Source organism: Aulonocara stuartgranti, assembly GCF_965226115.1.
Source record: "Aulonocara stuartgranti genome assembly, chromosome: 18".
Classification (NCBI taxonomy): Eukaryota; Metazoa; Chordata; class Actinopteri; order Cichliformes; family Cichlidae; genus Aulonocara; species Aulonocara stuartgranti.
The window spans coordinates 31,402,411-31,537,687 of NC_138954.1; the positions used below are offsets into that span (position 1 = coordinate 31,402,411).

At 39.6% G+C, this 135,277-nt stretch overlaps 6 protein-coding genes across 14 annotated transcripts; 4 read left to right on the forward strand and 2 right to left on the reverse strand.

The window, feature by feature from the left end:
* Nucleotides 1-5,757: 5,757 nt before the first annotated feature.
* dusp12 (dual specificity phosphatase 12) lies at nucleotides 5,758-10,706 on the reverse strand. 2 transcript variants are annotated; one of them, XM_082513387.1, is made up of 8 exons: nucleotides 10,468-10,706; nucleotides 9,455-9,719; nucleotides 9,197-9,310; nucleotides 8,930-9,048; nucleotides 8,718-8,805; nucleotides 7,115-7,206; nucleotides 6,313-6,392; nucleotides 5,758-6,159 (listed from the first exon to the last, which is right to left on the reverse strand). In XM_082513387.1, exons 2-8 carry the CDS (start codon nucleotides 9,715-9,717, stop codon nucleotides 6,016-6,018), a joined length of 900 nt encoding a protein of 299 aa, XP_082369513.1. In that variant the 5' UTR covers nucleotides 9,718-9,719; nucleotides 10,468-10,706; the 3' UTR covers nucleotides 5,758-6,015. The 2 variants fall into 2 exon arrangements, with proteins under 2 accessions (XP_082369513.1, XP_082369512.1); XM_082513386.1 differs by having other exon boundaries at nucleotides 9,455-9,749; nucleotides 10,468-10,703.
* Nucleotides 10,707-16,095: 5,389 nt separating this feature from the next.
* Nucleotides 16,096-38,344, forward strand: prg4a (proteoglycan 4a). Of its 5 annotated transcripts, none has more exons than XM_082512204.1 (17): nucleotides 16,096-16,180; nucleotides 16,388-16,475; nucleotides 21,668-21,739; nucleotides 26,838-27,030; nucleotides 27,453-27,569; nucleotides 29,090-29,203; nucleotides 29,717-29,785; nucleotides 29,898-29,960; nucleotides 31,533-31,658; nucleotides 31,762-31,986; nucleotides 32,127-32,216; nucleotides 32,301-32,387; nucleotides 35,011-35,150; nucleotides 35,746-35,905; nucleotides 36,237-36,317; nucleotides 36,441-36,569; nucleotides 37,257-38,344. In XM_082512204.1, exons 4-17 carry the CDS (start codon nucleotides 26,958-26,960, stop codon nucleotides 37,445-37,447), a joined length of 1,665 nt encoding a protein of 554 aa, XP_082368330.1. In that variant the 5' UTR covers nucleotides 16,096-16,180; nucleotides 16,388-16,475; nucleotides 21,668-21,739; nucleotides 26,838-26,957; the 3' UTR covers nucleotides 37,448-38,344. The 5 variants fall into 5 exon arrangements, with proteins under 5 accessions (XP_082368330.1, XP_082368333.1, XP_082368334.1 ...); XM_082512207.1 differs by having other exon boundaries at nucleotides 32,142-32,216; XM_082512208.1 differs by having other exon boundaries at nucleotides 32,145-32,216.
* LOC309693187 (nucleoprotein TPR-like) lies at nucleotides 37,939-72,067 on the reverse strand. 3 transcript variants are annotated; one of them, XM_082512202.1, is made up of 55 exons: nucleotides 71,784-72,067; nucleotides 71,070-71,174; nucleotides 70,294-70,358; nucleotides 68,819-68,909; nucleotides 68,611-68,714; nucleotides 67,855-68,019; nucleotides 67,594-67,686; nucleotides 66,881-66,961; nucleotides 66,694-66,781; nucleotides 66,340-66,477; nucleotides 66,126-66,220; nucleotides 65,502-65,699; nucleotides 65,304-65,411; nucleotides 64,232-64,455; nucleotides 62,862-63,025; nucleotides 62,636-62,760; nucleotides 62,400-62,548; nucleotides 61,904-62,066; nucleotides 60,821-60,955; nucleotides 57,433-57,573; nucleotides 57,081-57,285; nucleotides 56,802-56,998; nucleotides 56,571-56,711; nucleotides 53,517-53,633; nucleotides 52,635-52,838; nucleotides 52,258-52,445; nucleotides 51,896-52,043; nucleotides 51,058-51,195; nucleotides 50,111-50,242; nucleotides 49,826-49,956; nucleotides 49,395-49,605; nucleotides 49,160-49,309; nucleotides 48,728-48,820; nucleotides 48,471-48,575; nucleotides 48,068-48,280; nucleotides 47,695-47,733; nucleotides 46,765-46,959; nucleotides 46,483-46,594; nucleotides 46,177-46,370; nucleotides 45,428-45,498; nucleotides 45,042-45,241; nucleotides 44,691-44,894; nucleotides 44,435-44,559; nucleotides 44,041-44,112; nucleotides 43,255-43,470; nucleotides 42,981-43,179; nucleotides 41,688-41,884; nucleotides 41,230-41,301; nucleotides 41,055-41,143; nucleotides 39,753-39,865; nucleotides 39,560-39,658; nucleotides 39,316-39,457; nucleotides 39,032-39,129; nucleotides 38,447-38,548; nucleotides 37,939-38,223 (listed from the first exon to the last, which is right to left on the reverse strand). In XM_082512202.1, exons 1-55 carry the CDS (start codon nucleotides 71,932-71,934, stop codon nucleotides 38,168-38,170), a joined length of 7,551 nt encoding a protein of 2,516 aa, XP_082368328.1. In that variant the 5' UTR covers nucleotides 71,935-72,067; the 3' UTR covers nucleotides 37,939-38,167. The 3 variants fall into 3 exon arrangements, with proteins under 3 accessions (XP_082368328.1, XP_082368327.1, XP_082368326.1); XM_082512201.1 differs by having other exon boundaries at nucleotides 41,055-41,146; XM_082512200.1 differs by having other exon boundaries at nucleotides 41,055-41,146; nucleotides 44,691-44,897.
* A 259-nt stretch (nucleotides 72,068-72,326) lies between these two features.
* odr4 (odr-4 GPCR localization factor homolog) lies at nucleotides 72,327-83,443 on the forward strand. Its single transcript, XM_082512210.1, has 14 exons — nucleotides 72,327-72,470; nucleotides 72,753-72,856; nucleotides 74,119-74,235; nucleotides 74,402-74,494; nucleotides 76,136-76,242; nucleotides 76,324-76,360; nucleotides 76,724-76,867; nucleotides 76,943-77,038; nucleotides 77,219-77,266; nucleotides 77,716-77,835; nucleotides 77,965-78,079; nucleotides 81,906-82,109; nucleotides 83,025-83,075; nucleotides 83,338-83,443. Exons 1-14 carry the CDS (start codon nucleotides 72,356-72,358, stop codon nucleotides 83,406-83,408), a joined length of 1,422 nt encoding a protein of 473 aa, XP_082368336.1. The 5' UTR covers nucleotides 72,327-72,355; the 3' UTR covers nucleotides 83,409-83,443.
* Nucleotides 83,444-83,554: 111 nt separating this feature from the next.
* dpydb (dihydropyrimidine dehydrogenase b) lies at nucleotides 83,555-98,281 on the forward strand. Its single transcript, XM_082512203.1, has 25 exons — nucleotides 83,555-85,087; nucleotides 88,477-88,587; nucleotides 88,707-88,789; nucleotides 89,407-89,494; nucleotides 90,151-90,312; nucleotides 90,435-90,631; nucleotides 90,904-90,985; nucleotides 91,103-91,190; nucleotides 91,405-91,512; nucleotides 91,753-91,922; nucleotides 92,015-92,225; nucleotides 92,715-92,899; nucleotides 93,450-93,665; nucleotides 94,076-94,240; nucleotides 94,547-94,615; nucleotides 94,712-94,795; nucleotides 94,909-95,029; nucleotides 95,150-95,269; nucleotides 95,341-95,483; nucleotides 95,583-95,637; nucleotides 95,739-95,860; nucleotides 96,324-96,473; nucleotides 97,180-97,242; nucleotides 97,456-97,533; nucleotides 97,627-98,281. The coding sequence occupies exons 1-25, from the start codon at nucleotides 85,058-85,060 to the stop codon at nucleotides 97,789-97,791; spliced, it is 3,066 nt and encodes a 1,021-aa protein (XP_082368329.1). The 5' UTR covers nucleotides 83,555-85,057; the 3' UTR covers nucleotides 97,792-98,281.
* A 1,547-nt stretch (nucleotides 98,282-99,828) lies between these two features.
* Nucleotides 99,829-121,435, forward strand: LOC309693609 (polypyrimidine tract-binding protein 2-like). 2 transcript variants are annotated; one of them, XM_082512996.1, is made up of 17 exons: nucleotides 99,829-99,940; nucleotides 101,192-101,213; nucleotides 101,377-101,428; nucleotides 101,726-101,889; nucleotides 102,600-102,671; nucleotides 102,763-102,834; nucleotides 102,948-103,106; nucleotides 104,321-104,431; nucleotides 105,122-105,290; nucleotides 107,620-107,697; nucleotides 109,191-109,303; nucleotides 112,074-112,107; nucleotides 114,418-114,510; nucleotides 114,876-114,992; nucleotides 117,240-117,339; nucleotides 118,773-118,850; nucleotides 119,588-121,435. In XM_082512996.1, the coding sequence occupies exons 1-17, from the start codon at nucleotides 99,933-99,935 to the stop codon at nucleotides 119,715-119,717; spliced, it is 1,572 nt and encodes a 523-aa protein (XP_082369122.1). In that variant the 5' UTR covers nucleotides 99,829-99,932; the 3' UTR covers nucleotides 119,718-121,435. The 2 variants fall into 2 exon arrangements, with proteins under 2 accessions (XP_082369122.1, XP_082369123.1); XM_082512997.1 differs by lacking the exon at nucleotides 107,620-107,697.
* The last annotated feature ends 13,842 nt before the right edge of the window (nucleotides 121,436-135,277 follow it).

The following is a 135,277-nucleotide window of genomic DNA, read 5'->3' on the forward strand; positions in this document are numbered from 1 at the left end:
TTTATAGTCAATTGCTTTCAGTATTGCAAGCAGTGTTGAGCAAGATCACACTTTTTTTGGGCTTTTTTTTGTTGTTGTTGTTGTTAATGAGGTGCTTTCCAGCAGAACTTTCTCTCTTCTGAATAATAACCTAAACAGCAGAGACAAACTGAATTCATGGGCTAAAATTATTTGGAAACGTGGGCCATACTGGTTTTTTCATTAGTATGTATGGAGGTAAGGTTGAAATTATCAGAGTAAATGGACAGACTTGTTTAAAAAAAAAAAATAGAATAAGACTTGGTGTTCTCACACAAACAGAAAGGCCTCATATACAATGAGGTTATGTTAGTGATGATTTCTTACTCCAATGAATTTTGCCATTGTCAGAGCAATGTTATTTTCAGTCTAGTAAAGAATCAGTGGAACAGCTGGAAGATGTCACACATTTAGAAAATGTAAATCACACACTACCAGAAGCAGGTGTTAACTGCTCAGCAACCAGCTTGAAATAGCTCAGAGCACTTATTCGAGCAGTTACTTCAAAGCAGTATTTACCTTTTAACCAGCTCAATTCTGAAGTTAAAAAAAAAAATCCTAGGATTTTTTTCAGTTCCATCACCATCTTTCCTGTTGCAGGATTCTCCCATTGAGCTTTGTAATTTCTGTCCTACTACTGCAGGTAAGCATAAAACACAAAGCAGCCAAAAGTTTATATAATCAATTAGCTCCATCTAGTGGACAGATAGAAAAACTTCACAATTTGAGGTTTCAGTGTTGGGGCAGCTGTAGCTCGGGTGCTTGACAAGGTCCTCTACTACACGGAAGGTCAGTGGACTGATCAACTCCATTTGTTGACGTGTCCTTTGAAAAGATACTGGGAATGAGTGGTGTGTGTGTGTGTGTGTGTGTGTGTGTGTGTGTGTGTGTGTGTGTGTGTGTTAGATTAAAGGCATAGATACAAAACACTGTATGAATGTGTGTGTGTAAGTGACTGGGTGAGTGGGATGTAGCAGAAGGTTGCGTGCTCAAATGCACTATATAATTACTAGTGCATTTACTAGTATCTTGTACACTTAGACTCTGAACTGGATGTGATGCCTTCTTACATCAAATGCACACAGACACAATAGGTTTGATGTCTGTGTGACTTCTTCTCTTACAGTGAGAGATTTAAAAGTTTCTACAAGCTGATGTCATCTTAATTTATAACAGGTGTCCTGTCAGATAAAGCTGGCTGATGAACAGGGTCATATTGACTCTCTACTTTTGAGATATTTCTTAAAACTTTGCTTTTTTGATAGGGCCTGCTCATGTGAATCCTCCCTTGGTTATGCTGTGTGAAAGAGGTGGGACCGATAGAGACTGAAGTTCCCCTGGCTGTTTCCTCTTATTCCATCTGAGAGGAGGTAAAACGCTTTTCCCTTATTTGCTAATAGTAAATCATTTTTATTCTTAAAAAATGATTTACTGAAGCCAAAGTAGAAGTCTGATTAGTATGGTATGTTAAATGACAAATGTAGTTTGAGTAGTGGAAATAACTGTTCTAATGTCTGATTTTTGTGAGGACATGATCTGGCTCTGACCTTGGCAGACTAGTGTGTGTCTCACCCATTATGATTTTGAATAAAAGAAAGAAATAAAAGCAAGTAATCCTCTTGATTTGAATTAAAAAGGCATCATTTTAAAACTGAATGTTCATGTGAGAATATGTTGAAGATATCTAACTGAAGTAGAATTACATAAACTGAATGAAACGAAGGAGTGTACCCATATATGACTGAATGTTCAAATATCTATGTTAACAATAACACAGAAAATGTCATGAAGTGATTTTAAAGTTTAAACTTTAGTTCATGCATGTGGGATGACTGAGTCAGAGAGAGGATGATAAGGTGTGTGGATATCAGGTGATTAGATGTTAACTGAGTAATTTGATGCCCCTGTGGTGGGTGAGGCAGGATGTGATCTCAGAAGATTTAGTGTCCAGAAAGAAAAGGGGGAGAAAAGGTGGAAATGTATACAAGTGAGGTGAAGAAGACATACAAGGTTCTTTTTTGTCTTCTGATGATCAGAAGATTGGATCTAAAGAGGTCACAGTTGAAAATTCCAGCAGAGATGCCAGAGGAACCAATCACTGACCAAACCGTACACCTGCAAGTTGGTTTTGTATATTTTGGGGGTTTTCCTCTGCTAAATTTGAAGCCGTGTTAAGATGATTAATTCAGAAGGTCTTTCATTCACAGCATACTTCCACTGAATGCCCGGGGGATCCTGTTTTTCCTTTGATCTGCTTTATCCTGTGGGGGCGATCGTGGCTCAAGAGTTGGGAGTTCGCCTTGTAATCGGAAGGTTGCCGGTTCGAGCCCCGGCTTGGACAGTCTCGGTCGTTGTGTCCTTGGGCAAGACACTTCACCTACCGCCTACTGGTGGTGGTCAGAGGGCCCGGTGGCGCCAGTGTCTGGCAGCCTCGCCTCTGTCAGTGCGCCCCAGGGTGGCTGTGGCTACATTGTAGCTGCCATCACCAGTGTGTGAATGGGTGGATGACAGGTTGTGTAAAGCGCTTTGGGGTCCTTAGGGACTAGAAAAGCGCTATATAAATACAGGCCAATTACCATTTTACCATCCTCTCCAGCCTCTCTCCTCCACAGGATCAGAACAAAATCAGCATTAGCTCAGAGTTGGTAAATTAGAGAAGTGTAATTTAGGTAATGTGATTATTATACTTTGATTTTTATTAATTTTGGATTCTGTAACCTGCAAGTCTAAATTGTGGACATTAAATGTTTAACCTTTTGTGAAATGGTTAAAGGTAAAAATCTGGGTATTAAGTCCCTTGTTTTCCGAGTGTAAAAAGTTCTTACAGGTTACTCCAGCCATTTAAATATAACAGTACCTTGAGGCCTACTGTCATGGTCCCTAAAATTAACGATCTAGGGTCTGTAACAGGTGTGACTGGTAGGATATGAGCTGCAAGTCTAGTCAGGTCCCCCCCCACAACAGTGAAAGGAGGGAAGACACCTGGACTTCGAGGTAGTCAGAGCTGGGCGAGTCCCCTCATCCACTGTTATGGCTGCAGGTACAGCCACACAGTGGTAATAGTGTTACAATAGAGGCTTACATTTACATTTTTCTTTCTTTAAATATAGGATTTAATTTACAGGATAACAAAGAATTGGTTTTGGTTTAGAATTCATTCATTTATACAATCACATAATACACTATTCTAAAATAAGTGCGCAGATTTTAGGTTACACTGTTGTGCATCTATGATTTAATCTTTCTTTGTTTTCTGAGTTACCTCAGTGGCAGCTGCTCCCAGTCCCTTGGTTGATGAGCCAAGAGGTGGAAAAGGGTGAAGCAAGCCTATATGGAGACCTGCAAATTGGGTCATACCACAACTCTGGATCATGGGGGGGGGATTTGTTATGTTAGCTTCAGTTGGGCCCAAGATTTTGATTGTTGTATAATTTAACCAAGTTTGTTTTGGGGTTAAATGAAAAGCCTTTTTTTGGACTTTAACCTGTGGCTGATGCTCCTTCATTGCTTGGTTCATCACATCCACATTGGCTCCATGTGAACTCTGACCCACAGGCTCAGAGGATAAAACTTTTTTAAAAAGAGTGCCGACACAGACTTCCTGTATTGGGGCTCTGGGGCCCGTTCTTCGTACGTCGCTTACTACATCCAAGATCAAATGACACATCCAAGACCAAACCATCGCGCTAACCGTGAGCTCGCTAATCCGGTTCCCCGAACACACCTGCTGTTGACGATCAGTACAGCTGGATGAAGTAATGTGAGATCACTGGGTGTCGTAAAAGGGGCTACGCATCGATAGTAGAAACATTGATCGGCAACCCTCTGATTGGTCGGCGAAAATGTCGAAGGAGAGCGCTCGGTATTTTTCGGCAGCAGAGCAAGAACTCTTGAGTGAGGGATTTCAGGAGTTTCAGAGTTTAATCAGAACGCAAGGGAACACTGCAAAGGCTGCAAAAGCAAGGAGAGAGGGCTGGCAGAAAGTTGCTGACAAATTAAACTCGTAAGTAATTTAATAATAACAATAATAATGGAGTGGATTGATATAGCGCTTTCCAAGGCACCCAAAGCGCTTTACAATGCCACTATTCAGTCACTCTCACATTCACACACTGGTGGAGGCAGCTACAGGTGTAGCCACAGCTGCCCTGGGGCAGACTGACAGAAGCCAGGCTGCCATATCGCGCCATCGGCCCCTCTGGCCAACACCAGTAGGCGGTAGGGTAAATTTATTATATTACACTATATTATCCAATATTATATTACATTATATTATATTATGTTATATTATATCCCCTTACACATTAGAGCCACAACAGGACCCACTAGAACATGGGAACAAGTAAAAGTGAAATATAAGAATATTCTACAGAATGGTAATATTTATCACTTATATTGCTTTTCGTCTCTTGGAAAGAGACCCTGGAATAATCTGTTTGTTTATAACAGCAACCAAGAAAAGGGCAGAGCAAAAAAAAGACAGGTGGTGGTCCTGCACCCCCTCGTCAACAAGTTGGTTAAGTAAATAATACCCTCACGGGAATATCGACATCTCTCAATGAGCACACTGTCGCGCTGAGCTAAAGGATCCTGTCTATCCCGCAATATACGCTGAATTCTGGAAACTCTCCTTATCAATCTTGCACCTTCCGCAATGGGCTGCTCGCGTATACGGACAGGATATGACTGCGACAGACTTCCCAAATCCACCTTCACTTTTATAGCCGTGGTCTCCCATCTTGATTACACGAAGTAATTTCCAATTACTACTCTGAAATATGAATTACATCTGTAATAATCACATACATGTAATAGAATGTTAATAGTACATTTCCCTTTTTTAGGAAATGACCTGTATGTATCTGTGTGAAATCAATAAATGGATCAAGTGCTGCAGGATCAAGTGCTGCATTATCTTTAGTTACATTGATAATATTTATTTATGGTGAAACAGTGGTGGAATATCGCTGTTGCTTTCGTATGAATGACGCGGGCATACCTGCGTGGCCGCGATCTAATCCTGTTTACATAAAGTGAACCTGCTCCCGAGCAGGTTTACGCTTACGGCTCTGTTGCTATGGCAGCAAGTCCCGGATGAGCTTCGGGGAACCGAACGATCCAAGATCACACGAAATCGTCAACAATCAAATCCAGCTAACCTACTTAGCGAGGTACAAAGAACGGGCCCCTGGGCTTTGAAGATCGACAGCTGTAATAGGCCTAGGCTGCTGGGGGCTTCCATGATGTGCTTAGTGTTTCTTCTTCACTCACCTCTTTTAAGTTACTGGGTGTTTTATATGCCATTTTGCATTTAATCATTACTTATGATTAATCTCTCTCTTCCATAGCTTGTCTGTTGCCCTGTCTCCCTCCCCTGACTCTGTCCTGTTTTGTTTTTTTTTACTGTTGGGGTTTTCTCTCAACAATTTTAGGGTCTTTACCTTACAAGATAAACCAATTTGAGTCAATTGTTGTGATTTGGTGCTATATAAAGAAAATGTAAATGTTTTCAATTATCAGTTTTTCTTCAGTGTGGGCTCATTGATTCCATGATAACTCACGCTGCAATTAATCTGTATAAAAAGTTTACTTTAAGACTTTCAACTAGGACAGAATGAGGCAGGTGATTATCAATGTCAGGACACAGCATAACGAATAAGTGCATTTGCTTAAGATACACATTGCGCCTTTCATAGCTTAAACATGAAATATTCAAATTCAAAAACATATGGTCCACTCTTTGTGTGAAAGGCAGACATTTTCTTTTTTATTTGTTAGTTTATGGTGAAAAACCCCAGATACACACACAGTATTGTTGTATACTAATCAGTGAAACATAAAAGTACCTGCAACAATTCTTAGATAAATGATATTTACATTTGTATTTATTTACATTATGTATTTCAGATAATAATTGAATCACTTTTTCATGTTACAAACTGGAGTATGTCTTTATGCATGATGATTATTCCCTGTCTTACAGACTATAAGGAAGTGTTATTTCATTATGTTCAGCTGCCGGATCTCGTCCACTCTGTTGTGGTGCAACTGGAAGGAGGGAGTGACCCAACGGCCACACGAACACTGATCTCCACACCAGCTGAATGAGCCCAGCTTACAGTTACACTTAGGACACAGCAGCTACACACACACAAATATATAAAAGAAAGGAAGAGAGAATGAACAAGAACTGTAAATTAGCAAAAGGTGGTCATATCAAACATTCATATTTGCTCAAAAGTTGTTGGGGGGTAACAAACAATGATGCAAGAGAAAAGATGACAAGTTTTTTACCTGTCCATCCATCACTCCAAGTAAGGCTTGCTCCATCCATTGCACTGGCTCAATAAAGTATGATGTACACTGGACCTCTCCTGAACAACAACACATCGAAAGATTACAAGTTCAGTAAGTGCGATTACTTTGTAGTCTTTTTTATGGATGTATGGATGTACTGTGAAGCCAGTTTGAAACAGTCAAGCTTTCTTCAGTTTAGCCATGTCAACACAATGTAAAATCATATCAGAGATAACAAATCTGTCATAAAACTAAGAAAACAAATATCTTAAAATCTATTTTAGAAATCAATCTGAAACTTGCTTAAAACTAAAAAATATATATATTATTATTTATTAGATGAAAAAAACTGAATTCACATTTTAATGCCAAAATTTGAGCCGTCACACAAGTCATAAATTACATTGCTCAACATTCAACCACTAGAATGTTTTAAGGAATGCAAGTAAATAAATAACTAAAACTAAATCTCTTGGGGAAAAAAAAAGTGCTTTACTATTGTTTTTCAGCTTTATTGCAAAAAAGTTCATTTGAAAATTCCTGGATAACATCAGTAATTATATTTTCTGATTAACTAGCTTGTAAATATAGGTGGGGCATCCGTTAATAGAAATATGAAATATGTTAATATTAATACTGTTAATCTAGGGCAGCTGTATCTCTGCAACATAAAAAAAAGAACATGTGGGTGAAAAAAAGTCAATGAAATTTAAAAAAGAAAAAAAGAATACCCAGATACTAATTAAAAATGACATTGTCAATAATTTATTGAGTGAATGTTCACAGTATGTCTTCTTACCAGTAAGGTTACTGGCCTTTTTGTGACTAAAGGCCGAAGCTCCTTCTCCTACTAAATGACTGAGAATACTGGAGCCACGAAATAGAGTTCGACTGCAAGGAGAAAGTGGAGGTTACTGCCTGCAGAAGCTGTAGCTCAAACTGGCACACACACCAGGCTGAATACCTCCTTTTCTCCATTCAGAAGAAGAGTCACTCAGTTCCTTGGATTCCTTAGATTACATTAGGAAATTACATATCCTATCCAAGATGTACAAACTTCGAGACAAACTTAATACCAATACCAGGATACATTGGTGTGAAAAAGTGATTGCCCCCTAACCATAATAACTGGTTGGGCCACCCTTAGCAACAACAACTGCAATCAAGCGTTTGCGATAACTGGCAATGAGTCTCTTACAGCAACATGGAGGAATTTTGGTCCACTCATCTTTGTAGAATTGTTGCAATTCAGCCACACTGAAGGTATCAGTTTCGTCCGCAAACCTTTTTGATGTGACCCTCTTAGCTCCTCCTGCATCAGGTGAGACAATGATGCAGTTTTTCCACAGCATCTCAATCGGATTCAAGTCAGGACTTTGACTAGGCCACTTCAAAGTCTTCATTTTGTTTTTCTTAAGCCATTCAAAAGTGGACTTGGTGTGTTTTGGATCATTGTACTGCTGCAAAACCCAAGTGCGTTTCAGCTTGAGGTCACGCACAGCTGCCCGGACATTCTCCATCAGGATGTTTTGGTAGACGACAGAATTCATGGTTCCATTTACCACAGGAAGTCTTCCAGGTCCTGCGGCAGCAAAACAGCCCCAGAGCATCGCACTACCACCGCCATTTTTTACTTATTGGTAATGTTGCTCCTTTTCTGAAATGCTGTGTTACTTTTATGCCAAATATAATGGGACACACCTTCCAAAAAGCTCAACTTTTGTCTTGTCAGTCCATAGAGTATTTTCCCAAAAGTATTGGGCATCTTCAAGACGTTTTCTGGCAAAACTGAAATGAGCATTTTTGTTCCTTTTGCTCAGCAGTGGTTTTTGACTCTGCCATGCAGGCCATTTTTGCCCAGTCTCTTACTTATGGTGGAGTCATGAACACTGACCTTAACTGAGGTACATGTGACCTGCAGTTCTTTGAATGTTCCTCTGGGGTCTTTTGTGACCTCTTGAATAGGTCATTGCTGCGCTCTGGTTGTAATTTTGGTCGGCTGGCTACTCCAGGGAAGTTTAACCCCTGTTCCGTGTTTTTGCCTTTTACAGAGTTGTGTAGGAATTTTCCAGACTGACAGTCACACAGGGCCCTGTACGTTTGGATTTGTTTTCCTCTTAAAAATGAACACCTTCATTTAGAAAATGCATTTTGCGCTTACTTTAAACATTTAAGTATGACAAACAAAACCAAAAAAAGGAAATCAGGAAGTTGGCAAACACTTTTTCACAACACTGTAAATAGTTTGCTATGATCGGCTGTGAGTCATAAATTAAACTGTGGACTGTTGAGCTAAGAAGTAAAATCATCAACTTAACAAACTGTTTTGTTTTTGTGTGTGCCATCAGCTTATTCATATTAAAGACACATGTAATTTGAAGCATTCAGCTTCCATTTTTCACCTGCACTTCCTGCATCGATAGGATGCTTCAGAGGAGCTGGAGTGGGCAGGGTCAACAGCAAACACCTCCCTAGGCACCTTCTGTAACTCTGCTCAAACACATGCACACATACAGAAAGAAAACATATAATTTAAGAACAAGAAAGCGCAACAAAAATAATGAGAAGTGCTCAAATGTTTAACTATAATCTCAGAATGTGTGTGTGTGGTTACCAGGGTATTTTTCAGTGATCTTGGTCAGTCTGTATTGTTTGTACAGAGGACTGGAGGTATCCACCTCACACTGCATTGCTTCGTACAGACACAACTGCTCCTCAAAACCACTGTTGACCCTAAAAGACATACATACAAGCAAGTGTGCTTTAGAGAATTTTAAAAAAAAATGTAAATTTTATGTGTGGAGTAAGAAATATAATCTCTGGGGGATTTAATAAACATTAAATACAAATAACAGTACTTTAAAGTGAAACACAAACTTACTGTACATCTGGTTTGAGACTCTTTAGTCTATGATAAGCCTCAGTGAATCCCAGTTTGTATCTCTTCATTAGATAAGCAGTAACAATGGTGGCACTGCGACTCCGACCAGCCTGACTAAAACACACACAAAACCATGTTTGCGGTTTGACACTTAACACGATTGTTTCACATTGCATATTTTCACAAGCTTGAGTAAAATAAAAGGAGCATTTTTTTAAAAATCACAATATTGCGATTTGATATATAAAATTGCCTTACCAGTGAACCAGTGCAGCCCGGCCACCATCTACAGCCTCTTTAATGAACCGGAAACTGGTGTCCATGTAACTGAGGAGGTCTGAAGTCTCTTCATCTAAGACATCAATCCACTTCCTAACAAAGGCTCTATCATCAGGAAACAGTGGGCTGGGGTCTACAGAATCTACAGACAGGATGTGACTGATGTTCGCACCGACCAGTTCCTGGTGGTCGTTGAGGTTAGCTGCAGTGCCGATGTACAGCCCAGGGTCCACCAGAATCATGACTGCAGAGACAAACCCAGTAGCACTAATGTCTGTGCAGAAATATGGCCAGAAAAACATCAAGAAGTCATAAATGAATCTGGACATTCTTCCAGGCACTAACAACACAAAGTAGAATGGAGTAAATGGCTGTGTCTATAACCGTTTTTGTAGACCACCTTTACAGCTTTAAACATTCTGATCACTGCCCAATTTCTCAAATCAAACCTTTATATTTTTCCCCTTTGGATCATCTTGGCATTTCATTTGTTAGATACCAATTTAAAATTAGGAGATTAAAATGTGAACATAAAAACATCAATAAGCATCAAGAACAAAAAATACTTTTTATACATACATACATACATACATACAAGTATAGGAATAGAATACAACTACGTTTTAATCTTAGAAGCAAATTTGGACCGCTGTCTAAATTTTAATTTCAAAGGTCACCTGGATACAAAAAGTATCGAATCATCAAACAGTTTGCTGTCTTTGGCTTAAAATACGTTTTTTATTAAAAGCTTTTCCTCTTGAAAGCCACTTTTGCCACCATCGTTGCTGTTATTCATCAACTGATTACCATTCAGTGCCATGTTTCTCTATATATTGTCTCTGACACAGCAAAGGATTAAAAATAGGAGTTAAAAAAGGATTAAAAGTAGCGATCGTCTTTGGTTCAGTGCCGTTGCCAAAATATAAATCTGAACTTTCACTTTAACATCTACTCATTCTGGCAACCCACACACCCTCACATCGTTCACTCACTCGCGATCTCTCGCAGTCGTTTTCGCCTTTTTGCTGATTCTCACCGGCTTCGCCTTTTAGTGTGTAACACAGCTACTGATTTAAGAGAAAGTGAGTGCAGTGAAATACGTTACAGACTCAAATATAATCCAAAAAGTTAACGTGCTGTAGTCTGCATCAGCATTTGGTTCCTGTTTTAAAATGCTCGGTCGGAAACGTAGACGTACACACAAACACGCGTCGTTAGTTCCGGCCTATTATACTTTCAAAATAATTTCAATAAGTATAATAAGTATGGCAGAAAATTAAATAGTCAAAACGTATTTACATACACGCTCTATGTACAGCCAGTATCTCTGATGTTAAACAAAGCAAGAGGAACACAATGGTGAATACCAAATCTGGGTCATTTTATTGATAAAGGGTTTTTTTTACTTGTTTTTCCTGCCCACCCCTATCGACCATACCCCAGAAAAATATTTTTAATTGAAGATAAACTAGACAACGCTTGGAGAGCAATACAAAAATTCCAATAAATAAATACAAAAATTCCAATAAATAAATAAATAAATAACCTGGAGACCCTCTTGGCTCTTGGTTAGGGGAACATTTTTAATTTCTCTTAGCTATTTGTTGAACATGAACATGAAAAGCGTTTACGTTGCCTGGCAGGGCGAAGGACACTGTCTCAGCTGAACTCTGGACACACACACACACACACACACACACACAGAGACATATATATACACATGCAGATATACACTCATCCCCCCTCCCCCTCCAAACGTCCCCTCCGATGCTAACGGTGGATCAAGGAGACCAGCCTTATGCTGCAGGACCGGATGCACTGTCTACACTGGCTGTCTCTCACCCTTTACCCATCCCTGTTGCTTGCCATGTGTTTCTTTGGTGTATTAAGAGTTTTTTCATGTGCTATGTGCAGAGAGGTGTTTTTTTCTGTTCTCAAACTGATCTCCCTGTTGGAGCTCAGTCTGGGGGGAGTTATTTTTTCTCCTTATCTTTCCTCGTGTTGTGCATTTTCCATGTTATAGTCCTCTGACCTGTCTTCCCCATGTGATGTTTGTGTAATGTATGTACGGTGGCCCCTAGAGACAAAGCATGTATAAACTCCAAAACACTTACAAATTCCAAATAGCACGCACAAACTCCTCAACACATACAAAATCCAAAACACATGCAAACTCCAAAACACATGCAAAATCCAAAACACGTACAAAATCCAAGACACGTACAAGCTCCAAAACACATACAAAATCCAAAACACGTGCAAAATCCAAAACACGTGCAAAATCCAAAACACGTGCAAACTCCAAAACACGTGCAAACTCCAAAACACGTACAAAATTCAAAACACGTACAAAATTCAAAACACGTACAAAATTCAAAACACATGCAAAATCCAAAACACATGCAAAATCCAAAACACGTGCAAAATCCAAAACACGTACAAAATTCAAAACACATGCAAACTCCAAATCACAACGGAAGTGCTCCAGGACGCTAGGGGCAGTGTTGAGCTCGATTTGTAAAATAAACGGCAAGTTTGTTGCAAACACATGGGCTCTAGTCTCCGTTGCGCTTCCCAGGTTGCCTAGCAACTATGATACTAACAGCTGGAAACGTGTCATACAACTTTTTTTGACAGAAATGAAGGAGAACATATTTTTTTTCATTTGTTTGTTTGTTTCTACAAGAGCTTTGTGTGATTTGATAAGTATCTGAGGCTGAGACCACAGGACAGTAAAACATGATTTTTGGGCTTCATTTCTGTACTGAACAGTCATTTAAGATTAGCTAGTAAATAACAATTAGCTAATGTTGTTCATGAGACTAAAGTCATATCACTTTGGTAATGTAAATATAATATGGACAATATTATGGTTATTATATTAGTCATTATTAGGTATTACAGCAGTGAACATGAACTCTTTGTCAAATACTGAGCTTCAGTACAGATTCAAGTTGCAGTTATTTACATGTCTTACCACCTTAAATCTTCACTCAAAGACAAGTATATAGGAATGACTGCCAAATTTATTTGCCACTGAAGCCGAAGGATGGCATCTGAATAAAACCTCTCTTGACATGCCTAGATGACATTAAAGCTTGGTTGGCTCTAAACTTTTTAAATTTGAATGAAAAGAAAACAGATTTGTTGGTGTTTGGACCCAGTGGCCCCTGTGAGTCCTCTTCTTTTCATTTGGAACCCCTGGAGGTTTATTTTAAACCTGTTGTTACTGCCCTTGGTTTTAAGTTGGACCAGTCCATTTTTATCATTTAAGGCGACTGGCAAGAGTGAAATCGTTTCTTTCTAGGCAGCACTTTGAAACCGTGATCCATGCTTTTATTTCTTCCCCTGTGGACTACTGTAACGCACTTTATGTGGGGGTCAGTCAGTTGTTACTCTGACATCTGCAGCTGGTTCAAAATGTATATTGACAGTGCATATATAGGTGTATCATATATAAGAGACAAATGTTGTTCCTTCAGTATGTTGGCATTACTAAATTTGGCTCAAATGCTTACATACATGTGTAAAAAGAAAATGTACAAGCTGTGAGCTGTTTCAAATCAAATCACTTTTATTGTCACATCACATGTGCAGGTACATTGGTACAGCACATGTGAGTGAAATTCTTGTGTGCGAGCTTCACAAGCAACAGAGTTGTGCAAAATACAATAATGTAAACAAGCAAAATACAAGAATGGCTACATCTGAAACTAATAAATATATGTACAATATATAATAGTATATATATGTTTCTGATAAAATGAAGAGTAGACTGATGTATTAAATATTCCTTTATTGGGTGATAAAATCAGACCATGTCATAACTGCTTTAAGTCATACAGAATAGATATCAGAGCTTTAAACAGGCTGACGTCTGCTAAATGGGTCAAACTGGGCAGAAAGTATACAAACACATAACATCCTTATAGAATATGATGTAACACTATAGATCAACTTACCTCAGAATATATAAAGCATATAAACAATTACAGCAATATGATGCAACAAACACAGCAGTGCTACTGATCCAAAATACTCAAAGCTTCATAGAACTGAAACAAACATTTATTTTTAGTTCCATTCTGCTGCTGATACAGACTTTAGGTTTCTGAACATTAAACTTGTTGCTGCCTTTCATAGTGCGTAACTTGAAGGCCCTGAGTACTTTCTCCCACACTGGAAACACTGGAATGATAAAATTATTTGAACATTACCTAATAAGACTGATTCAGGACAGACAATTAGTTATTTTAAACTTTTCTAGCAGTCCTTCACAAACAGGGAACAGTCTGTCTATTCTCTCCATCTGTCAGCTGCTGCTGGCTCTTCCTCCTCCTCTTCCTCACATACTGCTGAGATTGTCCTGGTGGATCATCAGGGGTGCAAAGCCTCACAGATGATGTAATGCAGTGGGTCCCTCAGTCTGTTCTCACTCTGGACACTTGCAGGTGTCACACATAGAAATCAAATGTGTGATAAGCTGCAGGATTCAAACACAAGTGTGACTTATAAATACATGTTCAGACTTTTATTCCACAATCAGAGAGAAAGAAACAGAGAGAGAGTGCAGGACAGACAGACAGGTGACAGTCTCAGGTGTACACACTGCTACAAAACAGCACCAGAGAAGGAGGATTTAGTGTTTGTGTCATTACGAGTGCTAAACAAGAAGAGTTCCCAGATGGTACAGTGGACACATGTGTGACTCCTGTGATTAAAGCATCTTTCTTTCAGCTTAAGGAGTGAACCGTCAGCTGACTGACATGACTGACTTTAATTACGCATAAAATCATCACATTCTCTGTAAGATTAAAGTCAGCTATTGAACGGCGAATATTTTGAAGTGAAGGCTTTAAAACCAAGTTAGTACAAACGTCGCTAATGTCACATAACTTTCCCGACATGTTGCCAACAGTAATGTTTTAATGTTCTTCATTATAAAAACATTTGCGCATAAATAAGTGACATAATATTCAGTACTTACTTCTGGAAGTTTACTCTTCGTCCGCTCCGCTTCCGCCGTTTTTTTTCGGCAAAATTATCCAAACCACCGCCGCGCTATGAAGTCTGGGATATGTTGGGCCATGAAGGCTACACAGACCCATCCTTAAAATTCAGGGAAATTAAGGACGCATTTGAGGGCCGCATTTCGAGCAGCCTTTGAATTGGGACAGTCTTTGTCGTGTCGCTGTGACATAATCGGCCTTAAAATGCGGCCTTTAAGGCTGCAGACCCCAAATCCGGTCATTGGTACTTCCTGGCTTGTGTAGTTACTAGGTAACAAAAGCTCAACACTGCCCCTAGCGTCCTGGAGCACTTCCGTTGTGTTTTGTATTTTGCATGTGTTTTGGAGTTTGCGCGTGTTTTGGGGTTTGCACGTGTTTTGTATTTTGCATGTGTTTTGTATTTTGCACGTGTTTTGTATTTTGCATGTGTTTTGTATTTTGCATGTGTTTTGGGGTTTGCACGTGTTTTGTATTTTGTACGTGTTTTGTATTTTGCACGCGTTTTGTATTTTGTACGTGTTTTGTATTTTGCACGTGTTTTGTATTTTGTACGTGTTTTGTATTTTGCATGTGTTTTGTATTTTGTAAGTGTTTTGGAGTTTGCACGTGTTTTGTATTTTGCACGTGTTTTGTATATTGTACGTGTTTTGTATTTTGTACGTGTTTTGTATTTTGCATGTGTTTTGTATTTTGTACGTGTTTTGGAGTTTGCATGTGTTTTGGATTTTGTACGTGTTTTGGAGTTTGCACGTGTTTTGTATTTTATACGTGTTTTGTCTTTTGCATGTGTTTTTTATTTTGTAAGTGTTTTGGAGTTTGCACGTGTTTTGGATTTTGTAAGTGCTTTGGAGTTTGCACGTGTTTTGTATTTTGTACATGTTTTGGATTTTGCATGTTTTTTGTATTTTGTACGTGTTTTGTCTTTTGCATGTGTTTTTTATTTTGTAAGTGTTTTGGAGCTTGCATGTGTTTTGGATTTTGCACGTGTTTTGGATTTTGTAAGTGTTTTGGAGTTTGTACGTGCTTTGTCTCTAGGGGCCACCGTATAACCCAATTTCTCTTGGGATGAATAAAGTATGATCAATCAATCAATCAATCAAAAGTATGTTAACTACATTTGATTTTGAAAGAGGAAGTCTTACTTTGTTTGATAGTTCTTACATCATTTTAATAACTTTTCAAATGGGAACAATGCATTTAATTTACAACAAAGATAAAGTCAACATCACTTTACAAAGTGATGTAAAACACAGAATGAAGTATAAAGTGCAGAAAACTTCAGCCTGTCAAACATAGCAATGGAGCAATATGTAAAAAAAACAAAACCTAATTAAGCATGCACTCAGTACCCTAAGAATAGTTAAACACAGTGATAGTCACATATCATATCACTTCAAACCAGGGGCGGAGCGTGGGGATGGCTTACTGGGCTTAAGCCCGGGGTCTTTTGGAGTGTAATTTTTTCATAGTTAGATGTCTGGCTGACAACTGTATAAAACAAAAAGTACACACAATATTCGAAGCACATAGTGCACACTGTGGGAATTTACGACTGTGCATGAATCCCCCCTGATATTGGTATGATCCGAGCTCAGTCACTAAGCGACTGAGCGAGAGGGCGGGGCAGCTGCTGCCTGTGAGTGCGCTGTTGTAGAGACGGAGCCAGCCATACTAAGGAGAGCTTAAGTTTGACCAGGTACCAAAGCAAATCATTCATACTGTACAAATAATGTAAATATGATGGTGAATCACGAGAGATTGATATCAAACTGATCACTTGACCAATATTACGTTACCTGCTCTTCAAGTGAATCAACAAATGGCGAAATGAAAAGCCGAACAACAACAATGCTGTTTCTTTAGAGAGTCTTAGCTTACATGTGTGTTTATTTCATATTTTCAGTTCTTACCCTCCCCGACTAAATCGGTTTCAGTTATGTACTGAAATATAAGAATGGACATTAGAGGCTTCTTTCAAAGAAAAAACTCAGGTAAATGTTATTTTATATATTATGCTTTGTATGTTGTTCAGTATATTTCTATGCAAAACAAGAGGGATTTCAGTACACAGCAGGATATTCACATTTGGTTTTTTTTGGTTTTTTCCCGATATTTTTATTAAAGTTTTTGCATCGACTTTTACAAAAGACAAATTGAACAATATGCCGTTTTCTTTTTAAAGAACATAAAGCAATATAAGACATACACTCCCACCTCATAATTATAGCAGTACCAGTGGGTGTACAAACAGAAAAAGGAAAAAATCCAATCTAATAATACTAGTAACAAACCCTAGGGTACAAGACAACAGTTCCTGAGTGTACAAGGGAGATGTGGAGAGTATCCAAAACCCCCACCTCCACACAGACACATAAAAACCAAAACACACAAAAAAAAAAAAAAAACCACACATGATAAATGGTCAGCTTAGTTATAGGGATAAATCAATTCTGTTAGAGAAAAGAAATATGTATAAAGTAGTTAAATAAATACCATCATAGAACGCAGGTACAATAGAATCCATATACTTAAACTTAGGCCTCTTACTTGAACATAAGATAAGAAAAAATAAAATATGATAGAGTCTGAGCTGGCTAATTGGGAGCATTGCGAGACCGCAAAGTCTGAACATGATCAAAAAAGGGTTGCCAGGTCTTAAAAAATTTGGCCGTAGACCCGCGCAGGGTGAATTTAATCTTTTCGAGTTTGCTAAAATGCAGAACGTCTCTGATCCAGATTTCCCAGGATGGGGCAGAAGGGGACTTCCAACATAGCAATATTCTGCGTCTTGCCAATAAGGTGAGAAATGCGACCAGATCCGCTTGAGGCGTCGGCAAGGCAACTGAATCAGGAAGAACCCCAAACAAAGCAGTTAAGGGCACAGGTTGGAGGGTTAGCTGGATGATCTTAGATAAAATCAAGAAAATATTAATCCAGTATTGTTTGAGGGATGAACATGACCAAAACATATGCATTAAAGAGGCAGGTGTTTGATGACAACGGTCGCAGTCAGGGCTAAGATTGGGGTATATTTGAGCTAGTCTGGCCTTAGTCCAATGTACACGGTGCAGAATCTTACATTGAATCAGCCCATGTTTGGCACAGAATGAGGAGCCATGGACCCGGTAAAGAATTTTATCCCAAGAGTCATCCTGAATCACACACCCCAGATCCTGCTCCCATGCCAATTTAATAGCCGAGATTGAAGAGTTGCCAAAGGAACATATTCTCCCATACAAACAGGAGATCAGGCCCTGTAATGAGGGCGGAGGCAATAGAAGGTTATCAAAGTCATGATAAGAAGGTCTAGATGGGAACTGAGAGGATTTCTCCTTAACAAAACTCCGGATTTGTAAATAGCGAAAAAAGTGACTTTTTGGAAGGCCAAATTTCAATGAGAGCTGTTCAAAGGAGGCAAATGTATTCTGAATGTACAGATCAGAAAAAGACCTGATACCCAAAGAGGCCCACAAATAAAAAGCACCATCAGCTAACGAAGGCTGAAAAGAGGGATTTTTCAAGATGGGTGATTGAAGGGGAAAAAAGGTCAACTTAAAATAACGACAAAATTGATACCATATTTTCAAGGTAACTTTGACAATAGAGTTATTATAAGAGCCTGTACTCGAAGGCTGCTTTTGGGCATAAATCAGGGCTGGTAAAGAGGCTGAGACACAGGAAGAAGTCTCCAAACTGAGCCAGGCCGGGGCATTATTCGTGTCTTCCCCCTGTAGCCAATACCTGAGAATACGAATATTACATGCCCAATAATAGAACATAAAGTTTGGTAAAGCCATCCCCCCCATCTTTTTCGGTCTTTGAAGATATGTCTTGCGTATTCTGGGTGTTTTTTTGTTCCAGATAAACCCAGACAGAATCTTGTCTAATTTAACAAAAAAGGAAATTGGAATAAATACAGGGACACACTGAAAAAGAAAAGAAAATCTGGGGAGGATATTCATTTTAATTGTATTTATGCGCCCTGCTACAGACAGATGGAGTAGAGACCATCTGTCCAAATCCTGCCTAACTTTCTCCACAAGTGGGTCGAAATTAAGCTTGAAAAGAGCATGAAAATGACTTGTAATTTTAACCCCTAAATATGTGAAGTTGTCTGATACAACTCGAAAAGGTAGTGCTGTGCACTGATATTTCTGTGCAGCAGCATTCAGGGGAAACAGTTCACTCTTGGCAAGATTCAGTTTATAGCCAGAAATAAGGCTAAACTGTTCAAGTATTGAAAGTACCAAAGGGAATGAGGATGCTGGCTCTGAGATATAAAGAAGCAAGTCATCTGCATATAAGGAGACTCTTTGTTCTATACCATTTCTAGAAACCCCGGTGATACCTGGGTTTGATCTTAGCGATATGGCTAAGGGCTCAATTACAATTGCAAATAGCAACGGCGACATAGGACAGCCCTGCCTGGTCCCCCTAAACAGAGGAAAGAAGTCAGAGCATGTGCCATTTGTTTTGACAGCGGCAAGCGGGGAGGTATAAAGAAGTTTCAACCAGGAGATGAATATTTTACCAAAGCCGAATTTATCTAAGACATAAAAGAGGTATCCCCACTCTACCCTGTCAAAAGCCTTCTCAGCATCTAGACTGATCCCAAACTCCGGGCTGTTGGAGTCTGAGGGATTGTAAAGAACATTAAACAAACGTCTAAGGTTAGAGAAGGCGTATCTCCCTTTAATAAAGCCTGTTTGGTCCGGGTTGATTACAGATGGTAAGACTGCTTCTACACGCATCGCTAGAAGTTTAGCAAGGATTTTATAATCCACATTTAACAAAGAAATGGGACGGTATGAGCCACATTGTAGTGGATCCTTATCCTTTTTTAAGATCAGGGATATAGATGCCTGCAGTAGAGAGGGTGGGAGGGATCCAACTTCCAGTGAGTGCTTATACATATTTATCATGAGCGGAGCCAGTTTAGGCATAAATTTACGATAGAACTCAACCGGAAACCCGTCCTGTCCGGGGCACTTAGAACACTGCAGTTTGCTGATAGCTTGCATGATCTCTTCTACAGTTACTGGTCCCTCCAGCTGGAGGCTGTGTGTCTGATCGATTGATGGGAGCTTAAGATGATTGAAAAATGAGTCCAAAGCCTCCGTACTAAATGCACACTCAGACGCATAGAGAGATGAATAAAAGTCTCGAAATTGGTCATTAATTATTCTAGGATCCGTAGAGACACCACTTAATGTCTGAATCCGAGGAATGGAGTGTGCAGCTGCTGCACTACGGAGCTGATGAGAGAGCAGTTTACTGGCCTTATCCCCATATTCATACTGGGAGTACTGACATTTCAGCAACATCTCTTCAGCCCGAGCAGAGGACAGGTGATCAAACTCAGTCTGCAAAGACAGCCTATCATTATAGACCTCTGGTGCCGGGCAAACAGCATACAACTCGTCTAATTGCGATATGCGTATTATGAGCTCGGACAATTTTGCTTTCCTTTGGTTTGCCTCAAAACCAGCATAAGATATAATATGTCCCCTGATAAAAGCCTTTAACGTTTCCCACAAAATAGAGGGTGATATTCCGGGTGTAATATTTGTCTCTATGAATAAGTCTATCTTGGAATTCAGAAATGTGGTAAACTTATCGTCTGACAGCAAGCGTGTATTCAAACGCCATGGAGCTGGCGGAGAACATTGGCCCACTGCCAAATCTAAAGTCAACGGAGCATGATCTGAAATGACAATAGCACTATGAGAGCAAGAGCGAATCTGTGAAGTAAGTCGACTGTCCAGTAGGAAATAATCAATACGAGTGTATGTATGATGAACAGGGGAGAAAAAGGTGTATTCTCTACGTGTAGGGTTGAGGAAACGCCAGGCATCAATAACAGAGAATTCTTTAAGGAACGTATTAATAATTTTGGAAGAGTTGGATTGCCTACCAGGCTTATTTGAGGATCGATCCAGCGGCCCGAGCCAGCAATTAAAATCGCCACCAAGAACCAAATAGTGGGAAGACAAATCAGAAATTTTAGTGAAAAGAATACTAAAAAAATTTGGATCGTCCCAATTGGGAGCATAAACATTGGCAAAAATGAATTTAGTGTTCCAAATACTACCACTCACAATAATAAATCTACCATTCTGGTCCGCTATAACCTTAGAAGAAACAAATGGCACTGATTTGTGTATTAAAATAGCAACACCACGAACTTTGGAATTAAATGTAGAGTGATAGAGTTGACCCACCCACCCCTTGCGAAGTCTAAAATGATCTGAAATTTTTAGGTGTGTTTCTTGTAAGAACACAACCTGGGCGCCCAAAAATTGCAAATGATGAAGGACCTTGCTCCTTTTAATAGGTTGGTTCAAGCCTTTACAATTCCAGCTACAGAACTTAAATGAGTAACCTGCTTGTTGAGTATTAATATTTAATTGCGATACCATGTTAAAACATAGGTTGAGAAAAGCCAAAGCTGACCAATGAAAAACACGCAAAAAACAAAATCAGTGTACAGAGCAGTACAACATAAAAAACAAAAAACACCCAAACTTCCCCCTAAATGCTGAAGCATCTTCCCTAACGATATTCACATTTGTAACCACATATTTACATACACTTTAGGGAGAAAACATAAAACATTTTTACTGTACAACATCAATTTAGAGTAAACTTTTGTTTTAGATAAATATTGAAATATCTTTTGAATTAGTTAAATGTCAGAATAAAGAGAGACAGAGCTGTCTATTTTTATCACTTTGATCAAATTTAGGAGTACATATACACTAAGTTTGTTAATTAATAAGAAACTCCAGACGATTCCATTCTGAGCTGAAGAAGCTTCTGATTGGTTAGTAGAGTCCATGTGAGTAAATTGGTGGCACAGCTGTGGATGCATATAAGGCAAAACACAGAGCCTGTTTCTTTGACATGGGAAAATCAAGAGATGTCAACCAAAACACCAGGAAAAGAATCGTGGAGCTCCATAAGTGTGGCTCAAGTTTGAATACAATTTGGTGCCATTTGCAATTAAGAAATACAGATAGTTTCTCTCTTTACTCTTAAAGTTAACAAATATGTTTTTTATATTTATCAATCTAAAAAAATAAACATTTAGTCTGATTTGATGTTACAATTAAAAAAGTGTTTGTGTTTTGATCTGAAGAGTTTGTAAATATCTGGTTTCAACTGTATATTTGATGATTGTCAGCACAAAGAGGGAGAGAGAGGAACAGAGAGGGAGATGGAGAATGAGGACACAACAGAGATGGAACAAGAGCAGGTGAGACACATGTTAGTCAAATGGTCGTTTACCAAAAGTATCACCGTATCATAGGTACTCATGTATCTCGTACCTAGTGTTTCTTTTTAGGTTTACTATTTTTCAAATTCTACATTTATTAAGTTATGCAGGCTTGTTTGCACAACAAGGCTAAATAATTATATAAACCTTTCTCAATCTAAATAGTGGACTTTGGTAGACTTAAAAAAATAGTGTAGTGCAGGTCTATGATGATTTTTAGTGCTACTATCATCTAGTTCTGATTCTGGTTCTGTCTTGGTTAAGTCCTCAGTAGTCCTGATTTTGAACCGTTGTAGTCCTGTTTTAATTCCGGATCAGTTCTGGGTCTGGTTGAATTGGGGTTTAGTCCTCGTGTCTTGATACAGGCCCGACTTTGTTCTGCCTCGCTGCTTAATTAAAAAACTAGTTTAAGGTGTCCTGCACATGTGATATATATTTTTCCCTATATGAAGTCATTCTTTTTTGAACAAAACTCAAAACAGAGCCAATTAATCTTTCAGTCCCCCCCCCAAAAAAAATAAAAAATCCCACGTGCATACTACCCTTTAGGGCTAAGCCCTGGGTGTTTCAAATGTCTGGCTCCGCCTCTGCTTCAAACAGAGGTGATCCAGTAATGCTGCACTAATGAATTAGACTAACTATTCACTTTAGCTAAAGTTATTAAGTTAGCTAAAGAGTTGGGATGCTGTGTAAGACATATATAAAGCTAAAATACAAAGGTTTGGACACTGTTTTGCACGTTTCCCTAGTGTAGGGGTCTCTGCAAGCATACAGGGCTCTGACAGGGTACAAGATGACAACTTTGGAATTCTACTAGAAACAGTCGATCATATTTGTCAAAGCTGAATTCAGGGCAAACTACGCTAAATTAACGTTTTTAGCTACAATAAGCATAACAGTTACTGTACGGCTATCATTTGTTAACATGACGCTTGGTCTTATACATGTAATACATTTATTACCAACCTGAGAGTTTATCCGCTGGTCATTCGACATGACGAATGACTTCTGAAGTCTTAAGTCAGCTCAAGATGCTGTAGATTCCCGTCAGTAACACTTTCGGTCTGCTAGTAGAACATAGTTGTATTAATCTGCGGTTGATTACCGGAACCGTATGTAAGTCCCAAAAAACTGAATTTTGGAACTGAAATTGAATGGTGAGAAGGGAATCTGAAATTATTCGAGAGCTAAATTTTTAAAGGATAAAATACGGTTTCAAAGCAAATGAATTCATTTTAAAAATATAAAATTAAATTTCAATTTAGGCTAATTCATATTCAGTTTTTAAAAGCATTTATTCAAGTTACAATTCAGATTCAATCCGAGCAATTCAAATTCAAATTTAACTTATTCAAATTCAGTTTCTGATGGCACAGATTTCTGCCCATAGTTTTACAGCCTTAAAACATCTATAATAATTGTAAAAAAATAAAGTTAGCTACTTCGCGGATTTCACCTATCGCGGGTTATTTTTGGAACGTAACTACTGCGATAAACGAAGGACCACTGTATTGTGTCTTGCTTCTACATTCCTTTTCTCTCCATATCTCTCTTCTCTAATCTCACTATAGATCACAATGTCATCTGCAAACATTGGGGACTACTCCTAGACCTTATCTGTCAATCTCACAGTTGGCAATCAAAAAGGGGCATGCAGGGGCATGCAGCCTCCATCTCCCTCCATCATCACTGTTACAAAAGCTTTTTAGTCTAAAAAGTAAACTTTTTCGCTTAAAATGACAACAGCACACCATTATGAATGATTCTATAGTCCAGTTCTGTCTCAAACATCCTATTCATTATCCTAGTCCACATTTTCGTGATCATATTTTTGGGACTGATTATTACCGAGTTATGACATATCCTAATTTTACGATATTCATAAAAATGATAACTGTCATAAAATTTATAACTTCCTAAGTCATAAATCTTTTGACATGGGGCCATAAATCAGTGGTTTGACAGACAGGGCATATTATCCCTCCGTCATGGAATTAAATAAGCTTGATTTCCCTAAGGGGAATTAATAAGGCATATGACAGCAACTGAGAACAAATCAGACAAGTTTATCAAAAGGAAAACTGGATAACAAAATAAAACAGGAAATGACTAATCAGTAATAAGACAGACAGAGTCACAGAGACTTTAGGAAAGTGCAAAAGCTGAGAAATAAGGAATCACGAAAAATAGAAAAAAATAAATAGAAATTTTATAGACCAAAACACCAACTAAACCTCAAAACCATAACACCCACACCCCTTTGTGACTAGTCATTAAAGGCTCTCCTTTTCCGAGAATGATGTGTTACTGGGAAAAGCATTAAGTATTAAGAAGTCTTTTGATTTAGATAAACCAAAAGTCATTAACTTGTGTTTTTAGAAAGTGCTTAACAGATCAATAACTGTGGAATGTAAAAACTCAAATTTATCTGAAAACATAAGATATTGTCATACAAGCTTTTCACATTATATTCCTAATAAAGCTGAAGTTAAAAGTTGGAATGAGCTAATCAAACTAAGTAAACAAAGGAACACATTCCTTTCCCACTACTAAATAAACTTAAGCATGTAATTGGCTCTCACTATAAAAATGAAATAACGAGTAGGAACAAGTGAAGACAGTGAGAGGATGATACCAGGAGGGTGAGGTAATGTGAGCAGACACTGGTCAGCAGCCCACGGTCCCACCAGAGTCATTACCACTGACAGTAAAACTGAACAAAGTGAATGTGATTGGACAGGCACGATGTTCTGTCCCATGGCAGCTACAGACAGCAACAGACACATTTCTCAAGTGAACTGTCTGACTTGTATATTGTATAAGTGACAATTACATGTGCTGGATGAATGAATCAGTTATTTCTACTGCCAGATGCTCTTTAAATACATGTTTCATGATGTCTGTCTGGACTCTTGTTCCTTTACACCTAACAAGTGTGTGTGTGTTGCTCTGAACTGCCCGCCAACATGCATCCCACAGTCTGTACATGGTCACAATGTGGGGTGCTAATAAAGTTTTACGAGCTGCTTTAATCTGGCCATCTCGCCAATCACAATACCCTGAAGTAACCACATCCATCCTTGAGGGCTTATTAGAGGGCTCCCCATCACACATAATTGACTGTTCAAAATGAACCATATGAAGAAGACAGAACACATACACACATATATTCAGTGCAAAGGCCAGCAGGTGACTGTGAGCAGTGTGGGCGTGTTAATGGTGTGTTTGGTCTGGTGGAGTGACTCATTGACATTGTGTCCAACTCAGTATTGTCAAACAGAGCCTTTCTTCTACTTGAAAATAATCCCATATGTCGTTTGAATAAGCAGCTTCTTATGACCATAACGCTGTACATATAAAGAGATGGCTTCAAAAAAAGAACTGATAACTTACTACATGTAAGGGCTGTGTACAGAACTGACCTTCAATATATAATTGTATTTTATGCCTGATTAGTCCCATCCATAAGCAGGGACTTGGTCCCTGGTTAGACATGTTTTTTGGATAGATATGGGCAAACGAAAACGTCAGTGTGGCTTTTGTTGTGTTGGTTGTTAATTTATTGTCAATATTTTAGAGTAGATGTTTGCTAGTACAACAAGTATAGTTTTTGTCTGTCATAAATTCTGAATTAACTGCTAAGCACTGTGGAAATGACAAAAATCATATAATTATTTATTATAATTATTATTACCACAGTTAATTTTAAATCAAGCAATCAATTTGGAGTTTAACTAAGATATTGTGTTAACCTTTTAGTATTTACAGCCCTTTATACATAGTGCCATATTTTGTGAGGTTCAGAAATAATTGGACAATTGACTGATAAGCAGTTTCATAACCAGGTGAGGCTTGTTTTTCCTTATTACACTAAAGCGATAAGAGGTGTGGAGTTTATTCTAAGTGCTGAAGTTACACTTGGTCTCTGTTCGCTGCAACTCTGAATAAGAAGTTTAGAGAAATATATGTGCAAGTCAAGGAAATTAGAAATAAATCCACAGAAAGATCCAAACAGAAAAACAGTTTGTCACAAAAAAAAATCCTTTAATGGAAAACAACTTCACAAAATTTAACCAAGTCAAGAATACTTTCAAGGAAGGAGGCATATCATTTTCAAAATCTACAATCAAGAGATAAACTGAAATACAGACGGAAACCACTGATTACACAAAGGCCAGATTAGACATTGCCAGAAAATATCTGATTTGCATTTTTTTTTAAAAGAAAAAAAATCTTTTCAGATGAAATAAAGATGAACTTGTACTTGGGAAGAGAAAAGCATGGAGCACATGATCTGAAGCATACCATATAATCTGTCAAAAAATGATATAGCTGCTACCGCTATAAGCAGTGACATAATCAGTTAACACCAGTAGCCTGGTTCCTTTGGCATCCCCATCCCATAATTTTGCCTCCACCTCCACCAAAAAAATCTACTTGACTTTTATCAATTTTGTTTTACTGTAGAGCATAAATAAATAAAACTAATATGATGCAGTGCATATACATCAAACTTTAGTAAATGCCTCACCGGATGGACCCCTCTCAGTCATTTCTTCTTTTTGCCTCTGTTCATCTCCTCGTTAAAGTTACCCATATGTAGACACTTTTTATGACACGTATACCAAGTTGAACTATTTAAAATCCACCATAAAAGATTATAAAGCCACATGACATCAGTTTTGGATCAAGTACCTAAGTTGGTTGTTTGGAAAAATGTGGCCAAAAGGTCAACAGGTAGGAGTGGTATCACACAGAAGCAAATGTCTGTACAAATACTTGTAGTAAACATAGCTTCTGATTTAGTGCTCCTTTTTACTTTCAAAGTGCTTTACGGCACATTTGATCTCAAATACGTAAATATTATTTATGTTACTGGAGTAATTAATCTAATTACTTTTTACTTTAAGTCTTGAAAGACGTCACTCTGTGTAGGAGTTGATTTACTGACAGTGTAGGAAGTTTAAATGCATGTTGGCAGTTTTTAATTAGTCTGTGGGTGTACTGCCAGTGTGTGTTTGTGTGTGCTGCTAATTAAAAGTGTCCTGTTCGTGTGTGCTTTTGTCTCATATATAAGACCAACAGACAGCAGATGACAGACAGAGTAGAAGAGGCGAGGTGACACACTGAGGAGGTAACTAACTACTGATTATCTCACTTAGATCTGATCTGATATTGCTCACGGATAAAGGTGAAGATGGTGATGATGATTATATCACTGGGGCTTCTCTTTGTTGGACTTGGTATGACATCAGCTGCTGCTGGCCCAGGTATACATCAACATTTACATTTAATCTGTTTTTCTACAATATCGTGCTGTGATGTCTAAAAGATGTCTAAAATTTTTATTTATTGTCGGAGAATGCACTTACTAAAACAGTTAACATCCTCAGATCTCTAGTTATGTACCTAGCATGCCATGTTTATCTGTCTACAGTTTTCTAGCTATGTACCTAAAATACCAAATCACTCCACTGGCAATTCCTTGGATGCATCCTTTTTGATCTTCTAATATCCAGTAATGCATTTGTCCTGTTTTGCGCTGTATCATTTTGCATTTTACAAAGAGAAATCTTAAATAATGTCTCTACTATGCATAATATAAAAATGCTAATAAAGAATACTGAACCCAATAACTATAAAATAGATAGAAATTAAATTATGACTCAAGTCACATTTCTTCTGTCTTCAGGCAGCTGTGTGGGTCGATGCGGTGAGGTTTTCAACAGAGGCTGGCAGTGTAAGTGTGACTTCAGCTGCCTGCAACATAATGAGTGCTGCCAGGACTTTGAGGCTACATGCACCATCGGTGAGACAGATACAATAACAGCCTAAAAAAACAAAGCTTAAAAACATACAAGTCTACACATTTTACACCTCTTCTTTTTGTAGACGAGTATTAAGATACAACACAGATGAATAAAAACAGAAAAACTACTCGATGTGGAAGCAGTGAATCTATTATTGCTGTTTTCTCCAAAAGTTGAATCTGGACGTAGTGTTTTGTAGGAGAAACGTTTCGTCACTCATCCAAGTGACTTCTTCAGTCTCAGCTGACTGCAGGTTTCCCCAAATCTTATAAACAGTAAATTTGCATAGTGACTGAAACCAGCCCACTGAAGGAACAATGGACTGGGAGGTCAGTTACTTAATCATAATTGTGCAAATTCTCATGACCACTGACCAAAACCCACTGATCAAAGACCACTGATCAATGGCCATGAGCACCATTCACAGAGAGTTGGGGAATGGCTGCAATCACAGCATTGTAAGATGGCGAAAGATGTACCCTTATTGTTGTTGTGTTAGATTACTTACTTATCTTTAAGTTATCTGTTTCTGTAAGCTGTTTTGATTTTCTTTTTTTTTCTTTTTTTGTGTTTGCTTTTCAGTGTTTAAAAGTTTTTTTCTCCATTTTAAAATATGATCATGTTTCTTCCTGAAGCCCACAAACGCTTCAAGCTTGTTTTGGGCTCTGTGGATCTTTTGTTTTTCCTGTTATGTTTCTTCTGTTTGCTGTATTAATTACTACAGAACACAACTATTTGTTTGGGTTTGTTTTATTTTGCGATATGTCCTCCTCTTTCTGTTTGTTTAGTAGCTATTTTCATGGAAACATAATGTTTCTAATTGTTTTGTTCTAGAGCTTTCTTCTGTTACACTTTACATTTTGGTTTGTTATTTGTGTTAAATTTTATAGCTGTTTAGAGGTTTCTTTCCAAAGAACTGTTCTTTTCACCTAGTTGCTTCAACTTTGATGATTTCTTTTGTCCCTCTATATATACTTATCAATATTTTTAAGCTAATTGTTTCTTTGATATGGTGTTTAGTTGGACAACAAGTCCAACACTGGCACCAGCCAAATACAAAATATAGTTATCTGTTATACTGGCAGTTTATTTATTCATTTTTAAACCAAAAGAATAATATAATGAAAAGCTATGCTGCATTTTGCTGTAACGTAACGGGCACTAAGCATCTGTCCTGCTGCTATGTTTGACCTAAATGCACAAACAGTGATGGATTTTTTGTGTGCAGTGTTCTATTATATATTACTCCCTTATTATCGAAGTGAAACGTTCTTAAAAGAATGAGTGACAGAAAATAGGATATTTTATGTGACTTCAAACGGTTGAAAAGTTTACTGGTTGGAAGACAAGTGCACGATTGTCTGAAAGTAAAACACGAGATGCTAATTTTTCAGTGGTGTGTCTTTTTCTTACCTTATTAAATCCCATGGCAGATAGAATATCACGGCTTTAAATTTCAAGCCAGTCGAAGCAATGTGCTGTCCTGTGATGACATGCTCCTCTCTGTCTGTGTTTTCAGCACAGTCATGTCAGGGTCGCTGTGGTGAGGTCTTCCGACGTGGTAAGCTGTGCGAATGTGATCCACTGTGTGTCCTCCACAACACCTGTTGCCATGACTACAAATTGAACTGCAGTAAGTATCCACAGTCACGGCTGCAACTGCATAGACTGTCCCATTTCCCAACTCATCTGAACTTGTAGGCCTTTAAGGACAAATGTTATTTCACATGCGATTTGAGCAGATGCTGCATCCTAGATGCATGAAAGAGCGTTTCCGCAGGTCCTTCCTCCCTGCAGCTGTCAGACTGCACAATCAAAACCGCTCCCAACAATCATAGATGTTCACATCTGCGCTGTAACTGCAATAATTTAATCAACCGATTCGCACTACAACCTGTGTTTGCCTCTTATCTGTAGTTAATTTTATTTAATTTAATAACGGTACAGTACTCTGTTTATAGTAACCATTGTCCTTAATGTAAATATGTAAGAAAGAAAAATTGTGTATGTTTCTGTTCTGTGTACTGTTTGTTTGTAATGTGTCTTTCTGGCTGCTGTTAAAACCAAATTTCCCCTTGTGGGACAAAGAAAGGATTATTCTATTCTATTCTAATTTCTAGTTTTTCATTTTTCTCTGTGTTGACAGACGCCACAGTGCCACTCTCACCAGAGTCATATCGCGGCAGGTTCCAGTCTCTAAGGGCCACAGCTTCAGGTATGCCTGTAGTCAGTTACTACAGACATCAATACAAGAATGTTCCTAATGCTTTCATTACAGTTCCTGGTATCTTATTTTAAGCCTTTCTGCTCTGTTTTATCAACCTCAGGAAAGCGGAAATCCCAGAGGAACAGGAAATCCTCCAATAGTGAGAGTGAGGAATATTTCACAGGTGAATGCAGTTCAAATTAGAGATGGACCGATCCGATATTACGTATCGGTATCGGTCCGATACTGACCTAAATTACTGGATCGGATATCGGAGAAAAATAAAAAATGTAATCCGATCCATTAAATATCACGAAAGCAGCTCACAAAACTTGCAACACGCCGTAACTCACCTCAGAACATTAGCACGTCGGAGCAGTATGCATCACGTGATAGAGCGGCTGTGGCATGCGGGACCTGTCGGTGGTCTGGATAGCATTTGGAGCTTCACTAGCAACCCGGCATTTCATCTCCGACAAAGTTATCCCGAGAGAAGTAAAGCAAGTGTGTAAGTCCATCTCTGAATGTTTGTAAAGCATTCCTGCGTTAAGCTTAACAAGCGACTGCCTCTCCTGCTGCTACTTCAATCATGAAACTGCTTAACGATCAGCTGATCGGCTTTTCTGTCGCAGTCCGTGTCTCTAGTTTGCTTTTGGCCCACTTTGCACCAGAAAGAGGAAACCAGCGGCTGAACAACAGCAGCACGTTTAAGCTTGATCAGCTGTTGTTAGAATGTATTTAATATTACTTTCTACTCGAGGATCTTTTTCTACGTAGCTGACGGCTGGTAACTGTGCAGGGGCGGATCTAGCAAAGTTTAGCCAGGGGGGCCGATAGGGCATTAACAGGGAAAAGGGGGCACAAAGACATACTTTTCTTTCTTATTCTCATTTAAAATGTCTAGCTTTTAATAAATAATTATCTGACACCCAAAGTTTTAATTTGATGTAAAATGAATAGAAGTCAATTACTGTATATAGTAACTATTAAGTCTAATATATATACCCTAGTAAGCTATAGTACTTTTTCCTTTGGGAAGGTACCATCTGTGCAGTCTGCAATTTTGTTGAAGAAAGATGTTGAATCTATTTAATATTTCTTGAAAAATAATTGATTTCTGTGCATTTTTTTTCACACTGCATCAAATTAAGGTTGATTACGTCGATTAAGCATCATGAGGTGGCGCGTGAGGGGTGGTTCCCTATTTTTTATTTATTTATTTTTGTTGTTGCTGGGAGTTGGAACCCTATTAGTTAGGTTGCTTAATATTTACGCTAAGTACTCTTTAAAATACCAGAATAGGGAGGATGGTGTAGGTTTAAGTTTATTAGATTGATCAGTATTGCTGAACTATGAAATATTTTTTTTTTGCATACAGGTATAACAGAATAGCTTTAGTGTAGTTGTTGTTTTAAACTTGAGTATGAACTTATACAAAATGCAGCAAGATATTTAAAAAACATCAATCAACAAAACTGCAGTTTTGTTGATTAAAAAACACTATATCGGATTCATATCGGTATCGGCAGATATCCAAATTTATGATATCGGTATCGGTATCGGACATAAAAAAGTGGTATCGTGCCATCTCTAGTTCAAATATTACTGAATATTTGCCAGTACTGAATCTGGGAACAGCCCTTACTCTGTCCAAAACTGACAAAGCACAAGCAATGCTAAATCCTTCCATCATTAGCTTCCTTTAAAAGAGTAACAAAAATGAATAATAATGCTGCATTACCGTTGTTGTATGTAGGAAGAGGCCGCTGCCCAGAGCACCTTGGGGCTCAGTGTCAGGGTTCTTCAGGCCTCCTCAACTCACTGACTGTTGGCTTATCTGACTCCACCCCTTCTGCTGTATCAGCCAATCAGCTACAACATGGTTTGGACTACTTTCTTTCTTTCGTAACTTAGTTTTCTTAAATGAGCAAAATGCAGGTTTGATTAATGGTCATTAAAGGTAATGTCTCTCATTCCTCCTGTAGGTGTGAGTAGCATGCCTGTTGGCCTGCTGCCTGTGATAGTCCCTTCCTCTCACAGCAGAGCTCCATACTCACCAGCACCAGGCTCATCTCTGCCTATCAATAATGCTCCGTCTCTGGGCATTGGTGCTCCAGTGAGCCCCCTGGCTCATGGAGCTGTTGGCAGTAAACTGGATGCCCAGCTTGTGTTATCCCCTGGGGGAGCTGCTTCATCTATGCTTAGTCAAGGTTTATTTAACAGAAATTATTTCATAATTGTAGATGAACCAAGATTTTTGCAACTTGTTTTAGGTTCATTAAAACAAGTTGTTCAAAAACAATTCCCAACATACTACAGTACACAGCAATGCCGTTCTTTGTGCTCATAGGCCTTGGTGTTCCAGCAGGTTCCAGACCCAGCACTCTTCAAGATGTATTACAGGGCTTGGGGCATGGAGGATCTGAAGGACCAGGAACAGGTAAGCAGCTGAAGGTGCCCTGTGGTTGTGGGTGTGTTTAATAAGCTTCTTCTAAATTACATAAAAATGTATGTGTGCGTGCAGGGGTCTTTGCTGATGTCGACCTATGCAGCCATTCTCCCATCAATGGACTGACAGCGCTCATTAACGGGACCATTCTGGTATTTAAAGGTGAGTGCTGTGACTGTCAAATTATGGCTAGGCGTGAGGGGGTTAGGGTTAATATGCTCTGTAGCTGTGCTGGGCAAACTATATCCTCTGCCAATATATGCTGTGAAGTTTAGTGACTGCAGGTTGTTGCAAGCATGCAACAGTTTTTTCATTTGGATTAATGTTAGCATATTAGCTATAGACTGTCCATGTATATATCATACATTATGATGTTATCAATTCATTTATAGGTTCTGCATTTTGAAGCATCAACATTAGCATTTTTAGCCATGTTGCTCTTTGGAGCAAGAAATGACCGTTCTTAGAAGAGAAGGCAGAGTGTTTGCAAGTTGGTTAGCAGGCTAAATCAAATAACTGTGTGTGTGTGTGTACAGTTATACATCTGTGTTTGTGTGAGTTAATTAGTGCCAAGTAACAGACTGATAACATATCTATACTATTTTCTGAGAAATTCAATTTAACTTTCTCCAAAAGGCACAAACACAGCAAACAGCAGCCTAGTAGACAGGTAGTGACTACAGCTGACTATGTTGACACAGCTATCAATCAAAGCAGCCACACCTCCAACTTTAACTCTTAGCAAAATCCAGATTCTTAAACAAACAAATAAAAAGATGTACTAGGTTGTACACCTGGGCCCTATTTCAGGAAGCCGGTTTAGTGCAAACTCTGAGTAAGTAAACCCTGAGTTAACGAAAACTCTGGGTTTTCGGTTTCACAAAGCGAGTTTAGATTAATTCTGAGTGAGTTACTATGACGACACACTCCGTGAAGCTAACCTGCCCCCTAGCAGGTTTACTTCAACTAACCCTGACTGTCTCCGCCTCTTTGTCAGAAACCTGAATGTAGGAAGTGTCAGACATGGCGTGCCCCTTCCTTGAAGAGCCAGTAGATGTTGAAGCCCAAATTCTCTCCGCCGGGAGAGAGTGATTAGAGCGCGTTTGGACATTTTATCATTTCCTGATGATTTCCTGTGTGAACGTTACCGTTTTTCAGCACAATCTATAATTTATTTGAATAACATCCTCAGGCCTAATATTGCTCATGTGACACATCGCGGACATTCTCTCAGTTCTGTACATATTATTTGTATTGCACTTCGGTTTTTTTGCAAACGGGAGCTTTCTGTATAATATTGGTGACGCTGAGCACGTTTCCAAGGCTACCGTCTGTCGGGCAGTCAGGAATGTTACAGTTGCACTGAAACGTCTCCTGTACTCGTTTGTGGTGTTCCCCGGTCATAGACCCACAAGATTTATCAAAGAGGGATGCCACAAAATTGCAGGTATCAGGATGAACAAAACTTAATTCATGATGTGGTGATATTTGAACTACTACTTAAATGTTACATTTATTTTCACGGTTCCCAGGCGTGATTGGCTGTACAGATGGCACTCACATTCCAATCATTGCTCCTTCAGTAAATGAAGGAGACTATGTGAACAGGAAGTCTTTCCACAGCATTAATGTACAGGTACATAGTTCCCTGTAGCATTTCAAACTAACAAATTATTTCATTATAGTAATGGATGCTAATTTGTGTTCTCTGCACTGTGAAGATCATATGTGATGCTGCCAACATTATCACAAATGTGGAAGCCAAGTGGCCAGGCTCTGTGAGTGGTGGTGGTGGAGGACCTCCACCTGTTTTTCAGGCCTCCGCTTTTTTTTCTGTTGGCTATAACGGGTCACATTTGAGCATACAGAGTAAGCAAATATGTACTTGTAATGTGCTCAGATAATTTCAATAAGTGCTTACAGAAAGAAAATTAATGTAGCCTCTAACTACAATTGATTGACATCGGACAAACAGACCAAGCACTATGGCTCATAATACAATTACACCTTACCTGTTTAGACTATATTTTTATATTTCATTTTTACTTGCTGCCAGGAACGTTTGGAGCCTGTTGGGTTGCACCTGCGCTCACATCACAAAATAAAATGTATAAAATAAAAAATAAAATAAAATATAATAAAATAACGTGTTAAATGGGTGGAAATCCCTAGATCAACGTTTAAATTAACACTCATGCATTGACTCTGTCGGCTATGTTTTGCCGTGCATGCTCCCTTTCTTTTGCAGCTGAGGCTGTGTTACTTTTTTTCCGCGGAATTTGCATGTTATCGGCATATGCTGCCATCGGAATTTCGGCCTCAAGCGCTGTGAAATACATTGACCGTGCCTTCTTTCCCTCCGTCTCCATGGTGACTCGCTTAATCTGTGCTCCACTAATCAGGGCTTTATGTATCCTCGTGCGCGCGCTTAACTTGGGGTTAAAGCAACTCCGCGTTGACTGAACTAATTGTTATCAGCCTTTCTGAAACCGAATATTCCGAGTTGGACAGTTCGGGGTTACTCAACCCTGAGTATCGTTTTTAACTCTGAGTTTTCTAAACCGGCTTCCTGAAATAGGGCCCTGCTTTGTAATGCTTTAAAGTTTGGTGTTTTAATACAAAGTGATTGAGCAGAGTGATTTACTTTGAGAGTTGGTCTCAAGTGGCCAGAATTTTATTTATTTTGATAATTACAGGTTGGCACTTGGACAGTGATATTATGTAATGTGATTTACAGGTTATGTGATATGCCTGATATGTGTATGTATGTTTGTGTGTGTTGCAGGCGAGTTATTCTGGTCCGTTGATCCCATCAGCCGCTCTGTGGGTCAGCCACAAAGTATCACAGACACTTTGGGCATCTCATCTCCCATCGACACCATCTTCACACGTGCCAACTGCCAAGGAAACACCTACATTATCAAGGTATAGATATCACTAGAATCCGTCACAGTATCACAACTAAAGCTGCCCTTGTATGTCACCTTTTCTTTCTTTTCTTTTTGTGTCTGCTAAATGTCTAAAGTGCGTGTTGTGATACCACAGCGTCAGCAACAGCACTGAGAACACAGCATAGTCATCAAACAACAAAGCATTGATCATTGTGTGCACAACATGAAATGAGGAGGCCGAGTGCAAGTGGGTTGCAAAGCAGCTTGTATAGGCACACTAACTTTGAGCAGACTAAAACTGCTTAATCAAAGCACTCCATACGAGATTAGATGTGTAGAATATCAGCTGAGCCAGACCACCTTTGTGGATAATCTATAAGCATCATCCTGGACGCTTTCATTAAAGTTTTGAGGTTTAAAAGTCAGAATCTGACGTTTTAAACTAAATACAACAGTTGCTTACCACATTGAAAGGGGATATAGTTTTCAGTACTGGATTACTGTACCATGACCTTTTACAGCAACTAGCTATATGAATACAACAAGGGGGAATCATAGTGGAAGAGCAGTCCTAGAAGCACCCTCTGTGCTGATGGATGTTGGATGTATTAATCACTCTTTGTCTCCAGGGGGACCAGTACTGGCGTTTAGATGGGAACATGGTGATGGAGCCAGGTTACCCCAAACCTCTGGTCTCAGAATTCCCTGGTTTGACAGGACACATCAGTGCTGCACTGGCAGTGCCGGCCACCAGGAGCAAACCAGAAACTGTGTACTTCTTTAAGAATGGTGAGGAACAAAGACAGACCCAAAATAACTCCACTGTCATGGTGCCAATGCTAGTGCCCAATTTAACAGTTTTCACACACTATAAGTGCCACCCCCCACATACCACAAAATTGATGGTCCCCAGAGATGAAGCCAGTGACATCATTGGTTATGGCAGGGGCTACAGTAACAGTGTCATTATTTTTATTTTATTTATTTATGGCAGATTCAACCTTGCACTTAGATTAAATATAAACACAATTAAAAAGTATATAAAAGCCTATATAAAACTGAACAAAACATACAGGTAGAATGAATCAATAGTAATGATATCTCTGTATTTGTCCACTAGGAGAAATTTTGCAGAGCTTCACATTCCCACCAGACAGCATTCCTTCCTGCAGCAAGAAACCAAGAAATTCCATGAATACTGGTTTGTAGCTCAACAAATTATTTAAATTCTGTTCCTTTTAGCTTTAAAGAGCTGGTAACCATATTGGACTAAGTGGTCCTGTGCTTTTTAATACCATGCTATTTTTTTATTTCTGACATTCAGGAGTTCTTCTGGGTGGAGAGATCAACATCAAAGTGTCTCTGAAGGGATTTCCCACCCCCATCACCTCGGCTCTGTCCATGACCAGCCCTCAGGGGAGCGGCAGATACCATCACTACGTCTTCTCTGGACGTAAGAACAATCAGAGCATTTTGTTTATACACATTAAGTTTTAATAGCGGTAGAGATTACACATCGTCTCATCTTTGTTGGTTCAGTCCATAGCCTGTATATAAAAGGTGTACCTGGCCACCACGAAATCATCCAGTGAATAAGATGTAGTGCTAACAACATGCCAAAAGTTTGGGGGACCATTATTTCTCCTTGTGTGAATCTTTTCTAAAACACGGTTTGTCCTTCCCCTCCTTAAAAGCAGGACATTACAACTGTGTCCACTGTGAATGACCACTATTGATCAGAGGTGGCCTACTACACCAGCTATCAACTACCTGCAGTCTTAAGATCCCTACCCAGACATTTTAAGCCTTACTTACACTCCACCACATGGAACCTTAATGATGGCAGGATAAGGTCTCAAAAAGAACCTTGGCATCTTAATGGACTTTCAATGAATTCATTTATAGTTTTGTAGCCACAGTTTTATCTTTAGGCAAAAAGACCCGGTCGTTGTTAAAACAAAAATGTAACTAGAGCAACAGCCTTGGAGGAACATCACCATGACACTGTGATAAGCAGTATAAGTTCATATGTTAATTTTGTATTCATTGTCTCCTCTACTGCCCTAATGTAGGCAGATATAGCCATAAATACTGCATCAGCAAAGTAACTAAACTCACACCTGTTCTGTCATCTCTGCAGCTCTCTTCTTCAGCATCCAGATTTCGGGTGACCTGCCAGTGCTGACCAAGCCTGATCCATCTGCATCCTTTGCACCTTTGCCCATCCTCAGCCAAACTACTGTGGCAACCAGTTCTGCAAACATGGCTGGCCAGAACACGGTCCTTCCCCAGCCAGCCAACTCTATCAGAGTTTGGCTGCGCTGTCCTTAGGAAAGTCCTGCAGGAGACCTGTTGTGTTTTCTTTGTTAACGCGCAAAAAAAAGGCTCATAATAAATAAGTCTGCTGCTGATTTTCCTCATACATTAATATGACATTTATAATATCTGGAAGGGTCAAATAAATACCATCACAAAAGTCTACACATGTTAACCATATGAGCACAACACCACATATTCTATGGTGGGTTTAAGTTATTCTACCCATCATGAACTGCAACATAACCTTTAAGGATTATCTAAAGCCAGCCCACAGTTTGAGGAAAAAGAAGTTAATTCACAGCTATTTTCATTAAAAGTGGATTCCAGTGATTGTCGACACTGATACAAAACAAAAGCAAAACACATGGAGCAATTTTATTATTTGATCAATTCAAAAGAAATATTTCTGGCATTGTTTAGATAATTGATCTTCGTGTCCTCCACTACATCCTTCCAAAATATTCTTCATTTTATAAATAAAAAGCATCCCATGACACTGCTGCTCCTCATATTTCCACTTTATTATTAAAACACATGTATAAACAACCAAAGATCAGAGGACAAAAAAAGAAATAAACTAACAAAATAACAGAATCAGAAGTCACACACCTGTCAGATCTCTCCAGTAATAGTCAGATTTTACGTGGACCTAAAATGTATTGACATTAAATTTGTTGCCTTGTTTATGTTTTACTGAATAAGATGATTAAGTCTTCACTGGTGATATCTTCATTAGGAGATTCCTCCTCTTCCCAGAGATCCTCCCCTCCCTTCTCGAGAGAACGTTCCTGAAATATTAGCGAAAGACGACAAAAAAAAAAATGTGTGAGATACCATATTGTCACTCTTCTTGTTCCCTGAGTGTAATGCTGCTTAATGCACTTCAATAAACTGCTTTATCATTTAAAACTACAGGACTTGAGTCAGTTCTGTGAGTGTACACTATATTCTCACAGGCAGAGGTTAACAACCATCCCAGAAGGATAGTCCTTTAAAGCTTTGACACCTTACCTCTGCGGCTGATTAGTCTCACTCCTCGAGGTCCTGTGCTTGACAGGCTGCTCACCAGAGGCTGACTGGCCACTGTGTGACGCTGCGTCATATTGCTTGTGTCTGTAATCAAAGAAGGGAAATAAAAAACATCACACAAGAGTTTGTGCACATATGAAAGCTTTAGCTGACGAGTGCTTTTCAACGTCTTTCATTAGCAAAATAATGGAATTCCCTTTCAGACTAATGAGCTAATATATTAAACATTTAATTAAATTGACAGGAGAAAAAAAAAAGGACTGCTAATAAGTGTTGTTGGGGTTTAAAGGTTCTATAAGTCTGCACCATGGATTATATATGGACTAAGCATGGAAACAGACACAATGCACTGGGCTGAAAAATGAAGGCAGCGCAAACTCAAAAAACTGCAGTTCCTCTGATTCGCTTTCGAAGCTTCAGGCTGGTCCTCATAGATTCCCAATGTTCAAATGTCCAATTTTACAGCATTAAAAGTACATTAATTGAGGACAGTTTTCACCTTTATAACAACTTTGCACAGGATATGGTTGCTTTGACATCTATCGGTCAGTAAACAGAATACATTACCAGGGTCTTGGCTGGTAGATGGCAGTGACGCATCATCGCTTTGCTGTCCTGCTGATTCCATGTCTGTCTGACTCTCCAGGGTAGACTCAATTCCAGGGCTGGAAACACATCCACAATCAGAGAAAACTTCCAGCGGTGTCAGGTTTAAAATAAAAGTCAACATTTCTCTCACAAATCTATTTTAACACCATGTGAGAAGCTTCTTTTTTAGATTTTTATGAGTCCAAAAAAATAATTTGACAGTAAATCCTACATAAATGAAAACTGAAAACTTAAAAGCTCACCCCTCCACTTCCTGCTCCATGAACACCTCATCTCCATCATCTGTAGCAGCAGCCATTCCAGTAGAGGCAGTTACCATGGGAACTGACTGGGACGCCATGTTGTCACTGCTGTCTGAGGGCAGGGATTCAGTGAAGACTGTCACTGATGAAACAGAGACACAGGGAATACTGAGCTTTTGAGCCCAAGAGCTGGACAGCGCCGACTGAGGAAATCTCGTCTTCGGGGTTTGTGCGTTTTTCTCACCTGGTGCAGCCACTTGTAAAGGTGTGGTGGGGACACTCCTTCCTCCTCCATCTTCATCATGAGCAGCCAGAAACAGAGGAGATTCATACATACCGAGACCTACATACAGATTTAGTTTGACACAAAAAAATGAATGTTTTAACTCGAGTATCAGACTGCATGCACAAGTTACAATTAAGCGTTTGTGCAGTACCTCCTTGAGAAGCCAGCTGTCCCAGGTCAGAGTGTGAGGCTGAAGTCTGTGGCAGCAGATCTTCAGGGGGTCCAAACCTGAATCTGGTGGACAGACCTGCTACCTGAGGTGAGCTGGAGATCAAAAACATCTGCTTAAACACGTGTTAAAATGCATCTTTTCAGCAGCCCACATTTGTAGTCTCCTTTGCCTTCTCTGCATGTTTCACTCAAGAACACATGTTTCATCTGCAGCTTCCTTCTAGAATTAGTTGCTGCAATTAGAGAAAGAAAAAAAATCCCCTACAAAAGTGCTAAAATTGGCCACTTGAATGCTTTTCTAAAAGGAAATCACTTCTCTCTGCCATTTTAAACTAGTTTTGTACCAGGTTGCAGTTTTCCCCTCTAAAAGGTTAAATTGCTTTTAACTTATTTACCTGGTTGCTGGAAATACGGACACTGTAACTGACAGGTTTCTCTACACAGGGAGCAGCAGACCACTGTCTGTTCTGTCTCCATGAAAATCTCACCTCAAAAATCCCTGAGTTAATAAATCTATAATGAGTCTGAGATCTTATGATACCACTATGTCTAGAAACAGTCCAGTTAAGACACAAAATAACGGGGTGAAGGAAAGTTAAAGTGAAGCAGTGGAGTAAAGTATGGGAATCTTTAGTGCGTGATGGACTATCACACTGACTCATACCTTAAAAACAGTAGATTGTGTGAAGTTGGTCTTTTGCCCTAAACTAGATTATTCTTTATTTTGCTTTCAGAAAACATAGGGATCCTAATATTGTGTCCATTGAATTAAAATATGAGGCCTAATCAACAGGTTCTGGGAACCAGCCTTGAATCAATTTATATTTGTCCCATCTCCTCTCAAAGATCAACTTATTGACCAAACTCTAGACCACTTCTGACTCTATAAAGTAGTCCCTTTATGACTTGCACTTTGAGCTTCTCTGTCACAGTAGAGTATCATCCAGAGCTCAACTGAAATATTTTGAAATAGTTTCCTTACTTTAACATCTTGAGGCATCGGAGGCCGAACAACCTGAGCTTATTGTGTTCCAGCCCACAGTGCATTGAAAGCAATGAGAGTTTCTTCCATACAAACACAAAAGTCACCTTTCAACCACTATATTCACTAGATTTGCCTCTCTGAAACTTAATCCTCTTTAAAATAAATAAATAAATAAATAAAGTTCCAGGATAATATACAGAATCTTATACAGCGATCTACAAACATCAGCCATGATGGAAGACATTATGAGCCAGGTGTGTGTGTGTGTGTGTGTGTCTGTCTCTCTCTCTCTCTTACTGTATAGCCTCAGCAAAACCATCAGTACGATGTGGAACAACCAGAGTGGGAGTACTGGGAACCATTCTGTCATCATCATCAAAGAAAGGCTGCTGACAACAAACAGGCACATTTAGGCTAGCTGATCCACAGAAACTGAATAATATGGTCAAAGTTCACAACACACATCTCTTACCATACTGCCTATTCCAGGAGTCAGCTGAGGTCCACGTCCTGACGATGGTCTGCGCAGCTGAGAGGCCTGTCTCTGATTCACACACAGACACCATTACTGTCAGAGTGCTGCTTTCTTCTCCTCTTATATTTCCATGTAATGATTTTACCATTCACTATTGATCGGTATTGTTAATCAGTCTTTGCTGATTGGCATTGTGATTTCAGGTGGCTTTATATAACACCAAATAACTGGACAGTATATGTATTAATTTGACTTGCTTAAAACTCCCAGATGAATCTAAACAAAACGCTTTTGGCATCTTTCTACTAAACTCTTAATTAAACTGCATCACTCATTTAGCCGATGTGGATAACAAACCTGCCTCCTGTTCATGATAAGTAAGCTCACTCCAAATCCAAAACATATATTTTGAATGGAACAACAATAAAAAAAAGAAATGTCTGTTAGGTTATCACCTGTGTTTGTGGGGGACCCAGCTCAGGAGCAGGAGGCTGGATGTAGAGGCGAGGTGGGAGTGGGTGTGGGGGCCTTCGTGTGTGTGGCATCCGGGGTGTGAGGGAGGATGAGGAAGGTGAGGGGGCAGAGGTTGGAGGAAGGTGTAAAGGGTCTCTAGGGTGGTCGGACTCTGATGGGGCATCACCGCTGCCTTCACCTGGAAGAGATGAGTGTGTCAGGTTGCGATTTTGAGAGAAGCATGCATGAAATGAGATGTCTGTGAAGGTTCTCAGTCATCCAGGTCATCGTAGTCAAAGGAGCTTGCAAAGAAAAGCGTCTGGACTTCTTTAAGTTGCTTGCACACGTTTCACCTCTCATCCGAGAAGCTTCTTCAGTTCTAAGGTCAAATGGTGGAGAGTCCCAGATATAAACCTAGTGGGAGAAACCCCCCACAGAGGGACAAAAGGACCCCCTGATGATCCTCTAATCGCCTGAGCCAAGGTGTGAAACTGGGTGTGGGTCCCAATCAGCCAGAGTTTCGGGTGTGTTCATTGTGAAACCTGGCCCCACCTTATCATGCGAATTCCTGAGGTCAGATGGCCCAGGATGTGAGTGGGCATTAAGGCGTCTGGGGAGGGAACTCAAAACTGGATTATAGATGGCAGAGAGTTGGTGTCATAAACCCCCGCCTCTGTTCAAAGATGGTCGCTCACAGTGGACATAGATGGCTTCTTTCACTCCTCTTTCAAACCATCTGTCCTCTCTGTCCAAAATGTGAACATTGGCATCCTCGAAAGAGAGTCCTTTATCCTTAAGATGCAGATGGACTGCTGAGTCTTGTCCTGTGGAGGTGGCTCTTCTGTGTTGTGCCATGCGCTTGTGAAGTGGCTGTTTGGTCTCTCCAATGTAGATCTATAATCTATAATCCATCTATAATCCAGTTTTGAGTTCCCTCCCCAGACACCTTAATGCCCACTCACATCCTGGGCCATCTGATCTCAGGAATTCGCATGATAAGGTGGGGCCAGGTTTCACAATGAACTCACCCGAAACTCTGGCTGATTGGGACCCACGCCCAGTTTCACACCTTGGCTCAGGCGATTAGAGGATCATCAGGGGGTCCTTTTGTCCCTCTGTGGGGGGTTACTCCCACTAGGTTTATATCTGGGACTCTCCACCATTTGACCTTAGAACTGAAGAAGCTTCTCGGATGAGAGGTGAAACGTCTTCAAGTAACTTAAAGAAGTCCAGACGCTTTTCTTTGCAAGCTCCTTTGACCATGAAATGAGATGTAAGCTGGCCTTGGTGCTCACCACTGGCTGTTGGCTCACTGGGGTGCTGTGAGCCTGAGGGTGCTCCACACACACTCTCCTCAGTGTTAGTGCCTTCTGTCAGTTCCTCCCGCCTCTGCTCTTCGGCCTCTCCGCTGTCCTCGTTACTTTCCTCTCCCGCTCTCATTCCGCTGTCAGCAGCATCATTGTCATCTTCATCATCATCCTCATCCTCTTTATACTAACAGACAAAGTTAGAAATTAACACCTGCCATTAGATTAAAACTCAAAACATGGTAGTGAAAAGCAGCAGCACCTCATCATCTTCTTCTTCCTCCTCTTCCTCCTCCTCCTTCTCCTCTCCATCTTTACTCTCGCGGCTCTCGCTGTCGGTGTCGATCACAATCACATCTCGGATGATGGCAGAGCCCTGGGAGGACATCAGGTCAGTGGGAACGGACTGGGACACGCCCTCTTCCTCACTTTCCTTGTCGTCCCCCGATAAGACTGGGAAGCTCTGTTCTGGGAGCTCCTACATCCCAAACATAAAAATCATGTCTTATCACACACCTTTGCAGGCCTGTTTGTGTTCATATGCAAACAATCTGACAAGACATTTCAGTTGTGTGAGCCTTTTTATTTTTTAATGTGCGCTTTATATTCCAACATCATAGCATCATGCAAGTGTTTAAGGTAAATATCCTTTGCATACCCGATTTTGAACAAGATGTGCAGAATAGATGTAAATCACACCCACTGCATGTTACAACTTACACAAGACAGCTTTTAGTCACCCATTTCAGAAATACGGTTTATAATTGTGAATTGTTCACCATGCTGTACATCTGAAATCTTAAATGTAACTTGGCAGTGGAAAGATGAACCAAAGGCCTGAATACTGTGTTTCTGAAGAAACTATCCAGAGGCAGCCTTTTCATTGGCTAGAGCTGGAAAATCAGGTAAAGTAGCTGCTTTCAAAAGCATCTCTGCATTTAGAAATCAGCAGAGATAACTAGCTATCAGCTAACGACTAACTTTAAGTTCTATGGTCATATGACAACCAACATTTACTTGAACCAGAAGAGTTGACTTGACAACAGACCTGATTATCATCTGGTGAATCCTGCCGTTCTTCATCTCTGAGCTCTCCTTCCATCTCCTCATCACCTTCCACCTGAAACACACCAAGGGCCATAGTTTGACTTACATTTATTAAACACACACAGACAACAAAACAACTGATAATGTCGTGCCAAGCTTTTGAGGTTTTGACACAACAGATTAAAATGGCTCCTACTGCAGATATCGAATAGGAAGCTCTGGACTTTTCTTCGTGACATCAGTTAAAATTCCCAGACTTTCATCAGTTTGCAAAACTCAAGTGGCCTGGAACAGGTCTGTCTTTAATCAGCATTCACACAACATAAGATACCCTAGAACTAACAGTTTAAGAATGACAGCACTTCTATTTCTAGTTTCTGGGTTTTTGTGTTTACCTGCATTGCTGCTGTTGCTTTGAGGCGTAGCTTTTTGGTGGTTGGAGGTGTGTGTGAGCTCTCGGGTCTGCTTTCTTCTTCCTCATCATCATCATCATCATCATCTCTGCTTCGCTTTGAAGATGCTTTAGTGGCATCACAAAAACACACCAGGACCTCAGTTAAGAATCTGACCATCAACATTTTCAGTACTATATTTAGTTTTTTTTACTGTTGAGGTGTTTTGTGAGTAAAGTTTCAGGCTTCTCTTTCTGACCTGTTACACTCAGAGAGGAGGGGGATGAGGATGTAGATGGCCGCTCTGCCTCCACGCTGGGCCCTGCATCCTGACTGGCTGCCTGCTGCTGAGTGGGCTGAACAAACGCTGTGGCCTGAGTGCTGCTTGGCTGAGATATGGAGGTGGGTGCATTCACCATACTGGAGCTGGTAGAGTGCACAGAGGCTGATGTATTCATCAGCACTGCTAGGAGAAACACATTTCACTTTGACATATACTGACACATACTGCTTCAAAATCTCAAAGCGCATCTCCAACAGAGATCTACTTTTATTTCAGTTGTCTTCTTCTAGAAGAAAATTGTTGAATGGATGGCCTTCTTGTTCTTACCCTCTTGGCTTTCAGTCTGTGTGGTCGGCATTACTGTGGCCATAGGTGTTGGGACAGGGACAGTTGCCAGGGTAACCAAAGGACGGATGCTGGCTCGAGGCGTGGCCTTGCTGCCAGGAGAGGGACTTGGCTTGTTGCTAGGAGATGGAGTACTTGGGGTGGGTCGGATGTTGGCAGTTGGAGGCTCAGACAGAGTGGAACTGATGGAGAAAAGCGATTTGTTGTGTCTGTTCTACATTTAGAAAAGCTCTCTTTCAGGCTTTGAGAGTTCATACTGGCGTCTTTGTAATGTGGTTTTTAAGTTCATCAAACTACAGCCTCATTACGTCCACTGACTTGACATTGTATGAAACGTTTACAATCATTCAGAGCAATTTATAGTTTACCTTCCTCTGTCTTGTGCAGGACTCTTCAACGATATCTGTCTCTGGTCTGCAGACCTCGTCTGATCACCCATCTAAGGACAAACAGGTGTGTTCTTGATCATTACCACAATCACATGATGGAAATAAATTTAGCAAAGCCAAAGCAAACTAATTACAGGAAAAAATGCGTTTTTTTTTTTACTGTTGCAATTTAGACAAAAAATTATTCAATTCCTCGGGGGAAAAAAAAACAAAACACTTTCTCAAAGTTGTAAAATATTGTTTCCAGAGTATTTTTAAAACGATATTTTGAGAAATTTGCAAATACTTAAAGCATACAATTTGTAATTTTAAAAATATAACCATTTGTAAAATATCTGTATTGTTAAAACCTCAATTTTAAGACAAACAAGGTTTCACATTTGAATTTTGGAACATTTTGAAAAATAAAATATTTAAATATTCATAGAAATACGATTGTAATAACACAAAATGATGGGTTATGTTATCCATAATAAAGGCTCTATTTCTGGTGTTGGTCTAGCACAGTCAGTCACACTTTGCTTCTGTAATATTTTCATCTTAGCTTGTAAAGAAGGTTTTCTTATACCACTTTGGCTTTCTTCTTAATTTTGCGACATACAAACATGCATGCACATTAAAATAACAAATCTGAGTTTTAGCATACCTTTAGACAATTATAACAAGAAAAGGGTGAGTTTTTTCAAAACATGCTCTATGTAATGTGTGCCTTCAAGTCCATCCTGTACCTTAGCTCCACTCTGGTCCTGTGTTTCTTCTCTGGTGTCAGAGTGCGTTTGTGTCTCTCTCCGTTCCCTAAGCTCTCTGTCCAGCCGAAGAAGTCGTCCTTCATACTGAGATTTGAGGGCATTCATTCTCACCTCCAGCTCCTCTTTACTCTGCTTCAGTTCTTCTACCTCCTGACTGAGCTGCTCTTTAGCACCTGAAGGTAAAGGAAGCAAGTCACAAATTTTAGTCACGCTAAGCATATTTGCTTGTTTGTTTGGTGATATTTGTCAGCAGATTTTCATATTATAGTGTTTTTCTGAGCTCACTGTTTAGCTGGTTGATTTTGGTCTTGGCTCCCAGGAAGGCCTTCTTAGTTTTTTCCTCTTTGTCGGCCATCTGCTGTTTGAGCTGCTCCTCTCTGATTTTGCTCTCGGATAGCTAGCGAAAACATTCATAAAAAAAAAAAAAACTGCTTTCACAACATCTAATTTTAATTTAGTGCGTAAAATTCAACATAAGAGACTGTGCTTGCATTAAACGATTATGGAGGGAAATCGAACGACAGTTGGACTTGAATGTAGTTTGGAGTATGTAGGATTCTCAGATACCTCCTGTCTGAGTTTTGCAAGCTCCTCTTGTTGTGCCTGGTTTGCCTCAGCAGCTGCGGTAGCATCACTTGAGTGGACAGACTGGGAACTCTGGTTTTGGCTGGCCTGTGCGGTTCGGCTTGCTTCATTAGCTTGTTTGGCTTCAGTTAGCTGCTCCTTCAGATGTTTTATGTCTGCTTCACGCTCAACAACCGTCTGAAGGGGAGGTAAACGTGCCAAAAAGATTAAAATACCATTTTATGCAAGACATTTAAATTGCCTAAATCTTTTTCTCCAAATTTCACTGAGAAAAAAGTATTATGTTAAATAACATTTTAAAGGAAAGAAGAGGACATTAATTAACAACTCATAGTTCCTAATATAGTCTTCTTCCTCAAATTGACTACTTGCTTGGTTAGTGTTTAGACGATTACAGTAAAAAAGCAAAAAACAAACAAACTGTTCGAGTATTCAGTGTCATCACTTTGCCACTTGGGGAAAAAAGACTGCTCATGGCAAAGGTTTCCCTTCAGGTCTGTCTGGTAGAAAGGCCTTTTTAAAATAACATTGTGAAGTCTACTTTAACACAAACTAGAACCTTTTCTCACAAATAACCAAGTATTTGTTGTAACCAAACTCTGACTGACAGTTGTTAAGTGTAAACCAAATAATCCTGTATTTACTATTGGTTTCAACTACAGTCAAAGTCAAAGTCTGGTTTTTATGTTTGTTGCTCTACCCTTTTTGGCCACACCAACACAACCTTCACTCACTACTTTAACAATTTGTCAGATTCAGTCTTCCTGCAACTTGATCTGTTTAGCACAAACGGAAAACCACGTTGTTTTTGATTGAAGACGATCACATAACAGAGGTAAAAATACAAGGGGATATGACTGGCATTACTAATCCACTGAAAATTGATTGAATGATGTTGATCTCTTTCCTAACCTTCTGCAAGCTCTCCAACTGGCCTTGAAGCTCAGTCACCTGTTAGGAGGTAAGCACAGATACAGAAACTACTTGTTAGTTTACTGCAAATATGACAAAAATACTACATACTGTTAAAAGAAGAAGGCTCATCACCAAGCTGTCAGACTGCAGAAGTAAACTGTTGTGATGTAAACTGAGCCTTTTATCATACTAGGACAATATTTACACAAATATTACATGAAGATGTGAAATGTGCAAAGAATTTGTTTTGTCAAAAATAGTTTTGGTGCATATCAGCACCAGAAAAAAAAAAGATAACTCTTTGACATCACAGAGTTGGGGGGTCATCACATCATCACATGACCTGACATTGTTAATAATTGTTGCTCACCTTACTCTCTGCTTGGCTCAGAGCAGTCTTGAGGCTAGAGATTTCCTGGTCGTGGCTCTGTTGGCTGGTTTGGTGGGTCTGCTGAAGCTCTTTCTGACTGGTGAGGTTCTGCTGAAGGGTTTCTTTAGCCTGCTGAAGCTCCCTTTGGAGCTGCTGAATCTGGTTCTGACGGGCTTGAGCTTGAGACTGAGCTGTTTTTAACTGGTTCTGCACCTTTAAGAAAAAATGAAGCAGGTAATGTGGTTACTGTAGGCCTATTCTCAGATACTGACTGGGATTCTTTTAGATCTGGTGATGGAGCTCATGTGCATTAACAGTCTTTAGACCAATAGTCCAAATAAATAAAAGGTCAACCACAAATCTAGCAAATAGGTAAAATCCCTGTTCCTGCAAGAATTCTCACCTGCTGGGTGTGACTCTTAGCTTGTTGAAGCTCTTTCTGATTTTGGGTTAGTTGGTTCTGATTCTGCTGCAGTTGAGTCTGGGTCTGGGACAGCTGGGACTGGAGCTGTAGGATCAAAGACATGACAGAGCCAATGGCATGATGAATCTACACGCTATCTGCTATCTGAGCTAGCAGCTATCTGAATATGGTGTTCATTTTTCCCATCTGTGAATAAAGACTTGCAGGCAGTTTCACCTAACTTTGTCAAACCGTACCTGTGTCAGCTGGTTTTGGACCTCCTGGACCTTTTCCTTGAGCTGCTGGTTTTCCTTCTGGGCTCTTTCCAGCTCCTGCAGGGACTTCTGGGCCTGGTGAAAAACTGACAATTAAACTAAAAGAAACAGAACCACTATTGCATCTCTGTGTATCTCAATACACATAAATATCACACATAATTATGTGTGATAAATAAAACTAGGAGATATTTTTTGCTCTGAATTGACTTCAATCATTAAGTATCAAAGTTATTTGGGTGGACTGCTGATTAACTGGATAGGAATTGATCTAGATGCATAGAGCAGAACTTTTTTGTTCCAAATATCTTAAATCCCTCCATGAGCCTTTTTTTATTTTTTGGTAAATATGATAAAAAATTAAGTTGGGAAAAAAAATAAAGACTTGCGCTGGTCATGTTTAACTTTGCTCACCTCCTCCTGTTTTTTCTGCACTTCTCCTTTCAGGGCACTCAGCTCCTCCTGGGTCTTGCTGAGCTGCTCCTGAGCTTTATTCAACTCCTGCTGTACCTCCTGGTTTGGAGCCACCTCGCTTCCTGCTTTAGTAGCTGTTTCACTGACCAGCTGGAAAAGACAAACATAAATCCCCATTGCAGTTGTTCTCCACGGTCAATGGGTCCAAACCGTTTCCACAAACCTATCGCCGCACCTTGTCATGCTGGGCTTTGAGCTCCTCGTACTGGGTTTTATAGCGTCGTCCAATCTTCTTCACCTGGGTTATGGTCTTGTTCTTCTCCACAATGTCATTGTTTTTTGTTTCCAGGTCTTTCTTCAGAGAGTCTCTTTCGGACGTCAGGCGGGCAACAGACTCTCTGAGGCCATGTAGCTGCGACTGAGCTGAATTTCCACTCGCACTGGATCTGATTCACACATAATCATCTGTGTAAGGTTATTTTTTTGGATGCATTGATCAATTTTCTACTGAGTTGCTGGAAATTAGGTTCCGATCACTTAGGCAGCAAAACTGCAAAAGTCTGGTACAAACCACACAAAAGAAACTAGAGTTGGGAAAGTACCGTTCAGTTCACCTTTGTGGCGTTAGTGTATTTAACAGGTGTAAGCCTGTGTGTGTTGCTCTACCTGGCCAGCTCAGCCTTCAGCTTGGCTGTCTCCTCAGCCAGCTGTGTGATGCGCTTCTGTTGAGCCTCTCTCTCCGTGGTGAGTTTCTGTCTCTCCTCAACATCACCGTCTTTCTGTTGGCTGATCAGTTGCTGTAAAAATCAAAATCACAAATCTTCTAAATCTTTTGCTTGCTGACTGAATGTATAAACTACTACACTATGGAGCCACTATGTTACAGAAATGAGAGAGAGAGAAAAAAAGCATTTACACATGTACTCAACCTCCTCCACAGAGTGGCATTACCTGATTTTTTGCTTTTAATCGTTTAAAGTCTTCCTCCAACAGCCTCTTGTCAGCCTGCAGGGAGCCATTCTTCTCTGACAGCACAGACAGAGAGTGATGCAGAGGGCTGATGTCTGACTGGAGTTTTGTGATCTGGTGAGACACAATGTTGGGCGTTTTAAAGCTTGCTGCATGTTTGACACCAGACTCTCTGTATTTGTATCACTTCAGCTGATGTGCACCTTTTGATTTCTGTAACTTGGCACTTTGCAAAGCTCGGTTGAAGACACAAGTATACGATCGTGTTGGTTTTTTACTGCCATTTTAATGACATTCCAGTACAGAAGCTTAGAGATATATACAATTACAGTGCGATATTGCTACAGTTTGAAAACTTGTAACTTTGTGGGGGGAAAAAAGTCATTTCTTCTGGTTTTGACTTCCTCCCTTCCTATACAAGTGCTTATGTTGTGATATTGCTCGAGCGGTGGCATCTATTGTTTAGGAGAACATAGCAGCGGCTTCTTGCCTCTTATTGACGGATATAAATAGAACTGCCTGATAATATTGCAGCAGCACAAAAAGTAACCAACGTGGTATATACTGTACACAAGAGTAGTTGCAGTAGGCTTCCAGGTATGCTGTAGTGACGATCTGTATTGTAACTGACTCCACAACATTTTGTTATAGAAATTTGCTGCAACTGCTTAAGGTGAAGTATGTCAGGTAAAGGGGGGTACGTTATTTGAACTTGTTTCCAGTAGCAGAGCCATTTCTCTTCAGCTGTTTATTATTGCAGATTGTAACGTTCAATCTTTTTTTTTTTGGAAAATATTATGCATTGAAGATAAGTTATTTTGTCAGTTATAGCTCTTGGAGAGAAAGGTTACAGTTAGAAAAAAAGAAGATGGAACTGGCCAAGACAAACATGAAGACAAATGGTGACATGCAGTGCAGTGCAAACTCACTTTAGCCTGAGCTTGCTGCAGTTCTTGCTCCAGTTTATCTCGGTCCATTTTGAGCATCTTGTTGGTTTCTCGAAGAGCACTGATAGTCTCCATCTTCTTTAGCTGCTCTTCCTGCTGCACTAGAGTTTTTGCTGTAGCCTGACATAGAGGAAGAAACATATACAGAGAAGTAACAAACAGTATTCTCTATTATGTCCTTTGCACATTTAAAAGTCACACTAGCATCCTACTTGCTGCTTATTTTTAAAAACAAAAAAACACTCTTTCTTGCTAAATCCGGTACGGACGCTCTGTACTTACAATACAAGTTTCTGAACTGACTATCAACCTCACAGTGTTCAAGAAGTTGCATAGTAACAAATTTGTGGAAGTAAAGTTTTACAAAGTATAATGAAGCTCTTCATTCTGTAGTAGATTCTCAAATATTAATCAAGGCCTCTTTTTCCTCCAAAAATAACTTGTTGTTTTGTTTTTTGAGCAAACTGATATTATTTACATTTACTCGGCTAAAGTTACAGCATTATGGTGTTTCAAGTGAGGCAAGAGGTGACTCTTATGGCAACAAAAACCAGGACCTCCCACTATATTGGTGTCACAGCTTCACTAATCTAACTAATCTACAGTCACCACACTATATACACCAGCTTTTAATTGACTACGTTATTTGATCCCAAAAGGTTGATTCTGTTCATCTGGACGTAGCGTTTTCAATGGGAGAAACATCTCATCACTCATCCAAGTGACTTCTTGGGATTTACTTACCTGGATGATTGAGCATGGATCAAGATATGTTATTTGATCAAAGGTAAAACAGATCAAACACTTCCCCAACTCATACCTGCATCTTCTCCCTCTCAGCATTTAGGGTTTCTTGTAGTTCCTTTAATTCTCTCTCTTGGTGTTCCACTTGCTGTTTGTAACGAAGAGCCTCTCCGTCAGACGCCTCACATTGCGCTATAGCGATATCCTTTTCCCGCCGCACAAACCTGCACCGCAAACGCACATTTTACACTCAGTTCTACTTTGAACAAGTAAAAGATTTATAATGAAAGAATTATTAGAATTTCATTTCATCATAAGGTGCTTCAGAGGTAACGATGTTTACATACTCTATTATAAAATAAACTGCAGTGTCAGCTATTTCAATACTTTCAATACACAATAACACAAACACTGATCAACCAGCTCGTGTTACAGTACCTGAGTATTTCTAGTATTTGCTCAGTGGTCTTTCCTTCCTCACTGAATGACAAGTCAAGCTGCTGCGGTTGCTGCTGTTGTTGTTGCAGCTGGCGGCTCTTAGCAGCTATTTCATCCATTTGTTCATGCAGGAGGGAATTCTGCTTTCCCAACTCCTCACAGTGACGGCTCTGATTTGACAGATCCTCCTGAATGACAGTCATAGTAAGGACTGTTACGATCATTCACAAACAGTCTTCTAATTACATTTTAATTTTCTTAAACTAAGATTCATAATGTGGTTTGTTCAACTTTATATATCTCAAACAGTTATTCAGACCTGTGTGAAAAGAGGGATGTTAGCTTGCCCGATTAAGATTATTGGGTTGTTGTTCTACCTTCAGCTTTTTCTCTGCTGTACTCCAGGCTGCAGTTTTCTCCTGCAGGAGGGAGGTGGTCTTCTTCAATTCCTCCTCTAACTCCATCTTTTGTGCTGCTCCTTGTTGGAATTTTTTCTTCAGTTCCTGTAGAGCCTCCACATCAGCAGCATGAAGCATTAGCTCCCGCTCATACTTAGCCTGTGCCTCTCCAGCTAGCTTAGTCTGACAGGAGAAGAGAAGGGGAGGGACCTTCAGTTGCATGTCAAGTGTGGTTTTCTTACTGTAGGCAAAAATTAAAAAGAAAATACTGGCAACCACCAGCGTTACCCCTCAGCCTCCTAGTAGACACACTTATACTTATACTCACATATCTATATTATTGCTAATATATATTGTAATATATCTATATCACTAAAGCACTTCTGGATGGATGCAAACTGCATTTCGTTGCCCTGTACCTGTGCATGTGCAATGACAATAAAGTTGAATTCTATTCTATTCTATTCTATTCTATTCTATTCTATTCTATGATATCATTTTCAAAATCCTACATCACCTTGTTGTCAAGTTATAAAGTCCACAAGAGTTTTGGAAAACTTACTCTGTACTTGAATCTCAGTGACCTTGACCTCAAACTCCTTCAAGAATTTCAGTAGATGCACCTATGTTATCAATTTGAAAATCTAGATAACTTCTTTTTTGAGTTATGAAATTCACAAGAATTTTTGAAAATTAGGTCAAGGTCACTGAGATTCAAGCTAATCCAAGATGTACGTTGCCTTGTTTATGAGTTGGTGGTGGGGTGATGACAATACCCCACCACCTTTTTACGGCTGAAGGGTAAAAACTGGTAGGAGTACAGTAGAAACCAAGTATATTAATCAATGCACGTGTGTGTACCTGCAGCAGGCTGTCCTGCACAGCCTTCTGCTCCAGAGTTACAGCAGCAGCTGCCCTCTCCAGAGCCTCCTGTTGCTCTACCCGACTGGCCTTCAGACTGCGTTGCAGCTCACACACCTGTACAAAGAGAGTATAGGAGATTACGGTCATTGCATTATCAAGTTGTCCGTGGATCTATATGTGCCTGAACAATTGAGCTTATTCTATAATTTGCATTTTAAAAACAAATAATTGTTGGTGACTAATTTGTCATATCATTCATAATAATTATGCTCACGTGGGTCATGCAGCACAAAGTTATTAAAGTTGTGATGGTGAAGGCAAACATGGCTGGAAGCGTTACTGCTGGAGATTCAATTCCCAAAAGAGCAGCTACTTTAGTGGTGTGGAATTATTTTAGATACAAACCAGCATATACACAACAGACCAGTGCAAAAAGCCTGTAATGTCGAAGGGGGGAAATATCTCTAACTTATTTCACCTTCTTAAGCATCAGCACCCAAGCCTGTATCAGGAATGTCTGAAAGCCTGGGAGGAAAGCTCTGCAGCTAATGCTACAAACTAAAACAAAGTAAGCTAGTTCAGCATGGCATCACCAAGTCTCTCGCCAGTTGCATGACTTGATGCATTCTCAATGATCCAGGTAAGTAAATCCCAAAAGGTTGATTCTATTCACCTGGACATAGACGATATTACCCAAACTGTCACCATTTGTTTGCCAAAAGATATGATATGATTTCAAGACGGCACTCCCAGACTCATTGTTATCTGTGAATTACTATGTACTAACCACAGATTTATAGTCAAGTAGTATGACAGCCTTACCTCAGTCTGAGGCAAAGAGCAGGGGGAGAAATTAGTTTTATACTTCTTAAAGTTATTGCACTTTTTAAGGTAGTTTTCATAGAATATTTCAAGTCAATGTGTTACGTTTATTTTGTCAAATGAATAACAACCAATTTTTTCTGTATTTTGGAAAATTTATCGCTATCGTGGTAATACTCTGAAATATCGTGTTTGGGCCATATTACCCATTCCTACACCAAGTGGGTCCTCAGTTGGGTACTGATTTGGGATGCAGACGATAAAACACACGGTATAGGGATTAGTAGAAAAACCTGAATTAAGCCATCTTCAGGGCTTACTTTCCTACTGACAATGGCATACACAATTAATCATGTGGCTGCCAGTTAATGATCATTGCCATGAGAGTAGAAATAGCTGATGCTCTGTTAAAGCATTTTTGAAAAGCACCTTATATACAAATGTGCAAATAGTTTGTGACTGCCTGGCTTATTTTTTCACGTTTCTTGTTGCCTTTGTATTGTACGTATGGTAGAATCTTGAAGTCGACATCGAGTCAACATTTACAGCTGTGGTCAGAAGTTGACATCATGGGTGTGAATGTGATGGTAAATTTGGCATACAGCCGTAATGACGTAAAAGAAATCAACACAGGGACAAAAATTATACATACAGGCTCAAATATACAAACACTGACTTAAATGTTTTACAAAGGTTCTACAATGTATTTTAACTTGACATAGTCAAAGCCTATTTACTTCTCATTGGTCATCATGATTGACTCTAACTGCTAGTTTTTCTTTGCCAGCATAAAAATGTATTTGTCTGAAATGAAAATTAGATTGACCAATATACAACAATGGGAAAGTGCCAGAAATTCAGCAAAGATCTAAGAAATTATAGATTTACACAAGTCGGGAAGGTTTAGTGGAGCAATTTCTAAACAAATGTAGATTCCAAATTTTGTTCAAATTCAAGTTATTCAGTGTGTCTTTTTCCAGACCATGGCAAACTAACACAAGAACCTCCAAGGCTCAAGCCCGGAAACTGCTGAAACACCACTGTCACGGTCCACATTGAAGCAAGTTTAATGTAGCCGTGGACTGAGTGGGTGACATCCAAGAAAGAACCCCCTAGTCTAAAATTAACACTTTCAAGCTCAACTTTGCAGCTGCCCACACAGGCACTTGTTTTTAAAGTCATTACAGATGTATGCTGTTCAATTGTTCCACTCTATTCTAAGAGATCAGTAAAAGTCTAAATTACTATAACATTTATCCCTGATAAGTGTATATATGCAAACTTATGACCACAGCACTAAGTAAACGTGTGCTTGTATCAGAACTAGAGATGGCACGATACCACTTTTTTATGTCCGATACCGATATCATAAATTTGGATATCTGCCGATACCGATATGAATCCGATAGTGTTTTTTAATCAACAAAACTGTTTTTTAAATATCTTGCTGCATTTTGTATAAGTTCATACTCAAGTTTAAAACAACAACTACACTAAAGCTATTCTGTTATACCTGTATGCAAAAAAAAAATATTTCATAGTTCAGCAATACTGATCAATCTAATAAACTTAAACCTACACCATCCTCCCTATTCTGGTATTTTAAAGAGTACTTAGCATAAATATTAAGCAACCTAACTAATAGGGTTCCAACTCCCAGCAACAACAAAAATAAATAAATAAAAAATAGGGAACCACCCCTCACGCTCCACCTCATGATGCTTAATCGACGTAATCAACCTTAATTTGATGCAGTGTGAAAAAAAATGCACAGAAATCAATTATTTTTCAAGAAATATTAAATAGATTCAACATCTTTCTTCAACAAAATTGCAGACTGCACAGATGGTACCTTCCCAAAGGAAAATGTACTATAGCTTACTAGGGTATATATATTAGACTTAATAGTTACTATATACAGTAATTGACACACACACACACCGGGTTGCTAGCGAAGCTCCAAATGCTATCCAGACCACCGACAGGTCCCGCATGCCACAGCCGCTCTATCACGTGATGCATACTGCTCCGACTGCTAACGTTCTGAGGTGAGTTACGGCGTGTTGCAAGTTTTGTGAGGTGCTTTCGTGATATTTAATGGATCGGATTACATTTTTTATTTTTCTCCGATATCCGATCCAGTAATTTAGGTCAGTATCGGACCGATACCGATACGTAATATCGGATCGGTCCATCTCTAATCAGAACACATGTTAAATTATAACTCACTTGTTTCTCCACTGCACCCACAGCCTTTCTTCTTTCCTCTTGCTCTTGCTGCTTCATTTTCTCCAACTCTAAAATCTTCTTCTCCAGCTGCTTCTGCACCTCTTCCGACTCTTTCAGACGAACCTCCAGAGGAGAACGTAGCTAAAGCATGAAGAAAGGTCAGTATGAGAGTATGTTAAAAGGTGCACAGAGCAAGGAAGTACAGTATTTAGTAGTATTTAGGAGCGGTACCTCCTTCTCTTTCTCTAGACTGTCTTCCAGAGTCAGCACCACGGATCTATACTGCTCTACAGAGGCATTAGCACTCTTCAGCTGCTCCTCTAATTCACTCTTTTTCTCCTCAACACTGTGCAGGAGACCTTTCACCTCTGAGAGCTCCTGCTCTGATTGGCTGGGTAGCTGGGAGGCTGCTGGGACTGGAGAGCGCACTGTGGGAGACATTACTATTGTTTTACAGCTGACTTTGAGTATACAGGTACATTAACCCTTTGTACGGCCATAATAACTTACCTCTCAACGGTGCTCGGAGGCCTACGGCCCTGGTAACTGGCGTGGTGGTGGTGCTGGAGGTGGTGGTAGCCTCAGAGGAGGTAGCAGAGGCCAGCTGGGCTTTCAGTGCTGCCACCTGCTGTTCAGAGCTACGCAGCAGCTCCCTGGTCTTCTGCTGCAGTGTGTTTTGGGTCTCCAGCTGCTTCTTAGCTTCTAACAACTGAGCCTGTAGAGCAAATGGAGGTTACAAAGGAACAAGGAATGAAACTCTTATAACACACACACACACACAATCAGTCTATCAGTCTACTCGAGCCATGCGCTCTCCAACAACGTTTACAATGAAAGAAATAAACACAAATATTATACATACGTCCATAGTACGCCCAAGGGCATGTCTCTGTGCCACTTCCTGTTCTAGTCTGGTCTTCATCGAAGCCAGTTCTGACTCCAGTTGTTCTATCTTGTTGTTCAGATGCTGGCGTGTCTCTGTTTCTGCACGCTCCATTGTCAACTGGACATGACATCCCAAGAAAGTGAATTTAACACTTTTAAACTTTAGACATGCTTTATACCTATACTGAAGGAGAAAGAGATGACTACCAAAACAGGTGTTCAGAGTAGTCTAAAGCTTTGGTATATTTACATACACCTCATACTACGGCTGGGCCATATTATACTTCACTTTATACTTTATAATGTTAGGCAATGATAAGAAAATGACATAAAATGTGCATGCGCGGTGCCTTTGTTTTCATACGCACATGGCAGAAAAAGCATGGCGGCGACAGAAAACAAGAAGGGCAAAAGTGGATTGTTGAATGAAACAGATGAACAAGAATTGTTTTCAAAACCTGCAACTTCAGTGATGTGAAACTGGTTTGGTTTTTGTCCGTCAGATACCCACCACATTTTTTATAGAACATGCAAGTGGACCGTCGTTATTAACGTATTTTCTGCACTATAATGGGGCGACCGTGGTTCAGGGGGTTGGGAAGCTCATCTTGTAACCAGAAGGTTGCCGGTTTGATCCCCAGCTCTGTTTGTCTTAGTCATTGTGTCCTTGGGCAAGACACTTCACCTACCGCCTACTGGTGATGGCCAGAGGGGCTGATGGCGCGATATGGCAGCCTCGCTTCTGTCAGTCTGCCCCAGGGCAGCTGTGGCTACAACTGTAGCTGCCTTCACCAGTGTGTGAATGTGAGAGTGAATGAATAGTGGAATTGTAAAGCTCTTTGAGGGTCTCAAAAAGCGCTATATAAATGCAATCCATTATTATTATTATTATTATTATTATTATAATAAGGCACTCTTAAAAGCCTTTAATTTTCTCAAAAATGAACAGTGCACCTTAAAATCTGGTGTGCCTTATGTATGAATTCTGGTTGTGCTTACTGACCTCGAACTCATTTTATGCTCAAAAATCTGTCAAAAAATGTCTTAGTATGACTTTGGTAAGCTACGAAGGCACGCTACTTGATGGATTGTCAGAGCATAACAGCTACCGTAGTCAGGAGCCTAGCGGAGTAATACGTACTGCGCTTCAACATAATATTACCGTATTGTGTGTGTGTATAAGGACCCCAAAATGGCACCTGTTAAGAGATATGCGTATGAAGCACATTTTAAACTCAAGGCTATCAATCGCGCAGTAGAACATGGGAACAGAGAATTCAGCATTAATGAGTCAATGGTACAGAAGTGGAGGAAGCAAGAAGATAGACTTATCTGACTGATTTGTTTCGCTTAATGTGCCTTATAATCCCGTGCACCTTACGGTCCAAAAAATACGGACTTGACTTATTTATTTGGCACACTGCAGTTTCATATTGCAAAGCACCTCTTTTTAACTTTTGTGGATATTATACATGGTTATGCTCAGGATATGTCAGCCCATTTCCACTGAAAATGCCTTTTGGTTAAACTATCAGCAAGGAATTTGCATTTGCACTGTTACATTTTTATACAGGGAGTGCAGAATTATTAGGCAAATGAGTATTTTGTCCACATCAACCTCTTCATGCATGTTGTCTTACTCCAAGCTATATAGGCTCGAAAGCCTACTACCAATTAAGCATATTAGGTGATGTGCATCTCTGTAATGAGAAGGGGTGTGGTCTAATGACATCAACACCCTATATCAGGTGTGCATAAGTATTAGGCAACGTCCTTTCCTTTGGCAAAATGGGTCAAAAGAAGGACTTGACAGGCTCAGAAAAGTCAAAAATAGTGAGATATCTTGCAGAGGGATGCAGCAGTCTCAAAATTGCAAAGCTTCTGAAGCGTGATCATCGAACAATCAAGCGTTTCATTCAAAATAGTCAACAGGGTCGCAAGAAGCGTGTGGAAAAACCAAGGCACAAAATAACTGCCCATGAACTGAGAAAAGTCAAGCGTGCAGCTGCCAAGATGCCACTTGCCACCAGTTTGGCCATATTTCAGAGCTGCAACATCACTGGAGTGCCCAAAAGCACAAGGTGTGCAATACTCAGAGACATGGCCAAGGTAAGAAAGGCTGAAAGACGACCACCACTGAACAAGACACACAAGCTGAAACGTCAAGACTGGGCCAAGAAATATCTCAAGACTGGTTTTTCTAAGGTTTTATGGACTGATGAAATGAGAGTGAGTCTTGATAGGCCAGATGGATGGGCCCGTGGCTGGATTGGTAAAGGGCAGAGAGCTCCAGTCCCACTCAGACGCCAGCAAGGTGGAGGTGGAGTACTGGTTTGGGCTGGTATCATCAAAGATGAGCTTGTGGGGCCTTTTCGGGTTGAGGATGGAGTCAAGCTCAACTCCCAGTCCTACTGCCAGTTTCTGGAAGACACCTTCTTCAAGCAGTGGTACAGGAAGAAGTCTGCATCCTTCAAGAAAAACATGATTTTAATGCAGGACAATGCTCCATCACACGCGTCCAAGTACTCCACAGCGTGGCTGGCAAGAAAGGGTATAAAAGAAGAAAAACTAATGACATGGCCTCCTTGTTCACCTGATCTGAACCCCATTGAGAACCTGTGGTCCATCATCAAATGTGAGATTTACAAGGAGGGAAAACAGTACACCTCTCTGAACAGTGTCTGGGAGGCTGTGGTTGCTGCTGCACGCAATGTTGATGGTGAACAGATCAAAACACTGACAGAATCCATGGATGGCAGGCTTTTGAGTGTCCTTGCAAAGACAGGTGGCTATATTGGTCGCTGATTTGTTTTTGTTTTGTTTTTGAATGTCAGAAATGTATATTTGTGAATGTGGAGATGTTATATTGGTTTCACTGGTAAAAATAAATAATTGAAATGGGTATATATTTGTTTTTTGTTAAGTTGCCTAATAATTATGCACAGTAATAGTCACCTGCACACACAGATATCCCCCTAAAATAGCTAAAACTAAAAACAAACTAAAAACTACTTCCAAAAACATTCAGCTTTGATATTAATGAGTTTTTTGGGTTCATTGAGAACATGGTTGTTGTTCAATAATAAAATTATTCCTCAGAAATACAACTTGCCTAATAATTCTGCACTCCCTGTATAGCTTTAATGCACATAAAAAACAGCTGAGTGAAAATAAATTGATGGGGTTTTTTTTTTTACACTAATAAAGTTGTGGAATTATATCGATATCAGTTATATCGTTATCGCAAATTTTCCAATATATATATCGTGCTAAATATTTTTGTCCATATTGCCCTGCCCTACCTCATACATATAGAAATTTCCAAAAGCATCCTGTCTCCAAACCCTGCTGCTGTAATATGGTACCTGTATGGTCTTGAGGTTGGTGAGCAACAAGTTTTGGTTACGTTGTTCAGCCAGCATGGCTTCCTTCTCTCGACTGAGTCGACTCTCTGCTTGTCTCAACATGTCTCTCTCTTTTGTCAGGTTCTCCACACGCACCTACAGACAGAGGCAGGTTACTGACAAAATGACAAAGGTGACAAAAGTGCCCATGAAACAACAAATATGACCATGAACTTGATCCAAATTCAGAGGATCATATATGTAATATTTTGTTCTTGCTCTCACCAAGAAAGATTATTTTTGTTTTGTCTCGTTCAGACCCAAAAGTACACATGATTAGAATTTTAACTTACTAGGGAGCACATTCATTTCCCTTTTTATTCCGTTTATGTTTATGAAGCAACTGCAAAAGCTACGTGAACATAAATTGCTAACTGGTTATGCCTTTATGGGGCAGTCTGGTTTTATTTTTAACATGTAGGTGTCATGTGTGGCTCAGCCATTAAACTGCGAATCCGCCAATGCTAAAAGATGCTTGAAGTAAATGTGGAATTGAAGCCTAAAACGCACATTGATACAGTCTACTATAACCTTTCTTCCCAATCATTCATAGTGACGTTTAATGTACTTCCAAGGTGAGTTAATATAAACTTCTCAGACATATCACAGGTGTTTAATAGACCAAACCAGAAAGAACTCTGGAGTATTGAAAATCCTCTCTTGTTTTGATCAACTCAGGCCGCTGAAACCTAATGTACAGAGAGGCAGATGTACTTTTGGGCCATTTCCATTGCAAAGAGAGAAAAGAAGGCGCGGAAATTTTACAAGACAAAAATCTGTCAACCGGTCTTTTAGGTTAAAAAGCAGACAGACCCATTAGTCTAGCAAAATAAGTTATAAATAAAACTCCTTGCAGTGGTCAAGTGACCCAGCTGTAAATTAAGTTACGGTATTACAAGTACAAAAAACAAAACAAAACATGTGCCTAAATTAAGCTACTATGTTAATATTATCTTAGGAAAATATTGGTTTTAATGTTTAATGTTCTCCATAAGTCCCTTTATCTTTCTAGCCGTCCTGATCCCCACTGCTTGTCTTGCTCACCTCTTCCAGAGCAATTTTTTCATTAGCCTGCCTCAGGTCCTGGCTCATTGTGTGGATAATGTGCTCGTGTCGCTGGGCTGTTACAGACATCTTTTGGTTCCTCTCCTGAAGGATAACGATCTCTCGGCGGTATGCTGATACAGCCTCCTGGAGTATTTCGTATCTGGTATTTAGAAACACACACAGATCTCAGCCTTTAAAAATAAATCCTGGCAACTCCCAGTACTACCCCTAAGCCTCCTGGTAGACACACCAATGGTATCAATGCTACATCACTTTGTTTTTAAGTTATTGCATTCACAAGATTGAGAAAAACTTCTTCTGACCTTGAGGTCACTGACATTCAAACTCGTACAAGATTTTTAATAGATGCAACTATTGTATCAATTTGAAAACTGAGTCACTGCATTTAACGACAATACTCCTTCAGCCGTTTACAGGCGAGCGGTAAAAAAAGCATAAACTGTCACATTAGTGTTTTGTGTCCTAAACCCACCGCTTGTTGCTGAACTCCAGCTGAGAAGTCAGCTTGGCATGGCTGGAGCGGAGTTCCGTCAGCTGCCTTTGCAGCCGATCATTGGTTTCATTCAGTATCCTGTCGTTCTCTGCCTTCTCCTTCTTATACAGCGCGAAGGCGTCATTGAGCTGGGAACAGACGGACATCAGAAGAGCTTCAAGAATTCGATTCCTAACTCAACATTCACTTTCATATAGAGATGTGCTCGTGTGTACCTGTTTTAAAGCTGCTTTTGTCTGAGCATTCGGTGCCGACTCTGCAGCAGCAGCTCTCTGAGGAGTAGAGCGAGTAGCTGGTATTGAAGAGCGGCCCTGTGCAGGTTGGGGAGAAGAGTCTTGACCTGAAGTTGCAAACAAAATAAATAAATAAAAATAAAAGCTTGACTGTGTGTGTATTCACCAACAAAGATGCTACATACAGGTCTTAGTATTTTTTTGTCACCTTGAGGGGGCAGACTGAAGCCAGTGCTCTGTGTCAGCAAAGCCTTGTACATGTCTCTCTGCCTTGCATTTGAATCTGCCAGCTGTTTCTGCTGGTTCCTCTGCTCTCTCAGTTGCTCCACCTCCTTATGCAGTCGATCCACACTGGACTCCAACTCTGATATCCTACAAGAAACCAAGGGCACATACTTCACGTTTAAAATAGACAGATATTTTCCCTGATTAACTACGATAAATAAAGATATCAGTTGACTTCATAATTAACTGGTTGAAAACAGTAATGTGAATACCAAGATAAATAATGTACCATTATTAGCTAAAATGTTATTAATTTGCAATATTGTTAAAAATACTACAATAAAGTATTTAGAATCCCCGTTCCATGACAGGTAAAATAGCTATAATTCAATTTGATAATTTGCAAATGAATTAAACCCCATATTTAATTAAAATAGTGCAAATGCAAGATTTAAAAGGTTGAGTCTGAGTTCACTCTTAGGAACTTGGAAATTTGCAGTTTAGAAAACAAAACAATGTTTAAAATTTTCAGCAGCTCAGTAGTTCGTTGCCTAAAAAGTGTCAAAAAATATTTTCATGGAATGAGTCTGGGCTACATGCTCACCAGTTTAGCCATGCTGTTGCAGAATGTGTTTTAGCATTAATAATAACAAATAAATAATAATGCTGAATTTAATTGCAATCACTTCAATCACTCACCCACAGAGTGGCAGCAAGCCTCTAACGCAGCGGTCTCCAACCTTTTTTGCGCCGCGGACCGGTTTATGCCCGACAATATTTTCACGGACCGGCCTTTAAGGTGTCGCGGATAAATACAACAAAATAAAACTAGTACCGGTACCGAAAAAAGAAGATTTATTCATAACACACGTGAAAAGACCCAGGAAAACCAAGTTAACAATAAAAACAATAACAAAATAACGCTGAAAACCGATAAAAACCCTGAAAACCATACATTCCATACCTGAGCCTCAACTCTCGCGGCCCGGTACCAAACGACTCACGGACCGGTACCGGTCCGAGGCCCGAAGGTTGGGGATCGCTGCTCTAACGCATCTTTTGAGATTCCTTAATCAATCTTTGATCAAATTACCTAAAAACAAATGCTGACTAGTCCTACTATGACTACCACACCAGACATTACAGTCCAATCTTTTGTCATCTCAGTGGCGTGAAGACACAAAACTCCCAATGGTTAGATTGATTTGCTTCTGTACATCCAATTAAAATCACGTCTACTAGTTACTGAAAGTTCAGTGTTAAGACATTTGTGTTACTGCATTGTGGACACAATTGTACACCAATTATAAAAATAAGTAGCAGGGCTAAATATAATAGCCCCATCACATTTACCGTGCTGATGTTACTTGGCTCTGCTGTTTGTCCTTCTCCTCCTCCAGCTCCCTCAGCCTTCCCAGAAGGCTTTGGTTGTGCCTCTGGAGCTCCTCCACACTGCGGAAAGACAGCTGGTGAGGGCTGATCACCTCTGAAGTCCTAGAAATGTCAGCAGAGCTGCCGTCATCCTTGGTCACGTGGTTGCCCCTGGCTTCCTCCAACTCCACCAGAAGACCACACACCTGGAGAGAAATGAATCAGTGCAAGCTCTACTCTGTGTTTGACATTAATAATTTATTATTTCCCCACTCACATGATGGGCATTAAACCTAATCGGATATAACAGCACTAATGAATGAATTTCTTCTGTGTATTGCTCTGAATATCTTAGGCTACGTTCACACTGCAGGCAAAAGTGCATCAAATCTGACTTTTCTGACCCTATGCGACCCATATCCGATCATGGTATGACAGTTTGAACGGCACAAATCCGATATTTTCAAATCCAATGTAGGTCACTTTCGTATGTGGTACTGAATCTGATACATATCTGATATTTTGGAAAGCAACTGCTGTTTGAATGGTCATGTTGCATTAAATCCGTCTTTTACGTCACTGACACAAGACAGACAGCAATTTCAGCGCCAGAGAAGACAGCCTCTCACATCCCAATCCCACCACTCCTGGTTCTGACTCCATGTCCATATATACCTCTGCACGGAGGTAGCAGCCACTGCTGCAAACAAGGCCATTATTACAGCTCTCTTTTTTCTCAGTGTCCTTCTTTCTCTAATTAATTTGTCAAAATTCTGTCGGTTATGACTGTGCCCAAATTGATAGACTGCTGCAACAACACCTACTAGCTCTGTAGCCGCCATTTTTTCTTCCGTAAACAGAGCATGTGTGTGACGTCTTCTCTTGCACATGCAGGCTGCTTTGAGGGCCGTGAACCGTTCACACTAGAGCGCGTTTGCTGTCACATTTTATTTGTAATGTGAACAACCAGACAAAAAAAAAAAAAAATCGTATTTGATCAAAAAAATCGGAATTGAGCATTAAGACCTGCAGTGTGAACGTAGCCTTAGCATACCTGAGCAGATGTATCCTCCAAGAGTCTTTCAATCCTCAGTTTCTCTCTCTCCAGGGTATCACAGTGCTGCTTTACCTCCTCTTTCTCTTTTTGCAAACTGTAGATTTCCTAATGGCAAAAAATGAACAATATGCAAGTTTTATGTAACCAAACAAATCAAAAAGTGAATCAATCGGGGTTATAAAACAGCTGCTTTACTGTCCGAGCTTGCTCCAGTTTGTTGCACAGGGAGGCCATGGATCTCTGCATGCTCTCATACTCCTCCCTCTGTTGTTTCAGGACAGGAGCTTTGGATTCGACCTCCTGAACAATCTCATCCAGCACACGGCTCACTCTCCTCGTCTCTTGCTTCTCCAGCTGAAGCTGTGTCTGACACTCAGCATACGCATTATACAGCTAAACACAGAGACAGCAAAAGAAGAATTCTTAACCACAAACGTCTACACTGCTCTCTACACTACAGTAGTACAGATACACTACTGGAAGGACGATTTACAGCACACTTGAAAATATCTAGAAACTTGCAATATATCAGAGTGTCTCAAGTAACAACCGCAATAAACAAATGAATGGTTATTCTTGGTTAAGCCCTCCATTTTTTTTGACGTAACATAGCAAAGCAATACAATGCTCTCTAATGGCCTAAAATTTTGTTCAAAACACTCCTTTGAAAAGCTGCTCCATGATGATGTGGTTTATGGCACCCTTTCTGGATATTCATAATACCAAATAGCCCTTCTACCACATCCCAAAGGTGTTTTATTGGATTCAGACGTAGTGTCCAATTCTCACTGACACCTTGGTAAAATCCTGTGAACTCACATCAAAGAACTTCATGCCAGGTTTAACAATCGCTGCAATGGAGGCTGCTGAAGGGCACATGGCATCCAACTGTTCTTCAGTCATAGAAGGCATGCCTGGAACACAACATGCACATGTAAATAAAGCTGTTATGTGTTTCCAGAGACATTCTCATAAAAGCAGACTTCAGCTTGATAAGCACAGGTAAGACGTGTGTGTGTGTGTGTGTTCTCACAGCAGTGTTTGCCTGCAGCCTTCACTGTAGCATTTTCCAACTCCTTCTCCATTTTCTTGACCTTCTCTTTAAGCTCTTCTTCAAGACGAGTCTTTAGCTCCTCACCCTCTGACACCTTCTTTTCTAGAGCCTTATTGGCTGCAAAGAGAGCAAAATCAACCACACAGAGGTCATCAGTAACACTTTGAATATGGAAAGGTACAGAGCAGGTTAAATATATTAAGAATACACATTTACTACAAAGGCTTTGGGGTTGATGATAGCACTAGTTTGTGTTTGCATTATAAACGAATATTCAGACTTTCATTTAATGACCAGGTGTGCAGAAACAAAACTAAAAACATGGATTTGTACCTTCAAGTGTTTCTTTCACCAGCTTGCTGAGTTCTTCAACAGCTCTGCTCAGTTCTTGGGTCTTTGTCTCCATGTCTGTTGCTGCCCCCTACAGGGAGGAAAAGAATGACTCTTAGAAGAACATGGCACTACAGTATGACAGAAGGTCTTAGTTATTTAAGCAACAACTATCTTAGTGACTTTTCACCTTATAGAGTGAAGACAACTTGACATGAGCATTGAGTTCGTTGCGGTACTTCTCTTCCATGGCGCTCTTCTCATCTTTGACCTGGAAATACATTTAGAAAATAAATGCAATGCATAAAATATGTGTATGCAATCACTGTATCATTAATTAAATTGGCAGATTAAAAAAATGCTGATCAATTGTTTGATCAATAAAACCATTAAACATACTTGAAGAGATCTTTCAATAAATCCTGGAGCACAAAGTTTCGAAGGCAACTAATTAGGGTTTAAGCGCTTTGACACAGCTCACCACTGTCACCATGGAAACACAAAAACTCATAAAGCTTTCCAAGAAGACAGAGTATAGATGACATTTTTATGACTTATCACATATTTATCTATTTTATTTGACTTTGACTCTACTTGATAGCATTTATACATTTTTGCATTTAAGAAAATGTTTTCTCTAAAAACTAAAATTGAATATGACGCATAAAAACACAGGAGTTTTTTGGTGTTTTTTTGGACAAATGAAACAGATGACGGACAAAACAAAAACAATGCAGTTTCTAAAATGGAAACCAATGAACAGTTCATTTTGAAAGACCTTTATTTTTTTCTCTTTTGAATATTTATTATTGCTCATTAAGAAGTCACAAGTATTTCTTGTCCAATTAATCAATTACTAAAATAATCAAATGCTGCAGCCCTACACAAGTGTTTCTGTGTTACCTGTTTCAGTTTGTTGTTGAGGTCTTCAGCTCTTTTATTCTGACTTTCACCGGTTTCCTTCAGAACAGTGAGTTGACTTTCCAGTACAGCCACCTGTGGAAAGGAAATATTGTTAATAAAGACGTTAGCGCTGTAGCTAGAATAGCTAATTAACCCTACATATTCCACAACTAATGCTAATAAAGGAGATTAAAACCAACAGGGAATTTACATTCAGTTTATACAGTACTGAATGTAAATACAGTACTGTATCAATCTTACCTTCTGCTCGCTGCTCTTCAGACTGCTCTGCAGCTCCAGGATCTCTTCGCCTTTCTCTCTGTTGGTGTTCAGCAGTTCCTCAGTTTTGGTCTTTAGCTCTGCAGTCAACCACTCGATCTTCTTCTCAAGCAGCTCCTTCTCCTGCTCCATGCGCTTCTCCCGGTGCTGTAAGATACATTTCCAGTAACACTTCTCTCTTCACGCCACAAAATATTTCCAGAGGAAAAAAATGGCATTTTAAAGGGGGACCAATTATGGTTTTTACTATAAGCTCAAAAATAAATAATTCGCAATCTTTGTTCAACCTGAACAGGCCTCAACACTTCTTGTCTGAAAGAAACAGTTTCATTTTCTATCCCTTTAAGACTGTCCAACTAAAAGGTCACTGTCTTCTAAAAGGCTGTCCCTTGTCTGGCTTCCACAAATAGAACTCAGTGCCAGTAAGCACCTTCTCTGCAGGACTGCAGGCCTTCTCGATTAAGTCAAAAATAATGATTATTGTGATGAGTCATTTTAGCCTCAAGCCCTTGCAAGACGACTCCAAGCCCATCTTGCAAGTGCAGCTGCTGTTCTTGGCCGACTGCAGTTTAAGCAAACATCTGAAACAGAGATTAAAGCAAAGCATCTGTTTGTGTGTAATATTATGCTTCTTACCTGCTTATTGTGTAGTTTATTTGGTGTGTTTAACATAAGGTGAACCTGTTGGTGTTGGTGTGTGTGTGTGTGTGTGTGTGTGTGTGTGTGTGTGTAGCGCACCTGTACAGATGCTGCAGACGACTGTATCTCGTCCAGTTTTAACTGCAGCTCCATCTTCACTTTGTTTGAGTCTGTCAGTTTCTCATTGAGACGTTTCACATCCTCTGCAAAGACAAATCCACAGACCACAAAAAGAAGCGTTAACAGGTTTCCACTGAACCAAACATGCACAATTTATCGAGGTGTATAGCTTCTGTAGTGAACTTACCAGAGACATTCTCCACCTCCTGTGTTCTCTTCTCTAGCAACCGCTCCAGCTCTCTCTTCTCTGCCTCAATCTCATACTTGGTCTTGGTTTGCTGGATCCATACATACGTGCACAAACAGTACTTGAATTATACTACTACACTAAGAGTGTGTAGAAAATTGAAATGTGTAACAATTATCCGGTATCTTCAGCAGACTTCTAAAGGAATTTCTGTGTTAATCTGTGTTAATGATGAGTAAAAGGTCTCTTTTTTATTACCTGAGGTAATGGTTTTTCACTAATTCACACAGGGTCAAAAACATACAGACTCAAACACATGCGTACATCCTCACTAATACTTGGTTAAATGTCTCTTAGCAAGATGCACCTCAAACAGACAATTTTGGTAGCCATCAACAAGAGCTTCTGGTATAACTCTGGATGAATATTTCACCACTCTTCTTGGCAGAATTAGTACAGACTCTTCACTCTGGAGTAGTATGCAAAAATTGTGAAAGGAACCCGATACAAGCCAGTAAGTCAGGAAAGCTCACTTGTGACCAATGACAGTGATACTGACGTGAGTTGTTGAGAATATCCTGGTAAGCGCTGCTGTTTTTACACGTGCTAGTTACTCTTAGCCAGTTTTAGTGAAGCTTTATTTGAAGAGGCTCTAACATTGCTGGACTGTGACACTTGGTGACAAAACTCTCACACAATGTAAGAATAAACTGTTTAGTCTGAAAATGCAGAAAAGGAATTATAATTTGCCTCCATATCAGACACCACAGTTCTCTTCTCCAGACCAGTCTCTAGCACATACATAAAACCCAAGGCAACAGTGTCCATCGTGAGTACTATATCCAAGATGGAGGGGCACACATGGTAGCTCCTAATAACTAGTGCCTGCTCCTATGCGTTTTTAATAGATCACTTCTGAGTTTATGAGAATGCAGTAATTACTTAGAAGATGTAATTACACACTAATCAATGTATATTTACAAGTACAATAATCCTTTTTTCTGTTAAATAATCTCAAAAGACTATGATGCTACCATTACCAAGCTTAAAGATGTTGATTTTAGAATAGAGTTTATATTTTTGGTGAGTCCACTACAGCATAAAATTCTAGGATATATGCTTCAGTGGGAAATCCCTCAGACCTCACCTCCCTAGAAATGTAACTATACGTCAAGTCAGCACAGCCCATGACTACTGTGATTGGCCTGTTCTGTACCATCGATTCCTCCTGTGCATTTCTGGCTATTTTTTCACTGCAGTTTATCAATTTATCAGTAACAGATTAACAATCATTGTCTACTAGCAGCAACCAACCAACCCACCCAGTGACATCATGCTATGTACTCGCACAACATGGCAGTAAACACTAACCATGTTCAAAGATTTAGCTAGGTGTAGCACCGATAAATGAAGCATAATTGTATCAACACAGCTTTTAAGTTATGTCAATATAAAGCCCTTATCGGCATGTTTACCTGTTGCGATGGTTTATCTTCGGTGCTCTCTCCTTCTATTCCCTTTAGAGCGCTCAACTCTTCATCTGAAGAGAGAAACATTACAACCCATGGCATCACGAGATCCAGAAAAACAGTGCTAGACTACACTAAAACCTCATGATTCATTTAAAAATAGTCTCTGGTAAAGCATAAAAAGACTGTACAATGAATTACACTAGATTTCTTTTAATAACCCTCACACCCAAATCAGGTGCCATTGGCAGCTGTAACCTCTGAAATGTCTAACTGAGAGTGTCTTTGCAGAAACATTTCAGCCAGTGTTATAAACTAAATAGGCCTTGTTTAGGCCTATAATATAGAACACCAACAAGGATGGTCATCTATAACAGCAGAATATCAGCATTGGCTAAAACCAATATCACTTGTTATCAGCCTTATAATACTGTGCAAACGTTTCAAGCCACCCCTCGGTTATTTATTTTTTTCTAGGAAAAATGGGAAATTTAAGTGAATAAAAACAAAATATTGTTAAAACTGTTCAGTTACTAAAGATCTATTTGATCTGAAACAACAAAAAAAATTTTAAAAAGAAACTAAACAAATGGAATAACATATCAGCATCTGATTTCAACCTACATTTTTTTATAATCCTGTTTTCCCAGAATTTCACAATCAGTGCATCATTAAACATCAATGTATTTTTTTTTCCAAAGTGGACTGTACAATTAAGTTCTGTGCTGATATAGACAACATGTAGAATAAAGACACCGGCTGATATGCATATGATGACTTACTGAGCTTTTTATTTTCCTCCTTGAGGGTCTGCAGATCTTTGGTAGCAGACAAGATCTGTTCCTGACTCTCCGCCAATCTCTTCTCCATGTCAAAGTACTGTTGCTCTATATGGGGCAACAGTCAACAGGAACACAGGTGTACACAAGAAATATACACTTTAGTACTTGTCCGGTCACAAACACAGAGATCTGCAATGCTGATTATTATTTATTTATATTATATATATATATATATATATATATATATATATATATATATATATCTACATAATATTTACATATATATTAACTTATAATTTGACAAAATCCCCTTTTCAGTACTGATAAAAGGTAGTGCCAACTCTATTCGAATTTACAGTAACATTGTGTGCATTTGGTTAATGGCGACAGCATAAAAACACAGGCTGGTACAAGATGTTTTTCAATAATTTGGGAACTGTTTTTTATTTCAACACACTACACATCACTACTTAATAATAAAATAACTTCAACAACTGGACAGATCTCCCTTCCGCCAAAATTAGCCTTAGCTTGATAGCGCAGCTAACGTTAGCGTGCAGGAGTAAGGGTAGCGAAACACATACAACATGTTTTATACCCAAACAGAGTGAGTACTCTAAATACTAGAATACTGGAATACTGGAATCTAGCAAGCAACAAAAGCAAGTTAAACGTCAAATAGCTAACCAATACGGACTTGTTCTAGGTACCCACCGCTGTCTGCTTTGAATCGCTCATGTTGAGTCTGGAGCACCTCGTTAGCATTCTGCAGCTCCGTTACAAACTTCTCCAACTTGTTCTGGATGCCTTTCGGGAGCTTATTCAGCTCCGTCCGCTCCAGAGCCTGAAGCAGGACGACCGCCATCGCTACCTACTCGTCCCGAAGAATAACGGTAAACTCTTGTAAAATAATCTTAATCTGTGCACCGTCTACAACCAAACTAACAACTAAAAAATGTCAAATTAGACGCGTACACAGGCAGGAAGTTTGCTTCATACTTTCAAAGTAAGGTAATGAAGTTAGACGAGGTAAATGAAAACTACTTATTAAAGCTGAGATGCGATGAATCGATATACGCTCTTCGAATATAAAAGTTAAATTGTTAATTTAATGTATATGGGCAGCTACAATGTATTTATCTGGTCTTGCCTCCAAGCCTACTTGGCTCTTATTGCAGCAAATTTTATTTTGAAGAAAAACTCTCAGCGCTAGTTTGCTTTGGTATGCTGACCATTTCCATCCCGAGTCACCTATTACGACACAGACGTGCGACGGAAATCTGTCAATGCATTTTTATTTTTTTTTTTGGTCTGCTGACGAACCATTAGACCTGTCAAAATTGCCTGCTTTTTTGGTTGAGGTTTTAGCAACTGTTTTACTTCTTTTGAATATTTTCCATGGTACGTGGAAGCTTATGACGTCCACGCTGTATTTTATAGTGAACCTGAACTGTTATTTTAATGAAATGTAGCTAAAATATGAGCTAGCTAAAGTTAGAGGGGCAAACAGCTGTAAATAATCAATGAGCGACTGCATATTTACTGCTTTTAATTCAACCGTATTTATAGATTAGAAACACTCACTTGTTGTAGTGCTCCACATCTCTTTTCCGTGAACTGTTTATTTACAGAAGCTCTTGGATAAAGTGCAATGTTTTTATCACCTCTTCATTTCCCTGTCAGAAATAATGGGTCGTGGATATATAGTCCAAGATGATGTGGAGGGATATCTGTCGAAACTCTGTGAACAAAAGGCAGACCCAGTCACAGGACTGCTAATTGGACAGGTACCTGTGTATACTAACATCTGTCGTGTATTAGGCCATGTGTAAAAACAGAACTTTGCATTCATTATACCAATTTTTTTTATATGCAAAGAGTGTGTCTAGCGGTGGCATATGTAAAATATGTTCAAGATATTGAATCAGGGCTACAACCAAAGTCCTTTTTAGAAGCAAGTAACAGTCACAAATACTTTGTCCATATAATATCAGAAAATAGTTGAAAAATACTAAAATCCTTTCAGGATGGAGTCCAGAGTTACTCAGTTTTATGTGAGCTGTGAAATGGTGAAAACGATTCTATGTTCTAAAAGATTAGATGGAAATTAATTAAATGCACTACATATAGTACTGTGCAGAAATATTCTGCCACCCCCATTTTCTATGTTTTATTTCCAAAGATCCAAACATTCTTGTCATTTTTTATCATGGTCTTGAGCTGCAGTTCTTCAGACTTTCTGAAGGTCTGTCTATTGCAGTATAGTCTCTGTATGTGACCATTTTCAGAGCAATGTTTCCAAGAACTGGACCGAAAATCCATGGCAGCAGGTCTTATGGAGTGATGAATCCAAATTTGAAATCTTTGGTTCAAATTGTCAATATGTATTCAGACAGTCAGGAAAGTGGTGCAGCAACAATTGTCTACAGCCACCTGTAAAACATTGACGGAGCCTCTGTTATGGTTTGCTTCTGCATTGCAGTCAGTAATGTTGCACTCTCACTAAAGTGCTTGCTCATAGGGGTCATATGATTGTTGGGGTTTTCTCTGTATTATTGTAGGGTCTTTACCTTGCAATATAAATTGCCTCAAGGCATTTTTTTTTGTGATTTGGCCCTATATAAATAAAATTTAATTTAATCATCTTGACAAAGAAAAAAACAAAATGCAGAAAGTCAAGAGAACAGTTCATGAAGACTGCATAAAGAAATTACTAGAAAGCTGCCTAACACAGAGTTCATGCTGTGTTGAAGAATAAAGGTGGTCATGCTGAATATTGACTTTCAAGCTAGTTGGAATTATAACTGAGTTTTAGCCTGTATACTGTATTTCCATGTATATTTGCACGTTTTCATAAATCACTGGACCTATTTCCAATTTTTCTGGCAAAATCTAAAGAAACAAAGAGTGGCTAAAGACTTTTGCACAGTACTGTACACATGCTTTAAAATTAATACGCGAGCACCATATGTCACAATACGATAGGACATCAACATGCTGTGTGTGGAGTGAAGAGAGATTAATCAATATTACTGACTAAATATTTCAGAGCTCAACGCAAAGGGATTTTGTTGTCATGGCAATTCGGACCCCCCAAAAGGAGGAGTCTGCTGCAGCAGCTAGAAACTCTGTGGACAAGGAGTGGGTCACCGAGCATGCTCGACAGGTAGTTAAAGAGGGCCATGCCTCTCTTCCAGCACAAACTGATTTGATTTCAGCATGTATTATGCTCATGTATTAAATGAGGAGTGGAATGTGCTTTGAAATGAGCTGTGCACCTAGGTAGACAGACTTGCACACTGCTAGGGTTCATGTTTGCTATTGATTTCCAGGTGTCCAGGATGCTGCCCGGAGGCCTCTCTGTAGTGGGAGTCTTCATCATCACTGATGCAGATGCCAAGGACGCACTAACTACACTCCGACAGGTGAGAGTCATGTTGACACTGTTTCCAGCAAAATCATTTTGAAATTCTTGTAATGTGCTATAGCTTGTAGTGTGAAGTTTAATCGAAAATCAACTTAAGTGATTAGAAACGAGGTCTCAAACCTGCAGCTCTAGAGCCACATTTAGCTTTTTTGCCCATAATCCAGTTACTCTCTGTGGCTTTGACCTAAAATTAATATATCAAAATGAGCATTGTAAATTTTTTTACAATTTACGTCTTTTTTTTTTATCATTGTTTTAAGTGATTCTAAAAAATGTGCAGCCTATATGTCAAATTTAAAATAAAATGTTTTAATATGTCTGTCACCTGGTGCTTTATGCTTTCACTCTTGCTAAGCTCCAGTAGTGGTGACTTCCATGAAGGTTAACACATAAGTGGCTGCACATAAATAGATAGTTCCACCAGCTGTGAATTCCAAAGCTTAAAAAAAAGAAAAATCATGGAGAAAATTCGACAATTTAAGTGCAGGAAACTTGCCTCCAAACCTCCAGTACTTGGCCTGATGTGAAAAAGTAATTGCACATAAACCTAATACCTGGATGTGCTACGTGTGGCAGCAAGAACTGGTATGTTTTTCGGAACATTATCATAACAAGTGATCTCGAGCTTCAGCGTACTGACTGATGGGAAGACGTTCTCCTTCAGGAGTTTCTGGTAGAGAACGGAATTCATAGTTCCATCAATTATGGCAAGTTTTCTAAGTACTGAAGCAGCAAAGTAGCTCAAAACCATCACACTACCACCACCAAGTTTGACTGTTGGTGAGATTTTCTTTTCATGAAATGCTGTTAGTTTTATGCCAGATGTAACGGGAATCAAACCTTACGAAAAACCTGAGTTTTGTTTTTTTCTCATTAGGCTACAAAATATTTTTTCAAAAGTCTTGGACATTTTCAAGATGTTTTTTGGAAATGTGAGGCAAGCCTTTGTGTTCTTTCTGGTCATAGATTTTGCCTTGCCATTCTCCCATGGATGCATTTTTTTTTTTTACCAGTTTTGTCTTAGTGTTGAATGGATAATAATCACTATAAGTCTTTACAGTTCAGCACAGATTTGTTAAAAAATGCTTTATTTAATATTAAAATTTGCTAACAGGGTTAGCTTAGCTTGTTCAGATGGAAGACATCATGTGACTTTCATGTGGTTCAAGACTAAACACAAAGTGTGTGAAGAGCTAATTCAGTTTGATGGTGGAAATATTGTTGGAGCATGATTTTGTTCTTTATATAGCTATAAAAGAAATAAAAATAATTCAGAGATTTATTAGAAACTTTCTCACAAAAACACTACCATCAGTGATCATCTCAACTTTTTTTTTTTTTTTACCAAAATGCAAACTTCCTTTTAGCTGATGTTGTTGAACTAATTAAAGCTCTAAACCCAGTCAAGTATATCTTAAATAACATTGATGACAAAGGTTTGCCTGAAAACCCTACAACTCCATAAGGAGCTTGCTTAACTTAACTTTAATACACTGGAAACAGTCTTTCAATTTGTCTTTGACATTTGCACTTCAGTGCTAGAATAATCCCCAACTCCAAAAGGAGTGAAATTAAATGTAACCACAGAAAAGTAAAAAATTGGTAACATCATGCAGCGTGTGTGTGTGTGTGTGTCTAGCTGCTGTTTGCAGTGGAAAATCTGATCTCCTCTGAGCACCTGTGGGACCCTGCAGATGATGATGTCACAGACTGTGTCACGCTGCACATCAATCCCAAAACCAGAAAGTATCCTTTTCATCAGCTTTGCCTTTGGCTCAGGTAGCTACCATACAGTGTTTGTGGATGTTCTTTAACCCAGTGGACTAGAACTGTCTGTAGAACCTTTGACATCAAAGACCCCAAGGTCAGTTTGCATCTCTCATGTCTTACAGAAAAGCAGCTTCTATCTGCACAGCTCTAAAATATTACTCAAATGTGTACTGCCTTTTAAAAAAACATTCTTTGCTTTTCCCAAAACATGTAATCTCACAGTTTTGGAACACTATTTCAGTATGGTGTTATAAGTCTTATTCACTGAACAAGGAAATCTATTATGTTCTGACTTCACAAACACAGTGGTAAAGTCCTTCCACGTTACATTTATCAGGGGTTGTGAATTAAACCTTTTAAAGTGAGATGTAGGCCACAAGGTTAACAGTCTTGATATATGTTGTGCTGTTCTCTTTCATACAATGCTGCTGTTGTTGTTGTTTATATGTTTTCCCAGAGTGTGGCTAAGCCTGCAGATTGGAAGTACCAGTCGGGTTTGTGCTCCTCCTGGGCCACCGTGTCATGCAGTCTAAATGTAGACATGCTGCTACCACTACCAAACAACAGAACCAGCACAGGAAATATGGAGGAATGCCTTAAGGTTGGAACACACACTTGTGCATGAGACCTTTTTTTTTCTTCATGGGAACAGTTCTGACTTGGTTTTCTGTTTCAGGAAGGACTGAAAGCGTGGGCACACCAGATTGAGAGCGGACTGTGTCTGATTGATGGAAAAAGGCTACCCGAGGACTCGGAGCTCACAGTGGGACAGGTTGTTTATGATACTTGAATGAATGAATAAATGCTTGATTGCTGGTTTAGGATCGATTATTTGCACACTTTTATGCGCAAATCAATTCCAACATAGACTGCTGTGGCTTGATGATAAATAACAAGTGATTTTTTGTTGAAAGGCAGCAATAAAATTCTGACATCCAGTGTTTTTCTCTAGAGGAGGAATGTGAGACAGACATACACAGCTCAGCTGCTCATCACAACGGTAAGAGATGCACTTTTCTACTCTAATTAAGCACTTAAAACACTGTTTTTTTTTACTGCAAGCTTCATTCACCCAAGCACACACACATTCATACCCCCATTTTTCTGTACCTAAACTCCATATCTAACATTTGCACATACACTCACATTCCGATGGATCCATAGGTGGAAACTTCAGTAGGTTTCCACCTATGGATCCAGTCGCTTAAGTATCTTGCCCAATGGTACTTTGACATGTAGATTGCTGTAGCACGTAATTGAACCACAGACCTTGTGATTGGTAGATGACACGTCACACAAGTAGTGGCAGTGAAGCCATAAATGGACACATGTGCTTGTGTTTGGTACATTTCTGTTAAAATTATACATATTTGCTGGAGTAAAGCTAAGTCAAGTTTTGAGAAATTTGTGCATGACCATGAAATAAAATTTTGTCTTCCTTTGTGTTAGGAAAACAAGAGGTTAACAGATATGATTGAGCAGTGTGGCGGCAGCGTGTCAGTAACAGGAGCAATCCACAGCAGAGCTTATCTACACAGCAACAAGCCAAAGGCCAGACTGGCAGAGAAGGTAATTCTTTAACATAAGGGTCGTTACAGATAAAAGATATGAAGTTCAACATCTGAGAAAAAGAATGACCCACAAATGAAATGAAAACAGAATTTATTATTTTCTCACGGAAACCTCTCTTGCGGACAGCTGCTGAAGAGGGATGTGGTTTCTACGGTGGCCACGAGAGTTCAAATGATGCTGGAGGAGCTGCTGGCATCAGACCAGGAGAGCAAGGGCAGCTGCAGAGACAAACAACAGAAAGGTGCAGACACAGTATGCTCCACCAATCAGTTGCTTACAGCTGTACATAGATAAGTTCAGGGTCATGGGTGGGTTTACTGCCAGCCAATGAACACATAGAGGCAGGATTTGAACACAGATAAGACCTGACCTCAACAGTACAAGGTGAGCAATTAGTAATGGATGGCACACGCTATTGTTAATCCCAAACACCAATTTCATAGTTGGTCTGGTATGAACACAGTGTATCCACATGTATACATGTGGCCAGTGCTTCTCACAAGAATGACACTGCTTGTGTATTGTTAAGGGGGATCCAGACCTGTTAATCCATGTAAGTCTATGGAGATGAAACAGCTAAAATGATCATAACTCACTGAATGTTAAAGCAGTTTAGTTCAAATAGTACAAATGCTACAACTACAGCCCCAATTCCAAAAAGGTCAAGACATAAAAAGCATCAAATGTTTAAACTGTGAAAATGTAGCATTTTAAAATGTATCAAAGCACTGAGTGGGATGGCAGCAACACATCTCAAAAAAGTTAGAACAGGGCCATGTTTACCACTGTTTTCTCCCCAGTCATCTTTCAACAATACTATAAACATCTAGGAACTGAGGAGGCTGGTGGAGTGAATGAATAGTGGAATTGTAAAGCGCTTTGAGGGTCTCGAAAAGCGCTGCATAAATGCAATCCATTATTAGTATTAGTATTATCTTTCTCCCACAATTCTTTAAATGAGTAAGGAGGAGGAATAAGGAGTAATAAGAAAAATGTTGTCTGTCTACACCTGATCACTTGATGGTGACATCTTCAAAGCAAGCCTCCTCCGGGGTGCGGGAGCCCCTCGGGGCTCCGGCCTCTGGGCCTGCGGCTTGGTTCACTCTGGCACAGCTGGCTGCCGGCAGAGCAGCCAGCTGAGAGCGGGCACGCCGGTGCAGCCCCCTCTAGCTTCTGCTCGGTGGCTACTGGGTGACGCCTCGTCTGGGGATCCTCAGCCCTTCAATTCAATTCAATTTTATTTATATAGCGCCAAATCACAACAAAAGTCGCCTCAAGGCGCTTCATAGATACAGAGAAAAACCCAACAATCATATGACCCCCTATGAGCAAGCACTTTGGCGACAGTGGGAAGGAAAAACTCCCTTTTAACAGGAAGAAACCTCCGGCAGAACCAGGCTCAGGGAGGGGCGGCCATCTGCTGCGACCGGTTGGGGTGAGAGAAGGAAGACAGGATAAAGACATGCTGTGGAAGAGAGACAGAGGTTAATAACAGATATGATTCAATGCAGAGAGGTCTATTAATACATAGTGAGTGAGAAAGGTGACTGGAAAGGAAAAACTCAATGCATCATGGGAATCCCCCGGCAGCCTACATCTATTGCAGCATAACAAAGGGAGGATTCAGGGTCACCTGGTCCAGCCCTAACTATATGCTTTAGAAAAAAGGAAAGTTTTAAGCCTAATCTTAAAAGTAGAGATAGTGTCTGTCTCCCGAATCCAAACTGGAAGCTGGTTCCACAGAAGAGGGGCCTGAAAACTGAAGGCTCTCCCTCCCATTCTACTTTTAAATACTCTAGGAACAACAAGTAGGCCTGCAGAGCGAGAGCGAAGTGCTCTAATGGGGTGATATGGTACTACAAGGTCATTAAGATAAGATGGGGCCTGATTATTTAAGACCTTGTATGTGAGGAGCAGGATTTTGAATTCAATTCTGGATTTAACAGGAAGCCAATGAAGGGAAGCCAAAACAGGAGAAATATGCTCTCTCTTTCTAGTCCCTGTCAGTACTCTTGCTGCAGCATTTTGGATTAGCTGAAGGCTTTTCAGTGAGTTTTTTGGACATCCTGATAATAATGAATTACAGTAGTCCAGCCTGGAAGTAATAAATGCATGAACTAGTTTTTCAGCGTCACTCTGAGACAGGATATTTCTAATTTTAGAGATGTTGCGCAAATGGAAGAAAGCAGTCTTACATATTTGTTTAATATGTGCGTTGAAGGACATGTCCTGGTCAAAAATGACTCCAAGGTTCCTCACAGCTTTACTGGAGGCCAAGGTAATGCCATCCAGAGTAAGAATCTGATTAGATACCATATTTCTAAGATTTTCAGGGCCGAGTACAATAACCTCAGTTTTATCTGAATTAAGAAGCAGAAAGTTAGCGGCCATCCAGGTCTTTATGTCTTTAAGACATTCCTGCAGTTTAACTAATTGGTGTGTGTTATCTGGCTTCATGGACAGATAGAGCTGGGTGTCATCTGCATAGCAGTGAAAATGTATGCTATGTCTTCTAATGATACTGCCTAAGGGAAGCATGTATAATGTAAACAGAATTGGTCCTAGCACTGAACCCTGTGGAACTCCATAATTAACCTCAGTGTGTGAAGAGGACTCTCCATTTACATGCACGAATTGGAGTCTATTAGATAGATATGATACAAACCACTGCAGCGCAGTACTTGTAATACCTACAGCATGTTCTAATCGCTCTAATAGGATATTATGATCAACAGTATCGAACGCTGCACTGAGGTCTAGCAGGACAAGCACAGAGATGAGTCCACTGTCAGAGGCCATAAGAAGATCATTTGTAACCTTCACTAAAGCTGTTTCTGTGCTGTGCTGAGCTCTGAAACCTGACTGAAACTCTTCAAATAAACCATTCCTCTGCAGATGATCTGTTAGCTGTTTGACAACTACTCTTTCAAGGATTTTTGATATGAAAGGAAGGTTGGAGATTGGCCTATAATTAGCTAAGACTGCTGGGTCTAGAGATGGCTTTTTGAGTAAAGGTTTAACTACAGCCAGCTTGAAGGCCTGTGGTACATAGCCGATTATTAGAGATAGGTTGATCATATTTAAGATCGAAGAATTAATTAATGGCAGGACTTCTTTGAGCAGTTTTGTAGGAATGGGGTCTAAAAGACACGTTGATGGTTTGGAGGAAGTAATTATTGAAGTTAACTCAGAAAGATCAATTGGAGAAAAAGAGTCTAACTTAATATCATGAGGGTGGCACGGATGCCTCCTTGGTCCTCCTTGGGCTCTCGCACTCTGAGGCCTCTGGATGTCTGGGGCCTGGATCTCCTCCATGCCTGCTTCATGCCCTGGGGGACGGGGCTATGGCTCTCTACATCCTCTTGCAGACCATTACATGTGGAAACCATTTGAATACAAGCGCGCTGATCCACATAGGTGTGCACATGGGTGTTCACTGTTCGTAGACTTAAATTACACCCTTCTTGGCTGCTACTTCAAAGCACATTGTGCGCTGTCTGTCCTGCGTGCTGCACAACAACACTGAATATTTAGTATTTACTGCTGTTTACACTTAGCTAGATTAATGCGATGGTGTTGTGTTTAGTATGTTGCTTTGGTTTTTTTTGCTTGTTTTCTATTCTTCTTCTCTCAACAGGTGATCCAGGAGATTTTTTTTTTCTCCCCCCCTTTCTCACTGTCCCTCTCCCCTTCTGTTTTTCTTTTCCTTCCTCTTTCTTTCTCCCTTTCCTATCCCTCACTCATGTCTGTCCCATCTGTAACATCTGAAAATAAAATATAATAAACAATAAAAACAAAGGTCGATCAAATGGACCAATACGGCAATGCCACGATGATCCATTTGGCAAAATAAATCCACTGGGTATCCTTGTTGGTCTTCAGACAACAATTCTGATGGCTAAAGAACCAAATGGGACAGGCAAAAAAAAAAAAAAGAATGAATGAAAGTTAGAAGTGAATAACCTTACTGTCGTGTCTTAATAGATGAGCACCATTAGAAGAGATGTTAAAATCAACGACCTCTCAATATTAGTTACTGTACCTGCGCTTCTCTGTCTGTCCTTCAGAGCTGTTCTGCCTCCCCCATCGTATCTTTTGTCCACTAAAAGTCAGCGGGCCACTCTGTGTGTGTGACTACCAGTTCAGTGATGAGGGTTTATCTGAGGTGACTGAGCGGTTGAAGGAGATGCTGGACATTGATGCAGCTGAGGAAGACTTGGATACCAGACAGGAAATGACTTTTGAAATCACAGGGTGTGATATTACACCAGGTGGGCACAGAGTTTGTGTTTGTAAAGTAGTATTTTCACACCAAAACCTAATTTCTAGTTTGGGTATCAGTTTTCACTTTCTCCTTTTGTTGTCACGGTATTGTTTAAATGGTAAATGGACACATTTTTTTATATAGCGCTTTTCTACTCACCTGGAGCACAAAAAAACACTACAACATGCGTCATTCACCCATTCATACAAGCACTTTTTATCCCTATGCTTAAGTGCTTTCTATCTGACACACACACATCAGGATCGAACCACCAACCTTCTGATTACTAGATGACCTGCTCCACCTACCTCCAGACCAAATCTTAGTGCCATTACTATATGAATGCAAAATATGTAATTGTGACGTGCTGCTGCAGAGAACACGTGCCAAACTGCAGATGTGAGGTCAGATGTATATTAAAACAAATTAAAAACCATCGTAGCTCATCCATCTAATGGATGGGTATAAAAAAAAGTTCACTTCAATGGAATTTCCTGGGTTGGGAAAATCTCAGTATCCCATCTCTGTCATCATTTGGTGATAGAGTCAGCAACCTCCTCAAAGCCTCAGCCTCAGTAATACAACAATTAATGTTTATTTTTGTTGTTAACAGTGGTGCGATGATAACTATCAGTTTACAGTTTATATTAATAATGATGTCTGTTGAAAATTCCCATCACAAAGTTAAACTGAAACAACAAATAATTAACAAGTTACTTAATGAAATCATCCTGACTTCACAAACTTACTCCCTAGCTGCAACATTTTATGACACTAACAAATTCTAACCGTTAAATCAAGTGAACATCTGTATGTGCACACTGATGGTACTTTAGTTACGCCATTTTCACAATAATCAAGCAGGAGTTGGTGATGAGGGATGTTAACCTAGCTGATCCAAATGTGTGTTGTATGTTTTCAGAGCCCACTCAAGAAAAAGTCGAGGCGCCAGAGCACAAGAAAAACTACATTGGTAAAGACCTCTCATCTACATTTAATAAATTGTGTTAGCAAGACGAATGCTACATTTGCTTATTATTTTTTTTTGTATCATCCAATCGTCTTCTGTTAGGGCTCAGTATTCAAATAACTAAAGTCTATTGTGTAGTGCTTTGATAATGATTAACTATCGGAAAAGAAAAAAGAAAAAAAATATATATATATATATATTTTTTTTTTAAAGGACATGCATGCTTGTGTACTCTGTCCTGACTGTCCTCCTTTTTGTTGTTTAGGTGTTGCCATGGCTACAGCTGTTGCCTTACTTGCTACTGCCGCCTCGATGCTGTATCTCAATGACATTTGAGGAAAATGAAATAAAGAAATAGTGTTTTGTTTTGATCTTTTCTGCCAAGTGGATCTTGGTTGAATCAGAAGATAACAAATAGGGCTGACTACAGTTATTTAAAAAATAAAAAATCCCCAACTGAAAATAGCGTCCTGGGGATTTAAGCTATCTGTACAATGCTACACACAACCACCTTCAGGGAACATAAGCTAGTCTAGCTAGATATAGCAACTTGTTTCATACATAAAATGAACTGAGGGAGCGCACCGAGGCCCAGTATAAGACAAAGGATCGTTTTGAACTCTGAATTGTACACATACACTCTATTAGTACAAAAATAAAAATCTGGGGGGGGGGGGGACTGGTTTAGCTCACTGGGTATGAACAGGTGACACATGCTCTGTTATTCCATATGCCCAGGTTTTTACTGCCTCCCCCGTGTTCCTTCTCCTAGCTTTCCTGTTTAGCTCCACTGTGCATTTGAAATTAAATAATAATAATTAATTTGGAATAAAAGCTATGTATATAGCACCAGAAATGAGCAGAATTCCTCTTCAATAAGGAGGTTGAGTTTGCCACGTGAAATCACAGCCTGTGGTTAGTGTCCTTGGCTGTGTCAAAGAGCACATAAAGCGCTAGATGTATAAAGGCTAATTTACACCATTGAGGCCTGCTCTCAAAAACTGAAATAGATGTAACACTGTCTGTTAAGCTGGATTTAAGAAATAAGTGAAACATGTTTAGCGCCATCTTCTGTAAGTGTTGGAGTCCAGCTTGCCGCTGTGGTGGCTCTCCTCCACACAGTACTCAAAAGAGACAGACAGTGAAAGTGGACAGTATATCCTCTGTTTCTTAACATGAAACTCGGTGTTGCGGCCAGGGGCAGCACAAATGTGATCCCCTTAAAGTGATCTTTAGTTTTAGTGTCCTTATTTTTCTCTCGTTATCGATTCTGTCACTAGTTAGCTAACATAAACTAATGTAAGTCTATTAACCAACCAACCACATGACAATCATGTTCCTTACTGTCAGAAGATGGCGCTAAGCTGTGTTACATCTAAACCAGTAGAGACTATGAAGGAAGAATCAGTTATATTGCTACAGGAGAACTTGCTGATATCTAGTTTCTTGATCAGTCAAGTTCTGGCTGTCTTGAATAGCTGATCTCTCCTCTGTATGGAGAAGGAAGCGCCCGCAAAGTAGAAGAAAAGAACAGAGTCCTTGAGACAAAAAAGGGTTAACACAGAATTGTTTACCAGATAGAAGAGGGAAAATATGCAGAGGTCCACTCCCCTCTTAGAGGTGGAGTTTGAACTTTGCCGTGGTCACTGTCTAGCTTACAAACTCGGGTGCAGTGAACCCAGAATCTGCTAGCTGCAGCCGAGCTTGTAAGCTGAACTTTAACCCTCATATGAGTGATAAGAGCTCTGCCTGTGTGTTCACCTCATCAACAGGTTGGCAGGAGAAAGTATGACGTTTGATGCCTTCAAACTGTCTGTCTAAAATTTTTGTTAAGAGGGGTGACGCGGTCGTAAGCTTATATAGTTCCACTTGTGAGCAGAGTAGTCCCGGACAGTGCTTCGGACCTCTAAACCACAACACCAATCTGCAGAGGATAATTTTCAACCTTTTAAAAGCTTTTATTCCGGAAGCTGGGCTGAAGCACCATGTTGAGTAAAGATCTTCCAGACATTGAGGTAAATTTGCTGTGTTATATGTTATAGCAGGATATTCTCATATGATATATAAGTGGAAAATGCAATGTATAGCATTCTCTAGCAACACATATACAGGTGTTGTGTGGATAACAAATGATAATAAAATGTTTTCCATGCCATAGTAAAATAAAGTCATTCTAATTGTGTCCATAGAATTTTTATGAGTACAGATGGGGATTTAAAGATTATTCTCCACTAATCTAGAAGCTTAACAGCAGGCTAATTTGCACATGACTGGCCTCTAATTATGACCATTTCACAAGAAAAAATTGAAACTATACATACAGCTGTGATCCTGGAATAATAGTAAGTCAGTCACAATCATCTGTTCATATACAGTTTCATCAGACTTGCAGGCATATCACAGTTTTCAAATGGACTTCCGCCATGCACAGGGCACTGCATATCCTTTGAGTCCATCAGTTTCTCAGCACAAACAGTACTTCCCTTACTGTGTGTGTCTTTAGAAAAGGCCTGTGTATAATTCAACATTCGGCTGCCCACAGGGTGAGACGTTTCTTTCTATAAGAAGCAAGCCTGACCGCAAAGTCACACAATGGAGATTCATTGGGTTACTCTTTTTACTAATGTAAAGTATTGACTTTAGTGTGAGAAGTGTCCTGGTGTGATTTAGATGATACGGAAATAGAAATGAAAGTATCCAGAGTTTTTGGGACAAAGTAAAAACACATCTTACTAATTTAGAAATTGGCTTCACTGAGCCACCCACAGTTTCTGCATGTCGCACACTGATGTGTTCTCTGCCTTGTGGCAGAATAATACATGTCAAAGTGACATGAAAATAAAATGTCTTATAAAATAAAAATGTTTTTTAATGAAATAAAACCGCTTCTACAAACATAAAACAGATAAATAGGGGGGAAAAAGGCACTGTCAAAGTGCCTGAGAACATGGGTGTCTAAATGCTTTTTAAAGGAATCTACTGAGTCACCTGATTTTTACTCTTTTAAAAGTCCTCTTGGGTGCACCAAGTAGAGACCAGTAGAGTTATCAGAGATATACGACAGACCTATACATTGGCTAATCACTGTAACGTGTTGCAACGGTGAGGATTTAGTGGGTAAAATGCCACACGATGCAGTCTGAACATGATCGCCTGGTATTATGTAACAAGCCATGTGTTTGATTGTACAACCTATAGATAACTGACACAGGGTCAAAGTGGAGATGTCAGTGTGCATATGTATGTATGTGTGTATCTATCTATCTATCTATCTATCTATAAAAAAGAAAAAAATTCCCGACTCGCCCCTGTGGGCGGTCAATCCTTCAAGCTCGGGTCCTCTACCAGAGGCCTGGGAGCTTGAGGGTCCTGCGCAGTATCTTAGCTGTTCCTAGGACTGCGCTCTTCTGGACAGAGATCTCTGATGTTGTTCCCGGGATCTCCTGGAGCCACTCGCCTAGTTTGGGAGTCACCGCACCTAGTGCTCCGATACTTTTAGTTAGTCTAATGCAAAGCCCTCTCCAAATTGTTTGATTTTAAAATCAAATAAATTATTAAATTATTACATTTTTGAATGATTTGATGTGTTATCACTGTACTTCCAATCAAGTATAGACTACAATGAACTGATTTTTTTAAATCAAAATTTTATAAAATGTCCCATATTTTTGGAAACTAATGATGGCGTTGATATGCTAAGACCAGTTCAATAGATCATTAGCCACTAATGTTCAAATAGTCAAGGTCAGGTTGGATTAATACATTCAGTGATAATATTCTTTAATGGCAGAATTTACATGAATAAAATACTATTCAGTATTCCCCCATGTAACAAGGTGTCAGTGTGCGACAAGCTTAATTTCTTGATTTCTACTGTTATATATGAATGCAACACGTGACATTGGCTCAGTGCATCGACCTGGCACCTCACCATTATCTTATCATCTTGACCCCGACCATGAAACAGCCAGACTTCCTAGAATGTTCCACAGTTTCAATGTTCTTGTCGGCAAATCTCAGCAAATGTGCTGTCAAGAAAAATAATGTTGTTACGGTCTGCATATTATGCAGACTGTGCAGTGTGAAGTTGAGGACCCAAAATGCAGACACAGAAGCAGGTAGGACTCAGAAGAAAGTAAGCCATTTTATTAGGCTGTAAAAAGTCCAGCAAACAAAACTTAATGTCTAAAAGGGAATTGCAAACTATAACAACAGGAACCTGGAATGAGGAAACACAAGGGTGGCTGTAGCTCAGGAGGTAGAGCAGGTCACCTACTGATCGGAAGTTTGGTGGTTCGATTCTTGGCTCCTCCAGTCTGCATGTCAAGTATCCTTGGGTAAGGTACTAACCCCAAGTTGCTCTCTGATGCGTCCATCGGAGAATGTGTGTGAATATAGTTAGATAGCACTAAGTATAGATAAAGTGCTTGTGAGAATGGGTGAATGTGGCATGTTGTATAGAGTGCTTTGAGTACTCCGAGAGAGTAGGAAAGGGCTATTACCATTTACAAGAAAATAGAGACTGACAAGGAATAAGAGGAAGCCAGCACTATATAGACACACTGAGGGGAAATAGCTCGGAAAATAAAACACTCTCTGTGGAGAAACTGTGCCTGTTTAAGATGCTCTTTTTATATTCAATCATATTGCTGACCTTTGACCAGTTATCCTAGTTAGTTGCAAAGTATTTTTCCAGCTGTTTCTTTCTAAGACCACTTACTTTTCCAGTCTTTTGTTGCCTTTGTTGTCTTTTGTTAACTTAATTATGATAATAATTATAATTGTATAAAGGAGCCTTTGAGGTGGTCTGGGCATCTGACAAGGATGCCTTGTGGGTGAGGTGTTCTGGGCATGTCCAACCAAGAGGAGGCCCTGGGGCAGATCCAGGACACTCGGTAGAGGTTTATCTCTCAGCTGGCCTAGGAAGCCTCTGTGCTACCTGGAAAAGCTAGATTAGGTAGTTTGCTACAGACTGGGCTTCTCTGCTTAGGCTGCTGTCCCAGCAACCTGACCCCATATAAGCAGAAGAAAATGGATGGATTATTATTATTAAATATGAGAAAATATATTTCATGAAATAATAAAAGGTTAGAAATATGTTTTATTGTGAAGAAAATATGGATGGGTTTGTGCCCCAATTTTTTTGGAATTTGGGGTTGTGGCATAAGACTTCTCTGAATATAATTATCTAGTTCCCTCTGCAACCATACCACTTTATAAAAACAAACACACTGGATGCTTTTCCTGGATCATTCCTTTATATGTAAAGCAAAAATGTGAACCACTATACTGTGGAGCCACTTGAAATGCTAAAACAAAGTCTCTGGAAAATAAAAGAAGATTCTACTCATGTTTATTAGGACGTGCAGTCTAAGAATCCAATCCTGTGTCTTTTTCTTTTCAGAGCATCCTAGCTCTGAATCCAAGGGTGAAGCATCATGCTCAGATCATATCCACAGCCAGTAAGAAGAAAGAAAAGAAACACTGGAAGAGGAACCCTGAAAGGAACTGCGGTGTAAGAAAAATACACAAACAAGACGTAGCTTCAATTAAAAGAGTATCTTTAGTCAAATTAGAGCATTTGCATAATTTAATGCTTGGAACATCATTCATCTTCTTCACTCTTTTTTCCAGTCTTGTGTGAAGTTAGAAAACAACTTTGACGACATCAAGCATACAACACTGAGCGAGCGAGGAGCACTACGAGAAGCTCTCAGGTGAAGATTAATGAAGAGGCTACTTTAGTTATTTGTTTTTAATATAGCATATGTCACAAATATGATTTACATTCAACTTATGTTAAAAAAGATACCAAATTTCAGATGGTCACAACAAATGCAGGCTAAAGAAGAGTATTCTCATCATTGTCAGGCCAGTTCCACACATGTACTTTCTTTTTTTATCACCATTAGAGAAAAAGGGCAGCAGTGCAGTTGGATGAATCCAACTGTTAATTGAATAGCCATGACATTTGTACACACAATATAATAATAATCCATGTCAAAAGAAAGTTTTTTTTTCCAGGACTTTCTTTATTTTTTCAGTTAGCTACACCATCATGACAAAATGTACAAAATGAACAAAATGAACAAAATGTAAATTTTATTTATGAGACGAAATCGTGATAGTGACGTACTGGCACATTAAACTAAGACACTGTACATGAAAAGTATTATCTTAAATGTATCCATTATAATATTAGACATTACAGCACTACAAACTGTGTTTTTTGTCTAAAATAACAAAAATCCTCCAAACTGTTTGCATGCAATTTTTATTTTTTAGAAATCTTACTTGGTTAAGCTGCAGAAACAAATGAAAAATTTGTGTTTAGATGTCTAAAATGTGCTGATGCTCCCTGTCAGAAGAGCTGCCCAACTAATCTGGACATCAAGTCATTCATTACGAGTATCTCCAATAAGGTAGAATCCACTCTGCACTCTTTCTGTCATGATCCCGAGTCTTGTACCCAGCGTTTCCTGTTTTGGACTTTTAGTTTTGGTTTATTTTATAGTCTGAGGTTGAGATTCTGTTCTTTGTTTGGTTACTCTTACTTATTTGTATTCCTAAGTCATCTTGGTTTCTTGTCTAGTTTATGTTGTCTTATCTCTGTCTCCACACTTATTCGCCTGTTCCCCAGTCGTGCCTCTGTTTCTCTCACTCCCTCTTTTCCCTGTATTTAGTCAGTCAGTGTGTGTATGTTCTCGTACTTCCTTTTTTACTTTGATAGTCTCCTGCCCTGTGTGTAGCATGTGCAGTTTTGTCCTCTGTCTCGTCAGTTAGATTATGTCCAGCTGTCTTCGCCAGGTTATTCCTCTTTGTCCTGATTCCCTCGTGTGTATATATTGTCTGCATCTCCCTCATTCCTGGCTGTGTGTTCTGCCTGTGTGTTTAGTTTCCAGTTTGGTTTTGTGTTTCATAAGTTCGATAATAAAGCTGTGTTTTTGAGTTAAGGTCCATATGAGAGTCTGCATTCTGGGTCCCCGATCCTGTCTTCACATAGCCTTATGTCTTCAGATATTCAAAGTAATACCAGATAGCAGTACTCTGATGTCAAGTGTGTGTATTTGTGTAACAGAACTACTATGGGGCAGCGCGTGCCATTCTATCTGACAACCCTCTGGGTTTGACCTGCGGAATGGTTTGTCCCACATCGGAGCTGTGTGTAGGGGGCTGCAACCTGTATGCTTCTGAAGAAGGACCCATTAACATTGGAGGGTTACAGCAGTTTGCTATTGAGGTACGACAGTTTTCAGAAAACACATTTCTAATCAATTATATTGATTTAACATCAGCCATGATGTAAAAGTAGTGTATTAAAGACTATTCATGGCATGTGCATTTGTGTATGTTTCTTTACAGGTATTTAGTAAAATGGGCATCCCTCAGAAAAGAAACCCCGAACTCCCACCATTCAATGAGCTGCCAGAGTCTTACCACACCCCTATAGCTCTGATTGGCTGTGGCCCAGCATCAATTAGTTGTGCTTCTTTCCTGGCCCGTCTGGGATATGATAATATCACAATATTTGAAAAACAGAAGTACACAGGAGGGCTGAGGTATCTTAACATTATTATTATATAAAATATTATATGACAGTGTTCATTTCCCTCAAGCTGTTTTATATTGTATTGTTAGTTACTTGGGAAGTAAAGGTTCAGTCTTTTTAAAAAGAATTTTAGAATTGCACATTGAGACATGGGTAAACCTTTTTTAATATGTCTGCAAATTAGAGAGAGAAGCTGGCACGAGGACAGTTGAAAGACACAATACCAACATGATAGCATTGGGGAGACAAAAATCATTCAAAGAGATATGTTCTTCTATGCAGCACGTCAGAAATCCCTCAATTCCGGCTTCCATATGAGGTCGTCCAGTTTGAAATAAACCTGATGAAGGACCTGGGAGTGAAGGTATGAAATGTGGCACGTATTTTCAAAATAGTATTTGTAGCATCCATTATATTAGTCGAATCTCTTTACATGAGTCAACAGTTCAGTTAAGACATTTTGTTTCTGTGGCGTCTACAGGTGGTGTGTGAGAAGGGCTTGGGTGTTAATGGAATGACTCTGAAGTCCCTGAAGGAAGATGGATTTAAGGCTGTCTTCATAGGGATTGGTGAGTTTCACTTGACAACCATTATGAATAGATTCCAGTTTAGTTCCCTGTAAATTCATCTGGAATCTGGATGTGTCTGGATATTATGCACATTTGTAAAAAGTTATAATAAACTGCTGAATTACATCAACCATCAAATTTGTTTTTCTGCATGCATTTTAAGTCCTCATCAAGTCCTGTTTGCATGTGTCTGTGAATGTGTGTGTGACACCAGGTCTCCCACAGGCCAACAGAGCTGAAATCTTCAAGGGTTTAACTGTGGATCAAGGATTCTTCACTTCTAAGGACTTTCTGCCCATGGTGGCCTCTGCCAGCAAGAAAGGTACCACTTAATTTTTGTTCCTCTACCAGTCCACAGGATTATAGTTCACATGTGCAGTAACAAAGTCACAATATACACATTATTTATATGAAGTCACGATCCCAAACATACGACAATAGCATCACTTCACAGCCTTTGATCAGCCCGTAACTTTTCATGTGTTAGTGTATCCGCACATACTCATTCAATCATACAGTACTTTTGCTGGTGACATTTTGGGCTCTCTGTCGCTTTGCCTAGGTATGTGTCAGTGTCGCTCCTCTCTGCCAGAACTAAAGGGAGTGGTGATAGTTTTGGGGGCCGGTGACACTGCATTTGACTGTGCCACCTCAGCCCTTCGGTGTGGAGCCAAAAGAGTGTATGTCTGCTTCAGGAGGGGATTCACCAACATTAGAGCTGTTCCTGAGGAGGTGCTGATGAGAGGCAGATGGATCAACTGACGCAGTATACAGACAGATCACCAGATGAGTGTACTGATATGTATGACGTTTTTTCCTCTCAGATGGAGTTGGCTAAAGAGGAGCAGTGTGAGTTCCTTCCTTTTCTGTCTCCCCGTGAGGTCATTATGAAGAATGGGCATGTTGCTGGGTTACAGTTCTGTCGCACTGAGCAGACTGAGGAAGGTGACTGGGTTGAAGACGAGGAGCAAATTGTCAGACTGAAGGCTGATTACATAATCAGTGCTTTTGGATCCCTGTTGAATGAGCCACAAGGTAATGAGTAATCAGCTGCGCAACACATTACCCAACTTTTTGCTTCACCTTTAACTAGAAGAAGTAATGACAAATCCAGATGTAATTGTAAAACTTTGGTTTCCGAGTGCTGGTTTGTCTTTTTTAATTTTACTTTTTTTTTTTCAAATATACATTACTGAGCAAGTCTCTTGACCAACTCCCAGTTTCTTAACATGGGAAATAGGTGCAAAACCTGTAATTTAAATACAGCACAAAAACGTTGTTCTCTGTTAGGTGTAGACAACACTAGTTCATCTTTTGAGTAAGGAACCTTTTAATGTTTGGTCAATGTTCAGAGGCTTGACACACAAAAACACATTTCTCTGAAAATCATCAGTTAAAAAGACCTGGAGTACCAGCAGCCCAAAACAACATAACAAAATTAAATCTGTAATGGTTTGAAAGTTTGCAGGTGATGTTTAGACTGAGGCAGAGCATGAAACTGACTGATATGCTGGGTGCTTGTAGTGACTGAGGCCATGACGCCTGTGAAGCTGAGTCGCTGGGGTACCCCAGAGGTGAACACAGGCACCATGCAGACCAGTGAGCCCTGGGTTTTTGCTGGAGGAGACGTCGCTGGTTTGGCAAACACCACAGTGGAGTCAGTGAATGATGGCAAACAAGCCTCGTGGCATATTCACAGATACATACAGGTAAGTCTGCTAAGACTCTAAACACCAATGAGTTCGATAAGGAGAGATCATTTGGAAGAACCGAACAAGATTTACCAAGATGGAAAAATGAATTGGACTCCAATGACCCGTTATCACAGAAAAGAATCCCAGTAGCGATAGGATTTAGAACAGGAAACCCCAAAACATAGGCACTGATGGTGTTGAAGATTGAGATGGAAGCTTGGATGGGGCGAGATGGAGAGGTGGTTGGTTGCATGAATGAGAATCCGATGGAAAAGCACAGATTTTAAACCAGTCAGAATGGAGGCTTTGCCTTCTTTGATCCAATCAAAAAGGTGACTGGGCTAGTATAATGATGACAGCACTGAGTTTGACAGCATGGGAAGGTTATAGTGAACATCTAGGAAAGCAAGCATATGAATGACTGCAGATCTTCCTTACTGAACTTGTGCCTATTAATGGTTTGTTTAGTGTCCATGTACAATTTTTGTACCTCATGCATAATACACAAAATATCATACCAATAATGTTACCAAAAATATTTATCCCTTCTCTTTTACTTGTATAGTCTCTTCATGGACAAACAGTAGACCCAGTTCCAAAGTTGCCATTGTTCTACAGTGCTATAGACCAGGTGGACATCAGCATTGAAGTTTGTGGAATAAAATTTCCAAATCCGTTCGGCCTGGCCTCTGCTCCTCCTACCACTAGCACAGCCATGATCAGAAGAGCTTTTGAACAAGGATGGGGCTTCGCTCTGACTAAGACATTTGGACTGGATAAGGTACCACACATGCAAACAATGTACCAAACCACCAGTCACTAGAACGACTATACTTCCAGGCATTAAAGAGATTTATTCACCCGAACATGTATTTTACGATACCTTACAGTAAATCATTGTAACATATCAATATTTCCTCCTTGCTGACCTTTGCTGTTTTTGCATTTTTATATTTTTCCCATACCAATTTATTATGTAACCTCAGATTTATTCCTCAGGAAATTGTGAGCATACAAAAAAAACGAAAAAAAAAAAAAGGGATTTGTTTAGGATTCTTTACCAGATGAACACAAGTAAAAGCTTCAGAAAGAAAAACACGAAAGCTTTGTTGTGTCTAGCAAGTTTCACTTTAAGGACCCCAAAAAAAGAAGTTAACCTCATGAATGGGCTCTATAAATCTGTGTCTTTAGGATCTGGTGACCAATGTGTCTCCTCGAATTGTGCGTGGTACAACATCAGGCCCTCTTTATGGGCCTGGTCTGGGCTCCTTCCTCAACATTGAGCTCATCAGCGAGAAGACAGCAGCCTACTGGTGTCAGTCGGTTGCTGAGCTGAAAAAAGACTTCCCCAACAACGTAAGTTTGATATTACATCATACCTTTCCTTGGTGATAAGCGTGTTGTTGCGTTAAATAATTAATATACATTTACTTTTCTGGATTGTTTCTGTACCATATTACATATTTCTTTGATTTTTTCCATGAGCTTCATTCCATCACATGTGCTTTACCAGACATTTCATGTCTTTAGTGCGTGTTCTCTAGCAGTGTCCATTTGCACCACTGTACCAAAATTCACCCAAGTTTGAAGTACAAAGTTCTAAAATAAGTCTAAAGTGTGTGATGTTTAAAATCGAAAAAAAAATCCCTCTGTGTCCATCAGGTGGTGATTTCTAGTATAATGTGTGGTTACAACGAGGAAGACTGGACAGAGCTAGCCAAGATGGCTGAGGTGATAAAAACAATATACCACTATAATCAAACATTTTTACAGAATATGTAGTCTAATGATGATTTAATTGTAAAAATAACGAATGTATGTGTTTAGGAGTCGGGAGCAGATGCTTTGGAGCTGAACCTCTCTTGTCCTCATGGGATGGGAGAGAGAGGCATGGGACTGGCCTGTGGACAGGTACGCACACCCCCCCCCCCCAAAAAACACACCCAAATATACAAGGGAGGAAATGGATGTAAGAACAATTAAGTGTAAAGGTGTAACCATTTATTCATTTGTTGTGTCATCAGGACCCAGTGCTGGTAAGGAACATCTGTCGCTGGGTGCGTGAGGCCATTTCCATTCCATTCTTTGCTAAACTGACACCAAATGTTACAAATATTGTTGACATTGCCAAGGCAGCCCATGAAGGTAACCACACTTCACCTTTTCATTCAGTATCATTTTACATTGCTCAGTACTAATCCACAATGTAGCGAATGATTAGCAGATGCCTGTTAACAAGTCTGTAAATGTTGTGCTGTGTTATAGGTGGAGCGGATGGAGTCACAGCCACCAACACGGTCTCAGGTTTAATGGGACTCAAAGCTGATGGCGCTCCCTGGCCAAGTGTTGGTTTGGAAAAACGCACCACATACGGAGGGATCTCTGGTAAGTGCACACACGGTGAAGTATAGCGCAGTGCTGAATAAACTTATTTATCACATTAATGGTGTGTTCAGGTAATGCCATCAGGCCCATTACTCTCAGAGCAGTGTCAGCCATCGCCAGAGCAATTCCAGGTTTTCCTATTCTGGCCACCGGGGGTATTGACTCAGCAGAGAGCGGACTACAGTTTCTTCATGCTGGGGCTTCCCTGTTACAGGTGATAACCAATTTACTGTAACAGGTTTTGCCATTGAATAAAAGTTGATCACAGACCAGTCACTTAGATCAGCTTTCTCATTCTGTCGGGATACCACAGGTGTGTAGTGCAGTTCAGAACCAGGACTTCACATTGATTGAGGATTACTGTGTGGGTACGCAACTGCTTTTTGGCTGAGCTTAACAGGCATTCATTTACATTTTTAGAGCTTCAAAATATTTACTTTTGTATTATTGTGACATTACACATGTTTAGGTCTGAAGGCCTTGCTGTACCTAAAGAGCCTAGAGCTAAAGAACTGGGATGGTCAGTCACCTCCAACAGCGAGCCATCAGAAGGGAAAACCAGTTCCCAGACTCGAAAGCCTGGTTGGAAAGGTACAACTACAACAGTTATAGTAACTTTTTGGTCTTTCTTGGCCTTATATCAACCCACACCTGAATGCTTCAGGCCAGCAAACTGCCAAAACCATCTGCTAGCTGCTAGTAGAGGTACTCTCGTTTGCTGATGACAATGAGTTAACCAGCTGCATCTTATTATCATTGCCACACTGGTACTTACTCTCTTAATTCCTGAGGAAGCAGTAAGAGTGCAATTAGTTTTGCTTCTGCTCCCAGTTAAAATTTTGTTAAATAAGTACTGAACCTGGGTAATGTGTTGTTATTTTCCTTAGGTTGTATTAAACCAATTTTAAAAGATGCTAGAGACCAGATTATTTTTATTACATCCTAACATTTAAAACCTTGAATCAAAAGAAGATGCCTGTTCTTTTTCACATTAAATGGTTATTTGTCTAATAACCATTTGTCACCTCTTATTGGTCAATGTGCATGTGTTTAGAGTCTCCCTAGCTTTGGTCCATACCTTCAGGAGAAGACGGAAGCCATTGCTGCATGCAAGAAACGACTCCGAGATGCTGGTGAAACCAATGTGGTGGAATCCAACGTCAGCCGGATCAACGTGCCCCAGAAGCCTGTTCCTCCAGTCAAGGTCCATACGCATACATACGTGCTGCACGTTGAGTTCAATAAAGCTATATGTCACAGTCGGGCTGAGACTGTAAGGAGTGAAGAAGGTGGACCCAAGTGTAGACACGCAAAATAACAAAACTTAATATTAACTGAAGAATAAGCCTGGACTTATAAAGCAAAGAGCAGAACTAAATCATGATCTAAACCGGGTGAGCTAAACATAACAAAACCCTGGAACATAGAAACCTGGCATGAGTTCATAACAGAACTTATTTGGGGAGCATTACCTTACCTTGTTTCATGGAAACAAGGTAAGGTAACAGACACTCAGGCAGGGAAACGCATGGGGAAACAGCTGACACAAATGAGCATAACGACTTCACAGTGGAAGAGTAAAATGAAACACAATGAACATAGAAACACAAGACCTCTTCAAAATAAAACAGGAAACATGAGATGCAAACATGACAATACAAACTTGACAACCTGAAATCACAGACAAGAAATACATGAGACTAACCAGAAGACGTAAGTGAAACATAACTAGATTAAACTTGAGGCAACTAAATAATGAACCTAGAACTTAACATTATCTTCAAAATACAACAAAAGAGATCAAAAGCCAAATGAAAGGCTGGCTCACAGACCTGGCCCCTGACACTGCATTTGGTTTTTAACCATAAATGTGTTTTTATGTATGTGTGTGGTGACGGGTTGTGTTATAGGACGTGATAGCCAGAGCACTGCGCCACATTGGAGCATACCAGGAACTTAACAACATGGAGCAGGTACACAGTTCTCATTCATTCACTCTAACCAGGTAATATTCTGACCATTGTAGTGATTTATAGGAAAAGATAAATGAACAAAAGGACATTGCACCACATGTGTAATCACTTTTTATTTTCTAAATCAGGTTTTCTTCTCATGATCACAGATAGCAGTAAAATATCATTTATCAAAATCACAACAACAACAATGGCCTTTCCCTGTGCTCTCAGGTCCAGGCTCTTATAGATGAAGAGATGTGTATCAACTGTGGGAAATGTTACATGACCTGCAATGACTCTGGATACCAGGTATGTTTTTCTACTATATCCAGACAGTCATCACTTTCTTGTTTTTCAAGAGATGTATCTGCTTCAGTCCCATTATGTGACTCTTATTTCAAGGCTATAACATTCGACCCTGAAACTCATCTTCCATCCGTGACTGACAGCTGCACTGGCTGCACTTTGTGCCTCAGTGTCTGTCCCATCATAGACTGCATCAAGATGGTCAAAAGGAAAACAGCCTACAAACCCAACAGAGGTGTACCTATTAGTCCTGTCTGCTAAAGGCGAGGATAATAATAAAACAAAGACATCCAACTGGATTGTCTTATACAGTAAATTAATTTGTGTGAAGTATAATCTTAGTTTGAAAGCCCAGCTCCAGTGGCACCACTGAGCAGAGAGGCAGATAACATCACAATAATTGTATAGTGTATATATAGTAAGTGTATGTCAATAATTCCACTCTGATTTAGTTGGTAAATCTGAATCTGACTTTGTTTTTATTCTCTTGTAGAAAATCATTTCAATGTTAAAAAGGCATTTACAGAATGTCAAATTAATTCAAGTCAAATGAAATGCTCCCCAAATAAGTTCTGTGATTTCAAATGTCTGGATTTTTGGATATACAGAAAATATCTGTAAGATGGAGCACATTTTTATACAAATTTGTGAGATTGTGTAAAAAAATTAACCAACATAAAAATATTCTGTTATACATGTGTTATCAGGAAAATGTTGTGAAATGTTAAAAATAAAAGCAACCATTACTTTGTGTCAAGTTATTTTATCATCCTAATACATACATTATATCTATTCAAATATTTAAGTACAGCTTTGTTGTGTTTTTGATATTAGGTAATATTATTGTTCCTATATATTCATATATATTCATGAAAGTTGCACTAGTGCATGTAAACAACATACATTCTGGGCTGGTTAGATTATTCTAAGTTTGAGGTTAGTAGACACTTTACCTCTAATTTCTGTGAACGGTAAGAATTCCGTGGCTGAGTTTAGTTAGGCTGGAAGCTTTTTGTTGCTGAAACATTTTGAAACAACCTTTGAAATGGTTTGAAAATATTTCCCTTGAGTATTTGGTTAGTTTCTTTTTAAAATGTAGCATTAAATTCAGGAAAAACATTGTCACCTTTTCCTCATCAATTCAAGAAGCTAAAAATCACTATTTTGGGAAACACTTTTTTTTTTTTTTTTTAGATTTCCTCTTTTTTGCACTAGGAAATGTGCTTTGTTCTCTTACTAATATTAGTCCCTTATCACCCTTAAAAAATATTTTAACATGATCGTTAACTAGACTAACTAAGAACAATATTCATTTAAAAGATTTCATTCACTTCATGAAACTGGGGTTGTATAAAATACATTTTAGATATTTTAGAAAAGCGCTTGTTCTTCGCTATAAATCTGCACATTTAAATGTTTTTTATGAGTCTTTGACCTTGCCACTCTGGTGGTCCGTGGGAAATTCATCTCACCCTAGAAGCTGAAATTGACTATTTTTCACTATGTCCTGCTAGCACACTCTTTTTCTTTCAGCTTTACTTTTTAACAAAAAACCCCCAAAACAAACAGTTCGCCTCATCATCCTGCTGTGCTCTGGTAATTTTTCAGAAATCATCCCATATATAGCAGATTTATTAGTTCTGATGTTTGTTTGTTTTAAAAAAGACATCCCTAATATATGCTTGTGTCTGTCTGTTCAGGAAGACAAAACAAACGTTCAAGTAGGAGCTATGTCTGTCAAGAGAACACAGTACAATATGATCCACAAGTAGCTTCACAAACAGACATAGTCATTTCTGTAATTTATATCCCTATCCATTCCACTGTAAAGGATCTGACTGATTATGATGTGAAGGCGATGCTCACCTCTGACACCTGGTCAGTGCTGGGCCTTTTTGCAGGTGCACAGGGGCATATATTCATATCATTGTCAAAAATTACACCAATTTACCACTGGAATTCAGCATTAAGAGCATAGCTGCCTGTTAGAGCTGGAGTCTGCTGCAGTGCTCACCAAGCAGACACTCTCACAAGCATGTTGTAGACTTCTGCAGGACTGGGTTGTTCCGTGTGCAAGTGGCAGTGTGTCTGTGAAATTAAATTATTTGCTCATGATTTGATGTTTTATCCTACGCAGGGATTTTAACATAAATATAATTCAAGCATATGAGTCTGTAGAGATTCATTTGCTTTTGGAGCCAGCTTCAAGCAGCCTCTAAAATTCTACAGTCGATCTCCCTTTCCCCTCCTCAGCAAAGGTTGGCAGTAAAGCACCTGATGTTACTGTTGTTCACCCTTAAAAGACACGAAGAGGAAGAAGAAGAAGAACGCCCATTTTGCTTAGAGTGTCCGCATCGAAGAGTACAGAAATATCAACAGACAGAAGAGGACAAAGAGCTGCAATGGACGGGTAAATGTATTTATGTTGCAGCTGGTGCTTTTGGGTGTGCCCTCCACAGCTATGCGTGGGCCGTATTCAGAATAAAGCATTTCCCCTGCTCGGTTTGACACAGGCTAAATGTTAGCTCCCCTGCAAATCGTGAAGCTGTATAAAGCGAAGTGCACGACGTTAGCTAGCTAACGTCACGAAATGTATTACTGAAATGTCTTGATTGTGTGGGGAGCATTATTCAGCAGTATGTTTTATGTGTCTTTTTCTAACGTAATGGTAATGCCTCGTGTTAACAACCTAGTTAGATTAAGACACTTATGCGTTTCGACGTAATAATGCATTGTTTTGTGTGTAAAATAAAATTGAACGTTTGCTTGCTACATTAACAAAGCTGCCGGTAACAGTGGAATCAATGTAAGTGGTTTCATGGCATTGGCGACTATTACTGTCAGTTATTACAATTTTAATAAGCGATTAGTTAACCCGGCGTTAATGAATCATGTCAAAGCCGACATGACTTGACAGTTGGAGCTGCTCGCGCATTAACTGAAAGCAGGCTCCTTTGTCTGGAATAATGTATGCTACACTCACCTCTGTCGGGGTATTGTACATTAAGGGTTTAAAAATATATATATTATTATTTCACTGTGAGAGTGCGTCGCACAACAGTTTGTGCAGTTAACTATATGCAAAATAATGCAATAAATAAAGGCGGTTTTTTGGATTTAGGTTTGTTTTAAAACACTTTAGCATCAGTATCAGGTGCTCATACTGCTCGGACTGTACATTTGGAAAGAAAATGGATAAACAAAAGGTGTGTAAGAGGAACGTATATCAGTTTAGTAAATATGGCCATATTCAAAGCAGGCTGTAAAGTTGGTGGGTGTGTTGAAACAGAACAAATGTGATCTGTATTGTTTTTCTTCGAGTAGTAATATGATTTAAGGGAATATTGGCACCAAAACGACATATACTTTGTCATTTTTGTTACTCGCCTAGACGGTACAGTTTCTACTTAAAGCTCTGAAATAAGAAAATCAGTTGTTTTACAGACTGCATTGATAGTTGTATCTGTGCAGTCATCAGAGCTCCAAAGTATCGACAGTAATAAATGAACACAAGTTAAATTCTCACCAGCAACATAATCATTTCCAATTTTACTAAGCAATACTTCAATTTTGGTTTTAATTATGAGAACAATTACATTGTTTCAGTGCTCACGAGATTTGCAGTTTATCCTTAATCTCTTTTCCCATTTGTTTTTGGCAGTGATGTTGCGGTTGGTGTGAAAGTAAGTTGTATTGCTGAGTTTTGGTTTTTTTTCCCTCTACTCTTAACAATTATGTATTCCCTGACTGTTTGACATGATCTTTTAGATTTTTCTTTGTATACCTTTCAGATTTTGTTGAACATAGAAATTTTAACTTTTTTTCTTTTTTTGCTTGTTTTACTAGAGAGGCTCAGATGAGCTCAACATGTACGGTAGCAGCCCCAACTCTATGACTGGTGAGTTCAGTTGTAGCTTGAATGGAACCCACAAGCACCTCCTTAAAAAGTGTTTTACGTGCATATGATACGTGACCTAAAAGATAAATTCAGTGCTAACGGTTCCCAATATTTCTTTTCTTTGTCAAGTCATGATTTCACATTACAAGTTCATAATAGTTCTGTTCTTACTTCTTTGTTACAGTGATCCTTGAAAATGTGTCAGTGAACAAGTATGCCCAATAACATGACCCAAACTGTGTGGTTTGATATGAAAAGCTATTGATCCTTAATGTTTGTCTATATGTGCATATTCAGCGAATGGCAGTGACAGTAAGAAACAACGCCTGGACGAATCACCTCCCTCCAGAGTCCTCCACATCAGAAAACTTCCCAATGAGGTGTCAGAGACTGAAGTCATCGCTCTGGGGCTGCCCTTTGGAAAGGTCACCAATATACTGATGCTAAAGGGGAAAAACCAGGTGAGCTACAGTGAAATATTCTCGTTTCGGCTAGTGCTAGGATGGAAAATAAAACATTCAACTTTTACACAGAATGGGAAATTAACTATTATGCACTGGGCCTAATGCAAGGAAAAAAGGCTATTTTCAGCCGCTCCCTTATTCCAAAGGTGTCACAACAGCAGTGGTGTGATTTGTCAGAATCCAAGAACTGAATACTGTAAATAGATGATTTTACATTGTAAACTGCAAAAGAAGATAATACTAGTTATCACTTTACCCCCAAAAGCAAATGTTGAAAGGACAAAACTTTCCTAGCGAGTACTCTTGTAACAGTTACGTTTCTCTATCAAAATATGCTAATATTTGCATGTGCATGTGCAATGACAATAAAGTTGAATTCTATTCTATTCAAATACAGCAAATTTAGAAAAAAAAGCTCTCACATTATTTTAGTCACGGAAAGCCATTACTAACATAAGGTGAGCAGAGTTTATTTCCCCCCCAAAAATTCATTCCTATATTGAATGAGCGTCTGGCCAGTTATGAATACAGGTGGACTTACTAGTTCATTAAATTCAGTGAGACTGTGTCTGTTCCCCGGGGGCTTTCATTGGTGTTATTGATGCTCTGTGAAATTAGCCATTTGTGTTAATTTTTTCCTGGATTTTTTGTCACCTCAACTGTAGCATTATCATTCTTCAAAAGTTGAACATGGTGTACCTTTCCAGGCTTTTCTTGAGTTGGGCACAGAGGAAGCTGCTGTAACTATGGTGAACTACTACACAGCTGTCACACCACAGGTCTGAAGTACAACCTTTTCTATAAGCATTAATGTTTTCCGCTGTTGCTTTAATTCTTAGTAACTAATATGTGGATTTGTATTGTATTCAGGTCAGAAATACTCCAGTCTTCATCCAGTATTCCAACCATAAGGAACTGAAAACAGACTCTGCTCTTAACCAGGTAGATGGATTTATTTATTTGTATTTGTACACTAAAGACTGTCCTTCACCCAGTCCTCGATGAATTAATCTTAAATCACCTTATATTGTTGTGTCTTTTCTCTTTCCATTCAGAGGGCCCAGGCAGTACTGCAGGCAGTGTCAGCAGTTCAGGATGGAAGCTCTCCGTCCTCTGACCCAGGAGTTTTGGACTTAACTCCACCCCCCAGCCCTGTCCTGCGAATTATCATTGACAACATGTTTTATCCTGTCACATTAGATGTTCTACAACAGGTAAAACATGAATACTAAATTTGGCATTATGTTTGATATTCACAGTCTGGTATTTTCTGATGTTTGGACTACAGGTCAGAAAAAGAGCACAGAAATAAACTAAGGGTGCATATATCCGATATTTCGATCAGATATCCAGTACTGACCCCAAAACTGGATGGTAAAAATGGTAAATGGACTGGTTCTTATATAGCGCTTTTCTACTGAGCACTCAAAGCGCTTTACAAGATGTCATGACAATGGACTGATCTATAGTTTGAGTCCTTCCTTTCAATTCTGTGTTTGTGTGCTATCCAACAGCTAGCTGCAGAGCTAAGGTAGCATAAAGCTAACCTCAGTTATACAAAGCAGCAGCAGTTTGGATGCATTTCTCATTGCCAACAAAGTTTTCTTGCTCAACTGTAAACTGTGGTTAGAGTGACCTGACATGACTGAAAACATAGGATGACACAACTTTGCTTTTTCTCACTTTGTCTCCCTCGTTCACTTTCACTCCTATTATATTCTTTCGTAGAGGCATTACATCAGGTCCCAGAGTGAAGGACATTGGTTTGGTTTAACACTTCATGGGAAGCTTTTATTATGGTAACATAACATGATGTTGTCAACTCACTCATATTATTTGCCTCCAGATCTTTAGCAGTGCCACACTTCAAGTGTCTGTGAGAAGAAAAAGCATTAATTACTGTGACTGTAATTGGTAGCACTATGTAGGCAGGATAGCGACTTAATTTAAAACTGGTATCGCATCATACTCAGCATTGGCAGATGTCCGCAGCCAACGTATTGGATGTTATCTGGAAAAAAATGAATCGGTGCATCCCCACATTGATCATCATCCCCATAAGACTTTTCAAAAGCTGTTTTTGCTGACTAGTCATTTGTCTATATAGTTTGAAACTGTTATCATAACAAATCTAATTGGTGGGACACTGGTTTAGCTCACTGGGTTGAGCATGTGACCTATATATAGCCTTAATACAGAATCCTGGGTTTGATCTGCCTCGAGGCCATTTACTGTACATTTTGCACGTGGTTTTTCTCCCAGCTTTCGTCTCTTGTCTCCACTGTCCATCATTACAATTAAGGGGTAAAAAGACCTCAAAATACATTTAAAAAAAAGAAAAAATTGTGAACCTTACTCAGTTTAAGTTTGCTGCTCATGGTTTTATGGTGTTTGGTTTTTTTTTTTTCTTTTCTTTTCCTCTTCTCAGATCTTCAGTAAGTTTGGGACCGTAATGAAGATTATAACCTTCACCAAGAACAACCAATTCCAGGCTCTTCTGCAGTTCAGTGACCCCGTCAATGCACAGCAAGCTAAACTGGTGGGGCCACAAATACACAAACTGGAGCTAACACTCAGAATGCAGACTTACTTATTTCGAATTAGAATGGGAAGCAGATTCCAGGATTCTTGGTTCTGTGGAACCAGCTTCCAGTTTTAATTGAGGAGCCAGACATCCTCTCTACTTTTAAGATTAGGCTTAAAACTTTAATTTCGATAAAGCATATAGTAAGGGCTGGATCAGATAGCCCTGAATCCTTCCTAGTTACACTGCAATAGGTCTTTGCCTTCCCATTGTTGTAGAAGCGCAAATAAAGTATGCAGGCAGATGCATAAATGGCTGACAAAACCAGAAAAAACAATGCTTAATGTGTTGAGCCACTACATGCTGACAGAGTAGCAACAGTGTCTAACACTTTCTTTTCTCCAGGGTTATTAAAGTATATCTCTGTAGGCTTTAGATCTGTCTTTCTATCTGTCGCCATCTATGTACCAAAATACAGTTGTACAACATTGTCGTTGTTGTTATTGTTGTTGTTGTTATTAATAAAAATAATAATCTGGTACTGACCTCAAAATATGAGTTAGGAAGTGCTTTGCTCTATTGATTTCGTCTGACATCTTAAAAAAATTTCAGTATTTGATACCACAACATTGACTGCATGAACAGAATCAACTTTTGGAGACTATTGTACAAGCTTTTATTTCTCTTTTGTTCCTTTTACTTCAGTCTTTGGATGGACAGAACATCTATAACTCATGCTGTACTCTGCGGATAGACTTCAGTAAACTGGTCAACGTTAACGTCAAATACAACAATGATAAGAGTCGAGATTACACCAGGCCTGATCTTCCTACAGGAGATGGAGAGTCAACCAACAAGGATCATTCTTTACTGGGTAAATAGACCACCTCCTGAATCCATCTATCAAACATCAACTTATCTGTCCCTCCATTTATCCATAACCCTGTACTGTCACGTTCATAACTCCATTTTTTTGCTTTAGATGGAACACATCCACAAAGAAATTCTTTTGCCAGTCATGGGTCAATTTAAGGAAGTGAATTTGAAGCCAGTTTACCGACACATTATTACAGTTACACTGAATATGTCGTAATCCTTTCCGCTCTGTATTTGTTTGTGTATTTAAGAATAGAGAATAAAGAATGCAGTTAGTCATTATAATAATCAATCAATAAAGGCCAATAAATGCAAGTAAATAGATTGTTGGACCTACAGAGGGATGCATTTAAAATTAACTTTGAAAATTAAAGTGAATAAATGATCTGGCAGACATGTGTGGGTCCCTTCATGTGTATGCCTCCCCAGACAATTATGACCATCCAACTGGAAGCATAAAGTTCTCATTGGATTCTCCAGACCCTTTCAGATCGTTCACATGTGCTCATGATGAACCTGCTTTTTCTAATCTCTGAAAAACACAGTGCGCAAGTGGTTGACCTGCCAATTCTGGTATTCTGTGGCAAATGCCAGTCGGGCTCCACAGTGCCAGGCAGTGAGTCCAGGGCCCACTAGAGAACACTGGACCCTAAGCCACCCTTGTGAAGTCTGTTTCTCTTGTTTGGTCAGTTTGGAAATTTACACTACTGGTCTCCTGGAGGTCATTGTGTTGGGCAAGATTTCTGTCTCCCATCTGTGTCTTGGAATCTCCCGAGACTGTCCTGGGAGACATCGGACACTAAGAAACCTTCTGGCCGTGGCACGTATCGATGTGCCATACTGGAGGAGTTGGAATACCTGTCCAATCTCTGTAGGGGCTAGGTATCGCTGGTAGCGTCTCGCTACCAGTAGAGACACTGATAATAGCAGAATGCAAAACTAGTTAAAAAACATTAGAAAAGATAAAGAGGAAAACTTGTCAGTGGTCCCTACTTGTAAACCGTTCTTGTCACATTGTTGCCCCACTAGTGCACCTGTTGTTACTTTCATTAACACCAAAGCAGCTGTACCTGATTAGCCTTGCCCTTTGCTATTTACCTGACCAGATCAATATCCCATAAGTATAACTGACTTGGTGCTAGGGTCTGGTCTGGGGTGTTTAAAGTTTCTGGGTAATATTATGAGTTGTCCTCTTTAGCCTGATAAAGTCTAGCACGAAACCGTTACAAAGAAATATATTGCACAAGTCGTTGATGGTGCATGGGAGTCAGTTAGAAATGTGCAATACTTCATACTTTTGCAATTTATGCAGTATCAGACACAAAAGCAACTTTTCGTGTTATTGTCTTCATAAACTTGGTGTTCGTTTCTACTGCCCTTGTGCTCTTCCCTTTTACATTAATGTTATTCATTAATCACTCTGAATATATTCTGCAAAACAATCAACTTTGTTACTGTATTGTGTATTAGGAAGGGGCAAGTATTTGAATTGATCAACCAATCAAGAGTGTGACTTTCAAACAGACCCAGCTTTTTGCAGTGTAGTGCACATTAGTCATTTTGCTGTTTATACAGGATATTGAAAGCTTATTTTTCTCACAGGCTTCCTAAATATGCGTCTTCTGGGTCAGTACAGTAGGTGCACCGGGTCATCTCAACGAACTGCTTATGGTTGGGAAGCATAATGCTTGTTGCCAAATATAGTTGCGGCAAACGACACAAATTCTTACAAGCTTACATTACAAGATTACAAGTTTGTTGTAGTAGCTACAAATTAAACTGTAGACATAGAGAAGTATCTTCCATCTTTGAAGCAAAAGAGATCTTACTTGCATTTATTTCCATCAGGTTGTAGCTGTGGGTCAGTTTGTTATATTTTATTTGAGAAGCAAGTTTCTTTTCTTAGACAAGTACACGTTATTCATAGCAAATGACACCATTTGTATACTGACTTTTGGATGTCCGTAACTTGTCTCTGGTCATTCTACTTGTACATAAATCATCTCTGTTCCTCTTTTTGTGAGGTGTCAGCTTACAGGTTGCTGGTGTATTGCAGCCGTGCTGTAATGCTGATATATCTTAGATCTCATTTAAGCACAGAGTTCTTTTTTTAATGTTAATTTTGTCTCTTCTAATCTGGTGACGATGCAGTATCTGACATGCACTATCTGAGTAGTTTTCGATAAATATTTACTTATTGACTGTAATAACTCATTAAATATAATACTGTTATTTAGGCCAGTATGGATTTTTGTGATATTTGTACTCTTTGGTGCTAGGTTAGCTAAGTGTTGTGTGGTATAAATCTAGCTGTTATTGTCTTGTAGGTACCCCATCTGGAGCACTAGCTTCCTACTCTAGTGGAGGAGGTTACTCATCTTCTCTCTCCCTCTCCCAGGGTGGAGGTACCTATACTTTTTTTTTTCTTATTTTTGTTTTTCCATGACTCTGCCTCTGTTACTGCTGCCCTGTCTCCTGTCATGTCCAGCTATGATTACTATAAAAGAATAGTGGTTACGAAATAGGTCGGTTGATTTTGGAACTAAATATATAAATGAGGCAAATAGTGGCCTTAAGAAACTGCTGTTTACCATCTTGTAAACACTTGGGTTCTTTGCAGTCCCCTGTATTATTATAGTTCATCACATAATAAATGTTTTTTCCCAATAATGTGCTGGCATTGATTAACCTGAACTATTTTTATGAGCTTTTTTAATCTTATTTTTAATATTTAAATATATGTATAGGTTGTGTTAAATTAGTTGAACTGTTTAAACTGTGCTTTTTCAGCTTAATTTAATAGCAATACTGACAGTTTCAGAGATTTAAAGATTGCTGCGTTTTGAAGTCTTGAAGAATTTCTCTTTGTAGATTAACTTGTTCTGTTCACCAAAACACTTAAATGGTTTAAATGCAGGTTGTATGTTATGGCTGTTGATTTTTGTAAAAAAAAAAATATATAGAAATAATATTCAGTCAGATGTGTGAAAACTTTGCTCATGGTTGTTTTTCTTCCCCATGTTTTAAAATGAGGGGTCTTTGTTGAGAGTGTAAATCTGTGTTGATTCAAATGGCCCTGTTAGTTGAATGCAGTGAGATTTGGGGGGGGGGAATGTTATGTGTGCTTCATTGTTGTCGACAGCTACACCTTCCCCCAGCTGTACAGTTACAGCTGTTACCTGTATCCACTAGCATATTTTTATTGGGTATGAAATAAAAGCAACTTGGAAAAAGCTTTAAAGGTTAATTAAAAAAACAAACAAACAACTCAATAATAACTTATATTATTTACTGTTGTTTTAACTGTTTAGCTGTTATCCATCCACATATGTTCCCCATTTACAGATTACAGCAGCCTTGATCATTCTTTGCTGTATGAATGATGTTGACTTTTGAAGGTTATGGGGCTAACAGCTTTTCTACTGGAAGCCCTGCTTCTCTATGTGGTTTACCTCTATAGAGAAGAAGCAAAAATGTTAAATGGTATAGTGCAGGTAATGTTCACTTTGGTGACCGTTCCCTTTCATTTCTGTAGTGCCAACAAGTACTCCTTTTTTTTTTTTTTTTTTTTTAAAGTTGAGATAGCTAAAGTTAAATGGCAATTGTCATACCACCAATAACCTCAATCATGTCAGACCCTACCCTGAATTGGTTAGGTTGTCCATTTTGATTTCTTTTCATGTCTTTTTTTCTTTATCACATTTGAGGAATTGTTACATATTTCGCATTTCAGATCACAGTAGTTCTTTCATTTAGAATCTGTTAAACTGATTAAAAATAATAGCCTTGCCAATGCTTCATGCAGTTAGCTGACAATAAACAAGTGTGTTGGTGTTTCTAGTTTTTGTAGTTTAGTGTCTAATTCTGAGATGTGCCTTCTCTTGTGCTTTCCGAACAGGAGCCATCAGCCCTCTGAGTGCGGCAGCAGCGGCAGCAGCAGCTGCAGGTCGCGTTGCTCTATCAGGATCAGGAGTGTCAGGGGTCCTGTTGGCATCCAACCTAAATGAAGAGGTACACAAACCATGTGCATAATGTTAAAGTAATATTTTTAAGTTCTGTAAAATGCACTTATTTGAATTGTTGGATGCTGCTGAGGTTGGTAGTAGTGTAAATTCCTGTGTGGGCTGTGGTTGGATGTGTGCTATGTCTTTTGTGTGCTAAATTTTTCCCATATCTTCCTCCACTTAGCTAAAGTATAATACATCGTCTTGACCCCTAAGCTGTTTCAGGGTTTTCTTCACTTAGCACCAAAACTTTTTTCCCCACTTAAATTGTCCAGTGTGGATTGGCCTTTAGTGTGGATTGGCCAATTTATCTTGTTTTCAAGAACTTTCTCAGATTCAGGAATGACTGTTAGGGAGTGGTGTGAGGGTGTGTGTGTCTGTATATGTGTGTTTTTGTGTCTGTGTGAGAGAGAGATGAATCTCCAGATTGATTTTGTTCTCCAAGACCCATCACAAGTCCTAAATTTTACTGTCTTAAAATATTTTCAACTACTTCATGTTTGATCCCATTGTGTCTGTCAGATGGTGAGAGGTTTCTCTGTAATAAACACCTGCATACTTGTATATTTTTTATCATAGCATTCTATTTAGTCTTTCAAGTTTTTGTTAATTTTCTAAGTGTAAATGTGCAACTATTCTGTCATCTGTTTTTCCAGTATCTTCTGTACCTGTTATCTTTTTCTGTGTTCCATCTCTCTATCAGACTCCTTCTCTTTTCCTCTCTCTCTGTCTGTCTTTGTCCCTCTCTGTATTGAAATGGACTTCTTAGTAAAATAGTGGTTTCACACTTCTACCCTTAGTGCAGGAGCTGTATCCTGACCGTTTCATAAGAGCACACAGTTTTCTCTGGTGACCAATCCGCTTGAGAGCAGCAACTTCCACATACACTTGGGAGTCTGCTCAATACAGTCCATTTGTTAAGTAGTGTTTGGGTGTGGTGTGGCCATTCTTCATATTGTAAGTGTTGAACCCAAGTGATGTTTTTCAGTCACTTGCTCATTCTTTCTCAACTCTGTCATCAAATGTATGGATGGATTTTAGCTGTCTTAACACAGTAGACTTGAGTTTCCAGTTTTCATAGTAAAAGAAGTCCCAGACAATGAGCAAAACTTTAAAAAAAGCTTTCATCCATCTTGAACATTCTAAAATTTTTCGACTAATTTTGGTAGTAGTAAAATGTGACAAACTGACACCCTTGTTTTGGCAATGGCCTCTGTTAACACAGAGGATCTTGTTCCAGGGTTGGACTACTTATAGTGATGACACAAGGACTTATTTGAAATGTTAGATTTTTTTTTTTTAAATAGGATGAAATTTGTAAAATGAATACATGTTCTTTTATGAATAGCTTTTTAGATCGTCCTGGTTTTAAATTGCCGTACATGGGAATGCGCCGACCCAATGCCAGTCATGACTCTGAAAGCTATATTAGGTATCAGTGACAGCGGGCCAATGAGAAACCAGTGTGACCATTAATGACATCACAGTAGTGTCACACTGAGCTTAAATGACACAAATGCATTCTTTCATTGTAGTTTGCTTTTACAAACAATGATTCCGAATCTCCTCCTCAGAGGGATGGAAACAGCTTTGTATTTTAGTACTAGCGGACTATTGAAGATAAGAGATAAGAGAGATAAGATAGAACTTTATTAATCCCTCGGGTGGGTTCCTCTGGGAAATTCGATTTCCAAAAAAGCACAGCACCGACAGAAGTTACAGAGTTATACACACACACATATATATAAATACAGAGACAATATAAATAAAATATACGAAGGGGATAAATAGAATAAATAGGAATAAAAATAAAAATACAAGTGAATTGCACATTTCAAGTATTGAGTCTATTGCACCGTTGACTATTTACAAAAGTATTGCACAAGGTATTGCACAGTGAGGTGAAGGATCGGTACTCCGTATTAGCAGGTATATTACAGGTGTTATTGCCTTGGATTGGTGCATCCCTAGTAATGTTTGAATGAATAATTTATTGCTTTGCATTTAAGTGGTCTAGCTCCATTGTTTGTATAAAGCTCCTCCACACTTGTCAGTTTGATCTGCCAGACATGGATGGTGGTTCTTGTGGTGCTCGATGCCTCCAGCCATCTGCTTCATGGTACTGTGTCCTTTTGGTTTGATGTGTCCTGCTGCTCACTCTTCCACTCACTCTTTGTTTTTTTGTTTATTATTCTACCTGCCTTCCATTGTTTTGTTTTGTTTTCTTCGCTGTTAAATGCATTCCGAAAGAAATGTTTGCATATGTGTGTAAACAAAACTGGACTGTGTGTTTGAAATCCAGCCAGCAATCAATCAGACTCCGTTGATATTCCACTGATGCTCTGTTTACTGACCTCTGCTTTGGTTTTTGTCCTCCTCTCCTCCTTTCTCCTTTCCCTGCCTCCTTTTTTCCCTCCTCTGCTCCCCCTTCACACATTTATTTTCTCTCCATGTGGCCATCCATTCTTTACTGCCGCACACTTCTCTTAACCAATCATCTACATTTGCCCTGAATTATTTTGCCTCCTTTCTCACTTTTTACTCTTCACTTTTCTCACTCTGATCTAAAACCAATTTGGTTTTGCCATTTTGACCCTCCTCCTCTCCGAAACTCCCACTCCCCCATGGCCTTCATCTTTGCTCCACCCCTCACCATCATGGAAACCACCACCCCTCGTCCAACGCTGGGCGGTCTGATTTCTACCTTCGTCTCTCCTCTTCCTCCTCCTCTGCTCCTCCTCTTCCTGTCCTCTGCTCTGCGGTCTCTCTCTCTAAAGATGGTCACGCCTCAAAGTCTCTTTACCCTCTTCGGTATGTTCAACCTCTACTATTCTATCTGTATATCTCTCTCTGTTAATCAAGTTTTGTTCACTTTCTTCAGTGATGTCGTGGACTTCTGTATCTTCCTGTATTTCCAAGCCTTTCTCTATTATATTGTGTACTCAAGAGTTCAAATATACTTCTGTCACCACATTAAAAGTGCAGTGAGTCTGACAGATTGTCCATTCGGTCAGCTTATCTCTAAACTCAAGACACCAAAACCACTTACATATATACCCTATAACGCATAACAACTCTGCCTGGTCCACAGTTGGTGTAGCAGGCCTTCAGTCAAAAGACAAGTTTCTGTTTGGTTTTTTGTTGTTGGTGTTTTCTTTTTACATGTACAATTGCAGAAAGACGAAAAAGCCAAACTGTCAACTGCATATATGTATCTAAAATACTGCACCATATTTTCTTCAACTTAAGAATTTTTTCAAGTCAATAGTCGGGTGTCTCTGTGAACACTGAGAGAGCTTTTAATTGTTCATACTGAGCATGGAAAAAATGTATGGTATATGGACAAAAGTATGGGGAATCTTAAAATTTAGGTGTGTTTTGACTCTTTGCCACAGGAGTATAAAATTATACATCTAGCCATGCAGTCTGCAATTTGTGGAAGAACTCATTGAATTGGAGCATGGTACAAAAATAAAATGGTGATGTTGCAATAATTCAAATCGTAAAAGTAAAGTAAAGGTACAGAGAGGGGTCACTAATGCTCTGCTGACCCAAACATCCTCTGCCATTAACATCAACACAAAAACTGTCCACCAGGAGCTTCACAGCATGGTTTTCCATGGCTGAGCAGCTTCTGTACGTGTAGCTGGCATTGACAAGGTTTCAGACTGAGCTTAACAGTTTATGATATATCTTTAGTTTTGCATGTTTCTCGTACCACAGCACACACAGACCAGTAAAAACAAGAGAAAATGTTTTTTTAATGTCCATGGCCATTTAGAATCACCAGTTAATCTAACATGCATGTCTTTGGACTGTGGGAGGAAGCAGGATTTTTTTTTAGTGGAAATCCATGCAGGTACAGGGAGAACAAGCCCCAGCCAGCCAGTGCTTGAACCAGTATTTGCATTAATCACCCTAATTTTTTTCTTCTTCTTATAATTTTAAAACTGTACCCTAAAAGTGCATTAGGAAAGGGATTATTTAATGACTAGGAACCTGTTTCAGTGTTGATATGAACACCTGACTATTGTTTTAGGACTAACCTTTAAATACATTGAACATCTGCCTGTGAAAATGTAATTCAACTGCTTCATTGTAAAAGTGAGTGCTGAAAGGTTTTACAGCCAGTAGAAGTAATAGAAGCGTTGTTAGAGCACCACAGCGACCACAAATGAGATAAAATTTGTTTTAGATGAAATGGCAAAATAAATATTTGTTCCACTCTCAAGTTTATTAGCAAAGACCACAGCAGAAAGTATTGCATCCCTGCAGATTTCTGCTGTCTTTCTCCTTGTGCCTTGGCTACCATGTGTCTTTTAGTGGTTTTTTATTTTTTCCTTCCTTACTGATAATCAGGTTGATCACGACAGTCCTGTGTACTCATTAAGACTCATTCTTGCGCTACTTTTCTTTCTATCCTTCTTTTCCTAGATTTTGTTTTAAACAAGTGCAGTCAGTTTGCAGTTGGATTTTGCAGCCAATCAATCCTCTAAATAAGTTGTGTCACAAAGGTCACATTGGACTGTCGAGTAGCACGAGAGTTTCTTGCCTTTACACTCATATAAACTAGTTTTTAGTTTTTGCAACTCCAAGATGTCCACGGTTCAAAATATCTCCATTCAAAATCACTGAAAAGATATCAGTCGTTCTGAGTTCTAACTAAGTCATGTTCCTGACTTAGTTTACTCTATATTTGTTTAATGACGTGTATTTTTGACCATGTCCGTGTCTAGTTTTCCATTTTGAATTGCATTATTAGGCTGGATTTGTGAGTCCTGCATACACTGCTCAATAATCAATCAGGTGTCATTGCTAAAGCTCAACCACGATTTTCTCATTGGTTCACAGTCATGATATAAAACTACTCAGGTTCACAGAGGCATTTTATTGACTTTAAAGTTGAAGTCAAATGGGAAGATTCCATCTTTTTCATTTGTCTTTCTAGCACTAACTTTATTCCTTCCATCCTTCACACTTCTCCTTTTTTTATCTTCGTCGGCTCCATCTCTCCTGCTCTATCTGTCTTCTTTCTCTTCTCCCCTGCTCTCTTTCTCTCCTATCGATCTCCCTCTCTCGCTCGCGCTCGTTCTCTCTCGCTCTTTCTTTCTGTACCTTCAGGGGTCTATGGTGATGTGCAAAGGGTAAAGATACTCTACAACAAAAAGGACAGTGCTCTGATTCAGCTGTCAGATGGCAACCAGGCTCAACTTGGTAAGTTTGAGATCATTTAAGGCATGATGCTTGTATTTTTACAATCACTGTTTCAGGCTTAATGTGAAAACTTGCCAGTTCCACTAGTTGACATATTTTGAAGAACTCTTTAGGAAAAATGTATTTATTTATTATTTCACTGAAAAAAATGTTCTGTTAAAGATTCTCATTGATATGAAGAAAATGAAATGTGCTTTTGTTTTTGTAGCGCTTGAGATTTGCATGTACAAAGTCACTCGAGTAGTGATTTTGATGATTACAGTACAGTAATCATCAAAATCACTGCATCAGAAAATTTCATATTCTCAACATTTGTCAGATTTCAAGTTTTTTTTTTTCTCTTGGTTTGCATTTCTCACCTGTAGCCATGAGTCACCTGAATGGTCAGAAGGTGTTTGGTAAAGTGATGAGAGTGACACTGTCCAAACACCAGACTGTGGCTTTGCCCAGAGAAGGACTGGATGACCAACTATTAACTAAAGGTAAGATGATCCTGGAAGGCAACAAGGCAGTATCTTTCATGTTGCTTGTTGTGTATCAAAGGATTAACCCAGCCACGGGAGGCCACAGTATAATGGCTTGTCCAAAATAGTAGCACTTTTTCCTGTAATCATCATTAAAACCTTTACTGGAAACAGCTGGTACTTACCTTCATCAAACCACCTGTTTAACAAACTCTGATGTGAAGAAAAGCAAACTTTGCAGCTGCTCGCATCCACTGCCACTTTTTACACAGTGAAAAATCTGCAGTAAAGCTACAAAGGTTGTACTGAAATATACAGAAGTTAAAATGAAACATGCAGATGAACTGTTAATGTAATCCAATTTGGTGTTTAAATTAGACAACTGGCTGAAGGCTGGAGACAGCCATTCTGTTTTAATTTTTTAACAGTGTACAAACTTAAAACACTACAATTTCTAAAACTTTTGTTTTTGCACCTTTGAATATTTATTATTGCTCATTAATGAGACAAAAGTATTTCTTATCCAATTTATCGATGGAATAATCAATGAAATACTTGATTACTAAAATAAGTGATAACTGCAGCCTTACTCCAAAGCTGGTGTCAAGCCCTGCATCAAGAATAGCTGCTCCCTACAGATGTCGCCACTGCAGCCCAACGCTCTGTGTTTTTTCCTTCACTACACTCCAACAAATCCTGTATGGAAATCTCGTTATTTATGATCCACATGTTTGACTTTACCAAAATTTGTGTGGCATACCAAAAAGATGATTGTGTGTCAAAGGAGAGACTTGACTTAAAAAAAAAAAAGTTTGCTCACTTTGCCCCTTTGGATGTTACACTTCTATCGCCAACTTCATTATTTTAAATAAAGAACATTGAAACAACTGTTATTTGATGAAAAACAGCTGTGGCCTGATCTAGTTACATATTGCATAAAACAATATGTAATAAAGGTAATTTAAGATGCTAGAAAGTTTTTTCTCTGTCTTAATGGCAGCGCTGTCCTGCTTGGGAGAACCAGATGCCATATTCAAAGATTGTTCACCTAGTCCAGGGGTCAGCAACCTTTAACACCAAAAGAGCCATTTCCACGCTAAAGAAAACACTGGGAGCCGCAAATACTTTTTGACATCTAAAATAAAGATAACACTGTATATACTGTTTTTACCTTTATGCTTTGTGTGAACAACTAAGGTATGTTGCTTATGAAATCCTTGAAGTGCCTCAGAGAAAATTACATTTTATTTATGCAATTAACACATTTTGAACTCTTAAAGAAATATAACAAAAGGAAAGACACCCAGCTGAACTAAAATGATCCATGTAGCAAACAAAAACTGTTATATCGCCTTTGGGCTTTTGGAGCTTTTGGAGCTTTGACCTGACTTTTAAAAAATAATTGTAAAAAAGCACTATGCTGCTGAAAAATGAAAAATAGATATTTGTTAAATTCTGCCTAAATATGTATTTTACCTGGTTAATGTGTGTGGCGGGGCGTGGTCTGCAGCGCCGCTGCAGGGCAGGCGACGCACCTGAGCGGTACCCGCATAGATAGCACCCGTCTGTGCTATCTATGCTGTTGTGTTATTATGTGTCGGGCTGTGAGCTGAAAAGCTACAGCCGGCTGTATGCGTACAGCAACCGTGTGTGAAAAGTGGTCAATAAAGAGATGCTGAAAAGCATGTTCATGGAAACATCGTCGGGTCTGCCGTGGTATGTTTACAATGGGACTTTCATCTTTACGCAGGACTGTAAGCTGTCGTCTGTGAGGCGTGAGCGGTGTTTGTTTTTAACATAGTTCACGGTGGAGAACAGCTGCTGACATAATGTGGATCCGAAGATCCATAATTGGCCTACCTGGGGTTGAAAGTCTCGATAAATGCACGGCGTTTCGGCGGGTACACCGGCTTCCACGAGTGTGACGCTTATTTTGAGCAATGAAAAAATAATAGAATATAATTTTATTTTTATATTTCAATATCACAGTAATCTTCCAATTTAGAACTACAAGTTAAAAAAGAACTAACATAAATAAATCACACTTCAGCTAAATACTTCTAATTTATTTTCCCAAACCACGCGGAGCCGCAGTATAAGGACTAAAGAGCCGCATGCAGCTCCGGAGCCGCAGGTTGCCGACCCCTGACCTAGTCCATGAGTCTAAAAATGTTTGTAGTTTCTAGATTTGGTTATTGAATTATTAGCAAAACTTTTTAGCAGGTGTTTTTGTCAAGATGTGGATATTTTGTTTTCAATACACAGATTTTTCTGGCTCACCACTCCATCGCTTTAAGAAGCCAGGATCAAAAAACTTCCAGAACATCTTTCCACCCTCAGCAACGCTTCACCTCTCCAACATTCGGTAAAATAGCCACGGACACATTGTATTATTTACACTGAACAAAAATATAAACGCAACACTTTTGTTTTTGCTCCCATTCCCCATGGGATGGGCGTAGAGACCTAAAATTCATTCCAGATACACAATATAACCATCCCTCCCAAACAGTGGTCACAAATCAGTCCAAATGTGTGGTAGTGGGCACATCTGCTATATTGAGATAATCCATCCCACCTCACAGGTGTGCCACATCAGGATGCTGATCTGACATCATGAGTAGTGCACAGGTGTACCTCAGACTGCCCACAACAAAAGGCCACCCTGGAATGTGCAGTTTTGTCTCACAGCAAAATGCCACAGATGCCACAAGCAATGAGGGAGCGTGCAATTGGCATGCTGACAGCAGGAATGTCAACCAGATCTGTCGCCCGTGCATTGAATGTTCATTTCTCAACCATAAGCCGTCTCCACAGGCGTTTCAGAGAATATGGCAGCACATCCAACCGGCCTCACAACCGCAGACCTCGTGTAACCACACCAGCCCAGGACCTCCACATCCAGCAGGTTCACCTCCAAGATCGTCTGAGACCAGCCACCCAGACAGCTGCTGGAACAATTGGTTTGCACAACCAAACAATTTCTGCACAAACTGTCAGAAACCGTCTCAGGGACGCTCAACTGCATGCCCGTCGTCCTCATCGGGGTCTTGACCTGACTCCAGCTCGTCGCCGTAACAGACTTGTGTGGGCAAATGCTCACATTCGATGGCGTCTGGCACGTTGGAGAGGTGTGCGCTTCACGGATGAATCATGGTTCACATTGTTCAGGGCAGATGGCAGCTGAGAATGTCCCAGTTCTTGCATGGCCAGCATACTCACCGGACATGTCACCCATTGAGCATGTTCGGGATGTGCTTGACCGGCGTATACGACAGCGTGTACCAGTTCCCACGAATATCCAACAACCTCGCACAGCCATTGAAGTGGAGTGGACCAACATTCCACAGGCCACAATTGACAATCTGATAGACTCCATGCGATGATGTGTTGCACTGCATGAGGCAAATGGTGGTCACACCAGATACTGACCGGTTCTGGGTCCCCAGACCCCCAATAGCGCAAAAAACTGCACATTCCAGGGTGGCCTTTTGTTGTGGGCAGTCTGAGGTACACCTGTGCACTACTCATGATGTCAGATCAGCATCCTGATGTGGCACACCTGTGAGGTGGGATGGATTATCTCAATATAGCAGATGTGCCCACTACCACACATTTGGACTGATTTGTGACCACTGTTTGGGAGGGATGGTTATATTGTGTATCTGGAATGAATTTTAGGTCTCTACGTCCATCCCATGGGGAATGGGAGCAGTAACAAAGGTGTTGCGTTTATATTTTTGTTCAGTGTATAATTCTTTGCTTCAAGGTTATAACAGTTGCTGTTTTCCTGTTTAGTGATGGGGTAGGAGAGGATGACCTGCGTCTTCTGTTCTCCAACAGTGGAGGGACTGTGAAGGCCTTCAAGTTTTTCCAGTAAGTAACCTTTCAGGATGAAGTTATTTAAGACACTATAAGTGGTATTCGTTCTACTTTAAGTTAAAAGCAGTAAACTTTGAAACACTTTAGATAAGTAGCATGCAATTCACTGGGGTAACTTACAAAAGAACACTAGAACCACAAGGGGATCATTTTGACCCTTTGGAATTTTTTAAATTATGTAACTGTGGTCAAATTAAAACACTATCATTTCATATTCCCAAACCATTCCTATAATGGGTTTTTTCATCAAATGGGACATCATTTTGTTCCCATAGAAATTAATGAATAACAAGAACAGAACATGTTGGGTTGCCTAGTAACACATATTGTTTACACACATTTTGATGTGCATATTGCTATGACATGAGGCAGAGCTAGCTGGATGTGATGGATTGATAAAAGATGAATAGTTACTCCGGGATTGAAAGGTCGTGGGTGGGATGCTAAGTCGTGTCAGAGCGCGTTAAAGAAGGTGGAGTGTGTGAGAGAACACATGGAGAACCTGGTGGCTGTACAGAGCAGTGAAATCCAGAGCTCAGCAGCCTGAGCTCCAACTGTTTATTGATTGATTTATTAAAACATTCTAATATATATTTGAACATTGCAGCCTGTAATGAAATAATCAAATTATCAAATTCTGGCAGTTGTAATGTTAAAGAAGAAGTGAACATGAGTGAACATGTTTTTCTTGCTCCCTGTGACATTCAACTTTTCTTTGTTTCCCGATTAAGAGACCGTAAGATGGCTTTGATCCAGATGTCATCAGTTGAGGAAGGGATCCAAGCCCTGATGGATCTTCACAACTACGACATGGGAGGAAATCACCATCTGAAAGTCTCCTTTTCAAAGTCTACCATCTAATCCAAATCCTTGTCACATTCAGATCTGTGACAAGCCAACAAGTCACTGTCAGTGGTCCCCTTTTTGAAAATTTCCTTGGAATAGTTTTCAGTGAAAAAAATGAGAAAATCAGAATTTCACTACAATATATTTTCTCAACCAGTAGAAGCAGTGCTTACCTCAGTCTCAGCCCAGAGGCAGTTCTGCTTTGATCCGTACAACATGTTAAAGAGCAACTAAACACCAGCTGAATGTGTTATCTTTGTTTACCAGGGTTACAGGTGAAAAAGACTTCAAATCTAACCTGGTGTTGAGATCCTCTTTAGAGCAGTACAGACTGGTAGTTTTCATTTAAAGTGCGGTCTGTGGTTTATTTCGTGTTGAACTGTCTGTCAGAGTTGACCTCTCCCTGAATTTATCTTTGAAGTCTGAGTCACTTCTCTATGTATTCCTTTCTGAACCACCTACTCTTTCAGCAGATACCAGTTTAAACATCAGGCTGGCATTGTTCTGAAAGCCATTTACATCGTCTCTGCTCCTCTTTGGTTGTCTGTTATTTTAAGATGTTTTCTGGACTGTTCCGCTTCTTCAAATCTCATGTAGTTCATTGCCAAAGTATGACATGTTCAAGGGAAAAAGAAATCTAGCAGTGGGCATACAGGAGTCGAAAGAAATGTAAATATGACCAGTATTACATTAGAAGCACTCGTTACTTAGAGGGGGTTTCTTTACCTACACCCAGTCATTTTAAAATGTAGTTTAAACACCAAGTGTAACAACAGTTTTTAACACTTAATGCACAAGAGTCATTGTGTCAGAATTTCACCATTTCTGTTTTTTTTTTCCTTCACTTGCATACTTTCTTGCTGGTTATCCTGTCTCTGAACAATCATTTTGGAAATTGTTTCTACATTTAAAGAACATTAGAAAGTCTATTGTACCTTTTTTCTATATGATTTTAAAAAGATTTGTAGGAATGATAGTCATCGTTTGAAGTGAATTATGCTTGTTTCGGACATGTATGTCCCTGAAATGTCCTTCACAGCACAACATAGAATGTATCGACTCATTGTAATCATATTAAGGATACAAAGGTGATGCCATCTGTTTCCTGTTTAAATCCCATCTTAGTCATTGGAAAAGCAGCCGTAAGTGGATGCACACACTCACATGCACAGGATTCTTGCTAATGCTATCTGTTTAAACAAGGGTTCAACATGTCATTTTGGTCTCTTGATATTAGGATAACCCATCGGGACCTAAGTACATGTGCCTTTAGTTTGATTTTACTGTTGTGTTTTTAAACAACATGTGTATTGGTAATGATTGCCAATCTTTTGTTGTAAACCTATGTTTGGAAAAAATGTCTTGTTAATTTTAAAAAGAAGCAAACCTTGTCTTTCAGTTCTCTTTGACAGTCCGTGGTTATTTATCAAAGTGAGACGCACAAAACTTGTCACTGTTTCAGCTGAGGTCGCCTCATAAGTTGGTTTTATTTCTCTCACCTCTCGATCTTGTTTCCAGCTGCAGAGTTTATTTTTAGACCGTTTTTAGATGATTCTTGTAAATTTTCTACCTGAGTTCAGTTTCTTTTGTGATAAGATTCAGATTAGCACAAATTAAACACGTCTTTTCTACCAACCAGCTCAAGTAAAATTGTGTTTGTGTATGTCTGGGTAGTTTCAGGCCTCTGCTCTCATCTGTACCTTATCTATAATAAACGTCTCTCACTCTGTTCACTTCTCTCTGCTCTCACTTCTTTCTCTCAGCTTTTCCCTCTTTTGGCTATTCTCTTCTTACCACACTTGCAGAGAAAAAACGCTGCACCTCCAAGGAACATCATTTGTTCTGCCTACAGTCTCATTTAAAATAGAAAACAAAATTATTTTTAATATGAAGACACCTCCAGCAGAACAAGGCTCAGAGCTTTACCTCTGTTGTGTTTATAGCCTTTTGGTGCTTGGATTAATCAGAAATAACGCAACCTGCTGTGAGGTACAGACCATCCAAGAAATTTCTGCTTTAAATGGGTGAAATTCCACCGGAGTCCCTTGGCATTCTGACTCTCAAATAATTGTCTTCAATTGTATTTCCATTTAGTATTATCTCATGAATATTTGTTTCCATACATGGAGTAGCTGTGACTCAGGAGCTAGAGCAGGTTCTGAAGTATCTTTGAGCATGATACTGAGCCCCCAGTTGTTCCTGCTTTGTGTGTGTGTGAGAGAGAGAAGTGATGTACACCTTAGAGTAGTAGTGTAGTGACTGTTGAGTGCACAGTATGGGTAGAAAAGTGCAATATTGGTACCAGTTCATTTAAACATGAATAGTCGAGAACCATCAGGCTACTTTTTGGTCTTCTGGTTTGGGAAACAAGTGGTTAATAGTGATGTGTCACTATTAACAGCTTTGTAGTGAATCAGAAGAGCAAACTCCCACCAGTGAGAGCCGGCTCTCCAATTCTTTTTTATGAGGTTTGTTGTGTTGGCAGCAGGGGCGTTTTAGCCCATTTTTGGGGGTGCCCAAAATGAATCAAAGCACCCCCGAAGATTTCTTACTTTTTTGACAATATTTGGTACAGGATATTGTCTTTTGTGTGTGTGTGTGTGTGTGTGTGTGTGATACACTGCAAAAAATATAGAAAGCATACAGTACTTGGTTGAGATGTAATATTTTAACAACAAAAGTATAGATACCCCTCTCCCAAAATGGTTTGTTCCAGCTCGCCTCGCCCCTACTCTGGCTCTGGTGCCCTTTGTGCCAGACCGATAGTCGCTGAGATGCAGCGGAGCGGAGGTGTACGTGCCTGCCTTAAAACAGGACATATTAGCTGCATTTAACCTTCAGTTACTCTTTATATAGTTAGGTCAGACCATGTTTCTTTTTAGCTGAAAAATATTACACCCGGTAACCTGCAGTGTTGAAAACGTGTTTTCCGACGATGTTAGCTACCCTACAATTCGTCCTGCTCTGTAGTAAAATAAGCGACATTTGACCGTCCTGTTGCTCCCATTGAAATGTATACAGCCTATTAAAACTTAAAAGTGTCTGTTGCCTGCTGTTGTTACCACTGTCCTGTCTGAAAAGGAATGAGAGATGCCGGTTATTCTGTCATATGTGCCGATATTAAACCCAAGGTACTTACCAGCTAACTGACTGCATTCCCATTAGCCTTATAACTCCTGTTGTGTGTGTGTGTTCAGAGAGACAGCCAGGTTCATAATGGATATGAGGAAGTTTTTTCATTCAGTTAAAAGTGTAAGATCAAATTATCCGTCAATAAAGGATAATGTTGGATCAGTGTTTCAGTATTTATATCTTTTATTAGATGTTCTTGTGTTTGGTTATTTGCCTGTTGGTTGAAAGTACACTGAGAGGGGACTTTTATATTAGTGATTTCAATAGTATTTTTTTCATATTAATTTAACTTTTTTCATCTAATACAATCTATTTGTGTATGATTGTCAGTCCAAAGAGGGAGAGGGGAAAGTACAAGGTCAGGAAGAATCAGGTAAGAAAACAGACAGGGAATAGTGACGGGCAAAACAGAAACTGTTAAACTGCTTGAGAGAGTTGACCACCAAACAGTGCTAGATTTGCCAACCTCAAGGTGAGCTAAATAAAAGAAAAAATCTGCAGAGCCATATTAGTAGTATCTGCAGTAAAGATCTTTTCATACATTGTACCATAGGCACAGTTGTCTCCATTTTTATAATTTTTTTAAAATTAATATTTTGTACATTTCAAGGACTCTTCTATTTTTGGAGTGTGTTTTTTTATGTATCTGTATTATATTATATATACACTTTAAAAGTGAATCTCTGTCCAAAAAAATGCACTCAGTTTACTTTTTACTCACTGTGAGCATTCATTCATTATTCTCCCCCAGTAATTAAGGTTAGGATATGTTTTTTTTTATTCTAATCCATTCTTCTTTTGCAGCATTTAAATAACCTTTGTCAGATTGGATGGTTTTGATACATACTTTTAAAAAAACTGTTGCTTTTCTTTCGCAAATGTGGGGATTAGAAATTTTTTTTCAGTGAAAACAGAATAAAGATCTACCACAAAGCAAGAAACCGAGACAAGGCTAATCAAAAGGTATTGGCTGAAGCATATGCTTATTAAATTGTGTTAAAATGTACAAAACAGTGATCTCATGTTTTGAGACTTGATGAATTTAAGAATCTTATTATTTAATAAAGAAGTTTGCAGACTTGCACAGAGATGGTAAAATTATGATGACTGATAACGGAGACGAAGATAACAGTCGACGAGGACAGGGAGGAACAGGGGTTTAAATGCACCAAGGAGACAGTCAGAGAACTCGGGACAACTGGAGACATTTAGGGATGCAGGGACTGACAGAGATGGGGAAGAAGTCTCATTGTGACAAGTAAAGTTTATCTTCCTTGGCTGGGCAGCTCTTCTGGTGCTCAGCACCCCCAAAGCCCTGATTGCCGAGTTTACTTTTGTCTGTATGTCATATTTATGATTAAAAGAAAAAAAAACATTTTTTAAAAAATCTAATGAAATTATTAGATATTGATATTTCATTGATCCTGCAACATGAAACGCTGGTAATGGAAATATCAATATTTCAGGATCGCTACGCACCTCACTACCCCCTCAGTCAGTAAGTGAAACGGAGGACAGCGGAGAGGAAGAGGGTGCGAGTGCATCGCAAAAACACATAAATATGACTGACACCCGTAAACGAAGCAGCATGTGGCTCCCGTTTAAAGAAGAAGCAGATACATAAGAGAAGAAACCAAATCAGCCCATCCAAGCTGAGGCATGTCAGTTTTTTGAATGTAAGCCTGCACTGAGGACATACTGTTTGGCTACCGAGTTTGGTTCTGTTTCTGTTCTGTGTGTTTGTTTGCAGTGTTTTGTCTTTGTGTTAAATTAAAATTAAAAGTTTGATTACAATATTAAACAAGAGTAAGAATGCCTGCTTTTGTAACAGAAGAAATACACAGAATTAGGAAATTATAGGGCTTCTTATAAAAAAAACCATATATGAAAAAGTGTTTATCAGCACATAAAGCATTCATATTTGCCAAGTAAAGCTAAAATATGAGGCTACAGATGATAATAAACTAAGAGCCATTTGGGAGGCAAAAGAGACAGCTCTTCTTTGGGAGGCGTGCCACAAGAGGACCAGCAGAAAGTGGCCCATCTGGCCACAGGTTGTCCACGCTAGGAGAGTGTTGACTGAGCCTGAAGCTTACACATTTCCAGTGCACAACTTTGTAAAGACGTGATGTGTTTGGAGAAAGGACTGGGAAGAACTGCTGTAACGTGCCTCTGATATTGAGGATTGTGTGGTATTCTTGCAACTAGCTGGGCTGACCATGAGTATTTTTAGAGGTTAGCTGAGCACGAGCTGGAATCATAGCAGGGCATGGCCCAGCTTCAGCCACGCCCTACAGCTTAAGCATAAAACAGCTGTTCAGATGTGAAACCAGTGATAGTTTGATCGAAACATGTCTCTGAGCGGCCTGAAGCTGGAGAGATAGTCACTCACTCAGAGAACCAAGGTTACAGAGTAACCATACGTTCTCTATCATATCGAGACTCTCTCTCCATTCTGTTACATATTCTTTAAGACACCCCGTGAGGAGACAGTGCAACTGAAACACCACAGTGACTTTGTAGCAAACATATATACACGGCACCCTGGTCAAGGCCCCACCAGACGCATAGGCCAAGCAGCTCGGCCTTTGCGTCTGGCAGTGTGGACATCTAGTATCCACACTGGATCCAGTGTGGGTAAACACACTGGACACCCACACTGGATGCACACACTGGATATGGAATGAGCATGCTAAGCATCTTGGACACGAAAAAAGAACCTGCATCTGTGAACAAGAGCGGTGGATGATGCCGGCTGCCAGTGATTCCTGAATATAGTTTTCCATGGCCTCTCTTTCCCGTCGAGACAGGTTGTAAAGCCAGCTAGGTGGCAAAGGGGTACCTGGGAAAGGATCTATGGCACAATCATAAGGTTGATGTGGTGGTAGGGATAATACCTTGGTCTTACTAAAAACAACACCAGCCTCTCACTCGAACCTTGATATAAAGCTTGCTAACGCAAAGGCAGCAGGTCTTTTCTTGGGTTGGAAATATGCTTCTCCTCAAGTGGCTGCATTTTTCTGCTGCCTCAGTTAATTTTAGTTGGGATGCAGACACTTCCACTTCCAGACAATCTTACGGCAGCTGGGTATAATAGCATCTATGATGCGACTCAGACTGTAAAACATGAGTGTGGTTCAGGGTTGGACTCCTGCAGAGGAGGCTAATGACCACAAGTTCTTGAGCCCATGGTTCTCTCTGCCCTTGTGAGCTTTTTCCCTTAAGAATTAAACAATAAAATTATGTTTTAAAAAGTGCATTTTGTATTTATTCTGGTCATCATTGCCTAATATTAAAATTTGTTTGATGATCTGAAATGTTTAAGTGTTAAAAATATGGAAAACCTAAGAAATTCAAAGGGACAAAAACTTTTTCCTATCCTAAGGATTGGGAAATGACAGATTTGAAGAATAATGGGCTGAATTAAAGCATCACAGGCCTGGATACCCTTAATAAACTTACCAAATATCTTAGTCCCTCCCAATCATTCCACAAAATGAGGCTTCCCTTTGGCGCCAGCTGCGGTCTCAAGGGTGGAGCTGAACAGCAACACCCTGATAATGGACTGTGTTTAGACTGTTCTTCCCATTCTATGCAAGGCCACCTGGGTTGGCTGGAAGACTGTTTACTAAGCCTGGCAGGGCGAAGGACACTGTCTCAGCTGAACTCTGGACACATACACACACACGCACACAGACATATATATATACAAATGCAGATATACACTCATCCCCCCTCCCCCTCCAAACGCCTTCAATGCTTATTCCCCTCCGATGCTAACGGTGGATCAAGGAGACCAGCGTTTATGCTGCAGGCCCGGATGCACTGTCTACACTGGCTGTCTCTCACCCTTTACCCATCCCTGTTGCTTGCCATGTGTTTCTTTGGTGTATTAAGAGTTTTCATGTGCTATGTGCAGAGGTGTTTTTTTCTGTTCTCAAACTGATCTCCCTGTTGGAGCTCAGTCTGGGGGGGGGAAGTTATTTTTTCTCCTTATCTTTCCTCATGTTGTGCATTTTTCATGTTACACCCCTCTGACCTGTCTTCCCCATCTGATGTTTGTGTAATGTATGTATGGTCGGAAGGGTAAGATGGCGCTGGCACGGCTGGCAGTCTTAACCCAATTTCCCTCGGGATGAATAAAGTATGATCAATCAATCAATCAATTTGTTGCCTTTGAGCTTCACTTTAAAGCAATGTTGGTTAAGTATAATGTATTGCACAGCCACATCATCTATCCACGGTTTTCTTACAGTCTATTTATGTATTTATGGTCTCAGATGTCAAGAGCTACAGTGTTCAACCTCTGTCTTTAGGGGTACATACATACTATCTGATTTGAGTTTTAAAAAATTAAAGCAACTTATTAATAAAAAGCACTAGTTGTTTTTTTTAGTTTTTTTTTTTTAAATTGAGTCATCCTCCCATCATTATTTGTAAAACCCGGCCAGTGTGTCACACCTCTTTCATGAGTCACAGGTAAAAACACTGCACATGCCCTGTGCAGTCTTGGTTATGTCTCCTACAGGAAGCCGCTTCTCCTCTCCAAATGTATTTTAGGAATTTGATCCTTTAACATGGTGTACTGAGATTGATTTCTGGGTGACATGCACAGAGGAAGACAGGGACAGAGAAACTGAGGCACAAGTTCTAAAATGGGAAGCCAGAGATCTTTCCAAATTAATTATTTCTGTAGGGAATGCAGCCATCCATAAGGCAAATGCAGAAATAATTGTGATGACACAACGCTAAATGTCCACCAATTTCAGGGTCATAAATTTTAGCTCAGTCTTTCAGCTCCACAATTTTTTTTTTCATTTTTGCATTACTCTGCGGTTACAGTGATGATATAAAAATGATTAGCAAAAGTGTAGAATCTCATGTTACTAACCCATATCAGTGAGAGGGAAAGAAAATACCGTTAATATTAAATGCAGTTTTAATGTCGTCCGGTAGAGGTCACTGTGAGCCAAGTCCCGCAGGCACCAGTCACTGTCTGCAGTGGAAAACCTTAAACTCAAAACGATATTTTACTAGACTACTCAAATGTACGAGTCATTCTTTTTGTCTGCATCTCATTAAGGATCTCCTAATGTGTGTCATAACAGAGCCTTCATTGCATGATGGATGCAGTGGATGCATATAAGCGTGTGTATTTATGAAGAAGAATAGAGAGGGATAGACTTACAGTATGAGTGAGCGTATCCAGGATGAGTTCATTAGACAACTGTTGCCCAGTGCAGATGGTGAACGTAGCTTTAATCCAGGTGCTGCTTTGATGAACTCTACAGGAGGCGTTCAGCTAATGTGGCAACTCTGTTAGCCATATTGACGCTCTATGGGCTGTTCGTTAACCGGACTTACTTTATCATTTCATCACTCACCCATCAGACTCTTACACTTTATTTAGCTTTAAACCACGACTTGTAACTTCAGCACTGTCAAATGTAGTTCATTTTAGTATAAAATCAGGATTCTACAAATGTGTTTATCAATTTCTTGTCTAGTGATGTTTTTCCTGCCAGTTACACATGAAGACCACAGCACTCTCTAAAACTGTAGCAATATCTAATGTCATTTGATATCAATAAATGTTTGCTTCATTCTTCTTTTTGTTATAGCATTTGTATGCTCAGTTTTCTCAAAATATTATAATTTAAGCCTCTGACAGTCTGGCTGTATCAACAACATTTTGCTATATGTCCAAAAACGAGCATTAAAATTTTTTTTTCAAAAAGCTACATTTGGAAGCAAACTGGTTCAGCCTTGAACATAAAGTGTACCCTTTTACCCTTTGGATTTGGGAAAATGTTCACTGTGTATCAACATGAAGTCTACAAATGCAGTATTAGAAGCAATCCAGTGACCAGTGACGAACTTTAAAAAAAAGAGTAATACATCATGCAAATTTGAAGGTGCAATTCTATTTGCTTTCTTGAGTCAGAAGGAACGCTAACTGATGTTCCACAGTATGTAACCTCAGCCTTTTTACACATGGTGTCTGGACAATGTTGAAAGAACTTCAGGACATCACTACTTTGTCAGAGGCGTTACTTTTTCATTTTAAAGAATGTGCTACTCACAATAGGTGAATGAAGCTCAGCTTCTACAGCATAGTCCCCCTGAGAGTGGCCTATTCTTTGACAAATGTTCATAGAAGCATGCCTAGGCGCCTGATTTTGCGGTCAAGACCTGATTTCAACGATTTGGGTGGGTAAGTGAATACTTTTGGCAATATAGTGTATGATATAGACAATAAATATTGTCAAAAAATTATAGATGTATAATCTAGACTTCCAGTTTCATGTCACAACTTGAGTAGTTGTTTATGATCATTTTCTCTTACTTTTACTAACTTTTCTGTTAAATCAAATTTTTATTTATATAGTGCCCTTTCACCTCTGAGGTGACAGTCTAACAACAGTCACCTCGAAGAACTTCATGTTGTAGGGTAATGGCCCTAAAATATTAGAAAGACACCCCAACAATCATATGACCCTCTATGAGCAAGTTGGCTACAGTGGGAAGGAAAAACTCCCTTTTAACAGGAAGGAATTGCCAGTAGAACCAGGCACAGGGAGGGCAGTCATCTGACATGACTGGTTGGGTGTGAGGGGAAAGAGAAAAATGGAAGGGAGATAGGATAAAAGATACACGTGGGAGGCAGCCCCAGAGTTTAAAATGAAATACTAATGATTATATGCAGTTGTGCTGCATAAACACATGGAGAGTGAAATAGGCGTGAAGAAGAAATGCTCAATCCAATCATGGGAAACCCCTAATGGATTGAGCAGGGAGGGTTTACCTGATTCAGTCCTAAGTTTAAGCAATATCAAAAAGGAAATTTTTAAGACCTAATCTTAAAAGTAGAAAGCCTGTCTGTCTCCTGAATCACAACTGAGAGCTGGTTCCAGAGAAGAAGGCTTTATTCTATTTTTAAATATCCTAGGAGCCACAAGCAAGCCTGAATCTAAGAGCAAAGAGCTCTTTCAGTTTGATATGGTACTATGGGGTCTTTAAGAAAAGATGGGACCTGACTATTCAATATTTTGTGTATGAGAGACAGGATTTTAAGTTAAATTCTGAACAGGAACCAGTGAAGAGAAGCTAATATGGGAGAAATACGTGGAAATATAGAACAACCTGATAACGATGATTTACAGTATTTACAGTAGTCCAGCCTTGAAGTAATAAATGTGTGAACTAGTTTTTCAACATCACTAATATGCACACTGAGGGACATATCCTGGTAAAAAAAACAACAACAACAAACAAACCCAAAAACCAAAAAAAGAAAAGAAAACTGTGTTGCTGAAGCCAAGGTCACCATGTTTGACACCATGTTTCTAAAATTTTTAGGGCTGAATAGAATAACCCCAAATGTTTCTGATTTTGGAAAAAGAAATTAGAGGTCATCTAGGCCGTAATGTCTTTAGGACATGCCTGTAGTATAAGTAATTGGTGTGTGTCATCAATGAATAGATAAAGATGGGCGTCATCTGCATAGCATGTGCCATCTAATAATATTGCATAAGGGAAGCATGTTTAATGTAAATAGAATTGGTTCAAGCACAGAACCCTGTGGAACACACTGACTAACTTCTCTGTGTAAACAATACTCCTCATTTACTATTAGAAATATATGATTTAATCCATGTAGCACAATTCCTTTAATACCTATGGTGTGTTCTAATCTCTGTAGTAAAATATTATGGTCAGTGGTATTAAATGCTGAACGTAGGTCTACAAGGACAAGCAAAGAGGTGAGTTTACTGTCGGAGGTCATAAGCGGGTCATTAGTAACCTTTACAATTCTGTTACTTTACAATCATTGAATCCCTTTAAACTTCATCACAACACTTAATCTTAGTATATAATATGATATCATCTGTTTCAAACAGCTGTTTTGAGCTTTTTTGGTTTAGGAACTATGCAGCTAAATTGAACTCATCCAGCATTCATTTTCTATTTTAGTCAGCTAGCTCGTCAGTACTGAGGGTATAGCACACAAATAAAACCAAAATGGCAAACCTAGAGTAATTATCTTTTGAGTAACCCTATCCTTTGAAATTCAGGTTGATGAGCCCACATTAACATATCTTTGTGTTGTTTTATGACAGGGCCTTAGTTTTATGATAGGACCACTGCCTCCTAAGTTCCTCTTTTTTCAGTATGATCTCCTGCCATTATGCAAATGAGCTATTAAACATAAGGAGTAAAACCTGCTGTACACTGTGACCAATCTGAAAAAAACATTGAAAATGAAGCATTTATACAAAGCATTTGCTTTAAAAATGACAGGCAGTGCGCTTTTTTCTTTTCTTTTTTGTTATCCAATGCAGAATCTGTCCATCTTAATGAGTTAAACAACGTCAGGTGGACTGCAGATGCTAATTTCTCCAGAGATACATGTCTATCTGTGTTAGCTCTGTGTGCCTGAACAGTGGCCTTCCTGCCTGTCAGTGCATGCTGGGATTGATTTAAGCTCCAGGAAATGAGCGAGGCAGGGAGGGAGAAAGAAAGAAATTTCATAGAGCTGTATACATTTCCAGCTGACTGATAACATGTAGCCTTCGTGATGACCTCAGAGCCCCTCCCTCCTTGGTATGTGTGCTCAGTGATGTTGATGATCCACAGATCTGTGCCTGATCTGTTCCTCCTCCATTTTCTTCAGTCAGTCCTGGGGTGAGGGGGAGGGGACACATGGTTGGAGGGTGAAGTGGGTGTAGGTCGTTAGTCAGTGAGCTAAAAGAGAGAGCAGGAGAACCGGCACACACACAGCCCATATACATGGATCAGTGACACTCAAATCAGTGTGTATGATGCTGTCATACTGGATCCCAGTAAAAAAAACAAACAAACACTGACTCTTTATATTAGAAAACAGTTCTGGGGAAGAGCCGATCCTTCAACTCTCTCAGTTCTGCATTGTCTATTGTACTGGACTCCAGCTCCCCTAGTCTGATGCAAACCCGTGTAGAAAATGTATGTATATTACCTGCATTACGTGTCTGTTCCCATTTCAGCCACCAATGCCCAGAGATTTACTGACTCATTAAAAAGCTGGCTTGAACAGGTAAGGGACTATGAAAAGCAAAGAGCATAAAACTCCTTAAAACAACAAAGCACATAGAAGCACAGTCAATGGTACCTGTGGATAGTTGAACGTCCTTTAAAATTTTATCCCCACAAAAGAAGTTGTTTTGTTGTTGTTGTTATTTTTGCCTTTTACAACTGTTTTCTCCAAAGTAAGGGCAAAGCTTAAAGAACTAACAACAGCAGAAACTTAAACAATAATAGTGCACATTATCGATCGGTCCACATATTTTCAACACTGCCCCCTTGTGACAGTACATAGCTATAATATGCAGACACATTGTTCTGTGTCTGAAAAATGATATGGCCTGCTGTGAAGTAGTTTGTGCTTCAGTCTTTGTGAGCGAAATTCTAGTACTTTATCACTCAGCACTAATTAGTATGTTTCTGTGTGTGTTGCATCATTACAGCTTATGGATGCAGCTTACTAACCATGCTATAGCACTTCACCTACTTCCAAATATGTGGAGTGATTTTGAGGTAAGGTCACGTTAGCTACATCAGTCTGTACTTGTAAAACAACAGTCATTGTTATGCAATTATTCTGTGTTGTTGTAGTTAAGTATAGTGAATGTGTAAGTCAGCATAGTAATGAAAACTACATCTCACGTGCCTGTTACACCCCGGCCTAGGCAACCGGGGTGCAACGCAGAAAAACAAAGATAAGGAAAATAAAACCACGAAGGCTCTCCGCCAAAAACAAAACACTGACACACCGAAACGTAACAGTGCCTTCAATGTCACATTTAATGCTTTGCCTTCGTAATTATCGATTGAACTGCAGCACTGATGAAGTTATATGTAATGACCAAATTATATGAATGAGATTACCTCCACCTTCAGATGGCTATCCATCCATCCATCTGTCCATCCTTCCACCTGTGTACTCTTTCATCAGTCCATCACCCCTCTTTCAGCCAATTGATACTTGATGTCAGGATGAGGTAAGTGATGACCTCAGAGTTATTAAGTGACAGATTGACATGGTGCCATCAGCAGCCACTGCTTGAAATGGATGGACCCCAGACACTCTGGGTCATATTTCTCCAGTTTGTGGTGATCAAACATGTGTGTGCGCGCACACACACACACACACATGCACACACACACACACATGCACACACACACACACACACACACACACACACAGACACCGGCCCAGTGAGAATCTTGTATTCCGCTGCAGACCACACAGGGCTGACTCATATCTCTATTGATTCAGATGAGGAGATGAACCGAATGGAACAGAATGAGACCAGACTCAGAAATACATGAGGAATTAATCAAACTGGTCTCTTTGAGATACACACACAGATACAGTTACATATATATAACAGATTTAGTTGTGATGAGGAGACATTAAACATTGTTCTGTTTTAATCTAAAATGAATTATTAGATAATACTGCTGAAATGGTCATGAGTCACCGCAGACAGCTGAAGGTCGTCACAGTAAAAAATTGTGGTAATGCAGCCAGATGAATGTTTACAGGAAAGCATTCAGCTGTTTCACACTGGTTTGGCTGCTCGTCTTACCAGTCCATTTACGGGAATTTCTCAATCGGACACAAAACTCCTGAACTGGATCAAATTAGAGCACAAAGTAGAATAACGAGACTGCTGTGTGAAATGTAAGCCCTAAGCTCTGGTGTCAGACGCACATACCATCATCCATACGCGTCTCTAATTTTTATCACCTTTATCACCTTTATTTGATAACCAGCTACTCAAAAATCTACAAATGTAATACAAATCTCACTGTAGTGAACACACTTTTATCCAAGTTATGAGCACTACTCAGAAATTACAGTGGTCCTTCACCCTCCATCAGAATGAAGTTTCTCAGCAACTCTTCAGTTGATTGACATTGGAGAGGAGAGGACCTCAGTTCCTCCTGGGGAATGCCAGATGAGCTATATAATTCTTCTAGCAAGCTCTGGGTCTATCCCGGGGTCTCCTACAACACAAACTAACCCTTCCTTCCAGTATTCAATTCAACTCATCCATCCATCCATTTTCTTCCACTTCATCCAGTGCCAGGTCGCGGGGGCAGCAGCCTAAGCAGAGAAGCCCAGGCCTCTCTCTCCCCAGCCACCTCCTCCAGCTTATCCGGGGGAACACCAAGGCATTCCCAGGCCAGCCGAGAGATATAATCTCTCCAGCGTGTCCTGGGTCTGCCCCGGGGCCTCCCATGGGTCTCTTCATTGTCTAAGGAGCTTGGAAAGAAAAGCGTCTGGACTTCTTTAAGTTTCCTTGAAGACGTTTCAGCTTCTTCAGTTCTAAGAGCAATTGGTGGAGTCCCAGATTTTAAGCCCTATGGGAGTGTCCCCAAGAGCCCCACCTTATCATGTGATTTACTGAGGTCAAATGGCCCAGGATGTGAGTGGGCACCAACTCTTGGTTGATTGTGACCCACAACTGTTTTTACACCATGGCTCGTGTGATCAGGAAGAGGATCAACAGGGGGCCCACGACCCTTGTGGCGACACTCCCATAGGGCTTAAAATCTGGGACGCTTGCTCAGTTACACCCCACTCACCCTGCCTTCAAATTTGGTCCATGACCACAAACAGCTACAAAATCCAAATCAAGTAGTTAATTGATTATTCTGAATTTGCTGTAAATTTGCTGCATCAATAATGTTGTCCCTGTGTTATCCCAGCAATAGACTGGCAACTTGTCCGAGCTGGACCCTTTCTCTTCCCCTCTGACTGGGATAGACTCCAGCCAACTCACGACTCTGAATTTCATAAGTGGAAGAAAATGGATGGATCAATCGGGAAACATTAATTTTTTGACAGAAACATTTTAGAACTCAGAAAAACATATTTGTTGCACAAAACTGTCATTATGTCAGACACAGACACGAGGAGGAAGTGAGGTTCGATGCACACCTTTGTTCTCCATGCATGTGTGTATGTCTGTGTGTTTGCACAAGGACCAGTTTGAGTTTTCGACCATCAGAGCAAGGACATTTTGGTTCAGACTTGGTTTGGTGACTAAGGTTAGAATTAGGTTATTGTTAGGGCTGTGCACATGGTTAGGTTTTAGGGTTAGTAGCAGCAAAAAGGAATAATGTCAATGAGTGTCCTCACAAAGATACATACAGTCATCTGTGTGTGTGTGTGTGTGTGTGTGTGTGTGTGTGTGTGTGTGTGTGTGTGTGTGTGTGTGTGTGTGTGTGTGTGTGTGCACGGGCAATTGATGCACTGGCTCCCAATGTCACGTTTCAGCCATTTGTCTCCCTTGGAAACAGAGAGAGAGAAACTTAATACCCCAGAGCAAACAGGGGGACATCTGGACCTGTCTCTTTCTCTATCCTCCTCCTTCTCCCTCTTTTTCTTCTCT

What these genes read in the sequence shown, in the direction of transcription:
- dusp12 (XM_082513387.1), bottom strand. Translation starts at nt 9,717, where the DNA reads ATGATTCTGGTGGACCCTGGGCTGTACATCGGCACTGCAGCTAACCTC. An exon ending in CGGGCTGCACTGGTTCACTG is followed by an intron (nt 9,311 to 9,454) that starts GTAAGGCAATTT and finishes TGTGTGTTTTAG; the next exon opens with TCAGGCTGGTCGGAGTCGCA. An exon ending in GATCACTGAAAAATACCCTG is followed by an intron (nt 8,806 to 8,929) that starts GTAACCACACAC and finishes GTGTTTGAGCAG; the next exon opens with AGTTACAGAAGGTGCCTAGG.
- prg4a (XM_082512204.1), top strand. Translation starts at nt 26,958, where the DNA reads ATGGTGATGATGATTATATCACTGGGGCTTCTCTTTGTTGGACTTGGT. An exon ending in ATCAGCTGCTGCTGGCCCAG is followed by an intron (nt 27,031 to 27,452) that starts GTATACATCAAC and finishes TTCTGTCTTCAG; the next exon opens with GCAGCTGTGTGGGTCGATGC. An exon ending in GAAACACCTACATTATCAAG is followed by an intron (nt 35,151 to 35,745) that starts GTATAGATATCA and finishes CTTTGTCTCCAG; the next exon opens with GGGGACCAGTACTGGCGTTT.
- LOC309693187 (XM_082512200.1), bottom strand. Translation starts at nt 71,934, where the DNA reads ATGGCGGTCGTCCTGCTTCAGGCTCTGGAGCGGACGGAGCTGAATAAG. An exon ending in GGTGAAAGAAACACTTGAAG is followed by an intron (nt 66,478 to 66,693) that starts GTACAAATCCAT and finishes CTCTCTTTGCAG; the next exon opens with CCAATAAGGCTCTAGAAAAG. An exon ending in GGCTGCAGGCAAACACTGCT is followed by an intron (nt 66,221 to 66,339) that starts GTGAGAACACAC and finishes GTTGTGTTCCAG; the next exon opens with GCATGCCTTCTATGACTGAA.
- odr4 (XM_082512210.1), top strand. Translation starts at nt 72,356, where the DNA reads ATGCATTTTTATTTTTTTTTTTGGTCTGCTGACGAACCATTAGACCTG. An exon ending in CACTAACTACACTCCGACAG is followed by an intron (nt 74,495 to 76,135) that starts GTGAGAGTCATG and finishes GTGTGTGTCTAG; the next exon opens with CTGCTGTTTGCAGTGGAAAA. An exon ending in CTCAGCTGCTCATCACAACG is followed by an intron (nt 77,267 to 77,715) that starts GTAAGAGATGCA and finishes CCTTTGTGTTAG; the next exon opens with GAAAACAAGAGGTTAACAGA.
- dpydb (XM_082512203.1), top strand. Translation starts at nt 85,058, where the DNA reads ATGTTGAGTAAAGATCTTCCAGACATTGAG. An exon ending in CTGGGGCTTCCCTGTTACAG is followed by an intron (nt 95,484 to 95,582) that starts GTGATAACCAAT and finishes GGGATACCACAG; the next exon opens with GTGTGTAGTGCAGTTCAGAA. An exon ending in AACTTAACAACATGGAGCAG is followed by an intron (nt 97,243 to 97,455) that starts GTACACAGTTCT and finishes CTGTGCTCTCAG; the next exon opens with GTCCAGGCTCTTATAGATGA.
- LOC309693609 (XM_082512996.1), top strand. An exon ending in ACACAGCTGTCACACCACAG is followed by an intron (nt 102,672 to 102,762) that starts GTCTGAAGTACA and finishes TATTGTATTCAG; the next exon opens with GTCAGAAATACTCCAGTCTT. An exon ending in TGGCAACCAGGCTCAACTTG is followed by an intron (nt 114,511 to 114,875) that starts GTAAGTTTGAGA and finishes TCTCACCTGTAG; the next exon opens with CCATGAGTCACCTGAATGGT.